We start from the raw sequence: 131754 nt of genomic DNA on the forward strand, positions 1-131754 counted from the left end.
GCCACCCTCCCACCCCCGCCAATCCGAGCAATGTCTGCCTTAAATGTTTCCGTGTTGTGTTGCCTGTGGTTCTGCCATATTTGGACAAAGGAAGTCCCCGCCTGAGCGCAGACCGGGAGGGGACAGAATGTTCTGTGGAAGGAAGTGTGCTTCTGAGAACAAGTGGACTCAGGGTTCCAGTGCAAGGGCCTGCATCCCTGGGGACCTGCCTCCTCTCTGCGAGGTGGGGGAACTGAATGAGGCAGAGGCAGAGCTAGACCCTGGAGCCAGGGTGCGTGAGTTCAAATCCCACATCCGCGGTCTCAGCGACGTAGCCCCCTGTGCCCCAGTTTCTTTAAAAACAATGAGGAGTGATGGGGACAGCATAAAGACGGAACGAGCCGGGGCACGTTAAGCATCTAGAACTGAGCCTGGAATACAAGGGGCACGCAGGAAAGAGCGACGTAGTGAAATTCAAGTGGCTGGGTCAACCCAAGGAGAAGTAAGCCAGGAGGAGTCTAGGAATAGGAACTAACACTGGGGGGGGAGGGGGTGCGGTTGTGGCACAGGATGTTAAGCCACCAACCTGACACTGGCATCCCATGTGAGTGCCTTAAACACACCAGTTATAATCCTGGCCACCCTGCTTCCCATCCAGCTCCTTGTCTGTGGCCTGGGAAGGCAGTCAAGAATGACCCAAAGCCTTGGGACCCTGCACCCATGTGGGAGACATGGAAGAATCTCCTGGCTCCTGGCTTTGGATTGGCTCAGCTCCGGCTGTTGTAGCCGCTTGGGGAGTGAATCATCGGATGGAAAATCTTCCTCTCTGTCTCTCCTCCTGTATATCTGACTTTGCAATAAAAATAAAATAAATCTTTAAAAAAAAATTCAAGGAGGTCCTGACTTACAAAAGCATTTGGTAGTTTTTTTTTTTTTTTAAAGGACACATTTGGAGGCACAGCCCGAGTGTGGATTAAATGTACAGTGATCCTGAACCTAGTGTGTGCCTGTCCGCCAGCTTTTCCTATAAGGAGAAGTGGGTGAGGAGGAAGTGCCTGACTCGCATGCACGGAGCCAAGGGTTGCTCGGCTGAGTCCCTCCTGCAGCAGCTCCTTTATGTGTCCTCATTGCTACAAGGATAAATAAAGCCACTGTTAAGAGGGGACTTCAGAATTCTTGGAAATCAATCCAGCGTCCTGCTAAACGCACGGCCTGGGAGGACAGTGGCAGGTGGCCCAAGCGCTTGGGTCACCGCCACCCAGGTGGGAGGCCAGGAGGAGTCTCCGTGTCCGGCTTTGGCCTGGCCCAGTCCTGGCTGCTGTGGGCATCAGGGGAGTCGAACCAGTGGATGGAAGATCTCGCTACCTCTGTCCTTCTCTTTCCCCTCCTCTCTCTGTCACTCTGCCTTTTGGATGAATAATCTTTTTTTAAGTAGCTTATTCTACTGCAAAGCATGTTGACATGTTATTTTTTTCCTAATACGCATTTTCTATAAGCTTTTAGAAGCTCCTTCAAATGGTTTTCAAATTTTCTTTGCACTAAAATAACCTCAGCTTTTTTTTTCTTTTTATTCTATTTCCCATAAACCACTTTAAAAAACATATGGATTTTTAAATATTTGGGTGGCGGAGAGAAACAGAGAGCTCTCATCCAGGGAAAGGCCCCACATTCCCCAAGTGACCTGCGCTGGGCAGGACCGGAGCCAGCAACTGGAAGCTCCATGGGGTCTCCCAGGTGGGTGTCAGAAACTCCTTTCCTTGGGCCCTCACCACTGCTTCCCAGGGCTTGCATTCCCAGGAATATGGTTCCAGGCGCTGGAAGTTGGACCCAGGCACTGCAGCGTGGGCTGAGGGTAAGCCCAGCAGGCCCAAATGCACACTTCTGTGTGAATGCTTCGAATGTTAACCCCATTCGCAAACGAGGACCACAAGGTCTCGCGGAGGGATCCTAGCTCAGCTCCAGCACAGTTGCAGCCCACCTGTTCCCCGTGGCTGCTGGGGAGGCGTGCACTGGGAAGTGGCAGGGGGCAGCAGGGAGCCGGGGACTAGGTCGGGCAATGGGAGAGCCATCTGCCCCAGGACACCTGCAGGGTCACTGTATCTAGGCATGGATCCTGCCTAGGACACCAAGCGTGGGGAACTCTGCTAAGGAAGTCATCCTCCCGAACCTTCCTTTACCCCTGCCCTGCCCTGCCCTCCCCCACCACACACACACACAAACACCTCACCGTCCTCACCACCTCCAGGAAGTCCTCCTTCCTCATCTGGGATCTCCACCACTCTGATAGAATGAGAAGTTCCCACGTGAGGCTCTCTGGACTTGAGCACCTCAGTAGCACCTGCCCAAAAGGAATTCGGCTTGTTTTTTGTTTTGTTTTGTTTCCGTCCATCCAATGAAAAGTGGGGCTGGCTGGATGGTGCTGCTGGTTCAGCTGCCTGCCGCCTGTGGTGCCAGCATCCCTTCTGGGCACTGGTTTGAGGATTGGTTGATTCACTTCCCATCTGGCTTCCTGTTAACATATGTGGAAAAGCAACGGAAGCAACCAAGGGGCTTGGTCCCCTGCAGCCTTACGGGAGACCCAGAAACTGGCTCCTAGCTTTGGGGTCCGGTCCTGGTCGTTGAGGTCATCTGGGGAGTAAAGAGCCGAGAAGAGCTCTCGCTCCTTCTCCATCTCCTCTTCTCTCTGTGTAACTCTGCCCTTCTGATTTTTTTTTTTAAGATTTATTTATTTTTATTGGAAAGCCAGATATACAGAGAGGAGGAGAGACAGAGGAAGATCTTCCATCCGATGATTCACTCCCCAAGTGAACGCAACAGCTGGAGCTGCAGCAATCCGAAGCCAGGAGCCAGGAGCTCTTTTGGGTCTCCCACATGGGTGCAGGGTCCCAAAGCTTTGGGCCGTCCTCGACTGCTTTCCCAGGCCACAGGCAGGGAGCTGGAAGGGAAGCGGGGCTGCCGGGATTAGAACCGGTGACCATATGGCATCCCGGCATGTGCAAGGCGAGGACTTTAACCACTGCGCCATCGTGCTATGCCCACTCTGCCCTTCTAATAAATACATACACTTAAAAAAAAAAGAGAGAGAGAGAGAGATTGATTGCTTGCTTGATCGGCAAGGCAAAGTGGCAAAAAGGAAGGAAAAAGATGTTCCATCTGCTGGTTCACGTCCAACATGGCCACAGTGACTAAGGGCTGGACTGAGCCAGGAGCATTCTAGATCTCTGAAGGAGGTAACAGGGGACCAAGAACCTTGGGACATCATTTGCTGCTTGCCAGGCGCCTTAACTGGAAGCTAGATCAGAAGCAGAAAAGGGGGAATTGAGGGAGGGACGGAGACAAGTGTGCTTATCTTCCTAACATTGTGTCTATGGAATGCATGAAGTCTGCTCTGTTTATATTAATAATTGAAAAAGGGCAGAAGCGGAGGGCCCAGGATTTGAACCAGTGCTCTAATATGGGATGTGGGGATTATAGCTGGGGTTTAATGTGCTGCTCCCCAACACTGGCCCCCATAGGCACTTTTTTTTTAATTATTTTTAAAAATTTTTATTCACAAGTCAAATATACAAAGAAAACAGAAAATCTTCTATCTGCTGATTCACTCCCCAAGTAGACACAACAGCCAGAGCTGAGCTGCACCAATCCGAAGCCAGGAGCCTCTTCTGGGTCTCCCACACAGGTACAGGGTCCCAAGGCTTTGGGCCATCCTCAGCTGCTTTCCCAGGCCACAAGCAAGGAGCTGGATGGGAAGTGGAGCTGCCGGGATTAGAACCGGCTCCAAAATGGGATCCTGGCGCATTCAAAGTGAGGACTTTAGCTGCTAAGCTAGCAATAGTCCAAAATGGCATCTTCTAAGGAGAGCTCAGCGGTTACGGACAGCCCCAACTGGATGACTAAGGGTGGGTTGGCAATAACTCTTATTTATCTGGGGTCCCCCAGGAACTCTGCAGGAGGCTGGGCAAGAAGAGGAGGTATATTTCTGCAGCTGGAGGCCTGGGTGGGGACAGGGCACAAGGAGGCTTTCCCCTCTGTCTTTCCCCCTCTCCCCTCACCCTCTGTTTTGTCACGGAGGTGCCAGATGCAACACAAGGCAAGCTCCCAGGGCAGCACGGGGGGACTTGGTGTGTCTGCTGCTCAGCGTGGGACTCCCGTGGAACTCGGCAGTTTGGCACAGTTCGACTTTCTGGCTGATTGTCAGCATCTGTGGGGTGACTGGGCAGCGCTCCCCTGGCGCGATCTGTGGACCCTTAGGGTCTTGTATGCAGGAACCAGAAGGTGTGCCAGTCTGACTGCCCACACTGCCTGCCTCCTGGCCGCGCGCTCAGCTGGTTCTCAGAGTCCTGTGATCACCCACATGACAGGCCTGGGCCCAGCCCCCCAGTGTACCTGGCTAAAGGGCTCCGTGACAGCATGCAGGGTACCCACCACGGCAGAGAGACACACGCACATCATGGGAAAAGGTGGGCTGGGCATGGTTGGGTCATTGACAGCTATCAGAACTCGAGAGTCCACGCAGCCAGGCCCATCTGTTAACTTTCAAAAGAGCAAGTTGGCAGGCTTCTATTGGTAGGTTTGAAGCAAGCAACTTTCAAAAAGTACAGACTGATGGGCTATAGGGCAGTGCGTCTTATCTAACACCAGGGATCTCCTTCCTGAGGAGCGGTCTGCCTACGTGACCTGCCAGGTGTCCTGCCGGGTGTCACGTAGACTGTCAGGCCTGGAGTTCACAGCCCCCAGCCAAGAAAGTATCAGAAAGCACAAAGGCAAAAAACACTGAGGTTCTTCAGAGGTTGCTGAGACAGAGTGGTTTAGAGGCGGGAATCCGGGGGCACAGCTGGGTCAGGCCAAGGCACCTGCTCACACAGGAGACCTGTGCTCGGAACAGGCATGGCAGAGGAACTTGGGGAACTCCCCTACTAGGCCGCAGCTCTAGCTGGGGAGCACAAGAGCCAAGGCTGGGGACAGCCAGGCTAGGAAAAGCTGCAGCATTTGGGTGAGCCAGGGTTGGGGCCAGGCTGGTCTGGGGACAGGCCAGGCTGGTGAGGACGCAGCACTCATTGGCACACACGAGAGCCAGGACAGGGTGTGGGCCTCGCCCAGCAGAGTTAGGTTGTAACACCCACCAGCAAGACCTGAGACTGGGTACAGGCTGGGCTGAGCTAGGCTGTAACACCTGCTGGCAAATGCTGAGAACGGGGAAGATCACCTCAGACTGGGCTGCAGTGCCTGCTGATACGTGCAAGACCTGGGGCTGGGAGCAGACCTGGTAGGGGAACCTTGGGGTCTCTCCTGCTGGGCCACTGCTTCCAATGGTCAGTGTGCGAATTGGGACTGTGGTTGGGCCAGTTCAGGTAAGACTGTAGCACCTGGCATATAGACGGGTCTGGGGACAGTCTTAGCTGGGCTAGGCTGCTGCATCCATTGGCATTAGCGAGCCTAAATGGATACAGACCAGTAAGGCTAGCTAGACCACAATACCAGTTGACAAGTGCTAGGACTGGGTGAATCATGTCAGGATGGACTGGAGTACCCCCTGGCAGGCACAAGATTAGGACCAGGCCTTTAGGAGAACTGTGGGTACTCCCCTACTGGGCTGCAACTCCTGCAGGTGGAGCATGAAAGTCAGGGTTGGGCGCAGGCCAGGCTGGTTAAGGACAAGGTTGGTCAATGCATCATTGGCATATATGTGGGCCAGGTTTGGGAATAGGGTAAGCTGAGCTAAGCTACCGTACCCGTGGGTGTGCACAAGAGTCAGATGGGATGCAGGACAGACTGGGTTAGGCCACAGCACATGCAAAAATGGGGCTGGCTGCAAGCCTGGTGGGGGATACTGGGAGTGACCCCAACTAGGCTACAGCTCCTGCTGGCATGCATGAAGACCAACCTGTGGCTGGCAGAGCTGGGCTAGGCTATAAAACCCATCAGTTCACATGAGGGATGGAGCTGGAGCGGAACTGACCAGGCAGCTGCATCCACTGGGATGTGCACTGGCTGGTGCAGGTACTGGACTGACCCTGCACTGGCTGGTGCACACAGGAGTCAGGTCCAAGGCCACCCCAAGCCAGATTTCTTGGGGGACTCCCCAACTGCACCACTGGATTCCAACCCTGGCCACGGGGGAGACCACAAGATATGGAGTCCAACCTTGGAGTGCATGTGTCACAACTGGGCCTCCTCAGTTGCCAATGCCTGTGCAGTGGACAGCATGTCCACATGTACACGGAGGACCTGACAGCCAGCTCATCTAGGCCAGGAGAGGATGATGGATGTTTCTTTAGAGGATAGAAAGCTGAACAGAATGGACCACTCTCCTGGCCAAGCTTTGCAACATGTTCCTGGGTCTGCAGAGGCACTAAGGTGGGCCTGGTCAACCAATAGACCTTGGAAAGATTTTCTCAACTCTGGTGCAATGAAGCCCGTAACATCTGGGAATTATCAAACCCACTCAGGTAACACCATAAGAATGCTCTTCCCATCAGTCTCTAAGGTGTCATCGAAGGACCATCCCCTGTCCCAGGGTGCTGATGTAGTTTAACAGTAAGAAACAGCCTCCTCCCCTACCTCCTGTCAGAATCCATCCAACAGGACAGCTGGGACAGCAGGGGCCTGTGGGATCCTGTTGAGAAGAGGCTCCAGGAGAGAAGAGGCAAAGGGCCTCTCCCCGACAGTGCACTCCTGTCCCCAGTGAGTCCCTGGATGTGCTTCCATGCTCTCCTTGAGGATAGACGAACATCTGTGCTCTGTCTAGTAACCCAAGGACAGACGGCACTCCTTATCTAGTCCCCATTTCAACAGTGCTCTGACCAAGGCGCCTTGTCAGCCTCCTTGAACTCCCTGCTCCCAGACATGACCGAATCCTGAGTTGTGTTTGAACTATCGTTTTACTAAACTTTGTCAGGTGCCCAAGAGAGCACTGTCCCCCCCATTTCTTTTCAGTTGCATCTGCTCCCCAGGAACCTGCAAGGTAAATTTGGAAGTTGTTTCTCAAAAGCAAGACTTCCTCTTCACCATCTTTTCTCCCAGCCACCTGTGTCTTTGTACCAGCCTGAGTAACACATCCAGTCAAAAACATAAGGCAAAAACAGCCATAGGGCTCGGCGCGGTAGCCCAGTGGTTAAAGTCCTCATCTTGCATGCGCCAGGATCCTATATGGGTACCGGTTCTAATCCTGGCAGGTCCCACTTCCCTTCTAGCTCCCTGCTTGTGGCGTGGGAAAGCAGTGGAAGACAGCCCAAAGAAAGCCTTGGGACCCTGTACCCACGTGGGAGACCCGGAGAAGGCTCGGGGCTCCTGACTTCAGATTGGTGCAGCTCCAGCCATTGTGGCTACTTGTGGAGTGAATCACTAGACGGAAGATCTTCCTCTCTGTCTCTCATTCTCTTTGTATATCTGACTTTCTCTTGGCAGCCTGCGAGACAATCTGTCATGTTATTCTATAGCCCTGTCTTCTTCCCTGGACTCAGTTTCCCGGCAGCACACAGGGCGTGAGTCTCACTCTGCTCCTTTTCTCGCCAGCAGTCTTTGTGTCCTGTGTCTTTCCGCGCTGCCATCTTGTCTACACAAAGAGCCCTTCCCAGTCCCACCCTATACACCTGCTCCCCCTCTCCCATTTCCCCTTGCAATAACCCACTGAAAATAAAGCCGCTCCTCAGAGGAGGCTGAGTCACACAGGGTCAAGTTTGCATCATTGGTGGCACGTCAAGCTCACGGAATTTAAATAAACAATGAAATCCTTCCCACAAAAGTGTTAATTCTCATCTCACTACGCTGTCATTATTAAATGGTTATTTCCTATCTCAAAATACTCTTTGGAGGACATTTCAAAAAGTTCATGGAAATATTTTGGTACAAGGAATTTTGAGGGGCCAGCACAATGGTTCCTTGGCTAGCCCTGCACATACAAGTGGAGAAGGAGAGACAGATAAGATCTTCCATCCACTGGTTCATTCCCCAAGTAGTAACAGCCATACTGAGCTGTTACTGATCCGAAGCCAGGAGCCAGGAGCCTCTTCAGGTCGCCCACGCGGGTGTAGGGTCGACTGCTTTCCTAGGCCGCAAGCAGGGAGCTGGATGGGAAGTGGAGCAGCCGGGACACAGACCAGCATCCATATGGGATCCTGGTGCACACAAGGTGAGGACTTAGCCATCACGCTGGCCCAAATAAATTTTTAAAAATAAGAAAAAGAAATTTTTGAACAGCAGGCATACAGAAGGGATTTTCAAGAGTTCATGAAAGAGGCTGGCACAGTTATGGCACAGCAGGCTCTGCTGCTGCCTGCAGTATCCGTATGAGCACCAGCTTGAGTTCCTGTAGTGTCTGCTTCTCCACTTCTGACCCAGTGCCCTGCTGATGCTTCTGAGGAAGCAATGGATGACGGTTCAAGCACTTGGGCCCATGCCACCGGCGAGGAGAGCTGGATCAGCCAGGCCCCATCAGAGCTGTTGGGACTGTATGCGGAGTGAACCAATGGATGGAAAATTTCTCTCTGTCCTTCTCTCTGTCACTCTGCCATTCAAATAAATAAATCTTGAAAACAAAACAAAACAAAACAACGTTCAAGTGAGACCTGGGCTGCATCCTGGTCATTGGGCAATTGGATGAGCAACTCTGGTCATTTCAGGCATTCGGGGAGTGAACCAATGGGAACTTCCTCTCCTTCATCTCTGTCTGTGGGTCTCAAATAAATGTAAAACTGTAAAAGATTTTACATTTGCAAAAACATTTTTAGTCTATGCATAGTTTTTCATTATATGCATTTTCTTAAAAGATTTAGGTTATTTTTCCTGGAAAGGCAGATAGAGACAAGGACAGACAGAGAGAAAGATGTTCTGTACCCTGGCTCACTCCCCAAAGGGGTGCAGTGGCCAGAGCTGAGCTGGTAGTGCAGGGTCCAAGGCTTTGGGCCGTCCTCCGCTGCTTTCCCAGACCACAAGCAGGGGGCTGGATCAGAAGTGGAGCAGCCGGGACTAGAACTGGCACCCATATGGGATGCTGGCGCTGCAAGGTGGAGGATTAAGAGTCACCACTGGGCCCTCAGACTTTTGAAAGCGCCCTCAGGTAGTGTCTGCCGTGTGACAGCAGCCACATCACTGGAAACACTGTGAAAGCCACCAAAGATAATGTAACAAGGAGACTCTGAGTGTCCTCATCCTGTCTGGAAAAAAATCAAAACATAGCCACTTGGGTCTTTACTCTCCCCTGACTTCCTGTCAAGAAGTACCTGCAAGCTGACCACAGCTGCTTAGCCACTGACCCACGCATTCCCTCAGCACCTACATACACCATTAGGCACCAGGACACAGGGAGGGCAAGAAAATGTCGCCGCCATTAACACGCAATTACAAAACAAGATGCTGGGAGGCGAGGCACAGACATGTAGCCTAACAATCCAGACACTTCTGTCTTTGTCACAGTGCCTGGGTTCAAATTTCAGCTCTGGCCCCCAATGTCAGCTTCCTGTTAAGAGAACGCCATGGCTCAAGTAACAGGTCTCTGGCTACATTCGGGGGGCGGGGGGCACCTGGGTTGCATTCTGGGCTTCTGGCTCAGCCGGTGCCGGCGTTTGGGGACAGAACCAGCAAATGGCAGGACTCTCTCCCTTTCTCTCCCTCCCTTGTCCTTGGAGGGGGAAGGCCACACCCCTTCGCAGGGCAGCCAGAGGCCGAACCGCCTCACTGCTGGAGTCTCTCTCTGCATTAGCTGCTCTGCGGCCTCTTCCCGCCACTTCCTTCCGTTCGGAGACCGTGACCGAGCGGGAAAAGGGCGCCCTGACCCTCCAGCCTCCGTCCCGCTCCACCTGCCGTCCTCCACCACCCCAGGGCTCCCTCGCTGCCCGTGGCGCTTCTGCAGCCCGGAGAATGATCCGGCCGGCAACTCCCCGCCGGGCACCCAAGCAGGGCGCAGTGAAACCCTGCCAGCAGCAAGCAGGAAAGTGGGCTGTGGCTTTAGCCACCTCCTCCCTGCGACTTTTCCCGGCGGCCGGACCCTAAGGCAGGGCCACTCCCCGCCCACCCTCAGCCCCACCCTTTTTCCTCCTCCGCCCCCGCCGCCTCCCCGCGCCGAGGTCCCGAGCAGAGCCGCGCGCCGCGGAGCACGGGGGGCACCGCCGGGGGCACACGTCGCGCGCGATGGGAGCCTCCCACTCGCAGACCCCGAGGGGCCGGGAACCCGCCTCGGAGAGGTCCCCGAGGCTTGGGGAGACCGCGTGAGTCCCAGGTCCCTCTCCGGGGGCCACCTTTGGGAGGGTGGAGTGGGTGCGTGCCAACCCGGAATGGACGCGCCAGACTTTTGTCCCAGAAGGGCTGGGCAGGCCGGGGTCCGGGTACCGCGGCATGGGGCGCGAGCACTCGCGGGTTGGCCTGCTAGGGACCTCATCCCACCGGAGCCTCACCCTTTCGGGACTCCGCCCTCATCTCCCGCCCCCAGGAGCCCCACAGCGACAGCTTTGCGCCCCGGCCCGGGGACTGCCACCCTGTTCAAACGCTGGGGAGAGAAGGAGTTTTGCGCCACGCGCGCAAGCGGGAAAAGTGCACGTGTCCTAAAAGGCCTTGGAGTGAGCTACGATTCAGGAAGGCGTGGGCCGTTAGAAAGGGGCCGCTGTGTCCGGGGGGCCTTGGGGTCCCGCGATGCCGACTCAGTGAGCCTGGCTGGCGAGAACTCCCTCTCATGTTTGCTCCGAGGGCCTCGTGGTGATCTCAACAGAAGGACTGCATTGTGGTCGCAGCAATTAGGCTTTTGTTCTAGGACAGGCAACAATTGGGGACACCGAGTACTGCACACAAGCTGCGAAGGGCATTTTTTTTTTAAATGTGATTTAGAGCAAGTGTCATGCTTGGCAAATGAACAAGAAGTTGAGTACCCAAACAGTCTTAAATGTTTAATTTAAAAAAAAAAAACTTTTTAAAAATTTGTTTTAGAATGTACGTGCGCCTTGCAGGCGACGCAGTGTTGAGGAAAGCATGCTCTTTAATAAAGTGCATGTCAAACTTAGAAAGGCACCTGTCCGCCCTGGAGGCCACCCTGACCGCCTGCTGGGGAGAGCTGTCTAAAGGCAAGCTAGTCTCTGAATGTGGGAAGAGTTGTGTCTCCAGGAACCGTGTGTAGGTTGGGAGATCTGAGCTTAGTGCAGATAGCTCATTCAGGCTCAGAACTGCAGCGCGTACAGGCGGCCAGATGCTTCTAAATGGTGTGTGTCATTTAATTCTCAGGAGTGCTGAGTTGGTGCTACTCATGCCTCCATTGATGAGGAAATGGTTGAGTTGGTTTCTATTAATGTCTTTATTGAGAATGGAATGAGCGCAGAGAGATCAAGTAACTTGTGCAAGGTCACATTGGCGGAAAGTGGTGGCCTTGGACCTTGGAGTTCATGGCGCAACCTCAGATTTGGGACTGTCCTTGGAAAAGGAACATCTGTCTTAACTGGCAAAACACACTCCCTTTCCTCCAAATAGGATGAGATCAGAATGAACAGCTCTTAATAGCCGAAGTTCACTTAAGTTTTTAAACTGTGTTGACTTACCTGTATTTGAAAAGGAGACTGACAAAAAGAAAGACCGTCTATTCTGATTTACCCGCCAGGTGCCAGCCACAGGACTGGGACAAGCCAGGAACCCAGAACTCCACTTGGCTCTCCCACAGGGGTGCCAGGCACCCAGGTTTCCTCTGCCGCGTTCCAGGGACACGTTGGCAGGAAACTGGATCGTAAGCAGAGGTCAGGCTGATGGTGGCCGCTTCCATATGGGATGTCGGCTTTTCTGAGTAGCATTGTAGCCCAGTGCAACACAGTGCCTGCCCCAAAATTGATTTAACTTAAAAAATGTGTTTGTTTTATTTTTAATTTGAAAGGCAGCATACCAGAGATAGAGGGAAGGGGGAAGAGAGAGGGAGATCTTCCATCTGATGACTCATCCTTCAAATAGGGCTTGCCAGTCTGAAGGCGGGAGCCAGGAGTTTCTTCCAGGTCTCTCAGCTGGGTGCAGGGGCCCAAGCATGGAGGCCATGGGAGGACTGACTTGAACGTCGAACATGGGCCCCAAAGACTAACGAGACTCCCTCCAGTTTAGGCTTGGCACCATCTTGTTCTCCGCGGATCCACTGTAACCCTGTTCTCCACCAATCCAATCCGCTGTAAGCCCATGGCGCTGTGCGCGACAGCCCTGCCCATGCATCCCTCGCGGCCCCATGCTCCCAGTAGCCGCCCCCTGGGTACACAGTGTGCCGCAGCCCTCTCTCTCTCTCTCTCTCTAGCTTATGCCCCTTCCCTCCCGCTGCCCTCCCGTGGAGCCCCCTCCTGTCACCATGGCTGGGGACCTGTCTGTCTGCTTTCTCTCTCTGCCTCACTCTCTCCCCATGGCCATCTTTCTCTGCCCTGCTTTTGCTCGCTTCCCCGTGGCCACTTCTGCTGGAATAAAGACCTCCTGTGTGACTTGCTGGCATCTGGCATATCGGATTGGTGGTGAAAATTCCTAACAGGCCATCGTCCCTGCTTTCACAGACGTATTAGCAGGGATGCTGGATCAGAAGTGGAGCAGCCAGAACTAGAACCGGCACTCATATGGGATGCTGGCGCTACTGGTGGAGGCTTCGCTGGCCCCGATTTAGCATTTTAGAAACAGTGGACAACTGTGTAACACTGAAGGAAAGTGAAAGGTTCAGGAGGCATTCTAGGTACTGTTCCAGACTTCTCTGTGTGTCTGCACTTCCTCACTGGTGAAGGGCAATGATACCATTATGTACTTTCTTTTAAAAAAAATTTATTTTTATTGGAAAGTCAGATATACAGAGAGGAGGAGAGATAGAGAGGAAGATCTTCCATCCGCTGATGCACTCCCCAAGTGAGCGCAACAGCTAGAGCTCAGCCAATCCAGAGCTAGGAGCTCTTCCAGGTTTTCCACGTGGGTGCAGGGTCCCAAGGCTTTGGGCCGTCCTCGACTGCTTTCCCAGGCCACAAGCAGGGAGCTGGATGGGAAGTAGAGCTGCTGGGATTAGAACCGGTGACCATATGGCATCCTGGCATGTGCAAGGTGAGGACTTTAACCACTATGCTATTGCGCTGGGCCCCTGAGTTGTTGTCTGATCTCCCAAGTTTATGCAGAATGCTGTTGAAGCCAAGGATGACGGGCTGTTTAGTGTCCAGGTCATGTGGCCAGGCTTGCTGTGTAACTTGGAGTTAACTACACAACCATTCTGTAATGTATGCTCCAGGAGGGGACTCAGCATGTGCAATGGGCTCAGTCATCGGGGCGTCATGTTTTCACTCAGTTACCAAAGCTTTAACCATCGGTGAGGACCTGCCTGAGATGCTTCACATTTCACCAAGTGGGCCTAAAAGCCCTCGGCATCAGGTCCCGTCTTGGCACTTGGCCTGGGATGCTCCCTCTTCTCCACTCAGGTGGATGTGCAAAGAAGCACCAGACCACACCTATAGTCAGCCGTGGGGTCACAGGTCAGCGAGGGCAGGCTCTGCCTGCACAGCACTCGGCAGGTGCGGGTGGAACATTGTGGAAATGTGAGACTCCACACCTGTAAGACGCATGAAAAGCAAGAAGTGTGCTTCTTATTTAAGTCTGGGCTTGGGCACAGACACAAGGCCACATCTCCCTAGGGTCCAGGAAGGAGGGGAGGAGTGGTGTGTGTCCCCGGCTCCAGAGTGCAGCCGGATACATGCTCGTTGCGGATAACACTGACCTCCAGGAAATTCAACTTGGGCTGTGGCATTTTCAAAAAAAAAAAAAAAAAAAGTGCCATTTTATGCGTTTTCTTTGAAATGTGTGTGGACATCTTAGCAATAATTCACTGGTGCTGAAATTGTTTCAGATTGTTTGTAATTTATGTTCAGAATTATGTGATCAGATTATGAAAGTAACCAGATACGTCTCTTACAAAAGCTCCATTGTGAGAGATACAAACCAAGTATGGATGGACAGGAAATATCTGGTTTGAAGATCAAACTTATTCTTCTTGATAGCTGTAGCTGCCATAATTGTCCAAACTCTAGGAAATGAAACACTGGCTTTGGTTAGGAAACCTGGAGAGAGTGGCTGCTTCCAGCTTGGCCCAGCCCTGGCCGTGGCAGGCTTTTGCAGAGTGACTCATTAGATGGAAGCTCTCTTTCTCTCCCTACCTCTTTAAAGTAAAATATGTAGGTGTTTAACTTGGCATTTGGACAAATTTCATCTTTAAAATGGCAAAAGCTAGGAGTTACGACAGCAGGTCAAGCCACCACCGCCTCATCTGGGCCTTGGTTTGTATTCTGCTTTCTCCACTTCCATTGCAGCTTCCTGAGGGTGGCCTAGGAAAGGCAGCAGAAGATGCCCAAGGCTTTGGTCCCCTGCCACCTGCCTGGGAGACCTGGACGAGAGGCTCTTTGCGTCAGCAAGGCCCAACACTGACTGTTGCAGCCATCTGGAAAATGAACCAACAGATGGAGGATCTCTCCTCTTTCTCTCTCCTCTCTCTCTCAGGAACTCTGATTTTTAAAATAAATAAATATTTTTCAAATATCAAAACCAATAAAGTGGCAAAACTGGTGTGTATTATGAGCACAGGCCCAAGGCACAAGTTAGTTGTGTGTATGCAAGCATATGCATTGGATGCTGTGCTGGGATCTTTGGCAGCGTATTCATGGCTGAGCTGGGTGTTTGCCGAGGGCAGTGACCTGTGCTAACTCAGCAGGGCCCCTTAGAGAAGCAAGCTAATCACGTTTCTTTAAGACTTATTTATTTAAAAGGTGGAACGACAGAGAGAGAGAGATATCTTTCGTCCTCTGGTCCACTCTCCAAATGGCTGCATTGGCTGTGGGTCCAGATCAAACCTGGGAGGCAGGAGCTCTGTGTCAGCATCCCATGTGGGTGATGGGGGAGCCCCTGGGACTTGAGAGGACCCCATCTTCTGCTGCATCAGAACTGAGTGGCTGTACTCTGATATTGGATGTTGGTGTTGTAGGCATCAGTTTCCTGACCATCTTTTTTGGGGTGCTTTTTCCAGAGGGTTGTATGCAGATGTGTTTGGGGCTGTGATATTTTGATGAAATCGCTTAGTTGGCTGTTACTGTCGGCAGCAGGGCCGAGATGGGCCTCTCTGAGCAGTAGAGGCCTGCGGAGGGATTGAATAACCCCAGACAGCAGAGCCCTGCGATTCGCTGGGGAATCTGGTTGCTGATGAATTCACCACTCAGTGTAGCTCATCTGTTTGGTATGCAAGAGAGGCACCTGTTGTTACTCCTGACTGGTTACACTTGAGTAACAAATGTTTGCATTTGGAAATTTGCTTCAAAGAGTAGGCCAATGGAAAAGTCAGGCAGAGTTTCTGAAACCTTGAGGGATTTTGCTGAGATGTGTTGGTCCTGTACAATGTTTGCTGAACTGTAAAATCAGGCACAGCTAGGCTGAAGTGCCTGCTGATGGCCAGTCACGATGGCACACGTGACCCTGACATGAAGGTGAAAGTGCCGGTTTGTACTGTCTTGGACCCCCCCAAAATATGGCTCAAAATGAGTAACTTGAGGGTAAACTTTTAAAAAAGGATTTATTTACTTTATTTGAAAGGCAGTTGGAGAAACAAAGATAAAAAATCTTTCAGGCCTGGCGTGATGGCCTAGCGGCTAAAGTCCTCACCTTAAACGCGCAGGGATCCCATATGGGCACCGGTTCTAGTCCCGGCGGCCCCACTTCCCATCCAGTTCCCTGCTTGTGGCCTGGGAAAACAGTTGAGACGGCCCAAAGCCTTGGGACCCTGCATCCATGTAGGAGACCTGGAAGAGGCTCCAGGTTCCTGGCTTCAGATCGGCATAGCACCGGCCGTTGTGGCTACTTGGGAAGTGAACCATTGGACAGAAGACCTTTCTCTCTGTCTCCCCTCCTCTCTGTATATCTGCCTTTCCAATAAAAATAAACAAATCTTTAAAAAAGCAAAAAGAAATCTTTCATCTACTGGTTCACTCTGGAGAGCTGGATTGTCCAGAGCTGGAACTGTTGGCGGCAGCCGGGAGCTTCTTCTGGATCTCCCACGTGAGTGCAGGGGCCCAAGGCCTTTGGCCATCCTCCTCTGATTTCCAAGGCTATTAGCAGGGAGCTGGATGGGAAGTGAAGGAGGTGGGACTTGAACCAGTGCCTGTATGGGGGGGGTGTCAGCACTGCAGGTGGAAGATTAACATGCTATTCCACTGTGCTGGCCCCCAGAGCACCGTTTCATATCCCACCAACAGTGCATGAGGGTTAATTTCTCCACATCCGCACCAACACTTGCCTTTGCCTTTTTTTTTTTTTTTTGTAATTAATTAGTTTTATTTATTTGAAAGTCTGAGAGACACAGAAAAAGAAAGAGGAAGAAACAAAGACAGATGAAGATCTTCCCTTTCACACTTACCTGCTGGGCCAGGCTGACGCCAGGAGCCAGTAACTCAATTCAGGTCTCCACGTGGATGACGAAAACCCCAGGTTCTGGAGCCGTCAGTGTGCACCTTAACAGGAAGTGAGCTGGGAGGGAAGCTGCGACTCAAACACTCACCCCTTGTTGTGTGTAAATAATCAGACTAGTGGGTGTGAAGTAGTATTTTATTTGGGTCATTAAAATGCGTTTGTTTGCATTTTATTTGAAAGATAGAAGGGAGATCCGTTGGTAGTTTCCTTCCCAAGTGCCCTAAATTCAGCCTGGGTCTTGCACGTGAGTGACCAACCCGCGCATCCGAGCCGTTGTCTGTTGCCTTCCAGGCTGAACAGCTGCAGAAGGTCGGAGCAAAAGGGAAGTAGCTGGGATTCCAACGAGGCGCTCCGTTTCCTTTGTTGCCTTTGTATTTGGTGTTACATTCCTTGGGTCTTACTCTCAGAGTTTTATCATTTTAGCTCCGTAGTATATAGCTCTCCCATCCACTTGGAGATCATTCTTCTGGAGGGGGACCCAGTTTTCCTGTTGGAAAGAATCTCCTTTTCCCATCAAGTGATCTTGCCGTCCTTGTTGCAAATCAGTCAGCCATACACGCGAGGGTTTGCCTCTGGGCTGTCTTCATTTCCAGCGGTTTCTGCCGCTCTCCTAATGTCAGTACCATACTGTTTTGATTACTGTAGTTTAGAAATAAGTTTTGGAATCAGGAAGTGTGAGTCCTTCAACTTTGTTCCCTTTTTCTTCTTAAATTATTTTTTTTAATTTATTTTTACTTTTGGTGATGTTTACATAATTGATCAGGGTGGGAAGGGTAGAGTATTAGGGGAAAGTGGGTGAGACCATTGTTTCTGAATTTTCTTTTTCTTCATTCTGTATCTGGGGGGAAGGGAGAGATGAGAGGAGAAGCCGCACACAGCCTCCCAACTGCCTCAGGATCCAAAGATGGGGAACAGCCACCTGATAGCATCCCAAGGTCCCTAATGTAGAGCATTTTCTGACGGTTCTGCTCAAGTGGTTTCGATAGTTCTGAAATGCTGTCAATCTCACCAATTCCAAAGTCCATTGGCTGACATAGGCCATCTCAGAGTCTCCATTTGCTGTCAGTGCTTGGCTGGGGTAGTTGTCCAATTGGTTCTGCCCTCCTTCCTCTGCTGTGGTACCAGACGTCCTCTGCAGGCCCTAATGGACTGTCCTATCCTCCTTGTGCTTCTGGGTATCCAACCACCGCTCTGTCTAAGCCACTGAGGATGCCCAGTTCTGACACACACACTCCACAGTTCGTCAGTCCACAGATTCTGCAGTTCTCCCCCCATGTGCCGGAGTCCAGCCCCAGCTGAGTTCGGAACTTGCGAAGGGTGTGTGGATGAGGCACAAAGAAAGAGACGGACCACTAGGACTTCATCATCATAATGGACGACGCACTAAAGCTGTCTGCTTTACTTATACAAAATCAGTCAAACTCTGGCTCAGATTTTTTACGTCATGGTCAAGTGGGTGTTTCTAAAGATAACTCTGCCATTTGTTTCACCTAAGGCTAGGATGTTATTCACCTGGTGCCTGGCACCTGGCGCCTGGCTAGGAAAAGATTCTCAATAGATGGTGCATCAATCAGTAACACATTCCTACCACAATTACTCTACAGCTTGGTCTTGAGACAGTCAAGGAAGGAAGGGCTTCACAGGAGGGACCGAAAAGATCAAAGTAAGAGGGAAAGAATAGATTCCCACTACACCTGAAGACGGAACACCCTTGATTAGCATAGGATCAAAAGGGGAGTTAGCACCCTTGATTAGCATATTGCCACAGGATGCAGCCATAACAGCAATAACAGCTTTTTGGCTAAAAACGGTAACAGCAACATCAGCTTCTAAGCTCCCATTGATAACAGTAACTCTGCAGAGGCAGACAATGCCTAAATAGATTATAGAATTCTCAGTGGGGTTGTCCGGTGTCCATGCAAAGGGAGGCAGAGCTGCATTCAGGTGTTGTAGAGACATCCGCAGGGCCTTGCCACACAGCGGGACATTCCTTGTCGCCTTGCCTGCAATAGAACGATACTCTACACACCTTCCTGTCTTCCACATCCATCACAGACCCCATCACCCATGGTTGGGAGTTCTGAGTTCAGCGGTTCAGTTGGGGGGATCCCCATAAAAACTTCATCTGAGGTGATCCCAGACCTGACTCTGGTGTGAGCTTGCCGATATACAGTCTGGCTCAGTCCGTTACCCACGTCTGCCTGCACACACTGTGGTAATTTTATTTGTATTGTTGTTTACATAGTTGAGAGGGATGTATGTCCATATGGGCTTCCAATGAGGGTGGAGAAGGTCGAGATAGGGAAGAAGGTGGGTGGGATAAATGGTTCACTTTTTTTTTCTGCTGTGTCCACTGGTGGGGAGGGGGAGGGACCACTCCTTGCTGTCAGACTACATCAGCACCCCGGGGGGTGGGGGATGGTCATCTGATGACACTTGGAGACCCTCATGTGGGTTAGAATGTTCCATGGATGTTATTTGAATGCTGTTGAGAGTTCTGCGATATGGGGTTGGCTTTGTCGCAGACACTTGCTACAGAACTTGGCCAGGAAGAATGGTCCAAATTTGTTTGGTTTTCCAGCTTCTGACAAGGCACTTGGTGTCCCCTGCTAGCCTAGATAAGCTGGCTCTCGTGTCTCTGGTGTGGATCTGGGCATGCTGTGTGCTGCACAGGCATCAACAGCCGAGGAGGCCGATACATGCAATCTAAGGTTGGAATCCTGTGATTGTCCCTGTGGCTGGGGTTTAAGTCCAGCAGTGCAGTTGGAGAGCACCCCAAGAAACCTTGCCTGGGGTGACCTCAGACTTGCCTCTTGTGTGTGCTAGCTAATGCGTGGTCAGGTTCAGTCCATTACCTGCACCAGCCAGTGCACATCCCAGTGGATGCAGCTGCCTGGTCAGTTCTGCTCCCAGCCCCATACCTCATGCAAATTGATGGGTGCTGCAGTCCAGCCCAGCCAGCCAGCCACAGGTCCTCACACACACACACCAGCAGATGCCATGGCCTTGTTGGGACAATCCCCAGTAATCCCCACCAGACCCAGTCCCAGTTTTTGTGCATGCCACCATGTGCTGCAGCCTCCTTCAGCCCAGCCTGCATCCCATCTGCTCTTGTGCAGACCCCATGACTACTGCAACTTAGGTCAGCCCAACTCCCCTTGTCCCCAGACACAGCCCACATATATAGTGATGGATGCCACTGCTTTGTCCAGCCTGGCCTACTCCCATCCCTGGTTATCATGCTCACCAGCAGGGATTGCAGCATAGTAGGAGAGTCCCCACAGTTGCCTACTCGGCATGCTCCCAGCCCAGGTCTTGCCTTTGCAGAGCGTGCTGCTTTCCAGCCTGACACGACTTGCACCCAGTCCCTGCACTAGCCAATGGGTGCTACAGCCTAGCTTGGCCAGTCTTACCCATCTTGGCTCTCACATGCGCCAGCGAGTGTGGCAGCCTAGCCCAGCCTGGTTCACTCCCAGACCACATACCTGCCAATGGGTGCTACAGCCCAGCCTAGTCTAGCCTGCCCCAGCCCTAGCTCTCATGCTCAGTGGTGGAAGCAGCAGCCTAGAAGGGGAGTCCTACTAAAGTTCCCCTTCCAGGCCCATTTACAGCCCTGGATCTGCTGTGTTGTGGCAGGTACTGCAACCCAATCTGGCATGGCTCACTCCCAGACCTGGCACTCACTGGTAGGTATTATGGCATATCCCTACCAGCTCGCACCTGTTCTGTCTCTCACTGGCAGGTACTACAGCCTAGATCACCCAGGAGCCAACACTCATATGAACTGGCACGTGCCATGGCCTAGCCCAAGTTGTCCACACCCATTCTGGCTCTCATGAACAACCTGGTCCACCCCCAGACCCAGCTCACATGTATGCCAGTGGGTGCTGCAGCCTTGCCTAGCCTGGCCTGGCCTGGCCTTCCCTCAGCCCCTGGCCCAGACATCCCTCTGGTTCCCCTCCCCCCCAAACCATTCTCTCTCAAGTCCCTTGCCTATGTGTGAGTGCAGTGGCCCAATTCGTGGAGGGCCAAGTTACTTTTCACCTGTCAAGCGTGTCCTCTGTGGCCCCCACTCCAATATATTCCCAGCCCCTCTCCTCTGGTCAGTCTGCAGCTCCCCCCCCCCATTGCATGATTGTGTGTGGCAGCAAGGTGTCCCCTGCCTTCTGCTCTGAGGTGCCACATGCCAGCATGCAGAATTCCCTATGTATCTTTAAAAGAAAAAAGTAAAGAAATTAGTGTGATGGCTCAGCTGCCTAATCCTCCTTCTGCAAGTGCTCGCATCCCATTATGGGTGCCAGTTCATTTTCTGGTTGCCCCACTGCACATCCAGGTCTCTGCTTATATCTTGAGAAAGCAGTGGAGGTTGGCTTCAAGCCTTGGGACCCTGGACCAGTGTGGGAGATCCCAAAGAAGCTCCTGGCTCCTGGCTTCAGATCGGCTCAGCCCCAGCAACTGGTTCACCCATTTGGGGAGTGAACCTGTGGATGGAAGAGCTTCCTCACTCTGTCTCTTCTCTTTGTCAATCTGCCTTTCCAATAAAAATAGATAAGCAGAAAAAGTACTGTAGGAAGAAAAAAAAAGTAGCATTAACCAGGCCCAGAATACCTTCTCGCTATTGGCTGCTCTTCTCCCAGCAGGAGAAGTACATGGCAGCCTAGACAATTGCCTACAGCTAGGGTTTTCGAAATCATTTGGATCTTTGTGTTTTCTTGAGTTTTTTTGTTTTGTTTTGTTTTTGCTTTTTCTCTTTAACCAGACTTACTCATTTGAAAGGCAGTGTGTATGTGTGTGTGAAAAAGAGACCCCATCTGCTAGTTCATTCCCCAAGTGGCCACAAGGGGCTCCGGAAGTCCATCAGGTCGGTCGATACAGAAGCACAGACAGTTTCCAAGGCTTTCCCAGGAGAGTTAGCAGGGGGCTGGATTGGAAGTGGAGCAGCTGGGACTCTGATGTGGGATGCTGGCGTTGCTGTCAGGGGCCTCCTTCTCTCCTTTGAAATCAGTCCTCTGAGACCAGCGCTGTGGCACCGGCCTCTCACGTGGGCACCAGCTCATGTCCTGGCTGCTCTACTTCGATCCGGCTCTCTGGGCAAGCGGTAGAGGATGGGCCAAGTGTTAGAGCTCTTGCCATCCATGTGGGAGACCCAGATGAAACTCCTGGCTCCTGGCTTCAGCCTGATTTAACACGGGACCACTGTAGCCATCTGGGGAGTGAACCAGTAGATAGAAAATACCTCTTTCTGTCTCTCCCTCTCTGTAAATCTGCAACGTATGTTTTTTTTTTTTTTTCAAAGAAATGTTTATTCATTCTACCAAATAGCTGAGAAAAGTTAAGGCAAAGTTAGATGGTGAAAAGGGAAATCTAGTCCCCTTGTGGCTAAAAACGCTTGGCCACCAACCTTCATCTGTGGCTTCTGAAATTAACAGCACACTCCTGCTGGTAGCCTCCAGCCCCGCCCAGTTCTCTAAGTTCTCTGCTTCCCAGCCTCTGCAGCCCTCTCCACTCCATCCTGCCCTCCAGATGTCACTCTTGCACAGGGACACAGGCCCACTGGGCACCTGCTGCCCTTCCACATGGACCCCCTTCACCTGCCTCCCTTCGCCTGGCAGCTCAGTCCTCCATTCCTTCCTGGGAACAAGTGGGTGGGCTCCTTGCTGCCTTCCCGTCTCTCAGCACTCGCCCATTCAGCTCACAGCAGGTTCTCGGCCAACACCTTTGTGCTGAAGACATGACTGCAGGGTGGGCAGGGGGAAAAGTTGCTGGGGCAGCGTGCCCGCATGTGATGGAGGTCTAGCATTCTCCCATGCCAGCCATCCAGGACTCACCCATCGAGGATGCCAGAGGAGGGAGTACAGACACGTATACTTGTTTATGATCAGCGAATAGACATCTTTGGAATTCTTCATGCACCTCTGATGAACAATTTACATGCTTATGAGTTCAATGACAAGGTCAAGAAATTCACGAGCGTTGTAAAGTTTGCTTTACATTATGGTATGTTGTCAAGTTATTACCCAAAAGCAGTGCCAAATTATTCTTCCAGCAGTACATGACAGTGACTTTCTCATAGCATCAATAGTGGCCACCACCTTTTAGAATAAATATTAGCTTTTTCATGTTTGAAAGCCAAACAGAGGGGTGGGTGCTGTGGCATAGTGGCTTAAGCTGCTGCCCACAACACCAGCAGTTCAGGCTGGATGGGAAGTGGGGCTGCCGAGATTAGAACTGGCATCTTTATGGGATCCTGGCACCTTGCACATGCTGGGATCCCATATGGGCACCAATTCGTATCCTGGCCGTCCTACTTCCCATCCAGCTCCCTGCTTGTGGCCTGGAAAAGCAGTCAAGGACGGCCCAAAGCCTTGGGCTCCTGCACCCGCATGGGAGACCTGGAGGAAGTTCCTGGCTCCTGGCTCAGATTGGCACAGCACCGGCTGTTGCGGTCACGTGCGGGAGTGAATCATCGGATGGAAGATCTTCCTCTCTGTCGCTCCTCTTCTATCTGACTTTGCAATAAAAATTTTTAAAAATCTTTTTAAAAAAAAAGTGACTAAAGGGCCCGGTGCGGTGGCGCAGTGGTTAAGGTCCTCGCCTTGCACGCCCGGGATCCCATATGGGTGCCGGTTCTATCCCAGCAGCCCCGCTTCCCATCCACCAGCTGCCTGCCTGTGGCCTGGGAAAGCAGTCGAGGACGGCCCAAAGCTTTGGGACCCTGCACCCGCGTGGGAGACCCAGAAGAGGCTCCTGGCTTCGGATCGGCATAGTATCGGCCGTTGCGCTCACTTGGGGAGTGAATCATCGGACAGAAGATCTTCCTCTCTGTCTCTCCTCTCTGTATATCTGCCTTTCCAATAAAAATAAAATAAATCTTTAAAAAATAAGTTACTAAAAGGAGTGAAATTCTCCCTATTTTTTTAAGATTTATTTTTATTCATAACATAGTCTTGGAGGGGAGACAGAAATAGAGCCCATGGCCTGGTCCACCACCTAAGTGATCATGACTGCTGGGACTGGGCTGGGCCGAATCTAGGAGCCAGGAGCTTCTTCTGGGTCTCCCACGTGGGTGCAGGGACGCCCAAGCACTTGAGCCATCCTCTCCTGCTTCTGAAAGTGCATTATCGGGGAGCTGGATTGGAAGTGGAGCAGCTAGGACTCGATCCAATGTCCACAGATTAAGATGCCGCAGGCCGAGGATTAGTTTGCCGTGCCACCATGCAGTCCCCATATAGCTTCCTTTTCTTAATAATAAACCATTTTTTGAAACCTCCAGAATCACAAGTATAACATATTGCTCTAAGTTTTTTTTTTGTTTAAGATTTATTTATTTTTACTGGAAAGGCAGATAAACAGAGAGAAGGAGAGACAGAGAGGAAGATCTTTCGTCTGGTGATTCACTCCCCAAGTGACCAAAACAGCTGGACCTGAGCCAATTTGAAGCCAGGAGCTTCTTCCGGGTCTCCCACTTGGGTGCAGGGTCCCAAAGCTTTGGGCCGTCCTCGACTGCTTTCCCAGGCCACAGGCAGGGAGCTGGATGGGAAGTGGAGCTGCTGGGATTAGAACCTGCACCCATATGGGATCCCGAGGTGTGCTAGGCGGGGACTTTAACCACTACGCTATCGCGCTGGGCCCTCTAACATGTTTTGAAATTCGCCGGCCAGTTACTCTAGTGCTAGTATTAATAACCAAGCAATCCTTTCTTACACATTTATAGGGCCATTCTAATTCTGTTTGACCCCTGAGGGATTTTTTTTTTCTTTCCATTATCATTTTCCCAAACACATGTGATATCTTTTCATTTTCATCCATTTAACAACTTCTGGTTGCCTTCTGAAGGGCTCTTACTGTGAGCAGCATGTGGGGATTTACGTGAGTATAGTGTATACAGTCTAAGAACTCATGTATAATATTGGAGGCAGCCTATAACCAGAAGGTCAGCCAGGTGGCAGTGACCTTGGGAACGGAGGGGGACGTGGGGAGACGACAGGACATGGGCACCCAGAACTGCACTGCTGGTACATTTCACTCTGCCCTCATCAATTTTCAGGTTGTCGAAAAGCTGCATTTTAAAGTTCATTTGCTCTGCCAGATGGCTGGCGCCTTCGATACTCTTGGGTCAGCTGTGTGCTTTTTCAGGCTTACGTTTTTTTATGCGTAGTCTATTTTTTATGCATCGTCTAGACTATTTTGGGTGAGAGTGTATGGAAAGTACTAGCGGGTTTATATAAGGAGTGACAGGTGGGCCACCACATTTTCTCCTCTTATTTCTTCTGCCCCTTTTTCCTGTGGAGACTTGGTGATCTTAAAAAAAAAAAAAAAAAGATGTATTTATTTTTCTTGGAAAGTCAGATTTACAGAGAGAAGAAGATGCAGAGAGAAAGATCTGCCTTTTACTGGTTCACTCCCCAAGTGGCCGCAGTGGCCGAAACTAAGCCAATCTGAAGGCAGGAGCCAGGAACTTCCCTCCGGGTCTCCCACACTTGTATTCAGGGAACCAAGGCTTTGGGCCGTCCTCCACTGCTTTCCCAGGCCACAGGTCGGGAGCTGGATGGGAACTGGAGCAGCTGCGATTAGAACTGGCGCCCGTATGGGATCCTAGTGCATGCAAGGCAGGCAAGGACTTTAGCCACAAGGCCACTGCACCGGGCCCCCTGACCTTGGAGCGTTTTTAACTCCAGGAATCCCTTTTTTTGAGCCCTCCTTGTTCTCAATGAGTTTTTTTCCTTAAAAAGATTTATTTTATTTGAAAGTCAGAGCTCCAGAGAGAGAGGGAGAGACAGAAAGATCTTCCATCTGCTGGTTCACTTCCCAAATAGCCGCAGTGGCCAGAGCTGGGTCGGTCTGAAGCCAGGAGCTTCCTCCATGTGTCCTTGCTGGGTGCAGGGACCCAGGGCCTTAGGCCATCCTCTGCTGCACGTTCACAGGGAGCTGGATGGGAAGTGGCGCAGCTGGGATTCGAACCAATGCTTATATGGGATGCTAGTGCCTGGTGCTGACTTAAGCGACTACACCGTGGAGTGATTTTTTTGTTTTAATTGAGCGTTGTCTCTGCCTTGTTTTCTGGAGGGGGTTAAGGTCTCACAGCTATGTCTGCTCTGCACTGAGTGTCACTCTGGAGAGGTGTCACCCGGGTGAGAGACAGGGCCGGACTGCCCTTTCTAACAGACCCACTCTCAAATAGCCCTGAGTCTAGGAATGGCCCACTCCGCTGGGGAGGACAGGGTCCTCGCACCTCTTTATTATGAATTATTATTCTTATTCTTAAAATGTGTGCTATTTTGTTTAGTTGAAAGTGTCACCCAGAAGGAGAGGGAGAGACAGAGAGAACCTTCCAAATAGGGGGTGGATTAGCCCGAAGCCAGGAGCCAGGAGGTCTGCCAGGCAGCCACAGGCGCCCAAGCCCTTGGGCTATTTTCTTGCTGCTTTCCCAGCTGCGTTGTCAGAGTTGAATGGGAAGCAGAGCAGCCAGGACTCGAACTGGTAGCCGTATGGGATGCTGTTGCTGCAGACAGCAGTTAGGCCTGCTGCACCACTGTGGTGCCCCCCGGTCCAGCTCTGAGCACTTCACAACAGGAAGTACAGTCAACCTGGGTTTTGTTGGTCTACTCACATCACAGCAGCGACATTACAGAGGAAACCTTAGAGTCACACCTCTTTTATGAAGACCGTGTTTCTAGGAAAACCTGTACATCTGTTTCATAATGCATTTTCTCATAAAAATCTGACTGCATGCTTTGCTATGGAGCCACAGCTCTTGGAAATTGTGGGTCATATAGATCCCTTGATAATATACAATGTTGAGAAGTCTTCCCATGTCAAATATGCGTTTGCGCAAGATGTAAAAAGTACGCGTGTTAGACACACCCAGGGGCTGGTGTTGTGGCGCAGTGGGTAAGGCCGCTGCTTGGGGTGCCGGCATTCCACTTCAGAGTGCTGGTTCAAGTCCTGACGGTGCTGCTTTCCCCAGCAGCCGCCTGGGAAGGCAGGAGAAGACGACCCATACGTAGGCTTGGGGTGCTGCACCCACGTAGAAGACCAGGAAGGAGTTCCTGCTTCGCTCTCTCCCAGCTACTGCAGGCACACGGCGAATGAACCAGTAGATGGACAGGTCTCCCCTTCTGCCTTTCCTAGAAGTACATCTTTTTAATCATGATACCTTGGAACTCAGTCCCTGCCTCACTGAAGTCTCTCCTGGGCTCTGTAATGTAGATGATCTGGTCTCCGTTCAACAAATGGCTGGCGAACGCGAGACGCTGAAGGAGCTGGGATTCAGGCTTGAGGAACTTGACCCAAGCGGAGGAGACAGAATTCTCAGTCATTTCCAGAATAGACCATTGGCTAGGCAGCTCATTCAGTGGCAGACGCTCCTGTCGGTCTGCCAGCAAATGATTTTTTTTTAATGACCCTTTGCCTGTGATAACATGCTTCAGGAGATTAAGTATTTAAGGAAATAAATATTTGTCCAGCCAATTCCATAGGCGATGACCCATATACCGTCTTGCTCTTATACAGATAGCTCGCCCTTCCTGGTTTCTATTCTGCATAGTTTTCATCTGTGAATCGTGCTTCCCTGACAACTGCAAAATGTTACGTTTCTATGGCTACCTCCAACTTGTTTCTAAATCCGGGTTTGAGAAAACAAAACCAGGAAAGGCTTGGATGAGATAAGGTGGTGAGAAGACGACAGATGTTTCCTTTGCCTTCTCCCAGCGGCCGCCATGTTGCCCAAGTGCTATATTCACAGTTTATGGAGGCGCGGATCCCAGTAAGTGGCCCAGGGAGCCGTCCACATGGCATGTGGGAGCACGCATCCAGTCCTGGGTAACCCGGGCCCCGTTTGCAGCTGCCCCGTTCCCTGCAGGGCGAGGTCAGCTCTCCCCCAGGAGCAGCGGGCACCAACCCGGCGGCTCTCCGGGCCGACCACCAGGGGGCGTGTGCCGCCTCGGCCCGGAAGGAGCGCCTGTCCCTGGGACAAGATGGAGGACGGAGCGGACGCCGCCGCCGGGAGGCCCTCCCGCCTGAGGGGGGGCGAGTTCGGAGCCGGCCTCCTCTCCCACGACCTCTGCTTCCTTCCCAGCCCTCTCTGTGCGCGTCCTATTCGAAGAGGCCTGCACTTATTTCATCTGGCAACCCTCATCCGGTTACGTACTCTTTAAAAAAAAAACTTTTTAAAACTTTTTAATAGTCTGGGCGGCTGTCAGGCTTGTTGTGTGAAGGGTTAGCGGGGCGCAGGAGGAAGTGCCGCGTGGAGACTGCGGGGTGTGTGTGGGATAGAGGCAAGCTTGTGTGTCGGTGTGGCGCATGCACTGTGAGCACCAGGCTGAGGTGTGTATCAGTGAGGGTTGACATCTGTTTTGGCTCTGAGGGGGTGTCTGTGTTTCTGTGGGTGCAGGGGTGTGACTGGGGTGTTGTGGCGTGTATGTGTGTCTGCGCGTGACGGTGTGGTGTGTGTAGATGCGTTGGAATGTAGACTGAGGAGGTACAGTGTGGAGGGGGATGTGTGTGTGTGTGTGTTTCTCCGTGCGTGACGGTGTGTGTATGTATTTCTGTGCGTGTAGAGGTGTAGTGTGTATATTTGTATATGGAGGTGTGTGTGTGTGTGAGACTTCGGAGAGTTGAGGGTGGAGGTGTGGGTGGAGGTATGTGTGTATATAGATACAGTGTATGTATGACAGGTGTGTGTGTGTGAAGATGCACTGTGTCTGATTCTGGGGTGTTGTGGATTACATGTGTTTGTGGCAGTGTATGTATTCCTGTTTGTGTGTGGAAATGTGATATCATGTGTATGGAGGTACAGCATCTGTGTGTGTGTGTGTGTGACTCTGGGGGCGTGCACAGGCTGTGTGTACAGAGGTATAATATGTGTGTGTGTGTGTGTGTGTGTGTGTGAGAGAGAGAGAGAGACCCTGGGGGTGTGCAAGGCTGTGTGTATCTGTGTGTGGATCGTGTGAGCGTGGCTCTGGTGGGCCCTGTACTGCCAGCCCTGCCTCTCCCTCAGTGCCTGCTCAGGCACCCCCAGGTTTCACGGCCGTGCTCTGGACTGCCGGGTCTGAAGTCCCTGCCTGCCAGCATCTCTCCCCTGGTTCTTTGCAGAGCTGCGGTGCACCTGCCGCTCCAGGGGCGGCGTGGCTGCCTTCAGAGTGGCTCCGAGCGGTGAGGTGTCATCACCTGGCTCTTTTGCTCTGCCTGCCGCAGCACCATCTCGGGTCTGCCCGCCCTCCCTCTCCCCACGCGCTGTTCAGTTCATCAGCTCCCATTTGAAACCCTCTATGGAAGCTGAATCATTTTGTTACCTTTTTTGGGCATAGTCGGACGTTCTCCCGCTTCCATCACTCGGAGGGAGGCTGGTTATAGGGAAAAGGAATCATCAGTTCCTCCTGCTTGGCTGGCTGTAGCTTGCTTATTTTGTGTAAGAGATTCAGTGAGAAGAGCCTCTGAAGGAGGAAAGAGAAAGAGCCCAAGGAGTTGCTGTAATTTCTGAGTGTTAGGGGAGCGCTTCCGATGTCACCTTGATGATATTGAAGAGGACGGGTGAGTTCCAAGAATGCCCGAGGCAGTTCTTTGTCAAGCAGGTGTACCCACAGCAGGGGAATCTTGCCACGCGTTCCCTGGGTAGCTGTTGCTGGAACCCACCAGCCTGGGAAGCCCGCATCCTGGTGCCTGTTGCTTGAGGCCCAGAAAACATCTCAGTTAAAGGGAGATGAGAAGCAAGATGCTGTGTTGAATGAGAACACCCTTCTTGTGAGCTCATTTCAGAGCACAATCGAACATCTGTGCGTATGCTGTCTCCCCGCTACCCCATCCATATCTGCTGAACAGCCTCATGTCCTACCATGCCTCCTGGACACCCTGCAGCGACCGCTTCTGCTGGCACCTGGGAGGGTGGCACTCTGCCCGTCTCCCACCCCAAGGGGGGCAGAGTGACTTTGAAATCCTGCCATAGAGCTGACCCAGCCATTGCAACCACCAGCCTATGCCTAAGCTGATTGGGGCGATGGACTGTTGCTGGACCCTTACTGGCATGCACACACAGGAATCAGGTCTGGGATCACCTCAGAGTTTCTTTGGGGATCCCCCAACTGAACTGCTGGACTCAGAACCCCAACCATGAAGAGAACTGCAGGTTGCATGATCTGACTGTGAAGTGCATGTGTCATAGCTGGGCCTCCTTCGTGGCTCAGATGGAGCAGTGAACAGCATATCCAGATGCACATGGGGGATATTGCAGCGCATTGGAGCCTGTGGAGGACACTTGGTACCATGACAGAAGACAGAGTAAATTGCTCAACTACTCCAGCCAAGCGTGGGCAGTGAAAATCTGGGCAAATGGAGACTCTAGGATGGACTATGTCAGCGAGCAGGTTCTGGAGAGATTTCATTGTGCTTGGAATGGTGAGACTGGGAGCAATTCAGAACTGTTGAACTGTTGAAACCACTCCGAGCAGTGCCCCCAGAGCGTGCCCCACACTGGAAACCCTGGGATGGTGGGTAGGCTGGGTGTGGCTTCTCCCCTTATCTCTCCCCTCCCCCCCAGATACAGAAAGGAACAAAGAAAATATGGAAACAATGGTCTTACCCACTTTCCTGTGACCCTGGACCCTTTGCGCCCTAATCAACTATGTAGGGATGGTCACAATAAAATAATAATAATAACAATGAAAAAAGAAAGAAATCCTGCCAGAGAGCCTCAGATTTGGGATGGGAAACAAGAGGAGTAGCAATGAGGAGGTTGGCCGAGGTTGTCAGGAAAGGTTAAGTGGATGGGTCTTAGCTGCCTGCCTTTTGCTGAGTGTTAGGGAGGGAAGCAGTGAGGAGACAGGTGGGGCTGGGAGACATTTCATCAGGCCACCTGTGTTGCTTTGCACCCCTGTTTTGGGGTTGGGGGATGGAGCCAGGGTGGCCAAACCATGTGCCCTGAGAGTACCAAAGACAGCAAAAGAAGGTGCCTCTTACCACTGTTGAGTTTAGTACTGTTGATGCCATGGACCCCTAAGTTTACTTGCAGTGATTTGGAATAATGTGGGGGAAAAAGAAAATAATAAATGATGTTGAGCGTGTAAATGATGTTCCTTCCATGTTGGAGAGAAGTATTGAACTTGTTGCTGACTGGAAGGCTTTTGGCCGCAGTTGGGAAGTGGGAAGATGTGTTTCCTGCATATAGAGTGAACCACAGGGATGGGGAATGTCTGCCTCATGAGCTGTTAGAAATATCTGAATGGCCCTTGGCAGGAGAAGAGTGACTTTGGGTTCTCCAGGGTGCCAGGGCACCAATAGGTAGTAGGGAGATCTTGTTTTAACATCAGATGGCCCAACCCACCTGGAGTTTGACTTAGCAGGGGAGGGGCTGGAGAACCTGAGTTTGTGATGTGTTCCTTGGAGGTACTGAGGCCACCAATCCAGGAACCACACTTCCATGCTACTGACTTAAGGCCAAGGATTTAGTGCTCCATTGACAAGAACAGGGAGAAGGGAAGGAAGGGAGGGAGGAAGTCAGCCAATGACTGGATAAACACATAATGAATGCTCAGACTTCATAGACAGTGTATTCAAACAAAGCCAACTGTCGTTGGCAGTGGGTCTTTTCCCACTTTTGAAGACTGAGTGGATTCCATATCGATGAAGGTTTAGGGCACTTGCTGTCTCATACACTGTTTAAAAATGGGGATTAGTGTAGCCTTTGTGGAAGGCAGTTTGAGTATGTGGATCAAAATATAAAATGTGTTTGTTTCTGATTTTACACTGAGAAATCACAACGTGTGTGAAAACACACATATGTGCAGGGCTGTTCCTCATGGTTCTGTCATATGCGCAAAAGTGAAGTTGTTAAATTTTCCTCCAGCGGGAGCAGGTCAGGCAGATCGTGTGTCAAGATGCACAAAGGCACATATCGCAGCTAAGGAAGGAGAGCAGAACACTTCTGGGAGGCAGTCCCTGGGGCAGAGCACTTCCTGTCCCGGGGCAGGGCACTTCCGGTCCCTGGGCAGAGCACTTCCGGTCCCTGGGACAGAGCATTTCCGGGAGGCGGATCCCCGCGGGGAGTCAGGGGCTTCGTGGCTGTCCCTCCTTCCTCTCCAGGACCTCACTTTCTGTGGAGGGCAGAGGTCCTAGGACCCACGTTGAGCAGTGCGTATATTAATTTATGTGGAAATATCGTGGATCTACCTAGCATTGTGCATCCACCTACCTGCCCACCTCTGTCTATCCCACCATCCATCCACCTATCATTTCATACCGAATGTTCGTTATCCTCTATCTCTTATTTATAGGTAAAGGGCGTTCATAAAATTCTATTTCTTGTGGTCACTAATGTTATTGAGCAAACAAGTGTAAGATAGATATGGTGCTTTTCTGTCCACAGAACATACTTCTGCTAGGGCATGACAGTGTACAAAACCATAAATAATTTGATTATAAAAGTAAAAAATATTTTGAAACATAAAAATGCATTATAGTGTTCACCAGCATTTTTAACAATGGCAAGAATACAAGTGAGCTTTTGAACTTCTTAGTGTTGTCAAAAATCCAATCCTGGAAGGAGCAGGTGTTTTTGCACAGTGGCTAAGCTATGGCTTTGGGGGCTGGCACTATGGTGTATTAGGTTAAGCTGCTGCCTGGGACACTGGAATCCCATATGGGGGCAGGTTCAAGTCTTAGCTGCTCCACTTCCATCCTAGCTCCCTGCTGATACACCTGGGGAAATAGCAAAAAGAGGATTCCTGCCACCACGTGTGAGAGCTAGATAAAGCTCCTGACCCCTGGCTCCTGGCTTCAGCCTGGCCCAGCCCCAGCCACTGCAGCATTGTGGGGAGTGAACCAGGGGATGGAAGATCTCTCTCTCTCCCTTCCTCCCTCCCTCGTTCTCTCTCTTATACCTGTAGCCTGTATTGGAGTGACTACGTTCAAATCCTGGCTTGGCTCCAGATGCTAGCTTCCTACTAGAGGCAGCAGGGGAGAAGGGCTTAAGTCATCCTGCCGCCCACGCAGGATCCTGCCGTCCTATGTTTCTGGCTCCTGGCTTCATCCAGGCCCAGACTGGGCAATGGCAGGCATTTGGAAAATGAACCAGTGGATGAAAGATCTTTTTTTTTCCCCTTTCAAATAAACAAATAAGGGCCCAGCGCAGTGGCCTAGCAGCTAAAGTCCTTGCCTTGAATGTGCCAGGATCCCATATGGGTGCTGTTGCTAATCCCGGTGGCCTGGCTTCCCTTCCAGCTCCCTGCTTGAGGCCTGGGAAAGCAGTCGAGGACGGCCTGAAGCCTTGGGACCCTGCACCCTTGTGGGAGATCCAGAGGGGGCTCCTGGTTCCTGGTTCCTGGCTTTGGATTGGCTCAGTTCCAGCCGCTTTGGGGAGTAAATCAAAGGATGAAAGATCTTCCTCTCTGTCTCTCCTCCTCGCTGTATATCTGCTTTTCCAGTAAAAATAAGTAAATCTTTTAAAAGAGCAAGAAAGACTTCTCTGTTCATTGGAAAGCAAGGATGCTGGATAAGGTAGATACGTGGGTTGGGAGACACCAGTCAGTCTGGCAGCTGTGAGAGAATCCCTCAGACTGGGTAGGCAGCAGAAGCCTGTTGCTCACTGTTTGGCATGTTGGAAAGTCCCCCATCAAGAAATCCACAGATTGTTTCTGTTCTTGTTTCACGGGCAGCCATCCTCCCGTGGGTTGGAAAGAAGCTCTTGAAAGTCTTCTGTATTTTTTTCATTTTTAAGTCGATGGAAGAGAGACACATTCAGAGATGTATCACCCAGGTCTCCCACATGGGTGGCAGCTACCCAAGTACTGCCACCATTGTCTGCTGTCTTCCCAGAGGCGTTAGTAGGAAGTGGAGTTGGAAGCAGAGCAGTTGGGACTTGAACCCATGCTCCTCTGTGGGATCTCAGCCTGGCGGTGTAACCTGCTATGCCACTATGCCAGTACTCTGCCCGGGCTCTGTCTGTGTTGCTGCTACACCTCTGCCAGGCCTGGTTTTCATCCGTATTGCATAGATGTGCTCGCCAGCAGCCAGGACGAGGCAGGATGTTCACTGTCCAACAAGGGATTGGATGCGTGCAGCCGATAAGAATACATGTGAACTGTTTATTGTGGGGTGCAAGTGACATAACACCAAGCAAGTCTAAGGTTTACTAAGGAGTCTTTATTAACCAAGCTTGGTGATAACAGGGCCCGCCAGAAATAGCAAATCACAAATCCATATGGCAATCCAGTCAACCGAAACCCCAAGAAGAACAAATGGTCATTACCCTGAGTCCATCCGTTAAGCTGAAGACCTATGTCCCAGCTTGCCCACCAATACAAGTTATCCTAAGAGACAGGCGATGAATAACCTGGACACACGTACAAAGCTGCAGACATTCACCTTGCCCTGGATTCTCTGCCCACATTCCACTACTGCTAGGCCTCACCTCTCCGGGAATTCTTGAAAGTACACACATTAGAAATACAAAGCATCTTAACATTGCTATCTTCACTGTCCCGCCCGAGCAGTGAACAGAGGGTGAGGAATACAGACACACAGGGGCCACACTCAGGGACTACCTGTCCTCGGAGTCTGTCCCCGGGAAGCAAGAGAGCAAGCAGGTACTGGGGAGGCCAGGAGTTGGAGTGCCAGAGCAATGCCAGAAGGCCACCAAGAGAGAAGGGAGTGGTTCCACGACAATGCAATACCGCCCCCTCTCTTCCAGGTCTGGTAGTTGAGAGACACGAGTGGGCAGGAGGGAACGCCTAGGTGGCCGGGAGGGGGCGTGGCTTCCAAGCTTGTGACCCTGAACTAGCTGCCTACCTGCACTACAGACTACTGACCGGTGGTCAGTAACCGAAGTTTATTAACAGCATGAGACTTAAGGACTGAGTGCCACATAGGCATCGGAGAGGAGGGTTGGAGGAATTTACATTCAATAGCTAGAGGGAGTCTGCTTTCCTTGGTCGGTCAGCTCTGTGTCCCTGCTTAGGGGAGAAGCACCTCTCTTTGCTTTGTAGACACAATCAATTGTTCTCATTCAAATATCCAGCCAGTTTTTCTCATACAAATGGTATCCAGTCAGTTGTCCTCCCCAAGCAGGACAAGCAGTTTTGTTTCCCCGGGCTTGGCCCGGCCACTTGTGTCCACATCGCACAGGTGGGAACTGAGTTGCAAGGCCAGGCAGAGGTGACAAGAAAGTTAGGGAAAGGTGGCCTCCAGCTGGGTGGCTCAGTGCCCAGGGACAACTCAGAAAAAGCGACTGATGGCTGGGTGGGGCGGGCGTGGACCCACTGGTTGTGACCTCGTAGCCAAAGCATGGAATGCTGAAGAGGCCTTTTGGTTCTCCTGGCCTCGCTTAATAGTTAAAAGTGTGTGTGTATATGTGTGTGTGTGTGTGTGTGTGTGTTTACAACTGGTGCAGATAGAGTACAGCTCCTGAGTTCTGTTTCACAATCTGGGAAAGAGACATCTTTTGACAATTTTATCAAGTTTCCCACAGTTAACTTTGTTTTCATTTCCTCTAAGCAGACAGAGGCCAGTGTGAGGCTCTCTGTCAATAAATCCATATTTTCACTTCCTGGATTGGAGCCCGTTGAACCAGTGGTGAGCCCCAAGGGCAAAACCCTTTGGACAGAGCTGAACTGACCATGAAGCGAAAGAAACTTAAGCTTCAGAACTGTCTCCAGCTGCTCTTTTTTTTTTTTTTTTCTTTTCAATCATCACAATAAAAAGATATCTTTATGAGCCAGAGATGCGGCATAATCTATGATGCTAACATCCTAACATCCTGTTGAATTCCTGGCTGTTCCACTTTGCTTCAATACCCTGTGAATGCCGCTGGGATAGCACTGAAGGGTGGCCCACGTGCTTGGTCCCCTGCCTGTTTCAGTGGCAGAATCTGCAGTAAGAGGCAGAGGCAGAGAGATCTCCCATTGCTGATTCACTCCCAAGATGGTTGCCATAATGGCCAGGGCTGAGCCAGGTCAAAGCCATGAAGTTCTTTCTTCCAGGTTTCGCACATGGGTGCAGGGTCTATGCACTTGGGCCATCTTCCACTGCTTTCTCAGACACATTGGCAGGAAGCTGGATGGTAAGTGGGGCAATAGGAACATGAACCTGTGCCCATATTGGGATGCCAGTTCACAGGCAGCTTCATCCCCTGATCCACACACCCTCCTTCCTTTTTAAAAAAAAAATTGTTTATTTTTTTAAAGAAATATTCATTTTTTATTGCAAAGTCAGACATACAAAGAGGAGGAGAGACAGAGAGGAAGATCTTCTGTCTGATGATTCACTCCCCAAGTGACCGCAATGGCCACCGCTGCTCCGATCCTAAGCCAAGAGCCAGGAACTTCCTCCAGGTCTCCCACACGGGTGCAGGGTCCCAAAGCTTTGGGCCGTCCTCGACTGCTTTCCCAGACCACAAACAGGGAGCTGGATGGGAAGTGGAGCTGCCGGGGTTAGAACCAGCGCGCTTATGGGATCCCAGCATGTTTGAGGCGAGGACTTTAGCCGCTAGGCCACCATGCTGGGCCCCCACAGGCTCATTCTTAAAGCTCTGGCAGGGTCCTAATGTTGTACTCATGGGGCCCTGTGGCATTTTTCTTAGAGAGCTTCCCAAATTCTTAAGCTTCCTGCTTTACTAAATTGAGCCTTGGCCACCTGTTCTGAGCCTGGCCATAGTTTCCACTTTTTGTAGCTAGGAAGCAGCTCCCTCTGGTCCAGATTTCTTTGTCTACATGGTTGCTCAGAAGGAATCATCCTAGAGGGAAGAATTCCAAAGGAGGGAGAGAGAGAAATAGAGAGAGAGATTGAACCCCTCTTTATTTCCCACTAAAGCAGGCGTTTGATCATCTGTCCCAGTCTTGCGGTGCCCATGAGAACTCCTGTGTGTCTAAGTCTCTGATAAAATCTCCTTATTTGTAGCTCCTCAGCTCTACAGACAAATGTTTCCTTGTGCTGAGGGTCGCATGCTTGCGTCACCAGCCACTTAGATTCGGCCCACAGGCTGCCCAGTGTGCCTGGCTCCCACCCTGGGGTGCCGAGTGCTGCTCACACACTCTCTTCCCTTCCCCACCTGCTGTGTGCCTCCCAAGCTGGCTTCTTACTAAAGTCCCAAGCACTTCAAAAGGTTCGTGGAAGGGGCCAGTGCAGTGGTATAACAGGCTAACCTTTCGCTTGCCTGGCTCGTGTCACATATAGACACTGGTGCATGTCTTGGCTGCTCCACTTCCCAATCCAGCTGCCTGCTTGTGGCCTGGAAAAGCAGCAGGAGACGGCTCAAGTCCTTGTGACCCTGCACCATGCAGGAGACCTGGAAGATCCTCTGACTCCTGGGTCCTGGCTTTGGATCAGCTTAGCTCTGGCTTTTATAGCCAACCGGTGAATGAAGCAGTGGTTAGAAGATCTCTCCATCTCTCTCTTTCTGTAGCTCTGACTTTCTGAGAAAATAAATATATATTTTTTTAATTTGTGGAAGTATATAGTTGAAAGATAAGTTTATCTCGGTACCTAAAGCCAAGGGCTTGGTAGTTGGATGTTGAGAACAGACTGTGCTACCGAGTCACTGAGCTCCCTGTGGCCAAGGTCATCTAGATGGAGACCGCGTAAGCGTAATGTGTGTCATACTATGAGTTCTGCATGAACTGTTTGAAGTATTGGCATGGTAATCTCTGAAAGATCTGGTTTTTCCGTGAAAGGGCTCCTTTGGCTAAAACTTCCTCATAACTGCAGAATCTCCTATTGCCAAGTTCCACATTTAGATTTCAAAAGGAAAACATCGAACAGCAGAGGCCTCATGCGTAGAGGGCTCGCCCTATGAAGGTTTATTATCGGTCAGTTGAAACAGCACAGAACAGCAACTTTTAAAAAACTGTTTCTGGAATGGAGCCTCAGCATGTATGGATAATGTAGTCATGTACATTTTTTTTAAGAGTTATTTATTAAGCTAATCCCCAAAGAATAAATATCATATGTTCTCTCTGATGTAAGGCAGCCTTCATGCAAAATACAAGATCAGTAGATTTGTAGATAAGCATGTATGTACATATAATTATCTAGAAGAACTGTGTAGTAGAGACCATCATATCGAGATGTGAAGATACAATGCAGTATGCATCTCTACTTTGCAATCAAAGATGGACTCCCGGAGAAACTGTTAAATATATCTTGTTAATAGGATTTTGGGTTCTCTGCCATTGTCCATACCTACCATGTCAGAATACACTTAAATAGCAGAATGATGGACTTTTGACTATATTTAAGGACTATAGTATTATAATAATACAATGGCAGCGGGGTGGGGGGTGAAATCCCCTAGCTTATGCAACTGTATCATATGTTTTTTTAATTTAAATGATGTGTTTATTTGGAGGTCAAGGTTACAGAGAGAGGAAGAGGCAGAGAGAGAGAAAAGAGGTTTTCCATTGGTTTATTGGTTTGTTCCCCATTTATGCTGGCCTCGACTTTTTTTTTTAAGATTTATTTTATTTTTATTGCAAAGTCAGATATATAGAGAGAGGAGGAGGAGAGACAGAGAGGAAGAATTACATTCGATGAGTCACTCCCCAAGTGACTGTAACGGCCGGTGCTGCACCAATCCAAAGCCAGGAGCCAGGAACTCTACCGGGTCTCCCACGTGGGTGCAGGGTCCCAAGGCTTTGGGCCATCCTGGACTGCTTTCCCAGGCCACAAGCAGGGAGCTGGATGGGAAGTGGAGCTGCCGGGATTAGAACCGGCGCCCATAAGATTTATTTTATCCTAAAGATAGAGCTACAAAAGGAGAAGTAGAGAAAGGGGTCTTCCATCTGGTTCACTCCCCAGATGGCCTCAGCGGTCCCGGCTGGTCAGGCTGAAGCCAGGAGCCAGAACTCAGGACCCAGGAATTTCATGTCCCATTTGAGTGACAATCTCTCATTGTGAATGGTAGGGATCTAAGCACTTGGGCCATCATCTGCTGCTTTTCCAGATGAGGTAGCAAGGAGCTATGCCGGAGTCCAGCTCCAGCTGAGTTCGGAACTCGCGAAGGGTGCGTGGATGAGGCGCAAAGAGGAAAGAAAGAGACGGACCACTAGGACTTCATGATCATAATGGACAATGCGGGAAAACTGTCCGCTTTATTTATACAAAATCAGTCAAATTCTGGCTCAGACTTTTTACGTCATGAACAAGTGGGTATTTCTAAGCATAGTTCTGCCATTAGTTTTACCTAGAAACAATAGAAGTTCCTGCTAACATTACCTAGAAGTTCCTGCTAGGATTCTTATCCTACAACTCAATCTTGTATCACAAAGAAAAGGAGAACTTAAAGATCAAGGAAAGAATGAAAGCCTAAATACAGGTCCCTTGATTAGCATAGGTTCAATGGGGACAGCCAAGACAATAGGAATGATAAAGGGCCCTTTTTGCAAGACATTGACCTCCAAGCTCAGGCTGAGTGAAAGGTTAACCTCGCAGTAGCAAATGCCAGGATGGATTAGAATTCTTCCGCAGGGTGGTCTGGTGTCCATGCAAAAGAAGGTGGAGTTGCATTCAGGTGGTTGTAGAGACATCCGCCAGGTGGGCCCTGCCGAACAGCGGGAAATTCCTTGCGGCCCTGCCTGCAATGGAACACTCTTCACCCCCTTATGTCCCCCACATCTACTGCACGGACCCCAGCAGAGCTGGGTCAGAAATGGAGCAGCCAGGTCTTGAATATGTGCTTGGATGTGGGAGGCCAGCATTGATTGTGGTGGCTTAACCTGCAACACCACAACACTGGCCCTACTGTCTGATATGTCCATGAATGATAGACTGGTTATAAATGGTGGCCCCATAAGATTATATTGCCTAGTGCGAGTATGCTGTATGAAGCTTGCACAGTGACAAAAGCATTTAACGATGCCTTTCTTAGACTGTATCCTCAGTGATGCCCGATTTATAAAGAAACAGAGAGGGAAAGGCGGAAAGACAGAATTTCCAGTCTCTTGGTTCATGCCCCAAGTACCTGTGATGGTCAGGGCTGGGCTGAGGCCAGTGCCAGATCTGGGCAGTCAGTCCAGATGCCCCACAGGAGTGTCCTGTGGCCCATCCACACCGCCTCCCAGGGCCTGCGTTAGGTGGGTATTGAACCCGGGACTCCGCTACGGATCTAGTGCGTCATTGCTAGGCTCAGTGCCTGCTCGCAGAAGCGTGACCTTTTCATGCAGCCCACACTTCCGTCTTTATTCTGCACGTGACTTCCTCCGTCACTTCCAAGTTGGACAGCCGTCCTGCCCCAGCGCTTTGACAGATCCTGTTGCTTTTAGCTTGTTTTCCCTCCTTGCTTTGGTTTTCATTATTTAGCCATCTAATCCATCTGGGATTTCTCTTGGCTTAAGCTTTGAGATAAGTGTTTGACTTGATCTATCTTTTTTTTTTTCCCACTGGAAGCTAATTAGTCTCCTATTTCTTAGATCATCTATTTTCCCTTATACTATATATAATATCTTTGTCATGTAATAAATTCCAGTCTCTTATAGATTTTTTTCCCTTGGTTTCCTGTTCTGTCTTACAGAGCAAGGATCTGCCCCCTATTTTTTTTTTTTTTCATAAATGTGTCTTGTAGAAAATTCCTTTCTTAACTTTCAGTTATTGCTCATTTTTCAAAATTTATTTAATTGCGCCCTGCGCCGTGGTCTAGTGGCTAAAATCCTCACCTTGAATGCACCAGGATCCCATATGGGTGCCGGTTCTAGTCCTGGCTGCTCCATTTCCCATCCAGCTCCCTGCTTGTGGCCTGGGAAAGCAGTCGAGGACGACCCAAAGCTTTGGGACCCTGCACCTGTGTGGGAGTTCCTGGCTCCTGGCTCCGGATGAGCTCAGCTCCAGCCGTAGCGCTCACTTTGGGAGTGAATCATCGGATGGAATATCTTCCTTTCTGTCTCTCCTCTCTGTATATCTGACTTTGCAATAAAAACAAATAAATCTTTTAAAAAATTTATTTAATTTGTATTGTAACATTTTATTATAAAATTTATTTAATTTTTTAAAGATTTATTTTCATTGGAAAAGCAGAGTTAGCCAAAGAAGTAGAGAAAGATCTTCTATCCACTATTTACTCCCCAAATGGCCACAATAGCCAGAGTTGGGTTGGTCCAAAGTTGGGAGGCAGGAGTTTCTTTGGGATCTCCCACATGGGAACAGGGCCCAAGGACTTCAGGCATCTTTCACTGCTTTCCTAGGCTGTTTAGCAGGGAGCTAGACTGGAAGAAGTGGAGCAGCTGGGGCTGGGATGCCAGTGGCACAGGCAGAGGCTTAGTGTGCTATGCCCGTGTGTTGGCTTCTAGAAAAGCAGAGTAGAGCTCCCTTCTCTGGTTCCCTCCCCAAATGGTCCAAATGGCTGAGCCGGGACGAAGCCAGGAGCCGGGAGGTCAGTGTAGGTCTCCCGATTACGGAAACGCCATTGCCAGCCCGGACCTGCCTTAGCGGGAAGCTGCAGTCCGGGCCAGAGCTGGTCACCACACGTAGGCGCTCCGTCATCCTAACGGCAAGGGCAAACACCTGCCCTCAGCTTTGTTTGTTTGTTTCATGTGTATGCTTATCCGTTGGCTTTGCTAGATGATCTTTTTTTTTTTTTTTTTTGCAAAAATATTGACAAATTCTAAGAGAAATTCTTTAAGAATTTTGATTGAAATTATACTATATAAATTAAGGGCTGAATATTATCCTCTTCACAATATTTCACTTTATTAGTGTGGAACATTTTTATGTCTTGCCATTTATTCAGCTGCTTTTTTTAGCTTATATATTTACTTTAAGATATTTTATTTCGATTTACTTTATTTTTTATTACAAAGTCAGATATACAGAGCAGAGGAGAGACAGAAGGAAGGTCTTCTGTCCCATGATTCACTCCCCAAGCGACTGTAACGGCCGGTGCTGCGCTGATCTGAAGCCAGGAGTCCGGAGCCTCTTTTGGGTCTCCCACTTGGGTGCAGGGTCCCAAGGCTTTGGGCCGTCCTGGACTGCTTTCCCAGGCCACAAGCAGGGAGCTGGATGGGAAGTGGAGCTGCCGGGATTAGAACCGACGCCTTCATGGGGTTCTGGCACGTTGAAGGCAAGGACTTTAGCCACACCATGCCGGGCCCTACTTTAAGATTTATTTATGTATTTGAAAGTCGGATCTTCACCTGTTATGCCATAACATCAGCCCTAGTTTATAGGGCTGATGTTATGCCGGTCCATTGGTGCAGGGTCCCAAGGCTTTGGGCCATCCTCCACTGCTTTCCCACGCCACAAGCAGGGAGCTGAATGGGAAGTGGAGCTGCTGGGATTAGAACCTGCACCCATTTGGGATCCCGGCGCATTCAAGGTGAGGACTTTAGCCGCTAGGCCACGGCGCCGGGCCCCAGGGTAATCTTAAAGGTTGGTCTGTGATGGATGTCCTGGAGGATTTGGGCAGAGGAGAGAAATCAGGTGGCTGCAGGATAAGGGGTCTAATTCGGCCCTGATCTCCTAAATTCTTTCAGCCTCTATAAAACCCAAGCTCCCGCCCAAACAGGTAACGGAAAGCAAGCAGGCATTGCAGGTTTTGGAGCAACGCTCCTTCTTGGAAATTTAAACTCATCCACGGCCCAGGGGGAAGATTGCAGGTGTTTTGTTTTGTTTTGTTTTTTTAACTCTTGAAGGTTTCACATACAAAGCTGTGTACTTTCTTAAAGGCCTAGTCTGTTGAAACGCAATCTGAGTTCAACAGAAGGACAGAAAACGTGCTAAATCAGTAAGAGCAATCACACAAAATGTCCTTCCTGTTTGACAGGCTCTGTAGGCGATGTAATGTTGTATAGCAGGAAGGACCAAGTTCAACTGCTGGAACAGATGTTCTCGCAGAGTTAAAGATAGCTCCCTGCTCGAAGTGGGCTCTCGTGTCTTGTCTTTTGCTTGTTTTCAGCTTTGGATTTGTGGTAGTTGGAGGAAAGGAATCCGGGATAATGTAGGGGTTACTTTCCTCACTTAAACAGACTGACTTAACTGGACTCCACTGCTTCTTGAGCACTGCTACACCCACAGTGGAGAACTAAAGCAAATTCTCTTACAAAGTAAAACAAAAATAAAACAAACAAAACCCACAAAACGTAGTCGACCCTTGATGGCAACAAGAGAGAACCCCACCGAATTAGCTCTTTGATGATGAATGTTATAGTAACAAGAATAAAGCGATGTTTTTTTCTGCCAAGAGCCATTTGGATATTTATATCATTTATGGGCTACACAACAATAGCAACTTGGAAATTAACCTTCTGGGGAGGCTGTGATGCACTGGGTTGAGTTGCACTCCCCAGTGTCAGAATCCTGTGTGAGTTCTGGTTCAAGTCCCGGCTGTTCCAGTTCCGGTCCAGCTCCCTGTTGACATATCTGGGAAAGCAGCCGAGGATGGTCCAGGAGCTTGGATCCACACCATTCATGTGGGAGGCTCGTGCAGTCTCAGGTTCCTGGCTTCAGCCTGGCCCAGCCCAAGCTGTTACAGCTGTCTAGAGAACGAACTCCCAAGTGGAAGATCTCTCCCTCTCTGCTTCTCTCTCTCCCGATCTCCACCGCCCACCTCCTTCTCTCTAACTCTGCCTTTCAAATAAACATTAAAAACAAACAAACAAAAAAAAACTAGCCTGCTATAGACTTACGGAATTTTTATCCTTACCTGCAGTTGCCTTGGTAAGGCCAGACTGTGTGATTTTTTTTTTAAAGGTGTATTTATTTTTATTGCAAAGTCAGATATACAGAGAGGAAGATCTTTCATCCAGTGATTCACTCCTCAAGTGACTGCAAAGGCCAGTACTGCGCCGATCTGAAGCCAGGAACCTCCTCCAGGTCTCCCATGCGGGTGTAGGATCCCAAGGCCTTGGGCCGTCCTTGACTGCTTTCCCAGGCCACAAGCAGGGAGCTGGATGGGAAGTGGAGCTACCGGGATTAGAACTGGCGCCCATATGGGATCTTGGAAGCATTAAAGGCGAGGACTTTAGCCACTAGGCAATGGCGCCGGGCCCGAGATTGCATGATATTATATATCTTATGTGGCCCGTGGCTGGATGTTCTCTACCACTATTTAGTTGCAAAAATACAGTTTCTTTTTTTCCCCTTAGGATCTCTAGAAGCTAAAACAGTAGAACTCTGCCTAGTGGCATTTCTGTCATCTCAGAGACATGGACTGAAGTTTTCAAGGGGTAAAATAGCTAAGGATTGGGGCATGGTAGCCTAGTGGCTAAAGTCCTCATCTTGCATGTGCCGGGATCCCATATGGGCGCTGGTTTGTGTCCCGGCTGCTCTGCTTCCCTTCCAGCTCCCTGCTTGTGGCCTGGGAAAGCAGTCGAGGACGGCCCAAAGCCTTGGGACCCTGCACCCGCATGGGAGACCCGGAAGAGGCTTCTGGCTCCTGGCTTCAGATCGGCATAGCTTGGCCACTCTGGCCACTTGGGGAGTGAACCAGCAGATGATTTTTTTTGTCTCTCCCCCTCCCTGTAAATCTGACCTTCCAATTTAAAAAAATTACTAAATCTTAAGAAATTTTTAAAAAGCTAAGAGTCGATAGTGTTTGTCTTCTCCCAGTCTCAGCTCCCTCCATCTCAGCTGTCAAACTGTTACTGCAGTGATATTTTTAACAAAATATTTTATGCGCTTTCAATTTATTTGAAGGCAGAGAAGGAGTGATAGACATCCTCCATATACTGGCCCACTTCTCAAATCCATACAACAGCTAAGACTGGCACAGGCTGAAGCCAGTAATGAAGAACTCAAATGCTTGAGACAGACGCTACAGTCATGCTGGGTGTATAGTAGCAAGAATATGGGAGCTGGAGCTGGATTCAGACTCAGGTTTGTGACACATGATGCAGGCTTCCCAAAGCAGGGTTATTTTTTTCAAGATGTATTTATTTTCACTGGAAAGGGAGATCTACATAGAGAGATCTCCCATCCATTGGTTCACACCCCAAGTGGCCACAATGGCCAGTGCTGGCCCTATCCGCAGCCAGGAGCCAGGAGCTTCTTGTAGGTCTCCCATGTGGGTGGCAGGGTCCCAAGGACTCGGGTCATCTTTTTACTGCTTTCCTAGCCACATTCACAGGGAACTGGATTAGAAGTGTAGTAGCCAGGACTCGAAACAGCGTCCCTATGGGATACTGGCACTGCAAAGAGAAGCTTAACTAACTACACCACTGCGCCAGCCTCCCAAAGCAGGGTTTTAACCTTTCGGTCAAAAAAACCAGTTTCCAGAATGATCCTTCTAAATGGAAGTTTTACTTGCTTCGACGCCTCATGCTTCCTGTTTGCCAGTCAAGGCTCTTTGTACACAATAGAATCACAGATGGCTTTGTTTTTCCTGCGACAACTGAAGCTAGTAAAAACATATAATATTGTGAAGTTTCTTTTAAAACGAGGATTTTGGTTTTGTATGAAAATGCCTGATGGCAACATTGGGCAGCAGGAACTGGGTAGGGCAGTCGCTGTCCAGATACCCCACTGGCACCCAGGCCCCATTACTCCCTTCCCCTAGCTGGGTGGCCGTTTGTGTTTGTTCTCCATACCAGAGAAGCAAGTTCTAACCCTTCAGCAAGCATATGGAATCTTTCACAATTATGGCCCACCCTGCCTCTTGCCATATTCCCACAGTAACTCTACTAAACGAGTAGTCATTTGCCTTGTGAAAAGGAACTTTTTTAAAAAAAGTTATTTCTTTTGTTTTTTAAGATTTCTTTATTTTTATTGCCAAGTCAGATATACAGAGAGGAGGAGAGACAGAAAGGAAGATCTTCCGTCCGATGATTCACTCCCCAAGTGAGCACAACGGCCGGTGCTGTGCCAGTCTAAAGCCAGGATCCAGGAACATCCTCCAGGTCTCCCACACGGGTGCAGGGTCCCAAAGCTTTGGGCTGTCCTCCACTGCTTTCCCAGGCCACAAGCAGGGAGGTGCATGGGAAGTGGAGCTGCCGGGATTAGAACCGGCACCCATATGGGATCCTGGCGCGTTCAAGGCGAGGAGGACCCTAGCCGCTAGGCCATGCCGCCGGGCCCAGAAATTCTTTCATATGTTGGTTCATTCGGCAAATGGCCAAAATGGCCAGAGCTGGGCTAGTCTGAAGCTAGGAGTTACTGCAGGAGGCTTCTTCCATCTGCTACATGGGTACAGGGGCCGATCCACTTGGGCCGGCCCATATGGGTGCCAGTTCATGTCCCGGCTGTTCCACTTCCCTTCCAGCTCCCTGGTTGTGGCCTGGGAAAGCAGTCAAGGATGGTCCAAGGCCTTGGAACCCTGCACCCATGTGGGAGACCCGGAAGAGGCTCCTGGCTTCAGATCAACTCAGCTTTGGCTGTTCTGGCCACTTGGGGAGTGAATCAGCAGGTGGAAGATCTTCCTCTCTGTCTCTCCTTCCCTCTGTATATCTGCCTTTCTGAAAAAATAAATAAATCTACTGAAAAAAAAAAGTGTAGCAGCCAAGTCTCGAAGCAGCATCCATAATGGGATGACCACATTGCAGGTGGCACCACAGCACAGACCCCTGGAGGGACATTGTTCATTCTGCTGAGAGTCCTGGCATGACTGTTCAGAATGCCCCTTTCCCGTCACTAAACTATCCCAGTGATTGCCTCTATGAGGGTTTGGGATACAAAAATGGCAGAAAAGCTGGAAAATGAGCCTGTTTTCCCAGTCCTGACCCTTGGCTGGATAATGAATGAAGTCTAGATGGTGGAGGACCAAGATCTTGGGATAGGGTTGGAGAAGTTCCCCCCCGCCCCCATAAAAGTTCAGTTCTGCAGGCGAAGGGATTATTGTTTCAAAAACAGTAGTTAGTTGGTTCAAGCTAGACATTACTGCTGCAATTGACCTTGCAACAGTTTCCCAGGCCTTTTGGTTAAATAGATTTCAGGATCTTGCTAGCAATTTTGATTTGTATATTACTTTAATGTAATTTTCTATTGGAAAGTAAGATATAGAGAGAGAAGGAAAGACAGAGGAAGATCTTCTGTCTGATGATTCACTCCCCAAGTGACCGCAATGGCCAGAGCTGTGACCATCTGAAGCCAGGTGCTAGGAGACTGTTCTGGGTCTCCCATGCAGGTGCAGGGTCCCAAGCCTTTGCGCTGTTTTCCACTGCTTTCCAAGGTCACAAGCAAGAAGATGGATGGGAAGTGGGGCCCGCCAGGATACAAAACTGACGTCTATATGGGATCCCAATGCGGGCAAGGCGAGAATTTGAGCCGCTAGGCTACTGTGCCAGGCCCTGATTTGTTTATTTTTTTAAATACATTTTATTTTTTTAATGATTACATGGTTGATCAGGGTGGGAAGGATGGAGGTTTAGGGAAAATTGGGGCAATTCATTGCTTCCAAATCTGCTACTTTTTTCTTGTTGTTCCTGGGGAAGGGTAGAAACAAAGGGGGGAAACCACTCATGACTTTCCACACGTCCCAGTAGCCAGGGATGAGGAACTGCCACCTCACGTCAACCCAGAGGATTTGTGTATTTTTTAGGAGGTGCTCCCACAGCAGGGTGCAGAGAAATGCAAATGTTGAGAGCTATGCACCAGAATGGACGAACAGGACCTAATATGTGGGTAGCAGTATTTCTAGGCAAGCAAGCATTGGAACATTGGTATCAAATCCTGGTACCCAGGAGCCTGGATCTAAAGTTTACTTTGGTGAAAAAACCCTCAAAACAGTCAGATAATGTGGTATTTTTCCTGTGGGCCTAAAATCAGGACTCCTGCCAGCCTGTTGCACTTGGCAGGCTGCAGAACACGCCCGAGAGCCGTGTTTATCTTTGGCTAGAGGCTGGAATGAATTCTAAAGCATCTCCTTTTTCTTTGAATCCCTGCCCTTCCATGATGGCGAGACCAACCGCGCAGCCCTGTGTCATTTTGGCTCTCGTTTTTATCACCCAGTGGCAACCCAGGACAATGACAAACGGTTTGGTACCAAGAACACCTCATCCGAATGAGGTCACCCTCCTGCCCAATGTTTGAGGCAACCGACTCCAGTGCAAGCGGTGATACGACCAGGCGGGAGGAGAAAAAAAAAAAGTCTACATGGAAAACGAAGGATGGCTGCCATCCCCTTTGCCATCCAGCTTGCCCTCAGCCTCCGCCTTCCTCTGGGAAGCAAGCAAAGCTCTGGAAAGTTGTCGGAAAGGAAGCCTGGACCAGGAGTGGATTTCTCAGGTCTGTGCACACCTGGTCACCTCAGAGCATCGTGCGGGGCGGGGAGACCCCTGCGACCCCCAGCTCCTGCCCTTTGCCACCTCGGCACCTGGCAGCCTGGCAGCCGTTACTGACGGATCCCCACACGCTGCAAGTGACTGGGAGCAAGACGAGCAGGCCAAACGGTCCACGCTGTCCAGGGAAGGGAAGGGGAAAGCGCGATCTCTCGTCACCTCTAAGTTTCGTGTTCCCCGCTCCCTCCCTCCAAAAGGGGCCTAACTTCCCTGCAGACCGGTACCACGAACGCCATTAAGTGACAGTAGCCCATACCAAAATAATAATAATAATAATAATAATAAAACACATAAAAACGGAAGGCGGAAAAAACGCAGCGCGGCCGGACTCGGAAATAATAATGCTAATTAAAAAAAAAATCGGATTTCTCAGGTCTCTGACGAGGCCAGAGCTGGGACGCCGGGGTCCTCGGCCGGCAGCCAGAGGCGCCGTCGCCGTCGCCGGGAAGCCCCCTGGCCCGCGCGCGGGGCGGAACCAACGCGCACGGCGGCGGAGGGGGGACCCGACAGCCGCGCCGCCTACTTCAAAGGCCCGGCGCCGCCGCCGCCCCCCTCGGCCGCGCGCGCGAGTGGTGCAGCCCGAGGGGGCGGCTCCTGGGGCGCGGCTCCCGCAGCAGCAGCAGCAGCTGATGCGCGCCCGGCCGGCCGAGAGGCGGGCGCCCCAGACCCGAGAGCTGCAGCCGCCGGGCGCCGCGGCCCGGGGTCCCGAGGAGGCCCCGCCGGAGAGAGCCTCGCCCTGGGCGAGCTGGGCGCGGAGGGCGCCGGGTGGAAGCCAGGACGAGGAGGAAGCGGGCTGTCCGCCGCGGGCCCCCGACGGCGCTCGTTGAACCACATCCGCGCCTCGCCTGGAAACGCTCTCGGGCGCCTGTCACCGGTTCCCTCCATTTTGAAAGGAAAAGAAGGCTCTCCCCGTCCCCGTCCGCCGCCCCTCCGCCACGAGCGGAGGCCGGAGGAGCCGCGCTCATGGCGTTCAGCCCCTGGCAGATCCTGTCCCCCGTGCAGTGGGCCAAGTGGACGTGGTCAGCCGTCCGCGGCGGGGGCGCCGGCGAGGACGAGGCCGGAGGCCCCGAGGGCGACCCCGAGGAGGAGGAGGACTCGCAAGCCGAGACCAAATCCTTGAGTTTCAGGCAAGTACACAGCATCCCCCGCCGAGGTGCACCGGTGCTAGCGCTGTGGCTGCTCCATCCGCGCCTCGTCCCCGCCCGCCGGCCGCGTGCGTCCGTGTGTCCGTGTGCGCGTCCGTGTGTCCGTGTGCGTGTGTGCAGTCGCCCACCCGCCTTAACCCGCGTTGGGGTCGGTGCTGCCGGCTCCCCGCCGCGGTAACTGGTCCCCCTCCCCGCGGTGCGATCGAAAGTTCAGGATGTTCCGTCTTCTCCCCTTCCTGAACCCACCCAGGATCTGCAGTCTCTCCGCATCCGCCTCGGTCAGATTTCACCGGGCTTTGGCGTCCCGGCCCCCCGCCCCTACTCCGTCTCACACACACACACACACACACACACACACACACACACACACGCACACGCCTCCCCGGTGGAGTTTACAGCCGGCCCTGGGGGGGCCCCCGCAGCAGCCGTGCGTGCAGGTCGCGCGCTGACAGGCCCCCGGCAGCTGGGAGACATGGTGGGCTCTGCAGCCGCGTGATTGCGAAGGACAGGTGACAGCAGCGGCGTGTCTTGGCCCAGGGCATTCCTGGCAGGTGGAGTGGCCTGCGGAGGAAAAAGTGGGCTTGCTGGAGGGGGTGAGGGAGGACCCCACGGGGATCTTTCGAGCTCTGGCAAGGCCTCGCCAGAAAAGGAGTCTGTTGGCAAAGCCCCCCAGCACCGTTTCCACCCGCTCCCGGATGACCTCGCAGATGCGTGGTGCTGGAGCAAAGCTCCGGAGGGGAGGTCAGAGGGGGAGACCCCAGCAGCCTCCTGCTGGCCCAGCTGTGCTCCAAAGTTAGCCGGAAATGCCGCAGCGGAGCCCTCGTGCTTAGGTGGCTTTCAGAGGGTGTCGGAAATACCGTTGAAAGTGGTAATTCCTCATTTTTCCCCCTTGGCAGCTCGGATTCTGACGGTAATTTTGAGACCCCTGAAGCCGAAACGCCCATCAGATCGCCCCTCAAGGAGTCCTGTGATTCAGCTGCAGGATTGGCAGGACCGGGGGCCAGAACCCAAGGTAGAGAAAAACTTCGATTTTTTTTTTTTTCTGCTAAATGTGCTTTTACATTTTTTTGAAAAAAAAAAAAAGTAAATTAAGGAAGGAAAAAAGTGAAAAAGTGTTGACTTCAGACCGGATTGGAAAAGGGTGTGGATGGCCTCCTTCACGCGGAAGGAGCTGTTTTTCAAGCTCCTGGCTTGACTGAAAAGATTTTGCTTTTTGTTTCTTTTAAGGAATGTGATGATCAGAAGTTTTCCACTCTGAGAAGCGCTTGTGTATTCGCAGGGCAGTAGCATTAGCAAATGTTTTTCCTGGACCTTCTCCTCAGACCCTAAACAATAAAAATGCCCGCGTCATGCATTGGTGAGGCTAGGTTTAGATTTGGGTTTCCCAGCTGCTCAGACTAAATTACATTCTCTTGGGGTGTGGCCAGAGACCCAAATTATAAGTAAGAGTTTGTTTGCTTTTATAAAGATCTTGTGAGGCTGCTTCAGAGTTGCTTACCCCTCTTCCACAGGGGGGCGGTGGTCCACGGCCCCTGGAGCTTGCCAGGCAGACCTCACGGACTGTCTGCCTGGCCCCTGGGCACCCACCTGCAGCCTGCTCTCCCATCTGCAGCCACTTCATTAGGAGCAACGTTTTTCACCACCCAGTCAGCTTTGTGTAAAATTTCACCTGTCCGGAAAGAATTCATTCATTTCTACATAGCTCGCTGTGATTCAGCACACACTGAGAAGAGCCCAGTTAAGGGCTAAGGAAAATGGGTGTGGACATTTCGGTGTGTGAGGAAGTGGAGCGGGGGCAGGGAGGGTGAGGATCGTGGGGTGAGGGTGGGAAATGCCGGCAGTTAGGGGGACACATCACACGGGAGGTGACTTGAAGAAGGAGACATGAGGGAGACGGAGGAAGCAGGAGGGAAGAACCCTCCCAGCAGAGAGGCTCGGTGAAGGGGAGATGGAGTGGCCTGCTGCGGCCGAGACCTTGGGCTGTCGGCTTGGTGGAGTCGCAGGGAGGCCGGTGCGCCCGCTGACGGGCAGTGCCAGCTGGCAGGCAGAGGAGGCTGGGAAGGAGGGACGGTGAGCTGAGGGGATGTCCAGATCCCTTCGTCATGGCAGTTTGGTTTCTTTCTGAGATGGACAGCCATTGCAAGGTGCCCTGGCCTCCTAGGGCTGCCACGACAAAGTTCCACAACAGCTCGGGCTTTCGACAGCGGAAGTCCGAGCGAGAAGCAGGTGCTGGTACAAACTGTTCCCTAAGGCTCCGTGGAGAACCCTTGCCCTTTCCAGCTTCTGGGGGTTGTTGGCAGCCTTTGGCACGTGCTGGTCCACCTTCGCTTTCCACCTCAGCACAAGACGGGCTTCAGCTGTTTGTTCACAGCCTTTTTATGGGGACTCCAATCTACAGTTTAGGGCCCACCCTCATCCAGGGTGACCTCATCTTGACTTGATTCCATTCCTGAAGATCTGTTTCCAAATAAGGCCATGTTTACAGGTACCAGCAGTGAGGACTTTAACATACTTTTGAAGACAAAAATATTCAGTCCTAAACTCACTTCTCTGAGCAGGAAGATCGTATGTGGCTGCTCTAGGGAGACTCGGGTAGTCAGTCATTTGATTCTGTACCCCAGTGTTAGACACTGTCACCCCGCAATGGCAGAACCACTGACCCACCAGTCCCATGAGTTCTACAGTGATTAAGAATGGTTGTTCTCCACAGCTGCTGTGTTTTATTGCAACTTTTTTACAGGTTGCCTAGGAAGTCCAGGGACTGTGGTGATCAAGTTTGCTAAAATTAGTGGTAAAGTGACATCAGCTTTTTCAGATTTGTTTTATGTTGAGAGCTCTGTTGAGTGCATACACTAAGAATTCAGCAAAACCTACAGCCTGCCTGGGATTCGTTTTGCCATTGTCGTAAGAAGGGACCACATGGGAATGGATGTTTTAGTGTTTTGGAAATCTTAGGTGTGTGTCATGCAATTGTGACACTCAAGTGTCACAACTCTCAAGTGACAGTGATGCCATTTGTTCCTCATGGGTTCCCTCTTTTTTTTTTTTAAAGATTTGTTTATTTTTTATTGGAAAAGCAGATATACAGAGAGGAGGAGATACAGGAAGGTCCTCCATCGGATGGTTCACTCCCCAAGTGACTGCAACGACCAGAGCTGCACCGATCTGGAGCCAGGAGCTTCTCCTGGTCTCCCATGCGTGTGCAGGGCCCCTAGGCTTTGAGCCCACCTTGACTGCTTTCCTAGGTCACAAACTAGATTGGAAGTGGGGTTGCTGGGATTAGAACCGGCACCCATATGGGATTCTGACACGTGCAAAGCAAGAACTTTAGCCGCTAGGCTAGTGCACCAGGCCCGGGTTCCCTCTTCTTGAGGTTAATGCATCAGAAAGGAAATATGAAGAAAGACCTCTCATCAAATTCAATTCCTTTCTTTTCCCTCTCTCCCTCTGTCTCCCTCTCTGACTTTCTTTCTTTTCTTTTTTTTTTTTTTAAAGATTTATTTATTGGGCCCGGCGCGGTGGCGCAAGTGGTTAAAGGTCCTCGCCTTGCACGCCCGGGATCCCATATGGGCGCCGGTTCTAATCCCGGCAGCCCCGCTTCCCTTCCAGCTCCCTGCCTGTGGCCTGGGAAAGCAGTCGAGGACGGCCCAAAGCTTTGGGAACCTGCACCCGCGTGGGAGACCCGGAAGAGGCTCCTGGCTTCGGATCGGCATAGTATCGGCCCGTTGCGCTCACTTGGGGAGTGAATCATCGGACGGAAGATCTTCCTCTCTGTCTCTCCTCTCTGTATATCTGCCTTTCCAATGAAAAAATAATAAAAATAAATCTTTAAAAAAAAAAATAAAGATTTATTTATTTCTGCTGGAAAAGCAGATTTACAGAGATAAGGAGAGACAAAAAGGTCTTTCATCTGCTGATTCACTCCCCATGTGGCCGCAGCAGCCGGAGCTGAACTATTCCAAGCCAGGAGCCAGGGACTCTTCTGGGTCTCCCACGCAGGTGCAGGGTCCCAAGGCCTTGGGCCGTCCTGGACTGCTTTCTCAGGCCACAAGCAGGGAGCTGGATGGGAAGCAGGGCCACCAGGGATACAAGCCAGTGCCCACATGGGGTTCGGGTGTGTGCAAGGCAAGGACTTTAGCCTCTAGGCTACCGCACTGGGCCCCATCAGATTCCTTTGTTAGAATATTTTAAAGCTTATTTGGTTTTTTCTGTCTGAAAGGCAAAGTGACAGAGGGAGGGACAAATCTATCTTCCATCTCCCTGGTTCATTTCCCAAATGCCTGAAAGAGCTGAAAGCGGGCCAGGCTAAAGCCAGAAATTCCATCTGGGTCTCCCCATGTGGTGCTGGAAGCCCAAGCACTTACGTCATCGTCCACTGCCTCCCAAGATGCCTTAGCAGGGAGCTGGGTCTGAGGCTGTGTAGCCATGCTCAGATAGAGGCAGGCGTCTCAGACATGCTGCTCCACAGTTCCCACGTCTCTCGTCGGACGTAAAATGCTGCTCAGCAGACATCCGTTAAGTAACTGTTGGAAAGCGTCTTTGTGTCTCCCTCAGTTTGATCAGCCCTCCATCATTGTATCAGCTGCCGGACTGATCCGTCTGCTCAGGTCCTCTGCCAGCTGAATAGAGAGGCCTGGGTGGCCTAGGCCACTGAAGCCACAGGGACTCCATTGTTTGGTGTTTCCTGTGCCGGTGACTCTCACAATCTCCTCTCCATTCTCTCTGGGAGGAAAACTTTTAAACATTTTCCTTGTAGGGGAGTCATGGCTCAGGAGAGCCCTGCGGGGGTAGTTTATGATGGCTGACTCTGTTGGGGCGTAGGGGACTGGCGTACAGCCTGGGAAATGACCTTCCGTGTTGGGAAACTCATCAGTTATGTGTGTTCCAGTGTCACGCCTTCTGGGACTCCTGTCACAACACCCGGACCTGGTCCAGAGTTTGTGAAGCTCCTTGTCGTGTAGGCATGGCACATGTGAAGGCATGGCCAAGCACAGACTGACCAGGGCATTTTAGTGGGCAGAAATCTTAGCAAGAGTCAGATCATGTCAGAATTTAGTTTCTCGAACTGGATGTTTCCTTTTCTCCTAAAAGCCTACCCTGTTTGGTTCTTTGGTTCCAAGGTAGGGTTGACAGCAAGTGCAGAGTATATATAACCTTAGGTGCTGTTGGAGTGTGTGCTTGCGCTGTAAAGAAGTTGGCGTCTCACGGAAGGATGCTGGCTTCCTGTCACAGACTGGTGTCTCTCCGAAGTGTGGGTTGTCTGCACTGCACCTCTGGCTTCCATTTATATTCCCAGCTGATTCTTTTAGCTTAGGGAAACACCTAAACTACTTTGAGGTAACTTTTTACCGTCTTAGCAACTCAGAATGTCTGAATTCTGTAATGACCGCCTGAGCCGTGGTTCTGTGTTCAGGATGTTTTTAATTTTTGTTGGGAGACGACAGAGAAAGAATTTGAGTGCTGGTTCACTCCCTCAAAACTGACAAAGGCTGGATTGGGGTGGGACTGCGGCTGGCTGGGTTCAGGCTAGGGTCAGAGCAGAAGCCATGAGCCAAGAACTCGGTCCAGGGTTTCCTGACATGCGTAGTGGGAAGCTGGTTCATTTACACCATTCCTGCTGTGTCCTGGGCCTGCATTCACTTGAAGCTGGGTCAGGTTGGCCAGAGTCCAACCAGGCGTTCCTGTGTGGGACCTGGCACCCTGGACGGTCTTAACTACTTACTTGGCCCTGTGCTAGAAACTTAGCAATGGAAAGGATTGTGGACCTTGTTTTTTTGTTTGTTTGTTTTGTTTTTGTGTTTTTTGTTTTGTTTTTTGTTTTTTGTTTTGTTTCAGCCCACCTAGTACTAAACTTGTTGCCAAAAAGACTTCTGGAAAATATTAGATTGGCAGTTACCATGTGGACTAGGAGTTGGTTGCTGTCGGGGTCAGCCCCCACACACTGCACCGAAGCACTCTGGAGCTCCCCCCCCCCCCCGACTTTTCAGACCCCCACACAGCTTTAGTTACCTTTCTGTGGGAAAGAGAGCCCTAATTAATGCAGAAGCTTTCTTGCTTAATGTGTCTGGTTTGATATGTTGATTAGATGCCCAGGTATTTCATAGGTCGTCTTCTGGGGGCAGAAGGGAAGAGCTAAATGAGATCAATGCATACACATTTACTGGCAGCCCTGCAAGGGAATACAGCTGTCTGTTGACACAGTTTGGAGGTCTAGATTAGAAGCAGCAAACCAGGGCTTTGGAGGTCAAGTCTGAATTGCCACCTGTGTGTGTGCGCGCGCGTGTGTGTGTGTGTGTGTGTGTGTGTGTGTGGTGGTTGTTGTTGGCTCCCTAGCTATATACTTCTGTTCTAGTTAGTTCTTTCTACAAATATTTGTTCATTATTATTTCGCTTGAAAAGCAGAGGCAGAAATTACCTGCCATCCAGTGGTTCACTCCCTGAAGTGTGCACAACCAGCAGGGCTGGGCCAAGCCGGAGCCAGGAGCCTGGAACTCAAACTGTGGTTTCTCTTGTTGGTGACACGGGCACAGGTTGAGGTGTTGGTACAGATCTTTAAAGGTTGAAATGATGTTTATTGGAATATTTTAGATTTGTCGAAAGACAAAATTACAACAGGTATGGTTAAGATCTAATTGACTTTTATTTGCAATTTATGAATGAGGCCACTCCAGTCTATGAAATAAAATGATGACTCCCACTAAAAGGGGTTTTATAAGGTGGGAAAAGGAACAGTAAGGAAAAAACTGGTTAATCTAAAGTGATTTTTTTCTTTTGCTTTGTTTCTTTTTTTTTTTTTTTAAGATTTATTCATTTATTGGAAAGTCAGATATACAGAGAGGAAGAGAGACACAGAGGAAGATCTTCCATCCGATGATTCACTCCCCAAGTGAGCCACAATGGCTGGTGCTATGCCAATCCGAAGCCAGGATCCAGGAACTTCCTATGGGTCTCCCACGCGGGTGCAGGGTCCCAAAGCTTTGGGCCGTCCTCGACTGCTTTCCCAGGCCACAAGCAGGGAGCTGGATGGGAAGTGGAGCTGCCAGGATTAGAGCTGGCGCCCCTGTGGGATCCTGGTGCGTTCAAATTGAGGACTTTAGCCGCTAGGCCACGCTGTTGGGCCCCGTTTCGTTTAGTTTTGTCCTTCCTTCCTTCCTTCTTTCCTTTTTTCCTTCCTTCCTTCCTTCCTTCCTCCCTCCCTCCCTTCATTTATTTCTAAGATATTATTTATTTTTCTTGGAAAGGCACATATATAGAGGAGGAGAGACAGAGATGAAGATCTTCATCTGATGGTTCACTCTGCAAGCGGCTGAAATGGCCAAAGCTGAAGTAATCGAAAGCCAGGAACCAGGAGCCAGGAGCCTCTTCTGAGTTTCCCATGCAGGTGCAGGGTCCCAAGGCTGTTGGGCCATCCTCAATTGCTTTCCCAGGCTACAAGCAGGGAGATGGATGGGAAGTGGGGACGCTGGGATTAGAACCGGTAACCACATGGGATCCTGGTGCATGCAAGGCAAGAACTGTAGCTGCTAGGCTATCACACCGGGCCCCCAGGTTTCTTTTTTTTTAAAGGGTTAAAACAGAAGGGACACAATGGGTGTTTTAGCTCGGTGGAGTAAGCTGCCGTTTTCAATTCCCATATTCTTTATCAAAGTTTCAATTCAAGTTTATGATACTCCTTTCCTTTAAAAAATTTCTGTAAGGTCTATCATTTATTTATTTATTTATTTTGGTGAGGCAGATTTACAAGGAGAAGGAGAGACAAAGAAAAATCTTATGTCAAAAAAGCTGAAACTCAGCCCATCCAAGCCAGGATCCTCCTGGTCTACCATGTGGGTACAGCGTCCTTGGCTTTGTACCATCTTCCGCTGCTTTCTCAGGCCTCAGGCAGAGGGATGGACAGGGAGTGGAGCAGCTATGACATGAACTGCTGCCCATAAGGAATCCCAGGGCATGCAAGATGAGGACTCGGCCACTAGGCCAGTGCACCCAGTTCCCTTTAAAAAATTTTTTTTAAAAAAGATTTATTTTATTTTTATTGGAAAGGCGGATATACAGAGAGGAGAGACAGAGAGGAAGATCTTCCGTCTGATGATTCACTCCCCAAGTGAGCGCAACGGCTGATACTATGCCGGTCCGAAGCCAGGAGCCTCTTCCGGGTCTCCCACGCGGGTACAGGGTCCCAAAGCTTTGGGCTGTCCTTGACTGCTTTCCCAGGCCACAGGCAGGGAGCTGGATGGGTAGCTGGGCTACCGGGATTAGAACCGGCGCCCATATGGGATCCCAGGCATGCAAGGCAAGGACTTTAACCACTGCGCCACCACACCAAGCCCTAAAAAATTTTTTTTTTTTTTAATATTTACGTAGTTGGAAGGGATGCACGCCTATGAGGGCCTCCAATTAGTGTGGGGGTAGGGTCGAGGTATGCACGAAGGTGGGTGGGACAAACTGTGTCAGCTCCTGGGGATGGGATGGCCATTCCATGACAGCTCAGATCTCAGCGTAGAGAAGAACGTTCCCAGGGTGTTCCTTGAGTGGTTTTGATGCTGATATTCCTTTCCAACCCAGCTTCCTGCTGTTGTGCCAGGGAGGTACACCATGAGATAGCCTAAAAGCACTTGGGTCCCTGCCACCCACCGACAAGGAGTTCCTCACCAACTCCTGGATTCAGCCTAGCGTGCTCCTGACTTTCATGGGCATTTGGAAAGTGAATCCGTAGGAGACAATAAATACCTTTGGCTCCTCTCTCTGTTGCTGTGCTTCTCAAACAGATGAAAAAATAGACCAAGGAAACCCAACCAGAAGGGACCTACACTGACTCAGGTCCACTGGAATCTCCTTGTTCAGGAAAAACTGGTTTGTTTTGGGATCTGTCTGCATCCTGAGAACTTCAGGTTGGTTTCAAGATGCTTAACACTTGTGCCAGAGCTCAGAACTAAAGTGATTGTCTCCTGTAAATTTAACAGTGTGTGCATGAGATCCAGCAGACAGGTGTTGTTAGAACTTGAGCTTTAGACTCTTCAGTCTGCAGCTTTGGGTTACTTTTACAGGTAGTCTGTCCCTTACCTAATGGGGGCTACGTTCAGTACCTCCACGAGACACCTGAAGTCTCCCAGTGGTGAACATACTGGAGAGTTGTTTTGTTTTGTTTTTAAATTTTTATTGGGGAAGCAGATCTGTGGGGAGAAGGAGATACAGATCTTCCCTCTTCTGATTTATTCCCCATATGGTCACAACAGCTGGAGCTGCGGTGATCTGAAACCAGGACCCAGGAGTCTCTTTTGGGTCCCTCGTGTGAGTTCAGGGTCCCATGGCCTTGGCCGTCCTCAACTGCTTTCCCAGACCACAAGGAGGGAGCTGGGTGGGAAGCGGAGCAGCCTATACGGGTTCCCTGTGCTTGGAGGTGGAAGATTAGCTAGTCCAGACATCTTGCTGCACCCTGCATGAAAAGTATTTTAAGAAGTTTGCAGGGCCCGGTCCAGTAGTCTAGCAGCTAAAATCCTCACCTTGCAAGTGCCATGATCACATGGGTGCAGGTTTTAATCTCAGCAGCCCCACTTCCCATTCAGCTCCCTGCTTGTGGCCTGGGAAAGCAGTCGAGGATGGACCAAAGCCTTGGGACCCTATACCCGTGTGGGAGACCTGGAGGAAGTTCCTGGATTGTGGCTTTAGATCGGGGCAGCTCTGGCCATTGCAGTCACTTGGGGAGTGAACTATGGGACAGAAGATCTTCCTTTCAGTGTCTCCTCCTCTGTTTATATGACTTTGCAATAAAAATCTTTTTTAAAAAAAGTTACGAAAACAATGGAAGTTAAAGGTAAGATTGTGATTTGTTTTTCATTTGTATCCATTTGACAAGTAGGCAAGCTGAGAGAACTTCCAATCAATGGTTTATTCCTCAAATAGTTACGGTGACTGGAGCTGGGTCAGGTTTAAAGTTAGAAGAGAGAATTTAGTACAGGTCTTCCTTGTGGATAGCAGGGACCCAGCTATTGGAGCCATCGCTTGCTCCCTGCCAGCGTGCATTAAGCTGAAATCAGGAGCCAGAACTGGGGATTGAACCCAGGCACTCTGACGTGAGGTGCAGGAATCCTGTCAGTGGCTTAAACTGCTAGGCCAAGTGCCTGCCCCTCCTGATACTCGTGGAAGTGTGCTATGTTTTTCCAGTGGTAAAATCTAATTTATACACTTGGTCCCATGAGAGATTCACCACAATAACTGAAAGCTAGAACAGTGATAATGAGTTGTGATGGAATTTTCTGTTTTGATTGCGTTGCCTTGAGCAAGCGCTGTAATGCCAGGTGTGCAGTAGCAGAGCTCAGCATTGGGTCTGGCAGGTAGCACTCAGCTCGGATGGATGCCTTCAGGGATGCTTCAGGCCCAGGGCGGGAGAGTCCGACAGTGCAGGTGCAGATTTCATCCTGCTAGTGAGAATGATGCGCAATTTAGAATTTGGAAATTGCGTATTTCTGGAGTTTTTTCACTTACATTTTTGGAATGTTTGAGATGGGTGTGGGGAGACTACTGTATAAGCAAAAACTGGGAAAATATTTTCATACAGTGCATATTGAAATACCACGTTCAAATTAACAGTATGTTTCTGTTAGGGCTTCAGTTTGATATCCTTTGCTCACCCCCAATAAAGGATTACTTAATTAGAATCTCCTAGAAATAATGGAACTAATAAAGACCTTTAACATTGCCTTATCTAAGCTCTGCGGCTCTTTGCACAGCATCCCAGGCTAATACTTGTATTTTTATTTTATTTTATTGATTTTTTTAAAGTATCTTTAAAATTTTTATTTGAGAGAGCGCGTGTGCGCGTGAGAGCAAGTGAGCTTTTATCTGCTCCAGAGGCCACAGTGGCCAAGGGTGGGGTAGACTGAAGCCAGTTTTCTCTGTTTCCATTGTGAGTGGCCAAGACCCAAGCAAGCACAGGACACATCCTCTGCCGCACCCCCAGGCCACCAGGAGGGAGCTGGATTGGGAATGCAGGGATGCTGGTGTCTGAGGCCACTTCATCAACTCTGCCTTAATGCCACCCTCTTTATTTTCATCTTTAAGCTTTTGGGTATGACTGGCTGTTTCACGGTTTGAGGTCCTGTGATTTTAGTTTAAGATGTATAAAGGTTGAGAACCTTTGCAGCAGGATGGGATTCCATTTTTTTTTTTTTTTCTTTTTACAGAACGTTTTTTGGCTCTCAAGTTTGAAATTTTAGACTAATCCCTGGGATTGGATGTTTTCTTTGTTGTTTTATTTACAATGTAAACGAGTTTGGAAAAAGCATCATCACTTCCCTATTGCGCATGGATTTGAGAGGGTGCAATGGTGTTAAACTGTTTTTTTTTTTTTTAAAGATTTATTTATTGTTGTTGGAAAGTCACATTTACAAAAAGAGATCTTCCGTCTGGCTGGTTCACTCCCCAAGCTGCTGCCACAGCAGGAGCTGAGCCTAGGCAGTCAGGAGCCAGGAGGCAGGAGCCTTCTCCAGGTCACCAACATGGGTGCAGGGTCCTAAGGCTTTGGGCTGCCCTCCCGCAGCCTTCCCAAGGCCACGGGCAGGGAGCAGGGTGGGAAGTGGAGCAGCCTGAATAAGACGTGATGCTCATATGGGATCCTGGCAAGTGCAAGTGAGGACTTTAGCCATTAGTCTACCACACGGGACCCAGAACAACTCTTTTAAATTAAGAAGTTTCATGTGGGGGAGCAAAAGCTGCCCACACAGAGTGATTTGAATAACTGTCAAATGCGTGTTTTCTCTTAAGATGAGTAACAACATCTCATTAAGACCTTCTGAAGAGATAGTGTAATAATTAAACTCATTTCCAAGTTGGAGTCCCCTGTCTGGGGCTTACCTGAGAATCAGATAAAGCCATATAACTTGCTTGGGTAGTTTCTAGTGGCAAAGGCTTTTTTTTTTAAAGATTTATTATTAATTAAATTTGAAAGAATTACACAGAGAGAAATCTTCCATCTGCCTGTTCACTCTAATGGCTGCCATGGCTAAGGCTGAGCTGATCCGAAGCCAGAAGCCTCCTCCTGGTCTCCCACGTGGGTGCAGGGTCCCAAGGCTTTGCCCTCCCATGCTGCCGGATGGGAAGTGGAGCAGCCAGGACAAGAACCAGTGTCCATTTGGGATCCTGGTGCTTGCTTGCAAGGTAAGCAATGACCCTTGAAACTGTTAGTTCTATTCTAAAGTGACCAGTGGGAGCTCCGTCTCCTGAAGCCTGGGCGTGTAACCCATTTTGGTGCTGTCTCCTGTATCTCCTGGCCCCAGACTAGTGATAGGAGATCCTGTGCTATCGCTCAGAACAGCCTCTTGGTGGGAATTGGATAACTAAAGTTGGTAGATTGCTTCCTGACTGTTCAAGTTGTGCCTAGGAAGACTTTGCTGTTAAAGGTGAGTTCACCAGCCCCCCCCCCCCCCTTTAACAGGAGTCTAATTTTATGAGGTCTTATAAGTATGACTAGGGCCCCAGGGAATTAGCTTCAGGATGGCCAGACTACCAGGGTAATAGCAGTGAACTAGGCATTAAAATACCACATCCAAATTTACAAGTGTCTCTCTCCTGGGACTTCAGGTTGACATCCTTTTCTCATCCTCAACAAGGGATTGCTTTATTAGAATTTCTTATAAATAATGCGGTTCATTTATTCCTATAAATAAACAGAAAAGAATATTTTATTAGTTCATAAATGAAAACTGTACCTGTACCTTCCTTGCCAGCCAGGTCGCCTCTGCTGTGTTCTTACCAGAAATGAGAATGTGATCAATCTCCATGATCCAGTCTCCAACTTTCCCATCACACACTCCCACCCAGCCGACCAACAGCTTTCTATTTCAGCTCTTTATTTTTTTTATTTATTTGTTTGTTTATTTATTTTAAAAAATATATTTATTTTTATTACAAAGTCAGATATACAGAGAGGAAGATCTTCTGTCTGATGATTCACTCCCCAAGTGAGCGCAATGGCCGATGCTGCGCCAATCTGAACATCTTCTGGGTCTCCCACGTGGGTGCAGCGTCCCAAGGCTTTGGGCCATCCTCAACTGCTTTCCCGGGCCACAAGCAGGGAGCTGGATGGGAAGTGGGGCTGCTGGGATTAGAACCAATGCCCATATGGGATCTCGGGTTTGTTTAAGGTGAGGACTTTAGCTGCTAGGCCAAGGTGCACAGGCCCAAAGATAAATAAATCTTTTTTTTAAAAAATTGAATGCACTTTAGACAAAAGCTTGGCCTGCAGTCATGAGCCGACTTGGCTGAGGCCAGAGGAGCCTGTTGTAGCTGGTTCGCTGTCAGCCTGGTCAGTCAGTGCTGGCTGCTGGGAGGCCGAGTCCCTGCCCATGTGGACCACTGCTCAGGGTTACTGCAGTCTTCCCTATGCGGTGGCTAGCCGCCCATAGAGTGAGTGGTGATCCAAGAGCCAGCAAAAGAAACTGTGATGTCTTTGGAGACGTGGTCTCAGAAGTCATGCTCTGATTTCCACCATCTCTCCCTTTGACGAAAACAGATCAGCCCAAAGCAAGAGGGACTCTGGGCATGGTGAGCGTGTGGGTGTGTTTCCGGGCCTTTTTCGCTTTAACGAAGTGTAGACCGGGGTGTAGTTTTCATCTTGCTGCTTCGAGATCGCTCTGCGCCTCTCCCATCCTCTTCCTCATTGTGCAGGAGCGACATGGTCCTCGGGGCCTGGTCCTCTGTCCTGGCACCATCGGCACCTGGCGTGCTCAGCAGCGTTGCTCTGTCAAGGAGGCTCCTCTCGCTGACATTCCTCTGGTTTTTCTTTATCTAGCATCAGCTGCCTGGCTCTGTGTGGGTGTTTTGCTACTTTGAGAGAGAGGCGGTTGGTATTTTGAATCCTCCAGTAATTATTTCTGAAGAGATTGCACAGGGCGGTTGTTTGGCAGCAAGGGATTGAAGTTACACGATTTCAGATCTCTGCAATGGAGTCCCATCTGTTCGCACGTGCTCTTGCTCCCCTCGCTTTTCCTGCTGCAAGAGTTTAGGGGGTCTGGGCAGAAGTCCCGCAGGGGAGGGTCTTCTGTGACCTCTCGTGTCTGCGGTAGGGGTTTCTGCTAAGTGGCAGGTTTAACCTCAGACAAGTGGAGCCCCGGAGTGAGCTGAGACAGGGCAAGTTCCTTGTCTCCCTTGGTTTCCAGGCTGGCAGATTAGTGGGCCCCACCCTTCTACTGTATAATCTTGGGCTTCAGAAGATAAAGTTTGAGCCTCTCTCTCTCTCTCTTTAATGAAATAGCATAGAGCAGGCTTTTGGAAATGTGAAGTGCTTTGTGCATTCTGAGTGCAAACCTTTTCAGTTTATTTGAATGGATTTCCAGATTATTCTTTACCTGAATGAGCCTCTTTTGGGAGTTAGCTGCTTATCTTAGGAGAGCAGCAGGCAGCTGCTGCCCTGCCTCTTGCAGAAAGCAGCTAAACCTGTCCTTCCTTAGCTTCTGGTAGTGTGTTTTTTCGTGGTACTTTCTTGGGAGTCTGGGAAGGAAGGATTTGAACAGTCTGTTTGTTCTGTTAGGGCCCTGTGTGTGTTTTCTGTTTTGGATGATAAACACATCCTAACATTAAATCGTACCTAACGGGAAATGCAAGTATCCAGAGAGGGCTGTTTTCAGTGTCATGTTTGAGTTGCTCGGGAGTTGAAATGGGCATTACATATATGCGTGTTCTCTGCCACTTAGCAAAGGGCATTAGTTTAAAAAGGTGAGGTAGATGCCTGCTTTGCCACACCCACCTGGAACTCCCTGCCCCTTGCTCCTGTGCTCTGGCGTGGCTCGGACTCCTGTCAGGGGAACGGGAGTTGGGCAGCCCACACCAAGCAGTTCTCCCCAAGTCCCTGGACAACACGCTGCCTGCTTCCCTGTTTTAAGGTCGATGCCCTTGACTAAGTGGCTGAGAAGACTTTTCACAGTGAGAGCCAGAGGGATGGGAAACTCGGACATGAAACATTGAAAACACTCTTCTTAAAAGTTTGAGTGTAGGCGCATGTGCTAACACAGACCTTATGTGCAGTCTGCTCAGGCGGGACCACTGAGCAGAAAGGCATTGGTGCTAGTTAGTGCCCAGTCACACTCCCCGACTGGTGATTCATCGCAGAGAGAAGGGGTTGGGAAGCCGAGTGGGGCCGTCAGAGGGTAAGGGGCAGACAAGGAATAGATGTTAATCCTCCATCCAGCTCTTAGTGTAGAGTCCACAGGCTTTGCCGCTGACTACTTCAAAAAATACAATGTGGTGACACAGTCAGCTGGGGACAGCAATGGAGCCACCTCCTGTATGCGCAGTGGCTTTCTGCTTCTTGAATATGTAGGGGCATTGGGAGCAGGGCTCCTGTGGAGCTAAGACTGGAGAGCCTGAGCCAGGTTCTGTTTCCCAGAGCTTCTGATTTCCAGGGCACCCCAGGCGGCACCAGACAGGGAGGGTTGGGAAGACATCCAATATCAAGATTAGCCCCTCACCCCAATACAGAGTAAAGCAGCAATGAAAAGCTTCTGGGGCTTGGCAGTAGTCATACCTCCAGCTGGCTTCCTGTGCTTGCCCTAAGCTGGGGATGACAGGAATGATGTCATTTTCGTCAGTTTCTGCAAATAGGATTTATCTAGCACTTTGTGGGCTTCCTCAAGTGAGCTTGACAACTCCAAACTGATGTGACGATGAATCCTAAAAACTGGCAAGTGTGTGCCTCCACGGGTGACGGGAGACTATTTTTTTTTTTAAAGATTTATTTATTTTTCATTACAAAGGCGGATATACATAGAGGAGGAGAGACAGAGAAAGATCTTCCTTATGGTGATTCACTCCCCAAGTGAGCGCAACGGCCGACGCTATGCCTATCTGAAGCCAGGAGCCAGGAACTTCCTATGGGTCTCCCACATGGGTGCAGGGTCCCAAGGCCTTGGGCTGTCCTCGACTGCTTTCCCAGGCCACAAGCAGGGAGCTGGATGGGAAGCTGGGCTGCTGGTATTAGAACCGGCGCCCATATGGGATCCTGGGCTTGTTCAAGGTGAGAACTTTAGCCGCTAGGCCATGGCGCCGGGGCCCAACGTGAAACTGCTTAAAGCACCTTCTACTATGTAAGTCTGCGTGAGGCAGCCAGCTCTTGGGACAGCCTACACCCTTGTCTCACGAGTTGCGCATCCATGCCATATTTTCCCTTGTTTTCTCTTTAAGTTTACTGAGATACAGTTACACACCATTTAAGTCAACCATTCTGAAGGTATACACATCAGTGGTTTCTTGTTACAACATCAGAATTGTGTAACAGCCTGATTTTAGACTTTTATTACTAATTTTAGACTTTGGTTACTCCTAAAGAAACTTCTGCCTGTTATCATTCGTGTTCCATCACCCTTCTGTCCCACCCCACAGTCCTAGGTAACTGATAAATTATCTTGGCCCTCTGCTTATTCTGGATGATTCTTGTAGGTCACACAATTTGTGATCTTTTTAGACTAGATATTTTCACTTACTATAATCTTTCAAGGTTCAGCTATTTTATAGGATTGACTGTTGTCCTATTTGTACCTCACTTAAAAAAAAAGGTTTGTTTGGTCTTACTGAAAAGGTTTATGGGGAGAAAAAGAGACAAAGAGCTTCCATCTGCTGGTTCACTCTCCCTAGAGTGGCTGCAACAGCCAGAACTGAGCTTATCTGAAGCCAGGAGCTTCTTCTGGGTCTCCCACATGGGTGCAGGGTCCCAAGGCTTTGGGCCATCCTCTATTGCTTTCCCAGGCCACAAGCAGGGAGCTGGATGGGAAGTGGAACAGCCAGGATATGAACTGACACCTTTGTGAGATCCCAGGGCATGCAGGGCGAGGACTTTAGCCCCAAGGCCACTGCTTCAGGTCCGAGCCTTTTTTTTTTTAACTCATCTGTTTATTTGTGATAGATATGTATCTTCCATCTACTGCTCCATGGTTGCGGCTGGGTTAGGCTGAAGTTAGAGCTAGAAACTCCACGGAGGGCTTGTGTATGGATGGTAGGCTGCCACCTGTAGCCATCCTGGTGCCTTAAGAGGAAGCTGGATCAGAAAACAAAGAGGACTCAGTTCTCAAGCAGGCATCCCCAAAGTGGGCTTAACCATTATGCCATGTCTCTCCCACCTTCTTTTTTTTGTTTGTTTTTATTGTTTTAGATTTTATTTGTTTTTATTTGAAAGGGTCACAGAGAGAGAGAGGCAAAAATGAACTTCCATTTGCTGGTTCACTGTCCAGATGGCTGCAGTGGCTCGAACTGAGCCAATCTGAAGCCAGGAGCTTCCCACATCAGTGCAGGGTCCCAAGGACTTTGGCCATTCTCTGCTGCCTTCCTAGGCCATGAGCAGGGAACTGCCAGAGTCCAGCTTCAGCTGGGTTCAGAACTCGCGAAGCGTGCGTGGATGAGGCGCAAAGAGGAAAGAAAGACGGACCACTAGGATTTCATGATCATGATGGACAATGTGGGAAAGCTGTCCGCTTTATTTATACAAAATCAGTCAAACTCTGGCTCAGACTTTTTACATCATGGTCAAGTGGGTATTTCTAAGGATAATTCTACCATTAATTTTACCTAAAAATAATAGAAGTTCCTGCTAGAATTCTTATCCTACAACTCAATCTTGTATCACAAAGAAAAGGGGAACCTAAAGAATGAGGAAAGAATGAAAGCCTAAAAATAGGTCCCTTGATTAGCATAAGGTCAATGGGGATAGACAAGACAGTAGGAATAATAGAAGGCCCTTTTGCAAGACATTATATTGACATTAACCTCCAAGCTCACATTGAGTAAAAGGCCAACCTCACAGTAGCAAACAAGGCCTGGATGGATTAGAATTCTTCCGCAGGGTGGTCCGGTGTCCATGCAAAAGAAGGTGCAAAAGAAGGTGGGAAGTTCCTTGCGGCCCTGCCTGCAATGGAACAATACTCTTCACACCTTCGTGTCCCCCACATCCACTGCAGGACCCCAACAGGGAGCTAGATCAGAGGCGGGGCAACCAGGGCATGAACCATTGCCCATATGGGGTGTTGGCACTTGCACGTGGAGGAGTAGCTTGTTGAGCCACCAATGGGTCTCCTCTCCCACCTTCTTTAATTACTTCCTTGTTTTGTAATTCCTTGTTTTGTAATAATGCTTGTTTTTCTTCTTTTTAAATTCATTCGTAAGTATTTTGTTAATTGTTTGCTCTCTGGCAGTGATGGACTTTATGTACAGAGCCTGATAAAGTACACATATTGAATGTATTCTGGTGGTCAGTAACCAAAGTTTATTAACAGCATCCGGGCTGAGGGTCTTGGAGGGAGGAGGGTTTTGAGGAATTTGCATTTCTGCTAGGGAGGAAGCACCTCTGTGTTTTGTATGCACAATCAGTTGTTCTCATGCAATCAGTGCTCATTGGAATGATATCCAATCAGTTATTCTTATGCAAATGTTATCTAATCAGTTGTCCTGTAGTTCATGTTTACACCATTACAAATTGAATTGTTTTTATTCTTCTTGGAGTTTTCACTGCAGATATACTATGTAAAGGTGGGACTTTTCAGAATGTACTTGTATAGGAATTCACATGGTTTTTGCATGTTACGGTTATTCGACACCCTTTCTCAAGAAGAGCTTCCCTTTTCCTAGTCTGCAAGTCTTTAAGTGAAAGAATATTATATTTTGTCGCATGATTTTTCTGCGTATACTGAGATGATCATATGGATTTTGTTCTCTGTTCATAGATGTATTACATTAGTTGGTTTTAAACGTTGAAACAATCTTGGGTTTGTAGGATGAATTCCATTTGTTTATGGTTCATTATCCTTTAGGCACGTTGCTAGATTTGGTTTGTTAGGATATTATTGAAGATTTTTACACATATAACCCATAAGAGATAAGTGATCTATAGTTTTTTTTTCCTCATCTTGTCTTGATAGAATGAATTGGAAACTATTTCCTTCTCCAGTATTTTTTGGAATAGTTTATGAATAATTGTTATTCTTTAAATATTTGGCATACCTCATTAATCTGGTCTAGGTTGCTTATGTCTGTGGAGGGAGTAATTTTTCAGTTTATTCTCTATTTTACATCTATTCAGATTCTTTTTTCCCTGAGTAAGTAAATCTGTTTTTCTAAGAATTGGGTTTACCTCAATTGTCTGATATTTTAGTTTTAGTATAGTTATTCATAGTAACATTTTTTTTGTTTGTTTTTAAGGAACACGGGCAGGCATTGGTGCAGTGGTTATAATGGCACCTTTGTCAGAGTGCCCATGTAGAGTCTGGGCTCCCTTTTTTTTTTTTTAATGGTTTGCTTATTTGGAAGAGTTAGAGAGGAAGAAGTTGGGTGAGGAAGAGAGAGGTACCTTCCTTCTGATTCACTCTGCAGATGGCCGCAGTGTCCAGGACAGGACCACATGGAAGTCAAGAGGTTCTCGTGGGACTTTCATACAGGTGACAGGGTCCCATGCACTTGGGCAGTTCTGTGTTCCTTCTCAGGCCATTGGGAGGGAGCTGAATCTCAATTGGAGCAGCCTGGACACAAAGCATCCCTCACAAGGTGAAGGCATTGCTGTGCCACCAGGCCAGTCCTCGGCTCCCCGTCTAATTCCAGCCTGCTGCTGATGCTCACCCTAAGAGGCAGCAGACGGTAATGTGCTCACCTGGGTCCCAGCCTGACCGTGTCGGGCACCCAGATGGCGTTCCGAGCTCTTGGCTTTGGCCTGGCCCAGCCCTCGTAGTTGTGCCATTTGGGGAGTGAAGCAGCAGCAGATGGGGGCTCTCTCTCGGCCTTCCAAGAAAGTTAAAACCAGTAACACTGAAAGGAGCAGGCCAATGTCTCCACACTCTGCAGTTGATTTAACATTTGCTCTATGCTTCTCCTCTGTGATGTGCACTCCAGGGGAGAGTGTTGCTCTTGTTACTAAGGGATATGGGCTAGGATTGGGTTAAAACAATTACGGTGATTTCAGACCTCTCTCTCTATTGTGCATAGTTGGGTAGAACATTCTGTGATGTCAAGGTATAAGGCTACTAGTGCTCCATCAGGAAGTCAGCTTCAGGCTCTGATTGGTTTAGCTCTTAGCTAGCACTAGGACCAGCTGTTTCCTTCTGGGAGGAAGTTCTGAGCTTGGTCTAGTCCCTGCTTCTCCCATCTCTGTAGCCGGTGCCTTAGAGGTGCTGTACACATCCATCCCTCCTCCTCTCAGCTTGAGGTGCATCTGGAGTTCCCGTAAAATTACAGTCTAGGTGACATTCACGAGTAATTGTATAACGTTTCTAGAGATTTCTGTGGGTTCTTGGGGTCATTGGTTCTGCACGTGAAGGCAAATTTAAACAGTAATTCATGTGGAAAGGGAAGGTGATGACACCACAAACTGACTCCCTGAGCGTGACAAGTCCAGTGGTGGCAGCACTGCGTCCGTTGTGATCTGGTACCTGCTGATCACAGAGGAAGATGGTGCTTCCTGCCCCAGGACGCAGCACTTGACTCTCCTCCCTAAGGGCTTGGGTGAGATTTCTAGCGCCTTATGCTTGTTTTGGATTCTTTGGTGCCTCTACCTGGCACAGTGTAAGCTGCGCAGTATAAGCACCCTGGTTGCCTGGGCGATTATCTTAGAAGACATTCTGTATTTGATTTTAGGAATTCGGATTCTGACAAAGCTACTTGTTAGTTGTTAAGTGCTGACGTTGGATCTTTATATAGCGTTTCTTAGTACTGTATTCACATTACATTTGCAAGCTCTAGGTGCCCAGCCCTCCAAGGTGTGAGGCATGTCTGCAGCTCTCACAGCTCTTTTTTGTGGCCTTAAGGGGCAGAGGCAGAGTTTTGGTAATAACTAGGGGTCCTGGTCTCTGCTTGTCAGAGGTCAGCTCCCTATGAGACACACTGCAGCCTGTGGAGTTGTGTGGCGATCCTGTAATCACCTCTCCCAGTGAGGACAGAGAGGCTCCGATTCTCCATTCAACAGCTCAGTGCGCACCCTACCTACGTGGAGTTAACATCAGACTCCAGAGGATGCAAGGGTTCAGTCCTGTAACATTGACCTCAGATCAGACACCAGCGCCAGGTCTCCAACTGCGTCTGCGTCTGACTTGTCTGCGAGCTTGGAACTTTCCCGTGACCGCCCCCTAGTTTGGTGATTCACAAGGACAACTCAGGAGGACATTTTGCTTTGGTGTATGGGTTTATTATCAAGGATGAAGCCCCGGAACAGTCATGTTGAAGGATGCAGGGGGCAGGGCGGTTTCCATGCTTTCTCAGGTGCCTTCACACTTTTACATGTTCACCAACTCAGAAAGTTAACTGCACTATTAGGAATTTCTTTTTAAAACTTTTATTTAGTTGAGAGAGGAAGAGAGAGAGCTACCATCTGCTGGTTCATTTCCCAAGTGTTAATAGTGGCCAGGCTGGGTCTGGCACAGTAGCCTAGAGGCTAAAGTCCTTGCCTTACGTGTACCGGGATCCCATATGGGTGCCGGTTCTAATCCCAGCAGCCTGCTTCCCATCCAGCTCCCTGCTTGTGGCCTGGGGAAGCAGTCAAGGGAGGACAGCCTAAAGCCTTGGGACCCTGTACCCGTGTGGGAGACACAGAAGAGGCTCCTGGCCCCTGGCTTCAGATCAGCTCAGCTCTGGCCATTGTGGCCACTTGGGGAGTGAATCAGCGGACAGAAGATCTTTCTGTCCCTCTTCCTCTCTGTACATCTGACTTTCCAGTATAAGTAAAATAAATCTTAAAATAAAAACAGTGGCCAGGCTGGGCTAGGCCAGAACCAGAAGCCAGCAGTTCAGTGCTATGGCTCATGTGGGTGCCAGGGATCCATAGCACTGGGGAGCCTGCTGCCTCCCAGGGGTATATCAGCTGGAACCTAGAATCGGGAGTGGAGTTGGGATACAACCTGGAAACTCCGTGATGAAATTAACCAGTGGCTTAATTGCTAGGCCTAATGCCCATAGGTATGTGAGGTGTTTAATAGTTGTGTTTGTTTTGTTCTATGATTTATTTATTGATTTGAAAGCAGAGTTAGAGTGAGTGAGAAGTTGACAGAGAGGGGGCATCTTTCATCTATGGATGCACTTCACAGATGGCAGCAACAGCCTGAGCTGGGCTGGTCTAATGACAGGAGCCAGGAGCTTCTTTTGGGTTTCTCATGTGGGTATAGGAGCCCAAGCACCTGGGCCATCTTCCACTGCTGGCTTAAGGCACTAACAGGGAGCCATTTTGGATGTGGAGCAGTCAGAACTCGAACTGGCATCTTGGACGGTCACTTTATCCATTGTGCCACAGCATTTGGCTCCCAGAGGAATTTTTGCAACTAAATCTCATCCCTTCGCCTAGAGGGTGGCAGGGAGAGAGCAGAAAGTACCCAACCTATAGCCATGTGCTCGCTCTTTGCTGTCCTGCAATTGCTTGGATTTGAGGTTAGCAGGAGAGCCTGTATGTCTGCGAGCTACAAGAAGCTCGTCTCAGTTTTGGCACCTTTCTCAGTTGTCATATCAGTTATCTAGAAACGCATAAACGGAGCTATCCATAGCTAAAGGAGAGGAGATGTTGGATAGATCCTGAAGATCACAGACTGTGTATATTTGTTTTATTTATTTAAAAGGTGAAATAAAAGAGAGGGGAAAATAGATAAATCTTCCATTTGCTGCTTTACTTCCCAAGTGGCTTCAGCAAAGCCAGGAGCTTCATCTGATTCTCCCAGGCAGGTGGCAGGGCCCAAACACTTGGGCCATCTTCCACTGCTTTCCCAGCTGCATCAGCAGGGAGCTGGATTGGAAGTGGAACAGCTGGGACTTGAATCAGTGCCTGTATGGGATGGTGGCATTGCAGGCGAAGGTGTACACTACAGCGTGAGCCACACACAAGTGATTTTGCTATGAAGTTAAACTCCATGGGCCAGTGTTACAGCACAGAGGGTTAAACCACTACCCGTGTTACCAGTGGCCCATGCTGGAGTAGCAGTTTGAATCCTGGATGCTCCACTAGAAAGATTTATTTATTTATTTATTTAGAAACACAGATTTATATAGAGAAGGAGATATAGACAGAAAGACCTTTTGTCTGCTGGTTTATCATGTAGCTGCACCTGCTGGAGCTGAGCTTTTCTGAAGCCAGGAGCCTCTTCCAGGTCTCCCATATGGGTGCAGGGTCCCAAGGCTTTGGCCCATCCTCCCCTGCTTTCCCAGGCCACAAGCAGGGAGCTGGAAGGGAAATGGAGCAACCAGGACACAAACCGAAATTCATATGTGATCCCAGAGGATGCAAGGTGAGCATTGAGCCGCTAGGCTGCCACGCCCAGCCCTGGCTGCCCCACCTTCAGTACAGCTCTCTGCTAACACACCTGGGAAAGCAGAAAAAGGTGACCAAGTGGGAAACCCAGATGGAGCCTTGCGCCTGGCCCACCCATTGTGACCATTTGGAGAGTGAACCAGCAGATGCAGGCTTGCTTTCTGTCATGCTGCTTCTCAAAAAAGTTATTTATTTCTGTAAGATAAAGCCCCAGAGGAAAGTCAAACCTATTTGGAAATAATGTCAACTCTAAAGTGCTAGATGCAGACAGATCTTTCCCGATTTAGTTCTCCCTGACTGAAGATCGCTAACCTTAGGAGGATGTCGTGGAAACCTTCTCTCCAGTTTTGAGTTTTGATCTTATCCAGGTGTGTTAGGATCCTCTCGTGTGATGCTGGGCAGCTACTGGTCAGCTGTGTGGTCCCAGGGAAAGTAATGGACAGTGTGCGCAGGAGTGAAATGGCATGCTGCCTGCTGCTTCCTAACGGCCGGGTGGGGGAAGGCATGCCTTGGCAGTGTGCAGAGCAGGCAGTGGGCAGTTATCAGGCGGTACCCAGACTCCCCGAGGAATAGCGAATTTTAGAGATGAAAGCTGAGGCTGAGCACTGCCTGATCAGCTCGTGTGTGGGTGTCTGCTCGGGCCACGGTGTTCAAGTCTTTAGATTGGGCAGCCATGGGAGACCAGCGTGTCCTTCTAAAGATGCTGTGATGGCCTGGTAGTAGACGTGGGCCTGGCTGGGGTCTTTGGGGACACTGATTGTTTGATCAGGGTTTGAACTTCATGCAAAGTCTAGGATTTGATGTGAACTACGGAGGTCATGTCGTGTCTTGTGATCTGGGTTCCTATGCTGCTGGCCTGATGCTGTGGCACTCCCTTAATTGAGAGCATTTATGTTTAGTAAGGAGTTGACTCTCTTAGAAGGTCACCAGTTAGAAGGCAGGTGCTGCCCGCTGAGGGCGAGCGGCCGGGACCTGGCCACGTCTGCGTCAGAGGCTTTAGGGGCCCGGACTCAGTTTCACAGTTACGATGAGTTTATCCCAACACAGCACAGAACTTCTGAAAACGACTGCTTTTATTTGGAAAATGTATCTTAAATGAAATTATACATGTAAGCAGTTAGCGGGGTAGATTGCCCACATGTAATAATTGAATACATTTCTCTCAGTTTCAAAACACATGTTGCAATAATGGCATTTCCCCTTCTAAGGCATTCAAGGTTTCTCATAAAGTTGCATTTTAACCTAGTATATTTTTAACATTCCGGAGCATAGACTGGAATGTCAAAACTGTTTACCTCAATCCTAAAATATTGGCATTCCATGGCTTTTCTTTTAAAAATATTTTAAAAAAGATTTTTACATAAGAATATTTTTTGCTGGGCCCGGCACCTTGGCCTAGCAGCTAAACTCCTCTCCTTGAACAAGCCGGGATCCCATGTGGGCGCTGGTTCTAATCCCAGCAGACCCGCTTCCCACCCAGATCCCTGCTTGTGGCCTGGGAAAGCAGCCGAGGATGGCCCAAAGCCTTGGGACCCTACACCCGGGTGGGAGACCAGAAGAAGCTCCCAGCCCCTGCCTTTGGGTTGGCTCAGCTCCGGCAGTTGAGGTCACTTAGGGAGTGACTCATCAGACAGATCTTCCTCTCTGTCTCTCCTCCTCTCTGTATATCTGACTTTGTAATAAAAATAAACTAATCTTAAAAAAAAGAAGAATAATTTTTGCGGAGTAAACCTCCAAGGCATCTTCTGCTTGAGAGAGCCGTGGGTGATTGAGAGAACCTTTCAGATCTGGGGAAGGCTGGTTGTTGAAAGGAAGAGTTTCATTAGGAGCAGTAAATGCAGCACAAGTGGAACCGTTGGTCTATTTCTGGATTTCCTTTGTGTTTGCTTTGAATTCGCCTTCTGATCTAATCTCTAACTGTCTGTGCTCACCATGCCGCCAGGCAGTGCTGTGCTTGTCACAGTCAGATTCATCAGTGCATTCTAGGGAGCGAGCTTTTCAGCTCCCAGGAAGGGGATTCTTAAGGGAACACAGGATTTTTTGTGAAAATCGGAAGGCATATAAAAGTAGGTTGGTTATATAACATGCTTTCAGATGCAAAGCAGGCACTGACGGCTGTGGCCAGGATGCCTGATGGAGGGAGCTGGGGAGCTGGGCCCGGCTAGACTGGGACTGCTCGGCCTACTGGAGTTACTTGTGTGTGGTCCCTGCTGTTTAGGTCTGTTTCCGGACAGGGCTGTGTTAGTGTGATCGATTGATACCTGGGCACTTGCTGGCTGACGGTGAATGCGCAGCTGCGCTCACGCCCAGACAAAGCTGTCTGAGTTCTGCGGTTAGTTTGGTTGTTTTGCTTTTTGCCTTGTTATATGTCCCTGTAGCTCCCTGGACTGGCACAAGTGAGCAAACAGACCCCTGCCATCCTTCCTGCTGCCCTGTTAGAACTTTCTATTGGTAATGGAAGATGCTCTACTGGGCGATAGGGAGGGGCGCAACAGGGGCCTGCGGTGCTGAAATACAGGACTGAACACCTTCATTTGCTCTGTTCTTATTTTTTTTTTTAAAGACTTATTTATTTTTATTTGAAAGGCAGATTTTAGAGAGAAGGAAAGAGAGACAGGTCCTGATTCATTCCCCAAATGATCACAATGGCCAGAGCTAAAATGACCCAAAGCTGGGAGGTCCAGGAGGTTCTCCCTTGCCTCACACGTGGGTATAGTGTCCCAAGGACTTGGGCCATTCGTCAGTGCTTTTAGGCTATGAGCAGAGTTGGATTGGAAGTGGAGCAGCTGAGACATGAAGCATTGCCCATAGAGGGTGTCACATTAGCAGGTGGAGGATTAGCGTGCCACACTGCCACGCTGTGGGCAACTTTGTTTACTTGGCATCTGGCCTGGGTTGGCCGAGAAGCGACCAGGCAGGTCTGCTGGAGCAGCGGCCTGGAGCCAGATGAGCGGGGCGTTTTCCTTCTCCAACCCACACCGCAGGGTTGAAAGAGCGTTGTATGTTATCACAGGTTAGGCTCCTATGACACCCACCCGAACAGCTGGTTCAACCTCTCGATTCCCAGCCACGCAACTCAGAAGGCCATGTGACAGTGAAGCCGTCAGCTGTTTGCCCAGCTCAGCCTGCCCCCTTGGAGGTGTAGATGGAAAAAGGAGTGTGGGATGGCACAGCTGTAGACCCTTCATGGTGGGCTGTAGGTATGCAAGGACAGTGCTGGTGGGGCGGGACTGGGCTGGGCTGAGCGCTCCTGCCCTCCACCAGGAAGTGTGTCCCTTTTCCAGCTGGATGCCTCCTGGCCTGCCCGTCTCTGGAGGCACACGCTCCTCCTGTCTAGAGTTTGGGCCCCCAGTGTGGTGAGATGCTGGTGGAGATGGTTGAGAGAAGGATCTAAGAGGAGGGCTTGGGGCCGCTGTGGAGGAAGGTGCAGGGCTCTGCCATTTAAATATTTTTAAAGCAGACTCCAGACACTGTCTCATTAATATTTGCATATGCTCCTACAGCATATTTGGACATGTCCATCTCAAGTTATGGTGCCATTGTCAGTAACATCACTCTTTTCATCTATGGAGGTGGTTAAATTAATGGAATTAATGTGTTTAAGTGAATTTTTTTGTTCAAAATTAACTGTTATTAGACGTTCATATGTCATCTGTGTTGGCTCAAAGATGGACTTGGGGAATGAAGACTGACAGTGACAGGGTCAGCGCGTGTGGTCATCTACATCCGGTGTTGTTCCTGGCAGACCTTTCTGAGCTCGCCGCCTGCTCGGCGCTTCCCTTGCACAGCCAGAGCAGCTTGCGGCCGATCCGGGGCCGAAGTCACGGCTTCACTGCAGCAGCCCTCCAGAACTTTGACTAGTCTTCCCTGGATCTCAGCAAAACGATATTCAACATCTTCTGGTTTCGAAAGCCAAAAACTTCGGCATTCTCTTTGATTACCTCGCTCCGCCTCAGTCCTGGGTCCAGCTGGGCACCAACCCTTATCCATCTAACTTCCTTGTTCTGTTTTCTTTTCTCTCAAATGCTGGTAGCTTTTTTTCCCCATGCATTGGTAACACTGTCATCAAAGCTCCCAGAACAACACGCTTGACCGTTTTTCTTGTTCCGTTTTGACTGCCTTCTGGGCGGTTTCCTCTTTGCTACAGGTGTGGGCTGTTCGGAGCATAAATCGGACTATATTCCCTGCAGTTTAGAAGCACTGGGTGGCTTCCTGGGGCTCTTAGGAGAAGGGCAGGTTTACGGCTGTGATCCTGCTCTGACTTTTGCCAGGCTCCTTTCGCCCCATCATTCATTCAGTGACTATTCAGTGTCTCTTCCCTCCTGGAGTCCGCACCGTGACATCAGAGGCTTTGCTTCCTGTTACATCCCTGTTGCGTAGGGCCCAGAACAGAAAAAATTCTCAAGTATTTGTTGAATGAATGACTGAAATGCATGGGCGAACCACTGAGAAGACGTGTTTAAAGATGATGAGGAGTCTGGCTGGTGACTGTGAGCATCTTTGAATGCATGGGTTCTGCAAGGGCTCTGAAGTATCTTTTTAGCTCAGACTCTTCAAGTCACCAGTGAGACTGAGAAGCCACCCTGCTGCAGTAACTGGACCCTCAGGCTGGCTGACTGCAAGCCCGGGACTGTTGCTCAGTCCCCTGACTGTCTTCCATTCTCTGCTTGAGTCATGGCTCTGTGTCTGTGTGTGTGTGTGTGTGTGTGTGTGTGTGTGTGTCCAGGAGGAATTCAGAAGCATAAGAAAAAAGGCCAGCCTTTTTTGGAGCGGCCTTGGCTCAGAACCTGCTCTGCATCGTTCCCGATGGACAGGGAGCTGTGTTCTCTGCACTGCTTGCTGGAGTTGGTTCTGTTGGTTTTCTCTTCCTCGAGATGAGTTGGAGTTCGCTTTCTTCCTAGCGGTTCTCCACCTGACCCTCCTTTTTATTCTCTGAAACGAAAAAGTGATTCTAACCTCTTTACTTTGTCATGTTTCTTAGTTCCCTGAGCAAACTATCTTTGGTCACAAATACAACCATCTATGATTTTTTTTCTAAGGAATTCCAAACTGAATGTAAACTTAACAGTTCTCAATCCCACATATTGACAATCAAGGGGACTACAGGAAACTATTCTGGCCACTGAAAGATGAGTCTAACACATGTTAGGTTTGAGTTAAAGGAAAGTCCCTGAGCCTGTGTAACTGTCATGAAAAATAAAAGTAAAAGAAAAAGATGTTAGGTTTCACAGCCAGGCCCTGAAGTCAGACAGAGCAACAGTTGCACATTGGTATTAGCTGTTGCCTGTATTAAATAACTCAGGTGAGCTCTTACTTACAAAGATTCAAAACATTAGATTTTTTTTTTAATATATAAGAATTTATTTATTTTTATTGGAAAGAGAAGTTTTACAGAAAGAAAGAGACAGAAAGATCTTCCATCTGGTGGTTCACTCCCCAAATGACCTCAATGGCTAGAAATGAACGGATCTGAAGCCAGATCCAGGAACTTCCTCTGGGTTTCCCAAATGGGTGTAGGGTCCCAAGGCTTTGGTCCATCCTTGACTGCTTTCCCAGGCCACAACTAGGGAGCTGGATGGGAAGTGGAGCAGCCAGACATGAACCTATGTGGGATCCTGGTGCTTGCAAAAGGAGGGGTAGCTGGTTGAGCCATCATGCTGGTCCCCAGATCATTAGTTTTAAAAACAACGGGATTTATGAGATTGAGACATATAAAATAACGCAATCAGAGCCTGACTAAAATATAGTTTATTTATTAGTGTGTGGATGTCATTACATGTTATTGGGAGAACTTTGACTAGTGCGAATCAGTAGTTTTAAATTATGTTTTAAATATTTACTTATTGGAAAGGCAGAGTTTCAGAGAGAGGGAAAGACAGAAAGAGCTCTTACAGCCACTGGTTTGCTCCCCAAATGGCTGCAGTAGCCAGGCTTGGGCCAGGCCAGATCAGGGTCCTGGAATTACATTCAGACCTTTGTCATAGGTGGCAGTGTCCGAGTTCTTGGGCCATCCCCCAGTGCTTTCCCAGCTGCATCAGCAGAGAGCTGGCTCAGAAGTGGAGCAGCTCAAACTTGAACTCAGTGCCCATACAGGATGACAGTGTCACAGGTGGCAGCATAACCTCATGTACCGTAACACCAACCCTGCAGATGATAAATGTTTAAATGATTCAGTTAAGTACCTGAGATTGTGTTTTAATGAAGCTGTTCTAGAAGGAGCAACGGGAGGAAATTTCCTTTTCAAAGTTGTTATAAACAGTAGCGATTTATCTGCTTTCTTTTCTTCTTCTAATATTTATTTATTTGGAAGAGAGTGGGAGAGAGAGAGACAGAGAGAGAGAGAGAGAGAGAGAGAGAGAGGTCTTCCATCCTCTGGTTCACTCTTTAAGTGGCCATAAAGGTCAGGGTTGAGCCAGACCAAAGCCAGGAGTTGGGAGCTTAATCCGTGTCTCCTGTATGGGTGGCCAGAGCCTAATCCCTTGGGCCACCTGCTGCTTTTCTTGGGCCACCAACAGGAAACTGGATCAGAAGTGGAGCATAGTGGAAGGAGCCAGCACCCAAACAGGATGCTGGCATAGTAAGCAGCGGTTTTTCCCGCTATACCCACAATGCCGGTCCTTTGTCTAATTTCTTAAATTTGTAAATTTTGTAAAAGTTCTAAGAAAACATAAAATGAGTTTTAAGTCTTTTTGGTGGAAAGATAACTTTGAGATGTTTCCAAGTATAATTTTTCAGAAATCTGAGCTGCCTGAGTGTGTGTGTCCATTAAATATCTTCACTGTCTTGAGGCGTATTTCCCAAGGTTTTCCAACCCTAGAGGGGTGAGCAGGCAGCACTTCAGTTCCATTCCATTGTGTTCCGTGCCTGTCTGTAAAGTGCTGATTAGGTCAAGGACTCTGTCACAGGGTTGTCCCATTTCAGACATCAGCCGTCATCCCAGTACTGCTCACCAACTGGGTATTGGTGTCATTGCTCCACACGTCACCTAGATAATGCTCGCACACACAGAGTTTGACTTAGGAAGGCTCTTTTCAGGTTGTTCTCTCTGCAGCTGTGTCGTCATCCTTAACCAAACCATAGAGATGCATAATAAACACAGGAGGGTTAGCCAGTTGGGCCATCATGCTGGGCCCCAAAGCATTAGTTTTAAAAACAGTGGGATTTGTGTGAATTCAGTTAGTAGACAGTAGCGATCAATTCCAGGATAATTCTTTAAAGAGATTGCCTTTGTGCTTTGTTTTAGAATCCCACGAAGCTGAAGAACAGCTGGTAGCACAAGTGGTTGGACAATGTCCGTCTGAGACTTGTTCCGGACCCTCAGAAAATGAGGTCCCACAACAGGCCTTTGATTCTCACTCAGTCAAGGATTTGAAGGAAGAACCAGGACGTGACAGTAGCAAGATTTCAGTAGTGAGGCCGTTTTCCATAGAAACCAAGGAGTCCACGGATACCCCCGCAGCTCTCGGAACAAAAGTAGCTCATGGCTGTGTAAGTAGCTCGGACAGCGTGCCAGAAGCCATTCAGGACAAGGCAATGACAGAAGGCACCATGGGGGCCACACTGGAAGCTTCTACCGATGCTGATCTCGGGCCCGGAAGCGCCTGTGCAGAGCCGGTGCCCAGCAGAAGCAAGCTCCGGAAACCCAAACCTGTCTCTCTCAGAAAGAAAATGATAGGGCGAGAGTTCCCAGAAGCGGAAGCGGCTGTGGAGGGCGTGCCTGTCCCTAAGACATCCTACCCGTGCGGTCCCGAGGAACTGGATGAAAACCCAAACCCCTCTTTACTAGGAGGCTCCAGGATCCCGAAGTCACTGCCCGAAGTTAAAGGAATCTCAGGTGCTCTCGCCTGCGACACCACGGACACAGGGACTGAGCTGCCAGAGGAGGCGAGGAGCTCACCTCTGAAGCTTGAGTTTGATTTCACGGAAGAAGTGGAAAATTTAGAGGCCAGGAAAGCTCTTCCAAGGAAACTTGGCAGGAAACTGGGTAACAAACTGACTCCCAAGATACCAAAAGAAGCTGTCAGGAAGCCTGTAGGTGTAGAGCAGCCTCCAGACCCGGCAGCCGGAGATGCTGCGCTCTCCCTGGCATCCTCCAGGCTAGACCCTGGTCAGTGGGATAGCCCCAGCTGTAACCCCTTTGGGAGCCGCTCCAGCCTGCAGAACTCCCCACCCCTGTCCTCTAAGGGCTCCTACCACTTTGACCCAGATAACTTTGACGAATCTCTGGATCCCTTTAAGCCAACTGTGACTTTACCAAGCAGTGACTTTTGCTCTACCACTGGTAATCATGTAAATGAGATCTTAGAGTCACCCAAGAAGGCCAAGTCGCGTTTAATAACGTGAGTGATGGAGCGCGTGCTGGGTGTTGTGTCCTGTGTGTTCCCTGTGACTTCGCAGCTGACTCCTTGTGGTGGCAGTGACCTGGGGTTAGCAGGACAAATACGAAGCTTCACTCCTATGTGGAATCAGAAACACCAGGAGTTTCTTTTTAGGTCTCTACCTCATCTCTGCATCTTGGTCTTACTGGGCTAAGCTCTTTTCCTCCCTTTGTAGATGGATTGTGTGTGTGTGTGTGTGTGTGTGTGTGTGTGAGTGAGAGAGAGAGAGAGAGAGAGAGAGAGAGAGAGAGAGACAAGAGCGGGAGGGATCTCATGGTGGTTAGGAATCTCAGCCAGGCTGTCAGGACTCACTGACAGATGTAAAGTATCAATGCTAGCATCACTTTCAGATTCTGGTTAAAAATAGTTCTGAAGCCACAAATTACCTATCAGGTGTCAACAGCATGTTGGTAAATAGTCCAAAAAGGGGTCTTGTGGAAGTCTTCGCTTAATCAGAAAACTGTGATGTTTGTTGGAAACTGTGACCGTGAGGTATTGGTGGGAAGGCTTGCCTGCACGTGTAGTTCCCAATTAGTTAGGAAAGATGAATTGTTAAAATTGAGAGCATGTTCAGTGATGAGTCAAACCTGACTGAATTCGTCACCTCGTCTTTGCAGGATGGACGTGGTCCCTCCCCCAACCCCCAGTTTTGGTTTTCTTGGGGAATCTGGATGGACTGTCACAGCCTGATGTCCTAGCAAATTAAACCAGAAAGGAAAATGCGCAGATGGCTAGAAAACGAAAGTACTAGTGTTAGCAACAAAAAGGTTTGAGCAGTGTGGAGGTGGCTCTTCGGCAGCCCCAGCGTGTCTGAGGGACTGCAGTGGAAACACCTGTGCTTTGAGTGTATGTCAGCTGGTGGGCGAGTGCTGGTCAGCTGACCCCACAGTCCTCTTGGGGCGTTTGAGGTGGGTTCGTTTCCTGGGTGCTGGACGTGTTGCTACCTTGACACTGCTCCCCCGAGTGGGCGGCTTTGCCTGCAAGGTGGTAAGGAGTCCTTCTGGAAGCCTTCGTTTCAGTTGTGTGTTGGAGGTCTGGAGCCTGTTTACTCATGGTAGATAAGATTAAATCGGGGACACAGAGCATTTATTCCGAATTTGTGTTCAGTGACAAAAAGCAGCCTCTCTCGTGTCCTGCCACCTTTACTTAACTGCTTGCACTTTCCTTCTGTCTTTGATCTCATATACCTTACAGATTTCTTCTTAAGTTTCTTATATGATGAAAATGCATTTTGTTGTTTCCATAAGAAAGAAATGCTAGCCTTCTTGTGTAACATCGGGAAGTCCCTTCATTGCAATCATATGCAAGCTCTTCATAAGACTCCTGGAAAATACGTATGAGGAAAACACTTCAAACTTTTTTTTAAAAAAAGATTTATTTATTTATTGGAAAGTCAGATATACAGAGAGGAGGAGAGACAGAGAGGAAGATCTTCGGTCCGATGATTCACTCCCCAAGTAAGCACAACGGCTGATGCTATGCCAATCCGAAGCCAGGAGCCAGGAACTTCTTCCGGGTCTCCCACGCAGGTGCAGGGTCCCAAGGCTTTGGGCTGTCCTCGACTGCTTTCCCAGGCCACAAACAGAGAGCTGGAAGGGAAGCGGGGCTGCCGGGATTAGAACTGGCACCCATATGGGATCCTGGGGCGTGTTCAAGGCGAGGGCCACTATGCTATCGTGCCGAGTCCCAAACTTTTTTATTTCCAGGAAAATAAACTATCTACACTTCCTTTTCCGCTTTTTTTGAAATGCCCTCTTAAATGTGGTAGTGGAGTCTTGGGAGAATGAGGAATTATTTGAGAAGCTCAGAAAGATGCGCAGATAGGCTTTTCAGATTCTTCTGTAAAAATGGAGGCTCCACGATACGACTGGGATGTTTGCAGTTCAGTTATGATAACTTCCGATTTAATGATGAGACATATTCTGAGAAATCTACCACTAATCAGTTCCACTGGCAAATATCATCCAGAGTATTTTCATACAAACTAAGACGGCTGTGACATCACTCAGCGACGTGATCATATGGAGCCACTGTGCCATCTGTCATTAACCCAACTGTTGCGTGGATACATATCAGACACGTTGCCGGCTGTCTTCACTCACGCATCGCCTTTGATCTGAGCTCTTAGGCACTTAAGTGCTCAATATGAAATATTGTTTTGATGTACTTGAAAGCATTGTGCACTTTCCCTTTCATCTGTAAACTTAAATGTGGCATTTCTGAGCGTCTCTGGCACTCTGGTTCCACTAGAGTTGAGGTCCTGGTGAGCATTTATCCACCAGGGCTAATGTTCACAAAGATGGCATTGTTTTCGTTGATTCCCTCGTAGAAAGCCATGTGCAGCTCTTACATCTGCCAGACTAGAGATAAATACGCCAGTCTTCACATGATTTTTCTCTCCATCTGTCTGTCTCTTTCCTGTCTCCAACTCTGTTGGTGCCTCAGGACCACTGAGCAAGTGCGATTTCTCTGTTTTCTGCTGTAAGTACTCTCGCAATTGTTTTCCCTTTGTCCCTGGGGCTTGGCAACCCTGCCCTGGCCATAGCTACACAGCATGTTGGCTTCTGACTTTGAGCTGATGATGGTTTTTTTTTTTTTTTTGCATTTCCTTGGCCACTTCATAAGTCAGCTTAGCCTTGCAATGATCTGTAGCTGAAGAGAGTGGAGCCCGGCCTTCCCTACCTCAGCTGTTAGAGCTTGCACTCCCCTGGCTTGGCACGCATCCTGCGGTACTTTGACAATACCCGGAGCTGGCTTGGCCCCCAGGTCATCACAGCGAGACCGCCCTGCTATTACTGTCGGGAATAATTGGTTGTTTTAGTAGGATAAATGCTGGCCCAGAGCAGGTCATAAATTTTATTGGAGTCACTTGAGTTTGGTGGTTGGTTGAGGGTAGTGTTTATTCAGTAAGAGCATTCGTGAACGAAAATCATGAACCAATAATCACACACTTTCTAGCAACTTAATTTTTTTTCCATAAAAAGTTACAAAAATTCCCTAAAGTTATAAATTCCTTTTTTTCCTTTGGACTTTTTTTTTGGGGGGGGGTGGCGGGGGAAGGGGTAGTAGGGCATTTTAATAAGTTCATTAAAATAGAACAGAGTCTGGATTATTCTTGGATGACTGAGTTCCTAAAAAACAAGCAGTGCAAGCTTTCTCCTGTTGTAGACTTGGCCTAGCGCCCGCGTTCATCTTTCGTCTTCCTGCTCGGGGGGAACCGTAACAGGTTACTCCAGTGCCATCGTGCTCTCTGCTGACCAGTGTTCTGGTACCACACAGGTCTAGGCTGGAGCGGTCCCCACGGAGCGTTTTGTGGCTGTTAGTGAATAAAGAACTGGTAAAAATTGTGGTCCAGCGTGATGATTCTTCTAGGGACTGTCAAAGCCAAGATGAGAGGAAACAAATGTCTGGCTCGGGGGTTAGAAACGCTAGTGGTCAGAATACTGGTACTTAACACCCCCACTGAACGTGGTCTGAGTTCTTTGCTCCCTCTGTCTTTTGGGGGAAGAATCCGAGACAGAAGACCTGTCTCCGCGTGTCTGCTGTAGGCGTTTGTGATGCCTGTGGCGCTGTATGCTTTGGCTTCTCGCTGCACACACTGCTTTCTGCTCCATCCCATCCCTCGAATGTGGCCAACGGGATTCCAAATCCGTTTGTGTTGCTTTCTGTCTTTCTAGGAGTGGCTGTAAGGTGAAGAAATATGAACCCCCGTCTCTTACGTTGGATGCCTGTTCTCAGGTAAGTCTCTGGGTGTCTCTCTGACATTGAGTCGTCCCCCAGCTGGAGGTTACGTGAGTCACAAACCCTGCTCAGTAGAGTTTCAGGAGGTCCTTTATACCCTGAAATCATCTGGAAGCTTCCTGAAGAAGAGCGGACCGTTCCACAGTGATCCCCTTGTCACCTTTGGGGGACGCGTTTTCTAGGATATGGAATTCTCATTCTGAATCCTGTTGAGTATGTTCACCACGGGATGTGAAAGCTTTGGGCATCAAACAAAGGGATGACTTGAAATACTGGGGTAGTTTCTCCAAAGACTCTAAAAGCTGAATAAAATTCTTATGCCAGATTGTTTTTTTTTTATTATTATTAATTGCTTTCAACAAAACGGAACCTGAATTGTCAGTTTGTGGATCATTATTGAGTTTTGATCTTTTTTTTATTTCAAAATGACTTCTTATTACAATGTGGAATAGTATACAAATTTTCAGTGATAACCTTAAAAATAGGTTTTGATTACATTTTTTTTTTGCCACATGACTTGGGGTGCAAAGAATTTGAAAGACAGTTTCATAAGATGTTCTTCTATTTCATTTATTCATGCAAAATTTCTTATTACCATTGTAACTGCAGAAACCAAGAATGAAATAAATGCTGACTTTATTCTATTGTAGTAATAAATAACCTACCGATGACTATGAATAAATTGGGGAACACAAAGAAAAAGCCAGAATCCCAAGCCCATCTGGTTCCAGTGAGATCCTTGTGATTTATTTTTGAAAATTTATCTCAGTACAAGTGTGACTTTAGAAATATACCCCCGTTTCTTAACAGAATGGAATTTAAATTTGGACCAGAAGCTTAAACATAATTTATTCAAAAAAAAAAAAGTGGAGGAAGGGAGATTTGCGATTGGAGTTACTCATCTGTTATAGCTGTGCAAGAAGGCGCCATCAGATTCCTCAGATTCTGTTCATGTAGGCAGCAAAAACAATGTGAAATTTGCTTAAGAAAATAAATATTGCAGAGTTTTTAAAATTATGGCTTAAAATTATAATTGATGTAAGATTTGCTCTTTTAACAGAAAATTTTATTTAGTCATGGCAAAAAGTAAAAAGACATGCAGAGGTTAGTTTTTTTTTCTTTTAAAGATTTATTTATTTTTTATTGGAAAGTCAGATATACAGAGATGAGGAAAGACAGAGAGGAAGAGCTTCTTTCCAGGTCTCCCACATGGGTGCAAGGTCCCAAGGCCTTGGACCGTCCTTGACTGTTTTCCTAGGCCACAAGCAGGGAGCTGAATGGGAAGTGGAGCTGCCAGTATTAGATCCCGGGCCCGGCACGGTAACCTGGTGGCTAAGTCCTTGCCTAAACAGTCGAGGATGGCCCAAAGCCTTGGGACCCTGCACCCACGTGGGGGAGATCAGGAGGAAGCGCAAGGCTCCTGGCTTTGGATTGGATCAGCTCCGGTTGTTGCAGCCGGGTAGGGAGTGAATCAGCGGACAGAGAACCTTCTCCTCTGTCTCTCCTCCTCCTCTCTGTATATCTGGATTTCAAAAAAAAAAAAAAAAAAAAAAAAATCAGTAAATCTTTAAAAAAGAAAGAAAGAGCCGGCACCTATGTGGAATGCTTGCAAGGCAAGGACTTCAGCCACTAGGCTACCTTCCAGGCCCCAGAAGTTAGTTTTAATAATATATTTTCAAATGTGTGAGACAGAGTCCCCATCTATGCTGGTTTCCCCCCAGGATGCCACATGCCTGGAGGTAGGCCAGGGCCAAAGTTAGAAGTCATGTGTTGAAGGGATCCACATACTTGAGCCATCGCTCTCTCCTCCAGGAGGTGCATAGAAGGAAGCTGGCATCAGGGACAACAGATTTGAGCCCAGACACTCCAATATTAGATGCAGCTATCTGAAATGGTGTCCTAAACACTGGACCAAACACCTACCCAGTATTACTTTATTTAACCCAGTATATACCTAAATATTTACAGTGCCTGATAAATATTTACAAACCATGAAGATTTCTTTTAAGAATTCTTTCGAGCATAACAAGGTTTAAATATCTTTTATGACTTTCATTGTGGGTCTGGCACCGTGGCATATTATAGGCTAAGCCTTCTGCTGTGCTGGCATCCTGTATGGGTGCCAGTTTGTGTCCTGGCTGCTCCATTTTCCATTCGGTTTCTTGATAATGACCTGGGAAAGCAGTGGAGGAGGACTCAGGTCCTTGGGCCCTACACCCGTGTGAGAGACCCAGAAGAAGCTCCTGGCTCCTGGCTTCGGATTGGCTCAGCTCCAGCCACTGTGGCCATTTGGGGAGCAAACCAGCCGATGGAAGATCCCTCTCTCTGTCTCTCCTTCTCTCTGTAACTCTGCGTTTCAAATAAAAGAATCTTTAATAAAATAAAACACATCTTGTTTCCTACTGGTCGCATTTCAAATATTCAGTGGCTGTTATGTGGCTGGTTATTATCAATCGGACAGTTTAGGCTCTAGATGATAAAGATAGTTTATTTAGACTGACAGAAGTTTTCGTTGATACTCTGGTTTCTCTTCAGATCGTGTAACTCTAAAGATTACCGTGGAGAGAAGTTCTCATTGGTCTACTTCCAGAGTTGAGAAAAGGGTAATTTGTGGGAGTAGTTTTTCTGACTGTTTTGATCAGCTGTTACCTTCTTGGAGGGGCAGACTTGGTTGAATTGAATCTGGTTTATAGCCTCTCTCTCTGCAGTACCGAGGTAGTTGTGTCGGTGTTTGGAAAATGTTCTGTTACTACCTCTTTGATTATACTTTCTGACCTTAACCCTGTATCTTTTTTTTTTAAGTAATAAGGTTTATTTTAAAGGTGAGAAATTCATAGACACACATGGGACAGAGTGGGTCAGAAAATAAAAGTTGGAGCAGAAAGAAGTACCTGCCTTCCATCTGCTGTGTCGGAAGAGAAAGTGTCCTCCCCTCCCCTTTTAAGGTTTATTTATTTATTTATTTATTTTTAAAGATTTATTTTATTTTTTATTGGAAAGGTGGATATACGGAGAGGAGAGACAGAGAGGAAGATCTTCCGTCCGATGATTCGCTCCCCAAGTGAGCGTAACGGCCGATGCTATGCCGATCTGAAGCCAGGAGCCTCTTCCGGGTCTCCCACGCGGGTGCAGGGTCCCAAAGGGCCTTCCTCGATTGCTTTCCCAAGCCACAGGCAGGGAGCTGGATGGGAAGCGAGGGTGCTGGGATTAGAACTGGTGCCCATATGGGATCCCGGGCATGCAAGGTGAGGACTTTAACCACTGCGCCACTGCGCCGGGCCCCTAAGGTTCATTTTTATTTGAAATGCAGAGTTACAAAGAGAGAAGGAGAGACAGTAAGAGAGACCATCCATCCTTGGCTCACTCCCCAAATGGCTGAAACTGCCAGAGTTGGGCCAGTGTAAAGCCGGTGAGCCAAGCTTCTTCCAGGTCTTCTGCGTGGGTGTACCACATAAGTGCAGGGGCCAAGCACTTGGGCCACCCTTTCCTGCCTTCCCAGGCACATTAGTAGGAACTTGGATTGGGAGAGCAGCAGCCAGGACTTGAACTGGTACCACAGGTGGCGGCTTTACCCACTGCTCCTAGTTGCTGGCCTTGCATTCTGTTTAGCATTCTCATGTCTCTCTTGAACTCACACATTGGATATTTGCTTTTTTTAAAAATTATTAAGATTTATTTATTTTTTTGGAAAGTCAGATTTACAGAGAGAAGGAGAGACAAAGATCTTCCATCTGCTAATTCACTCCTCCAAGTGGCCGCAACGACCGCAACAGAGCTGATCCAAAGCCAGGAGCTTCCCGTACTTGTGCAGGGTCCAAAGGCTCTGGAATGTTCTTGACTGCTTTCCCAGGCCACAGCAGGGAACTAGATGGGAAGTGGAGCAGCCGGGACATGAACCGGTGCCCATATGGGATCCCAGCACATGCAAGGCAAGGATTTTAACCACTAGGTTACTGCATCAAGTCCTGTATATTTGCTCTTTTAATGCTATCCAGAAGTTCCCCAAGACTTTTCTTGCTCTTGATTCTTTTTTCTTCTCTGTGTATTTCCTGGTATCCTGTCTTTGAACTCACTGGTTCTACCAGTTGACCTATTCTATTGACGGCATCTCTTGTAATTTTAAAATATTTTTAATGTCTTTACTTTTTTTTTTTGAAGGCAGAATAACAGAAATAAGGTAGGCAGAGAAGAAAGAGAAAGATCTTTTAGCCATTTAGTTCACTCCAAAATGTTCTTAATAGCTGAGATTGGGCCAGGCTAAAACTAGGAGCTAGGAATTCCACCCAGGTCGCTCATATGAATGGCAGGGATCAAGGACCTAACCATTATTTGCTGCCTCCCAGACGCATTATCAAGAAGCCGGATTAGACAATGTGTAGCTGGAATGAAACCAGCACTGTGTTATGGAGTACAGTCATCGCAAGCAGTGGCTTAACTTGCTGCACCGTTTAGCATGTTTTAAATTTTGTTTAGGGTACTTTTGAGTTCAAATATTTTATTTAAAAATTATTATCAGCTCCTGTTTAGTCTAAGAGTACTAAACCATTTCTCTGTTCTCTTGAGGTTTATTGCTTTCTTAAAATAGCTACTTTGAATTCTTCACTGAGAATTTGCAAATGTCAGTGGCTGTCTGGTTGGTCTGTGGCACCTTCTTTTGTTTGTTAAATGAGGTCATGTTTCTCTGGACATTCTTTTTTTTGTTTTGTTGTTTTGATTTTTTGTTTTTAAGATTCATTTTCCTACTTAAAAGGCAGTTACAGAGAGAGAGATATCTTGCATTCCTTGGTTCACTCTTCAAATAGTAATGACAACAGCCTGAGCTGGGCTAAGCCAACACTGGAAACCAGGAATTCCGCCTGGGTCTCCCAAGTGACAGGGACCCAGGCACTTGGGTCATCTGTGCTGCCTTCTCAGGCACTTTAACAGGGAGCTTTATCAGAACAGAGCAAGCCTATCAGATCTGGACTTGAACTGGAACTCATATGGAATACTGCATTATAGGTGGTGGCTTAACCCCTTACACCACAATGCCACTCCCACCTTGAAAATTGATACTTAATGGCATATGATGTTGAATGTGCATTAAAGATCTGTTTTTCCATTGTTTGAAACTTAGCCTTGGCTGAGGCTGTCCCAAAAATTCTAAGCAGCCTGCTTAGTTTCTCTGATCTGTGCATGCTCGTGCTATTTCAGCATTTGGTGGCACCGTATGCGGAGATTTGTGCAAGTCCACTGTTGGTGTGTTGTCAATGTTTCAAACCCAGAGGATGCTCCAAGTCCTGTATTGTCTCCCAAGTCCATACTGGTGTAGTATTCAGAATGAATTGGGACAGTATCTAAAAGGGGATAGCTGAGATAGTTGATCCCTAAAGGACTGGTCCTTGGGTTGGAGCAAGACCAGGCGTGCCGTCTTTTGGCTGCCAGCACCACAATGCCAGATCTCACCCAGAGCCCACAGCCCACCAAAACCAACACAGTACAGTGAGGAGGACCAAAGCCCGCACAACTGAGGTTTTCTGCTGACATTGTCACCCAGCCCAAGGTGAAGACAACCATCAGCTGCACACAGATGGTGCTGGCTGGGGCATGTCTCCTGAGTTGGCAGGAGAGAACTCCAGCTGAGAGCAGGGCAGGCCCAAAAGACTTCACATGGGCACTGCTTGGGGTTGGGGACCCACTGAGTCCCAAGAAGCAGTCCTGTGACTCCTTGCCATCTGACCAAGTTTGAGGCACAGGTAATTGAAGTGGTCTCTGGGCTGCCTAGTCACTGGGCCCTGTGCATGCCAAGCAGTACTTGCAGTAAGTCGTCCCCTCTGACCCCCTGGAGGCAAGTCCACAAGTGTAGAGGCTTCCTCTGTAAGCAGCACCATTTGGGTTTTACCAGATGCTGGGTCCTGCTGCAATAGGCCTGACTTTGCATTTCCAGACCGAGCCCCAAGCTTCCTGGCCTGATCCTGGCCTGATCCCAGTGGCTGGAGTCTTGCTCTGCTGCCTGCCCGAGGTTGTGGGAAAGCAGTGGGGTAGTCCTCCTACTTGGCTGCCTGGACTCGAACCAATAATCATATGGGACCTGACACCACAGGGGACAGCTTTACCGTCTGTTCTATAGCTCTGAAACAAATTTCTTAATGAAAATGGAGTGGAAATACACCTTGGAGAGGGAAGGGAATGGTGTGAATTTATGACCACTGAAGAACCTGGTTGTAGTTTTAAAATGAGTCATTGGTTATATATCAAGTCACTTTAGTTAGGGGATAGCATTATGCAAGTTGATGCTGATACTTAATTTGTATCTTTTGCTGAAGAAGTTTTCAAACGTGGCTTGGAAGTGCAGTGGGTTCTAGGGGGTTTGTTTGGTTTTTTAATTCTGTATATGAACAACTGCCTAACTTTGGGTCTAGTCTGGGAAAACTGAGCTTTTCAAACCTCAGACTCAAGATTCCAGAAAACTGCATTTCATGATTGGCCAATGCCAGCTTCCTCCGGGGTCGTGGGCAGACAGAAAGCTGTGGACTTGGTGTGTGGCTTGTCACTCTGTCCCGGGGGTCGTGGGCAGGCCCGCCTTTAGCCGTGTACATCCTCTGTGGATTGTGCTGCGCTGCCCCGTGGATGTTACTCTCCGTGTTTGCTCTCCTGAAGCATAACATCTTCTGTGTCGCATTCCGCAGGATGAAGGAGCAGTAATGCCCGAGCTCTCGGACATCTCTAATAGGGATGGCCATGCTACTGACGAGGAGAAGCTGGCGTCCACGTCCTGTGGTCCCAAGTCACCTGGGGCCGAGGCGAAAGGTGAGCCAGAGGAAGACCTGGAGTACTTTGAATGTGCCAGTGTTCCTGTGTCTGCCATAAGTCATGCGTTGTCACCCTCAGAAGCAGGTAGGAAGTATGTCTTCGTCTCTCTCCTCCGTACGCATAGCAGTGCCTGAAAGCCTGCCCGGGCAGAACCCTGGGGAGATCGGGGAGAACGGGGGCACACGGAAGGTACATGCAGGATGCTGCCTAGGAGTGACCCAGAACAAGTGCTTCTCCAATGTGGATAAACTGGGACAGGATGCCCAGGGACACTGGTGGGTGAGACTGCCCTAATTCTGTTATGGTGGCCATGTCTTAACGTAGAATGGCCTAAAGAGAGATGTGATGCTTTGGGCTTTTTTGGTCATGATTTACTCATTTTTATTTTATTTTATTTATTTTTTTTTTTAAAGATTTATTTTTATTATTTTTTCATTGGAAAGGCGGATATACAGAGAGGAGAGACAGAGAGGAAGATCTTCCGTCCGATGATTCACTCCCCAAGTGAGCGCAACGGGCCGATACTATGCCGATCCGAAGCCAGGAGCCTCTTCCGGGTCTCCCACGCGGGTGCAGGGTCCCAAAGCTTTGGGCCGTCCTCGACTGCTTTCCCAGGCCACAGGCAGGGAGCTGGAAGGGAAGCGGGGCTGCTGGGATTAGAACCGGCGCCCATATGGGATCCCGGGCGTGCAAGGCGAGGACCTTTAACCACTTGCGCCACCGCGCCGGGCCCGATTTACTCATTTTTAAAGCTTAGAGAGATAACCACTGACGTGTGGTGCCTTCCTGTATGCAACCTTTGTTCCAAGTTCCTTGTGTCAGCTCATTGCTCCTCAGCAGGTGTCACTCTTCCCTGCCTTGTTCAGAGGAACCGAGAGAGACCTAGAAGTGATGTGACTTGACTGAGCACCCTGAACTGGTGTGAGGGAAGCAGTAACAGCTGTGTCCCCACCCGTTGCGAGGTTCATGGCTGAGACCCCCCAATATAACGAAAGCAGATGAGCAAGATTGATTGTTCTTGTGGATAATTGTGAAGCAGTACGATTCAACAGGGGATGGATTGCCCATGGAGAGAGTTGAGCAAGACCTGTTGGTTCTGATCCTCTTGGGTGTCATTTTTGTCCTTTCAGCAAGGACTCCTGTAGGACCAAGTGCAGGGAAAGGTTGGAGGTTTCTGTGGCCTGCTGCAGGGGACAAGGGCCGAGGACTTTGTTGTCCCTGCTGTTTTCCCAGATGCCACAGGGCCTCGTTTTGTTATGTGCTTGGGCTCCTGGTTCTAGCAAATTGTAGGGCTACACCCAAGCGTCACCAGTCACATAGTTTTTCAGCCACTGTGCCAAAGTGTGTGGAGCTTGTGTTTATTTCGCTAGGCTGTTACAGTTGCTCCTGTCATGGACAAGGTGAATGAAGTTGGCCAGGACCCAACTGGAAAATGCTGCCTATGGCTCTGTTAAAAAACCTACACAGTGTGAGCCAGACCCTCTTAAGGTTGGGATCCTCAGAACATTCTGGAGTGAGGAAAGGCCCTCCCTGGGTTCCAGGTTGTGTCCATGACTTTAAACTCTACCCAGGAGAGTTTAGAACCATTCTCCTGACTCTGTTAAACATTATTAAAAATCTAATTTTTTTAAAAGATTTATTTTTATTATTTATTTATTGGAAAGGCGGATATACAGAGAGGAGAGACAGAGAGGAAGATCTTCCGTCCGATGATTCACTCCCCAAGTGAACGCAATGGCCAATGCTATGCCGGTCCGAGCCTCTTCCAGGTCTCCCACGCGGGTGCAGGGTCCCAAAGCTTTGGGCCGTCCTCGACTGCTTTCCCAGGCCACAGGCAGGGAGCTGGAAGGGAAGCGGGGTTGCCGGGATAGAACCGGCGCCCATATGGGATCCCGGGCGTGCAAGGCGAGGACCTTAACCACTTGCGCCACTGCGCCGGGCCCAAAAATCTAATCTTAACATGATTATTCTTTAAGTATTTGAAGAGATTTATTTGAGAGGCAAAAGGACATATACACAGATCTTCCAGCTGTTCATTAACTCCCAAGTGACCACAACAGCCAGGGGGCCGGAACTTGAATCCTGCTGAATCCCACCATGCTGGCTGGTCCCTCTTGTTTCTCCTCATCCTGCCTGTTCCCCAGGCCCCGGGGCCACTGGGGTGTCATTATGCAGGTTGATGGTGATAGAATTCCAGAGGTTAGGACCTGGGAGAGGGTTGCCTCTGAGTTTCTTCTCATGCAAGTATACGGGAATAACTTCCAGAATTATATTCCTTCTTGCTGCCAGAGATTCGCTCAGTATTCAGCTGGAGAGCTGGAACTCTTAAGGCACAGTGTTCCCACACAGTGGAGGCCGGTTGGCTTAGGGAAGCGGCACACAGGTTGACGAGCTGTCGCCCTGTGACCAGCTGGCTGTACCCTGGGCGTCAGGCTGGGGTCACTGCAGTGAGGGAGTGGCCCCCTGGCTCTCTAGTGAATCAGGCTTCCCTGGGAGAAGAGTCTCGCACCGCTGGAGCTGGCTCGTGTTGGTACATGCATAGCTGTTCTCCATAGCGGAATTCTCACACGGCCCCAGGAAGGAGCCTGCCACGTTGCATTTTAAAATGCCCAGCTCTGTGTGAGTGCGACAGACAGGGAGTCGGGAAACAAGTGCAGACGGGGGAGTTTGGACTTGGCTTTGAGGGCACTAGGGAGGCTTGGAAGGTGTTCAGCAGAGGAGTAATGCTCGCACTGAAGCGGTAAATAGTTATGACAGTATAAAGGATGATAGACTATGAGTTTTGTGTGTTTTTATTTTAATGGGTTATTTTTATTTTTAGTTGAGAGGCAGGGAGAAATCGTCCACCTGCTCATTGATTGCCGAGATGCCCACAGTCGCAGGGACTGGGCCAGGTAGAAGCCAGGAACCCAGAGTTTCTTCCAAGTCTTCCTGTGGGGGGCAGGGGCCTGGGACCCAAGTGCTTGAGCCATCACTCAGCGCCTGCAGGGTGCACGTTGGCAGGCAGCTGGATGGGAGGCAGGCCAAGGACTTGAATTTAGGCATGTTGGCTTGGGATGCAGGTGTCCCTAAGTGGCACCTTTAACTGCTGCCCCACAATGCCTATCTGTATTTTTTTAATTTTTAAATACTGCCTTTGGTAGTAGAAGAAGAGAAAATTTGAGATAGGAAACCAATTTCAAGGGTATGGGGAAAGTAATGACTTCAGTTTTTCAGGGTTAAAATGAATTCTTCCTGCCTTTCCTGCTGCACTAAGCAGATGGAAGACCCTCTTTGGGGCTGGATCTTTAATTCACTGAGAATGAGCCATAAAATGGCATTCAGCCTGAGGATTTCCTCTTTCTGAAATAATCTATGACCCGGACACCTCATTTGCTAAACTTCTCATGGACACAAGGGGGCAGTCTTGGCTGTTCCTTGGGAGAGTTCCTGCAACTCTTCCCTCTTCTGAAATTGTGAACTTTTAGCACTGAACTGCACAGAGTTCAACAGAAACAGTGCTCCTTTGACAGCTCAGAGATGCCATCATGCATTGGCAATCATTCTCACCCTGCCCCGGTCTCTCTAAGAATCTCAGTAGGAAGGAAAAGATCTGACTTCTTGGGCTAACTTCAAAATAATGATTTCTGTGTTTCAGGCCTAGAGAAGGAGGTGTGCCAGAAGATGGAGAAAGACAGCCCTGCTGTGCCAGTGAGTTGCTCAGCTGGGAGGGACGGGGGAGGTCAGGTCCCTTGGCAGTGTCTGTGGGAAGGCCACGTTGATGCGCTAAATGAAGTCTGGGTTAGCTGATGGGGTAAAACAGGAGAGAAATGTGAAGTTTCTTCTCCGGGAGAGCGCTGTAGCTAGTCTGAGTTAAGGTGTCCTGAACATCCAAAGTTTATCTGAATTTGTGAAGACTCCCCGCAAGAAGAAAGGTCTCAGTGAGTCTTCACGTGGCCTGAGTGGTAACAGGATACTTTTTGGTCTGTTGGATTAGCTAATTTGTGTTATTAAAATTTTACTAGTTTCTTTTTACTTTTGCTTTCTTTCCTTTTTAAGATTGGTTTGAAAGGCAGAACTGCGGGGAGAGGAGAGCAAGTGCTTCCATCCACCACTTCACTCCCCACACGGTGCTAAGAGCTGGGCTAGGCAGACCAGAGCCAGGAGCCAGGAGCCAGGAGCCAGGAGCCAGGAGCCAGGAGCCAGGAGCTTCAGCCGCATGGGCCCAGGGGCCGTCTGTTGCTGCTCTCCCTCGCCAAAAGCAGAAAGCTGGACTGGGAGTAGAGCAGCAGGGATTCGAACCAGCACCTATATGGGAGGCCAGCGCTAATAGCTGAGGCTTAGCTTGTGGCACTAGCCCATTTTGACTTTTTTGTTGTGATTACTTAAATCACATAACAGCTTCTAGTATATTCACACAGAACTGTATTGGTAGTAGATACGTGTTACCGTCCACAGCACCCTGCAATGGCTGTGGTCCGAGTGTGTTCCAGGAGCTACGGGGTCAGGCTGCTGCAGTGCGTGGAAAGGGTTGAGAAGGCTGAAATCATGTAACACATTTTAAAAATATATATATATTTTTAAGATTTATTTTATTTTTATTGGAAAGTCAGATTTATAGAGAGAAAGAGACATAGATGGGACTGTTTTCCATCTGCTGACTCGCTCCCCAAGCGGCCACAACAGCCGAAGCTGCACCGATCCAAAGCCAGGAACCCGGAGCCTCTTTTGGACTTCCACATAGGGGCAGGGTCCCAAGGCCTTGGATTGTCCCCGACTGCCCTCCCAGGCCACAAGCAGGGAACTGGATGGGAGGAAAGGCTGCCGGGATTAGAACCGGCGCCCATATAGGATCCTGGGTCATTCAAGGCGAGGACTTTAGCCACTAGGTTATCTCTCCAGGCCCAGTATGTAAATTTGAAGATTGATTTATTTGTTGTTATTGGAAAAGACCAATTCACAGAGAAAAGGAAAGACAGAGACAAAGATCTTCTGTCTACTGATTCACTCCCCAGAGGGCCGCAGTGGCCGCAGCTGAGCCGATCCAAAGCCAGGAAGATTTATTTTATTTTTATTGGAAAGTCAGATATACAGAGAGGAGGAGAGACAGAGAGGATGATCTTCCATCCGATGATTCATTCCCCAAGTGAGCGTAATGGCCGATGCTATGCCGATCCGAAGCCAGAAGCCAGGAACCTCTTTCAGGTCTCCCACACAGGTGCAGGGTCCCAAGGCTTTGGGCCGTCCTGGACTGCTTTCCCAGGCCACAGGCAGGGAGCTGGATGGGAAGTGGAGCTGCCAGCTGGGATTAGAACTGGCACCCATATGGGATCCCGGCGTGTTCAAGGCGAGGACTTTAGCCACTAGGCCACACTGCTGGGCCCTGCTTGTCCTGTTATTGATGATGTTAACCTTGATAACTTGGTTAATGTGGTGTCTACTGGGATTTTTTTTTTTTCCAACTGAGCAAATTTGAAAGGAAGAATGAGCTTTGCTGGTTGGATCAACCCGGAAAGTAAATTCCAGACCATAGAGGAGACAGTGCAAAAGGTTTCAACTGAAAAAAGTATGGATTCCTTAAGAAATTGTATGCATTAATTATCTCACATGATTGCAGGATACTGTGCTTGTGGCAGGCGAGGGCCAGCGCCTTGGGGGCCGTCTATAGCTCTGGGGTGTTTGGCATGCATGGTAGAAGGGCTATGTGGCCGCCCTAAGACTTGAGTGTTATGGCCCAGGTCAGGTTCGAAGATGGGCAGCAGTCCAGAGAGATCTGGCGGCAGAGCACCGTGGCATGGCAGCTGGGTGGCTGTGCTGAGCAGGCCCGTGCGGCTCCCTCCTGCCATGAGCGTCTCAGTGGTCCTGGTTAACCCGGAGGAGCCTCCGCCCAGCAGGTGGCAGTACAGTTGTCTAGGCCACATACCCGGATTCCCTTTGCCTCTTCTCTCCACTTTATTCCCACAGGCGAGACCTGTGTCTGTCTGTACAAGATGTGTTGGAAGCCTGCTGGCTTTCCCCAAGCCCTTGGCCGTCACCATTGTCAGCATGGTGGCAGTTTTCTTGTTGCGGTGGTCTTCCTGTCTGTGTGCCTACTTTCTCGTCTTGTACAAAATGCAGGACCGGTCTTACTGTTCTCATTCCCACACAGCCTCCTGTGATTGGACAGGGTCTTCCCCCCGTGATTGGACAGGGTCTTCCCCCCCCCACCCCCCCACCCCCGTCCCTCATTTGAAATTTGTCTAACGCCGCCGAAGTTCTTTCAGTTCTTTGATTCGTTTCATTGTTCTTGCCCTCTCCTCCAACGTGATGAACCCCAGCACCCACCGTGGTACATACTGAGCTGAAACCAGGTGGCTGAAGGAGGAGCAGCACTGAGTTCATGATTACATCTGTTTCTCTGAAAGTCCTGTAGGGCCGTTTCCTGCGTTACAAATCCAGCAGACAGCTCTCAGTGTGTGACGGTATGGCAGGAGCTCAGGCAAAGTCTGGCTTGCTTTTGATTTAGGACACAGCTCGTGGTTGATGCAGTAGCTGTGTGTGAAGTTGGGCTTGAACACTTATGTGGATCCGCAGTAACATCCCCTCAATCTCTACAGTGCACACTGGAATTCTTCAAAAAGCTTGTGGAAAGATCTAACTTTTTTTTTTTAAGATTTATTTACTTATTATTTATTTATTTTATTAATTTTTTTAAAAAAGATTTATTTATTTATTGGAAAGTCAGATATACAGAGAGGAGGAGAGACAGAGAGGATGATCTTCCATCCGATGATTCACTCCCCAAGTGAGCGCAGCGGCCGATGCTATGCCGATCTGAAGCCAGAAGCCAGGAACTTCCTTCAGGTCTCCCACGCGGGTGCAGGGTCCCAAAGCTTTGGGCCGTCTTGGACTGCTTTCCCAGGCCACAAGCAGGGAGCAGGATGGGAAGTGGAGCTGCCAGCTGGGATTAGAACTGGCGCCCATATGAGATCCCGGCATGTTCAAGGCGAGGACTTTAGCTGCTAGGCCACGCCGCCGGGCCCTTACTTATTTTTTAAAGGTCATGTTGGGGAGGGAGATCTCCCATTCCCTCCCCAGATGCCCCCAGTAGCCTGGGCTGGACCATGCTGAAACCAGGACCCCAGAACACCATCTGAGTTTCCCACATGGGTGTGAGATTCCAGTACTTGAGCTGTTAGCCATCGCCTTCTCAAGTGTGTTAGCAGAGGACTGGATCAGAAATACATTAACAGGGACTTGAAGCAGAGACGCCAAGCAGCAGCTTAACCCACTGCACTACACTGTCTGTCCACCCATGCACTTTTTGAAAGCCCTTAAGTGACTCACAATGACACATGCACTTGTGTGTCCAAAAAAATTGCACACACGATGTACCTCCCTCCCCCATTCATTCTGCTACTTGCTTTTCTTTCTTTCTTTTAACGTAGATCATTTTGTACCACCCGTTGTTCTCATGAGTCACTCTTGGACCATGGCCATAGTGTTTCCCTAGACCTAGAGGTTAGGGAACCAGCAACCTGTGAAGGTGCACATCTGACCTCTGAGGACTGCGTGGAGGAGGAGGCTGTGGCAGCTGGGCAGGAAGCGGGCAAGAACAGAGAGCTGAGGCTCATGGGACCGGCAGTACCTCACACGAGTGACGTCACTTTTCCTGGAAGCTCTGCTGCTTCCTTGCAGGGAGTCGGTCACGTGACCCGAAAGCAGCCAGCGCCAGCCTCTGCTTGTTTCCCTGTCGGTGGGAGACAGTGGAGTCTGCCCCTGGGCTGACGAGAGGATGAGGCACTGTGCTCCAGCACCCAAGCAGCCAGCACACTCACCGTGTGAACCAGTTCCTCCTGGAGCTCCTCCTCCGGGGGCGCTTGGTGCTGTTTTCAGTGTCAGGGTAGTGGAGGGGCGTTGAGTGAATGAAATCACTGACGCACGTCCGATTCACACGGCTCACTCACCTCCTGAAACACATCGCGTAAACCCGGCCGTCCCCGAATGCCGAGTGATTCATCCGTAAAGCGAACCAGGGCAGCTGCGAGGAAAGCACCGAGGTGGTGGCGTGGAGACTCAGCTGTTGAAGTGCGGTGCGGTTTTAATGGACGTGACAGAAGGGAGGGCACTGCTCGTCTTGGGAGCCAGTGATGAGGAACAGACGCTGGGCCAGTGCAGCGGCTCAACTGGCTAATCCTCTGCCTCCAAGGTGGGCTTCCCCTATGGACACCGCTTCCTGTCCCCGGCAGCTCCACTTCCCATCCAGCTCCCTGCTTGAGGCCTGGGAAAGCAGTCGAGGATGGGCCAGAGCCTTGGGACCCTGCACCCACATGGGAGACCTGGAAGAAGTTCCTGTCTCCTGGCTTTGGATCAGCTCAGCTCCAACTATTGTGGGCATTTGGGGAGTGAACCAGTAGATCAAAGATCTTTTTTTTTTTTTTTTTTTTTGTATCTCCTTTTCTCTGTAAGTTTTCCTTTCCAATGAAAATAAATAAATCTTATTAAAAACAATACATGCTGTACAATGGCCTTTTTTTTTTAAAAGATTTATTTATTTTTATTGCAAAGTCAGATGTATAGAGGAGGAGAGACAGAAAGGAAGATCTTCCGTCTGATGATTCACTCCCCAAGTGTGCGCAACAGCCAGTGCTGCGCCAGTCCGAAGCCAGGAGCCAGGAACTTCCTTCAGGTCTCCCACATAGGTGCAGGGTCCCAAAGCTTTGAGTCATCCTTGAATGCTTTCCCAGGCCACAGGGAAAGCAGGGAGCTGGATGGGAAGTGGAGCTGCCAGGATTAGAACCGGCCCCCATATGGGATCCCAATGCGTTCAAGGTGAGGACTTTAGCCACTAGGCCACCGCACCGGGCCCTAGAACGGCCTTTCAAAGTAACTTTGGAGACCAGTCTCGTGGCGTAGCATGCTAAGCCCTACCTTCAAACTGGCATCCCATATGGTCGCCGCCCACTGCCAATCCAGCTCTTTGCTGATGCACTGATTGACTTCAGATGGCCACAATAGCCAGGGCTGAGTCAGACTGAAACCTGTGAGCCTAGACAGTTCGACCCAACTTCCACCGCTTTCAGGCACATTCGTAGGGAGCCAGAGGGGAAGTGGAGCAGCCGGGACCCGATCTGGCACCCATATGGGACGCCATTGTTGCTGATGGAGGCTTAACCAATTACACCACAGTGTTGGCCCCCTATTTGAGCTTCTTCAGGACTGAGTCCATTTGGCCTATTCAGGTCTGTGTTAGAGGCGTGGGAGTTAGTGCTACCCTAGCAGGTCCAGGGATGCGTGAGAGGGTAAGTGCACATGGCCCACTGTGACGCATTGGCAGTACTGATTGCCCACCATAAGCCCTGGAACGCAGGGAATTCCTGGGGCTTCTTTGCTCATGTAAATTTGCAGCCAGGACTTCGTTGAGCTCCAGGTAGGAACTTGGTAGATCTTGGTTGCGTCTCAAAGCAGATGCTTCGAGGGACCCAGAGAGGATTAGGGGAACATGAGCCGGGATCCTTTGTGAAGAACATTCTTGATTGATTCCGTGTCTTTGTTAGACACACAGTAGGTGGTCCATCCCGCTCACGAGTGCTCAGATGTCCAGGGGAACTTGTCGCCCACCGCCCGCATGAAACAGCAGTCTCATAATGGCTGTGGGTCAGCGGTCACAGGGCAGACTTGCTGCTGCGTGAGCCAAGCATCGGCCAAGGGCTACAGCCATCGCTGGGCGTGGCCCGGGTAGATCGCTTGGCTCTCGGCAGAGGCCTCCGTTCCTTGCCACCTGGGCCCTTCCGTGGAGATTCCCAGAACAAGGAGGCCGGGGCTTTTTGATAACCTATACTCAGAAGTGACGGCCTGTGACTCTGGCCGTCCATCGGTCTGTGCTCACAGGGAGGGGATGACACGAGAGGATCTGCCCTGGGAGGGGTTCCGGGGCCGGTTTAGAGGCTGTGCACTGTGGGTGCCTTCTGGCGCTGGGGACGGCCCCTTTAACTGTGTGTGTGTGTGTGTGTGTGTGTGTGTGTGTGTGTGTGTGTGTGTGTGTGTGTGTGTGTGTTGGGGGGCCTTGGATTTCTGCCAGCGGGGTAAGCTGCCTCCTGCCCCTAGTGAGCGAAGGCATGTTTCTATACTGGGCCACACTGAGATCTGTATGCTGACACTTTCAAGGTGTGTTTGTGTGTGTTTGTAAGCCTCCCTCCTGGGGCCCGGCACAGTGGCCTAGCAGCTAGAGTCCTCACCTTGAACAAGCCGGGATCCCATATGGGCGCTGGTTCTAATTCCAGCAGCTCTGCTTCCCATCTAGCTCCCTGCTTGTGGCCTGGGAAAGCATTCAAGGACGGCCCAAATCCTTGGGACTCTGCACCCGTGTGGGAGACTTGGAGGAAGTTCCTGGCTCCTGGCTTTGGATCGGTGCAGCACTGGCTGTTGTGGTCACTTGGGGAGTGAATCATCAGACGGAAGATCTTCTCTGTATCTGACTTTGCAATAAAAATAAACAAATCTTTAAAAAAAGAGGGAGAGAGAAAGGAAAAAGATTGTAAAAAAATATTATAAAAAGTTTCACAAATTAAAAATTTGTTAAAAAAAAAAAAAGCAAAAAGAAAGCCTCCCTCCAATTTTGTTTTGTTTTACTTTTTCTCAGCATGTTTGTAAAGGTTGTAATGAAGGTCACGAGCAGGTTGAGGAAGGGGATCTGGGGTTCAGAAGCCGAAGACTGAGTGTCTGAAACATGTGCCTTCCTCCACAGGGACTGCTCGAGTCCTCCACGGAGAAGGCCCCTGTGTCGGTGGCCTGTGGCGGCGAGAGCCCCCTGGATGGGATCTGCCTCAGTGAATCCGATAAGACGGCCGTGCTCACCTTGATAAGAGAAGAGGTACCCGCTCTCCGTGCTCTGCTTCCCAGTGGAGCCCCTGGGCCTGTGGGCAGGGGCGGGCGGGTAGAGTCCGTCCCTCGGCTTCCATTGTCCTGGGCCCTTCTCTCCCGTAGCTTGTTCGGCTCGGGTCTGTGCCCTGCTGAGGCACTCGGCATTGGCCTTGGCCGTGACGTAGAAGGCTGTGTCTGCGAGCTACTCTGTTCTGTTCACATCTCCATCTTTCAGCCTTGATGTGTCAGATCTCTAGTTTTGCCGTGCTCACAAACATAACTGAATGAAACCTTAATTTTACAGAGGATACATGCTTGTGCCTAAAACGGCCTTTAATGTTAGTCTTGGAATAACATAAAAATGCTTCCTAGCTTTCTTCGTTGTTCCCGTAATCAGGCAGGTCGCCTCTTTTATTCCTGTATTATGCTCTTTGCGCCATCTCTGTTCAGATTTAAACATGGCTAGGCCTGCCATAGGTGTGTGCCCGCTGAGTCACTCGCCACCCTCTCCTGTTAGATGTCTGGGCTGTATTTGATGGGTTTGGTTTATGTGTTCCTTGAAGATTCTGTCGTTTCTCCCCCTGGCATAACAGCTTTATTTTAAATTTTTTAAAAGATTTTTAAAACTTATTTGAGAGGCAGAGTTACACAGAAAGGAAGAAAGCGAGAGAGATCTTCTGTTTGCTGGTTTATTCCCCAAATGGCTGCAACAGCTGGGACTGGGCCAGATCAAAGTCAAGAGCCTGGAGCTTGTTCAGAGTCCCTGACACGGGTACAGGTGTCCAAGCACCTGGGACATCCTCCGCTGCTTTCCCGCGCACATTAACAGGGAGCTGAGTGGAAAATGGAGCAGCTGGGACTTGAACCAGCCTCCACAGTGGATGCCAGCATTGTAGGCAGAGACCTAATTTACTGTGCCACAGTGTCAGCCCACAATTTTATTTTTATGCCGTGGTGAGGATAGTTGAACTCAGCCGATTGATTTTAAGCTTTGTAGAGTGACACGAGGTTGATGGCGGCGTGTCAGCGGTCCTGCTGCTACGCTAAACATGCCCAGCACAGCCTCACGCACCAGGCACGTGATTGCAGCTCCCTTGCTCCCGAGAGCTGCACCCTGTGGGGCGCTGTACCTGGCCTCTGGAAGCCCTTGAGATCCTAATGAGAGGTGCCCCTGATGGACACCCCCTGTTGGGAAGAGAGGTGCAGCCAGGCGTGCTGGGAAGTAAGGACTTCAGTAGCTCTTCCCACTTGGCAGGAGCATCCCACGCGTGGGTGTGGGTTCCAGCCTGACCAGCCAGATCCTCCTGTCCTATCTCAGTGCCTCCCACTTGCGGCATCAGACTGCTGAGCCCCCGCTTCTCACTGGCTGCGTCCTTTCCTAGCGCCCAAAAGTCTCCTGTGGAGGACAGTGTTGTGGTTGCACAGCTTCTGTGACCGCCCTTAGCGGCAGCTGCGTGTGTTACCTGCCATAAAGCAGGTGGCCACGTGGCTTTGCTAGTAGCCAAGCTCTGCCATTCGGGTGCTCCGCTGCGAATGTGCTGTGCAGTCAGGGTTGTGGGCCACGGAGGGGAGAGGCAGCCCACGTGGAGGGAGGTGCACTTCACCGAGGCTGACAGTGCCCGCCCCCCAGAACTCCTGGGAGATGACCTTGGAGACATGCTCTGTGAACACGAGCACCCCGTACGGCATCTATGTGTTGTGTATATACTGTCTCTGTTCAGTTCAGCCTGTAACAGCAAGCTTTATCTTAATGCAGATAATCACTAAGGAGATTGAAGCAAATGAATGGAAAAAAAAATATGAAGAGACCCGACAAGAAGTCTTGGAGATGAGGTTAGATTGGTGGTGTGCGGGAGGGGCTGGGGACAGGTATACTAGGGGTGTACGGTGTTGGTTTAATGCAGACTAGACGGTCAGAGTCTCTACTTACGAACCCCGGAGCCCTGCTGCTTAGTTCCTGCAGACCCATAAGATTCTTGTGTTTTTTAAAGGATCAAGAGAAATTTGTACCTAGACTATCCACGTGGAATACAGAGTGAGATTTGAGACATTGAAATGCTAAGTACTTTTTATAAGTTAATGATGCTTGGTAGCTTCCAAATACAGCACCAGCAAATAGATTTTAAAATGTTGGTTAACAAGAAACGAATCCATTTTAAATTGCTGTATTCTTTTCTGCTCACTTTCCGGAAAGGAAAGTTGTGAGCTATGAAATGATGTAAGATGCATCTGAGAAGGGAACGGGAAAGAAAGAATTTTCCTACTATATACAGCAGTGCTTGGGAAGAACTTTAGATGTGTCCACACTGCTGTGTGGCTCCTGAGTGTCGGCTGTGTGCTGAGCGTTGCCCGTGCTGGGCTTGGTGACATGGAGGGGACAGCCCTGCCGTGGCCACGCGCCGTAACTTGGAGGTGGGGTGTAAAGTGACCATGCGGCCAGGGAGGGGTACCAGTGGGCAGGGCGACACGGCTGCGCTTCTCTAGAAGTCTGTAAGTGAACCCGAGTCAGGCAGGGAGAGGGTGCAATAGCAGCATGGGCACCAAGCCCCCACACATCTCTTAGGAAGCCCCGAAGGGAGTCTTTCACTCAGTTTGTCAAAACAAAATGAATCTGTTGTCCTGGGGTATTCAAATAGATGCAGAGAAAAAGTAAATGCACTTGTTTCTAGCAATATAAATATCTTGCTAAACATAAAAATTTTTTTTTTAAGATTTATTTGTTTATATTGGAAATTCAGATTTTACAGAGAGGAGAGACAGAAAAATCTTCCATCATCTGGTTCACTGCCCTAATAGTCGCAACAGCCGATCGGAAGCCAGGAGCCAGGAGCTGCTTCTGGGTCTCCCACACAGCTGTAGTGTCCCAAGGCCTTGGACTGTCCTTCCTCGACTGCTTTCCCAGGCCACAAGCAGGGAGCTGGATGGGAAGTGGAGCAATTGGAGAAAGAACTGGTTCCCAGGAGAGGATTAGCTGGTATAGCCATTACGCCAGCCCCCTAAACATAAAATGTTTTAAAAAAAAAAAAAACTTTTCTGAACATTAATAATCTTTATGTAATATTTTTAAAAGAGAGAGTGAATGAGGCTCCACAGCAAATAAAAGAGGCAAATTGTCAGCATGTGTTACTTTGTTTACTGTATTTCTGTGACTTCCTTTGCTTCCAAATCCTCTTCTAATCATATCTTTTTTGTCTTCTTTAGGAAAATTGTGGCTGAATATGAAAAGACCATTGCTCAAATGATCGGTAAGGGGAAGACATTTTTCCTAGAGTCTGCGGCCATGAAATCTGTATTACTCTACGCTGGCTATTATATCCAGATAGCTGCTGTAAGCTGGGCGGCCTGTCAGCTGCAGAGGTTGGCTTCTTCGTTGTGGAGGTGGGAGTGCCAGGATCAAAGAAGGCCCTAGCAGGTCTTAGGTGCCTCTAAAAGACCACTGGAAATGAGCCTGCTTAGTGTGAGTGAGCGCAGCGGGAGCCACAGATGAGTTTTAGCTCACGGTATAAACTTTGTCCCTTAGACACGGTCACATCTCATTGGTGGAACCATTGCTGCCAGGAATCGTAGCTCCAAGGGCAACCCCGTTAGCATCCCGTGAGCACCTGGTCATGGCGTTCGCATCAGTCAATGAATGTCCTGTTTCTGCTCCAAGGCCCTACAAGTGACGATGAAATCTGTGGGGAAATGCAATGAAAAGATGGATCTGGGGCAGCCATCTTGCCTAGCAGTTAGACACCGGGGAGGATGCCCACGTTCCTGGATTCGAGCTGAGGGTGCTCCCAATTATGGCTTCTTCCTGTTTATGCGGCCCATCAGAGGCAGCAGATGACGGCTCAGGCAGTTGATTCCTATCACCCAATGGGAGACCCGGATGAAGTTCCTGGCTCCCAGCTTCAGCCCGAGTCAGTTCTGGCCATTGCAGGCATTTGGGGAGTAAACCAGCGGATGAGAACTCTGATCATCTCTTTTTGCTCTGTCTCTGGCTTGTCTGCTTCTCAGATAAGTAAACACAGAAGGGATAAGCTCATCTTAGCACAAAAGATTTTTTAAATGTATACATACAAGCAGCCTTCAAAATCTCCCCGATGTGTTCTGTGGAAAATCCCTACACGGATTTCAGGACAATCTTTGGAATCAACATAAACTTGTAGTTACATTTTTATGAATTTTGGAAAGTGCCTTTGTGTTGATTTATTCACTCTGAGCACACAGCCAACAGCGTGTCAACAGCTGCCTTGAGCCAGGGGACGCAAGACAGCGTTCCAGCACCATCCTTGGAGCTCAGTGTAAACAGTGAGATCACCAGCAAAAAGCGCAGGCGTGCAGAAAGCACCGCATTAACTGGGCCGCAGGAGCGACCCGCGTTTATAATAGGAAGCAGGAAGGTAGAGGGTCACCTTACCTGACCCCTGCTGGAAGGTGAGGGTCAGGGCGCTGCACATTCCTGCCGCCCTGCACATCTCCACCGACAGAACCAGAAATCGCGAGTTACAGGTGAAGTTTGTGAAAACAGATTCCATGGATGGTGAGGAGATTTTAGAGGGTGGTGAACAGAGGGTTCTGTGCAAAGCCTTTGAAAAAAGCAGTGCTGAGGAGTGCTTCGCCATTTAACATAAAGCCTCATCTAGTCCATGTTAGAAGGGTTGACTCCCAGGATCAAATCCAGGTTGGTCTTTGTGCATTTAACACTGACAGGAAAGTTTCTGCCGCCCGCAAAGCTGATCTGTCCGGGCTCAGGGCCTGGGCTGAGGCTGATGCTCTGACTGTCAGATCCTGCTCCCACTTGCAGCCCCTCCAGGGCTCTGCTCAGACCTCTGGGAGATGCTGGTTCCTGGTTCTTCCCCCATCTCCCATCGCTTGAATGAGTGTTTCCTCCTTACAAGAATGTGAGTCCTTGAAGGTGGAACACCCGGTCGCCTCTCAGAGAAGCTATGAGCTGTTTTCTTGTCATTTGAAAGTCAGAACTAGAGTCTCCATCTGCTGGCTCACTTCCCAGTTGTCCACTTTGCTGATGCTGGGCCAGGCCAGAGGCAGAGCTTCTAGATCTCTCACAAGGGTGACAGGGGCCCAAGCCCCGGGGCCGCCTTTCACGTGCCTTTCCCAGGCTTTCAGTAGGGACCTGGATCAGAAGTGGAGCAGCAGGGACACAAACTGGTGGCCGTATGGGATCCTGGGTGTGCAGGCGGTAGTTCCCGCTTGGCTGCTTGGCCACAACACCAGCTCCAACTATTTGGGATGAAACATAAGATTCTTCAAATGTCTTATTGTACGTTTCTGTGAGCTATAGTGTGTGCTGATCAAATCAGGGAAATTGACATTTGCATCTCCTTAAACATTTGGTTTACTATTTGGAGTAGCGTGTGATAATTACACACGTTTCTGGGGGCCAGTGCGCTATCTCCTGCTTGCAGTGTAACGTGTACTCCTCACATCGGGGTCGCTCACATCTCCATCTCACTGCCATGCGTTTATGTTTGGAGCCCTCGGGTTAGCCGACGGGCACACACTAGGTCGCGGCGCACGGTAGCTGTGCCAGGAGCTAGGACTCGTCCCTTCTCGGTACCCATTTAATGACTCGCACGCCTCTACCTTGAACTTGTGATTCTCCAGAAGACGAACAGAGGACAAGCATGACCTCTCAGAAGAGCTTCCAGCAGCTGACCATGGAGAAGGAGCAGGCCCTGGCCGACCTGAACTCGGTGGAAAGGTCCCTCTCTGATCTCTTCAGGAGATACGAGAACCTCAAGGGCGTCCTGGAGGGCTTCAAGAAGGTACCGTATCCGAGTCCTTGCGCCCCTCGCTGGCTGGTGCCCTGTTCGGACGGTAACAGACCAAACATCCGCCAGCGGCCATAGCCTTCCGGGTGGGGGGTGGTCCTGCTGGCCTTGCAGCTTCCATTCCAGGGAAGCTGTGTTTCATTTTGTCTTGTTTTCCACATTTTCCTCCTCCGGGTGGTGGGTCTAAGTGGGAAGCCATTGGGCACAGGCAGGTGTGACCGCAGGGCATGGCCCCAGAACGCTCCACCTGCCTCAAAGAGTCCACACGGCAAATAATTCAGTAAAAGTAGAAGGGATTCTATGTTGGAAAGAGTCCGTCAGCATATTCTAGAAGAAATTTAAGTATACTGTTTCAAAGAGGCATATTCTAACTTTGTGGCAAGTAGCAGTGAGACATACAGCAGTGAAAATCTTTATTTTTCATCTAAAAATAAAAATGAGACCTGCTAATTTGTCTGAGAGGGAAATTGCCGTGGAATGCCGTAGGCATGCTGATATAATTGAACCTCTTGTGATATTACGTGAAGGAACTGCATAGAATTCTTCCATGAGAACTGTAAGTGCTTGTTCCAGATTGGCATGGAGTATCGAATTAAGGGCATCTGAATTAACTATGGTATCCCAGTGTTTTCAAAACCGAGTAGCAGAGAAACAGAATGGCTTCTCTCAAACTCTCCCTCTGACACAGAATGAAGAAGCCTTGAAAAAATGTGCTCAGGATTACCTGGCCAGAGTCAAACAGGAGGAGCAGCGCTACCAGGCCCTGAAGGTCCACGCCGAGGAGAAGATCGACAAGTAAGAGCTGGCACTCGGAGCTGGCCGTGATGCTGGGGGGAGGGCGCAGAGGCCGGGAGGCAGGAAGGGCACTGTGTGGTGCAAGTTCAGGTGCAGTGTGTGTGTGTGTGTGTGTGTGTGTGTGTGCGCGCACATGGTTAAAACATAGAAAAGATAAAAAAAAAATAGCGTGTGGTATCTGTCCCCCTCCGGAGTCCGACTCGCCTCCACCGGGCTCACAGTTCCTGCCTCACCCGGGTACTGCCAGTTCAACCTCACCCGGGTACTGCCAGTTCCATTTCAACTTCCGGGTGTATTCCCTTGCAATTTCAAAACTCCCTCTCAGTCCCTGAAGAGCAACCTTCTTTACATTTTTAGATAGCCATGCGCTCCCATTCCATCCTTGGTGTATATCTTTAATCTCACCCATCCCTTCCTGTTCATCTTTAGCTGAGGCCAGTGTCGTGGCAGAAAGGGGTAAGCCTGTGGTACCAGCATTTGATGCCAACATCAGTAGTCGGGCTGCTTTGCTCCAATCCAGGTTTCTGCTAATCAACTAGAAGAGCAGTCGCAGGTGGCCCGTGGTGGCTGTGGCCGGCCGTGTGGGAGAGCCGGGTGCAGCTCCAGGCTCGTTGCTTGAGCCCAGCCCAACCTCAGCCCTTGTGGCCACTGGGAAGTGAATCAGCCGATGGAGGATCTGTCACTCTGCTTTCACATAAGTCGGTCTTTAATCTACGTTGTGGGTTATCATTCAGCATGCACGTGCGTTATCTGTGAAGTATAGGAGAGAAAAGCAACTGTAAGATGCATTGATGAATTGGAAAGAGTTAGAGGTTACAGAGAGATATTCCGTCCGCCGGCTCACTCTACGGTGGCCAGAGCTAGACCAGGCCAAAGCTAGGAGCTTCACTGGGCCTTCCACGTGAGTGGCGGGAGGCCCCCACCAGCACTCGGGCCGTTGCCCACTGCTTTTCTCAGACCACTGCAGGGAGCAGGACTGGGAGTGGAGAAGCCGGGACGTGAATTGGCACCCATATGGGGGCGGGGGATGTGGGCATTGCAGGCAGCGGTTTCACTTGCCAGGCTCCAGTTTTTCGTTTTGTTTCTTTATCTTATTTGAAAGGCACAGTGTCAGATCATCACTGCTTCAAATGGCCACAACAGAAAGACTGAAGCCAGGAAGTTATTCCTGGTCTCCCACCATGGGTGGGAGAGGCCCGAATGCTTGGATCATCGTCCACTGCCTTTTCCAATGCATTGGCAGAAAGCTGGGATGCAACCCGGAGATGTTGGCTTTGCATGTGACAGCTTAATCCACTGTGCCACAACACTGGCCCCAGCAGCTTCGTTTTTTTAGTTCTACATCCAGTGAAATTTCTTGTGGGAATGATATTCAACTTCAAGAAGAAAGTAATCTATACATTTTGCTGCTTCTATTCCTATTTGTGAAACCTTCCTCTTCTCCCTCCCCACTCTGGCAGGCTCACTGTGGGAGGCATCAAAGGCTTCCTGTGCATCCTTCTAGATTTTTCTCTGTGCCTGGCCAAAATGATTTTGTACTTTCCTTGTAAAATCTGACTGTATGTATTGCCTTGTGGGTTCGCCAGGGCCATTCTTCCACGCAGGAGCCTGGTGCTGCGTCTGTTGGTTAGCTTTCAGCATTGCGGTGCTGCTTCGCTGCAGGGCGTCTCCGTGGTGCTGGACTTGGCTTTGGTGGCAAGCCGTGCAGGGACCGTGCTGAGCACGGAGCACGCTGCCGAGCCGATGTTTCTTTTCTTTTCTTTTTTAAGATTTATTCATTTTTATTACAAAGTCAGATATACAGAAAGGAGGAGAAACAGAGAGGAAGATCTTCCGTCCGATGATTCACTCCCCAAGTGAGCGCAACGGCCGATGCTATGCTGATCCGAAGCCAGGATCCAGGAACTTCTTCCGGGTCTCCCACACGGGTGCAGGGTCCCAAAGCTTTGGGCCGTCCTTGACTGCTTTCCCAGGCCACAGGCAGGGAGCTGGATGGGAAGTGGAGCTGCTGGGATTAGAACTGGCGCTCATATGGGATCCCGGGGTGTTCAAGGTGAGGACTTTAGCTGCTAGGCCACGCCGCCGGGCCCTTCGAGCTGATGTCTCTGTGTCTAGATCACTGACACAGATCAGTGGCCCAAGGGCCTTCCAGCTGGTGCCCAGTGGTGCACTGCCTGCCTCGCAGGCCAGCCCGTTCTCTGGTCTGTTTTTCCATGCGAGGACATGGGGGCCAGAGTGTTTTTCTAGCATTTGCCAGGGTGGGGAGTTCTCTCACTTTCACCTGTAGGCCTCTGCTTCCCACTAGGGTTTAGCATCCGTTCAGCTGTTCACCGGCCGCCCAACTCCTGATACGAATTCCTTTGGCATCTCATTGATCAGCTCTGTGCGTCACAGACATCGGGTTCATGTCCTGACTCGCTGGCTGAAGTGACCCAGGCCACCCTGAAGTGCGGTCGTTTCGTTCCTTCCATTCTAAGGCCCTTGCAGAGCCTGCTTTGTAACTGTACTCCTTGGGGAGCTGGTGGCGTGAAGGACATCCCGGAGGCAGACTGTTCCTTAGCCGCTGTTTGTAAATTCACTTGTGCAGATCGCCCGTTCTTGTTCTTGCCGTTTAGCACACAGTCAGTTCCCTTTGGGCCTGTGGTGGCCGTGACTTTGGCTGACTGTGTGCTTTCTGTCTCCTACAAACCGAACAACCTTAACAGAGCCAACGAGGAGATCGCTCAGGTTCGAACCAAAGCGAAGGCTGAGAGCGCAGCCCTCCACGCCGGGCTCCGGAAGGAGCAGATGAAGGTGGAGTCCCTGGAGCGGGCCCTGCAGCAGAAGGTAGGGGCTGGTGGCTGCGCCGTGCCTGGCGCTGCTCAGCTTGTGTGTGGCTTGGGTGCTGGCAGCCCGCAGCCCAGCTGCTTGGTGAAGTGCCGTGAATGGAGATAAAAAGTTAAACCGTGGGCCTGTGGGCATGCTCTGTGGCGTCAGCCCCAGGTGGCTGCGTGCAGGACTGGCCTTTAGCTGCGGCCTGATGGACCGAATGCCCCTCAGGCCCCCTGCACCCCTCTTTTGTGTTGGTTCTGACTCAGCTTGTGAGGCGGGTTCTTTTCTCTCCATTGAGGCCCATCGCTGGTTTCAGATGGGGGCAGCGCAGGGTTGCCTCCTGGGGAAATGCAAGTGGTGCCAACTGTGAGCACCCAGGGCACGCAGGCCAGAGACGCTGCCCAGCCCCGAATGCCCACTGGTGCTCCCAGGGTTGGGAGTGGCTGCAGAGGGCAGAGGCCAATGGTGGCCACAGTCCCTCGGCCTTACTGTTCAGCAGCCTTGGGCTTTCCTGCTGGACCCCATTGTCTCCATTTGCATACTCACACCTGTGATGTCCTTTCAGTGCTCTGACCCTGATCCCAGGTCCCCCGACTGGAGGGCCTTCGTGCACGTGTGCTTTTCATGGTCCCCCCTGCCCCGAACCCCCACCCCCCCCCGTCCCGGGGATGCTGTGCAATAGCAGCAGCACTTGGGAACAAGTTCTGGGCAAGCTGCAGCGGGCTGGTGCTTACCCTGCCTCACCTTGGTCTCAGCGCGCTGCTGTGAGCGCCTGAGCATTTCCAGGCCACGTGAATGTTTATCCTGTCCCTCGGGCATACAGAGTGATCGTCTTAAAGATCAGCCTGCTCTGGGGTCGGGGCATTCTGAGTCCCGTGTGCGCCTGCCATTGGCAAGGCCACAGCAGGGTATCGTGTGGGCCAGGGAGCTCTGAGGTCGGATGTAGGCAGAGGCACTGACGTGGGACCTAGTCACAGCCCAGCCAGTCCTGGGACCGCTTAGCCAGCCTGGCCTCCCCCAGGACCCTGTAGGCGGCCTGCACAATCATGTCCTTTGTCTTTCAGAACCAAGAAATCGAAGAGCTGACAAAAATCTGCGATGAGCTGATCGCCAAACTGGGAAAGACCGACTGAGCCCTCGTCCCGTTAGCTCAATTCCTAGTGCGTTTGGCTGCTTCTCTTGTGACCAGTTAGACCTTGCCTTACCCAGGAGTGATCGCCCCCTTGACTTTCACAAAGCACACGCCTCCTGCCGCCCGTCCCATTGGCTGCCCACGCCACGGTGCTGGAGGAGAGCTCCGGCACTCTGCAGAGTTGGGGAGCACAGCCCCCTTTGCCCCCCTGCACCTGCCGTTCAGGTTGCCACACGTGGGGCTCCTGAATCCCTACTTTTCCATTTTTTTTTTTTTTTAAGTCTTTGCTTTTTTCCCCCAGGCGCGTGACGTTTGTGATTTTGTGGCAACTGTTTGTGGTCACTGCCTTTCTCAAGCCACCTGAATTTTTTGGTTTGTTTTGTGACCTGTTGCTGAACCTTTTGATTTTCAATGCCAGTGTTACTTAAGGAGACATGTGACCGGTGTTACTTGCAGTTTGCAGGCGAGAAGGGGCTCTCAGTAGCTCTCCCCACCCCCAGCTTCTCTCTATATACAATTACACTTGCCGCAGCTTTCCCCTGAGACACAGGCCAATAAGAGCCTCCCTACACAAGAACACATTTTCCAAAAACATCAAACTCTTTTTTCAAAACAGAGACCTGACCCCGAGTGCCAGCCTGAGAGCTGGGAGGCTGGCCCCGGCCATGCTGGGTGTGGTCCTCGGGGCTTCTCGGCTCCGCTTCCTAAGCTGGGACTTGGCAGCTCTGTCCCAGGAGTCCCCCAGATTCCTCTGCTGTCTTTTAGATAGACAAAGCAAATTAGCTATAAAACAACATGTACAGGATCTTATTAAAAGGCCACAGTAGTCCCCTCACCCAATACAAGGCAAAGAAACCATTGTTTTTTAAATTTATCAATGTGATGCATTGCTTTTCAGATGTTTAAAAAAAAAAAACAGAAGCCAAAAACCCTTTCAGATTTAAGATAGCATTTCTAACCTGACAGGCGGTAAGAATCATGTTGAGTCGCTCCAGCTCCAAAAGTTAACGCATGGGAAAGGAGGACAGGAGGGAGCCCAGACAGTCCCCAGAGCCCCTGCTGGCTCAGGCAGAGCTGTGGCACACTGACCCCCAGAGGCAGGTTTCCTATAATCACGCCCTTGAGTCCCCTTCCTGTGCCCTAGGCACAGCTGAATCCAGGCACACCCGGCTTCTTGACCCCGGGCAGTGAGGGTGATGGGCGCCACCTGCTGGACATGCTCATTCCTTCATTCTCTTCAAACTTGGCGTGAGCCATGCCTAGCAGAGGACCTCTGTTGCTGTTATAAAACACACAACCTTGCCCTTAGCAGAGGATTCCTCAGTCTGAAGCCCCAGGGAAGTGGAGAACACTTGTTAAAGCCGGAGGTGCCATCTTCCCAGTACGCATGGGTCACCATTGGTGCTTTGGCTGCATTTTGAAGCCTGCCATCTTAACATTCTGTACCAAACAAAGAACAGACGTTGGCATTGTGGGAGAAGTGGCTTGACAATCACCCAGACTTAGGGAGCGGTCGCTGTGGCCTCCTGTGAGTGCCGGTGCGAGGGGCCCCCGTGACCCAGCTCCTCTCTCTGTCTCTTCTCTAGAACAACAGAAATGAATTTTGCATCTGCTGAAACCTTTGCAGGCCCTTCTGCTGCCCTGCTGGGGTGACGCACCCGTGTTTAGCACACAAAATGCCAAGCAGTGACCGTGGTCCCGTTTGTAAGCGTATTGTCTTTCAGAGTAGTTGTATGCTAAAATAGAAGTGACCGCAACAATCTTGGTCAGGATACCATTAGAAGAAGCATTTAAACAAATGACAAGGAAAAAATCCCGCAAGAGCCCAACCTTAGCGAGGGAAGCAGCTGTGCAGGCACCCGGGCAGGACCCCGTTGCATAATCCTTGGCTGCGGCCTGCTCAAAGCTATTAGAAGGCCAAGTGCACCCATCTGAGTTCTTGCTGGCTATTCTCCACAGAGAATGCAAATGTGGCTTATCCGGCAGGCACGTCCAGCAAAAGCACTGAGCAGTATAGAGTATGTTTATTTTTATTTTTTAAGAAAACAAGCAACATTACAATAATAAAAGCTTCTAGAACCTTGGAGAGTGAGCGTAGAGTCTGCAGTCTGCAGCAGCACTGTGAGGGCACTTGCTTGCTGGGCAGTGCAGGGCCATGCCCGGCCCTGACATGCAAGGGAGCAGGAAGGGGTGCCTGCCCACTTGTGCTTCAGGGGTAGGTGGGTAGGCGGTGGCTTCCGCTGGGACTCTGACTCCAGGGCCTTTGGTCAAGCTTTTTGGTTTTTGGTTTTTGGGTTTTTTTTTTTTTGCTTTGCCAAAGTGCGGGGTGCCCTGCCCTCTCCCCAGATGAGCAGCCGGCTTGCAGAGGTCACTTGTATGTGGAGAAGCCCGTGACTTACCTGAACCATTTGTCCTGGCAACGCCAAGGAGCCCCACGTCCCTGTGTGGTTGGTTCCTGGCTTCGTCAGACTCGGGCCAAGTTAGGAAGCACCTGTGGCTGAGACGCTCGGAGGCCCGCTCACGTGGCAGTCCCCATGCAGCCCAGCCACACCCGGGGTCCAGCTCCCGCACCTAGGGTCCTTAGGTCCTGGGTCGGAAGCAGCAGTGTAAACTCCGACAGGCAGCCAGGTTGAAGCCCTCTCTCCCCACAGACACAGAGGGCTCGGGGGTGGCTCCCAAACCCAGAGGGACTTTTCAGAGGTGGCTACAGGAGTCCTCCGGCCCTCCCCCACTCCCTTCCTCTTTGTTTTTGGTCTCTGCCCTCCCCCTACAGTTGATGAGTGTCCCCTGAGTCCCAGGTAGGTGGCTGTCGTCGCCTTGTGGCCGTGTAACTGTGAGTCTGCCCTCTGACTTTGGGTTTCCTAGGTAACCTGTCTTTGGGAAGAGAGAAGCTGGGGTCTGAAAGAGGACATGATTTCAGCAAAGACTTTAAAGTACAGATGTATATATTCTGAATGGCTTCCGAGAGAGCAGAGTCCTGTTAGCTTTAGCAGAGGACACGGTCAGGGAACCCCCAGCGTGTCCAGCCAAAGGTCTGAGAAAGTCATCCACTGCAAAGCTTTTCACTGAAAGAGGTATTTTGAGGCGATTTCTATCCACAGAGGTTTGACTGGCTCCCAGATTCCAGTTATATTTAAGAAAGCAATTTACTGCTCAGAACCTGGAGCCTCCCAAACACGAAGAGAAAGTCACCCCAGACCCTCATCTCTGAGGGGCTCCCTCGGGCGATCGCCTGAGTGACGGCCCACTCTGGGGACGTTCACTCCTTCTGCCAGAAACTGCGTTCTGGAGACGAAAGATTGCACTTTCATAGTTGTTGTTAGTTTAGTCTAAATGCACTCCCATTTCTGTGCCTCTCAGCATGCAGTTAGAATTGGCCAAATGTTTCTGCAGAATCACTTTATAAAGCGATGTGGCTACAGCCACCGTGCACACGCTCTGGCCATAGCCCTTGGGCGGAGAGCAGTGCTGTCGGGGAGGGCGGGGGCAGCCGTGTGCTGCTTTCTGCAGGGGGAAGTGCCCCCCCCAGGCCGGAGCTGCCCTGAGTTTCCCCCACCTCGATTCTACCCCTTAGGACCGGCGGGCGGCCTGGCCACTCCTCCCAGCCCCCTCTCCACCTTGCAGTGGTATCCAAATCAGATTCCTCACGGTATTTGCTAGTCACACTGTGTACCCTGTACGAATGAACAGCTTTCCGGCAGACATGGGAAGATGTGGACAGACCCCCCCCCAGTGGGCATACAGGGTGCAGGTCCCCCACTTCCGGCCTCCGGCTCCATCCAGGCTCCGGGCTTCGCTGCCGAAGCTCCGTGGTAGCAGTGAAGCTCCTCAATGTTGCTGTTAGCCATGCGTGTGTTTGCCACTAGATCCCCCAGCCCCACATACTCATGTGCCAACCAGTAAGCGTTCGCTGCACGTCTCGCACCATGTCCCGTGGGGCGCCACGGAGCGTGGGGACCCGCAACGGGCAGGTGGGCGCTGCATTTAACTACTGCTGCCAGGGTTGCGTCGTGTGGGATAATCATCTACATAAATTTTATATGCATAGTAATTTCCCTTTTTATATGTCAGGTAAATAATATTTGTAAAAGTTATACTCACACAAATGAAATTATTATTATAATGATTACTAATATATTTTTTCCATGTTTCATTGCCTGAATAAAAAAAAAAACTGTTTACCACGGAGAGACTTGTTGCTGATTTCATGTGTGTGACCGTCCTCTCTCTGCTTTGAACTCATTTTGTTCCCGAGTGAAGCACAGCAGCCACACTATTACGATCTCCTTATTTTAGCCTAAAAATAGGGGAGATGACCTCTCCCCGCTCAGTTTGTAGGGTTTTGTGCACTTGGTTGGGTGTGTCACTAAAAACCAAACACACGCGTTGGCATCTGGACCTTACCGTGTCAATTTCCACGCCTTTGCATCTGTGCAAACACAGCTTGCCGTCGGGTCCTTCCTGACTTCTGCCCAGGAGGGCTGGTCGTCTGGCCTGGCGTGTCCAAGTCTCCCCACGCACTTTGCACTGCAAGGACTCACGCTAAGTCAAAGCTGAGTAAACATTACAGAATAGCCCGCAGAAAATAGTTGACAGTTCTCTTGCTCCTGGGCTGGTTCCCTGGCTGGGCCAGTTCTCCTTAGGGGTGGGAGAGAGCGAGATGAGACAGGAAACTTTGTGGGTTGAATTACAGGAAAAGGTGAATGTGATAGCTAAGACTCCCGGTTCAGGACTGAGATGGGAAGGCGCTCTAGGCTGCCTGCGGGCCGCACCCTGAGGCCCTGCAACACCCAGAAGGTTCTTGAAAGGAGCTTTGCCTACTGGCACACCCAGAAACCGCCATGAGAGGATCCAGAACACACCGCAGCGATGCCACTGCCCTCCAGGAAATGCCAAGGCAGAAACTCCATGTGCCGAGCTACTGCATGGAATACTGCACGAAGTTGCCCTTCGACTCCGTGCACACTGCTGTTCTTGGATCATTTCCAAGTGCAGTGGCCCCCTGCCTTTACAGATGGGAGCGCACAGGGTCGTGTCAGAGACCACCAGCTTTTAACAGATACAGTTTGGCATGGAAATCTGAGAGGGTGCTGCGGTTGGAGGGTGAGCAGCACTCCAGGTGAGGATGCGAATGAAGCCAGGGCTGTGTCTGGTTATTATGCTAACTCAGTTCCTTCACACCTGACCTTGAGGCCCAGCCAGGGAAGCACTGTGGCCCAGATAGTGAAGTTTGCATCAATGAATGTTGTTGCCCTCAAAAGGGACAAAAGAAATGCAGTGTTTTATACTGTTTCCTGAATTTACAATCCACTTAAGGAACCATTCCGCTCCAAAGCCCTCTAGGTCCTTCTGATTTACCAAATGCGGCTGGAGCTGTAAGCAGCAAAGCAAAGATCAGGAGGGGATTGTGGGGGATGATTGGATACGCAGGGAGGGATTGTTTCCAGGTGTAATTGAAGCTCCATTTCAATATAAGTGATGTGAGGTCCCCCCTCTGTGACTCAGCAGGCTTAAAGTGATGCTATTGACATCTGCGGCCCGGCTTCTTGGCGAGGAGCCCGGGGAGGCAGCGGATGGCAGCAGCAATGGTGGACCAGGCTTGAGTTCAGGCCCAGCCCTAGCTGTTAGAGCCATTTGGGAGTGATGGAAGACCTTCCTATGCCTACCTCTCCTGTTCTGCCTTTCAAACACCTGCTATAAATGGTCCACTAATCAAGACGATGCCTTCTCAGAAGAAAGCGACGCCTTGGCCAGACAGCCCAGCTCAGGATGATTTACGGGCTGTTCCAAGAACCTTCCAGACCTAAGGATGGGAAGAAAGATCAGCCTCCCAAACAGGACAGGATGGAGGGGAATTGTTAAGCTGTGTGGCACACACAGGTTTTCCTCCCTGGTTTGCTCAGCATTTAACAGAATTCAGGCTCAGGGCACGTGAATCCTAGCTCCTCAGTGACTAAGCTTCTCTGACTCAAAGGTCCCATCTCCAGGTGACTGCACAGCCCCGGCCCTGCAGTGACAGTTAGCACCTGGAACTTGGAGTTTAAAATATTGCCCAGTGGCTCCCCCTTATGGCCAGATGGTTGCCGGTTTGGTAAAGCACCTCAACACCATAGAGCTTTGCAAAGATAACGCATTACCTGGCTTGGTTGAAACCCAGAGCAATGGAAAACTACCCGAAGGTGCGATCGTGCAGTGGGGGGTGACTGAACTATGAAATGAGAGACGGAAATGCACGCCCAGCTCTCCAAGATGTATGCCAAACGTGAAATAGTAGATTTCCATGATCCTTTTTTTCCTTTGGCAAGATGTAGAATTCCTTCAAAGTTTGGCCCCTATAGGAATATATATTCTAAAGCACACTAGCCTTCTGCCACCCCCAGCACATCGTGGCAAGCAGAGAACGCTGGTAGGGTGTTAGGCTGCCACCTGCAATGCCAGCATCTCATATGGGTACCAATTCAAGTTCCGGCTGCTTCACTTCCCATCTAGCTCCCGTACTAATGTGCCCGGGAAAGCAGCAGAGGATGGGCTAAGTGCTTGAGCTCCTGCAGCCATGTGGGAGACCCAGCCGTCCCAGGCAGCATCCCTGGCTTCGTGCTAGCACAATCCCAGCCATCATGACCTTTAGTGCAAGTGAGTCAGCAGATGAAAGATTCTCTGTAACTGCCTTTCAAATAGATAGATGTTTTATAAAGCACACTAGAGGTATGTCTCAGTTAACAAATTTATTCTTTTTTTTTTTTAAGATTTGTTTTTATTATTTTTTTTATTGGAAAGGAGGATATACAAGGCAAGGACTTAACCACTTGCGCCACCGCATTGGGCCCAACAAATTTATTCTTTAGAGCCCGGCGGTGTGGCCTAGCGGCTAAAGTCCTGGCTTTGAACGTGCCGGGATCCCATATGGGCGCTGGTTGTAATCCCGGCTGCTCCACTTCCCATCCAGCTCCCTGCCTGTGGCCTGGGAAAGCAGTCCAGGATGGCCCAAAGCCTTGGGACCCTGCACCTATGTGGGAGACCCAGAAGAAGTTCCTGGCTTCTGGCTTGGAACCGGCATAGCATTGGCCATTGCACTCACTTGGGGAGTGAATCATTGGACGGAAGATCTTCCTCTCTGTCTCTTCTCCTCTCTGTATATCTGACTTTCCAATAAAAATAAATAAATCTTTTTTAAAAAAAATTATTCTTTAGCCAAAGGACAGGACACTGAATGTGAGTCCCCCCCCATGTCCCCTTCACAGAGGCAGACACGTGGGCACATCGCCCCTTCCACTGAGCAGCGCTGTGTGCTGTAACCGACAGAAGGACATAACGCACTCCCGGAGCGTGCTGGACATTTGGAGAAACATGCAGACAAATCTCCAACAACTTAGCGAAAATGGGAAAACTCTGGCTGTTGTGGCAGCTGTGGGCTGACGTCACTTGTGTCTCATGCTTGTCGCCAGCACCGTGGTCCCAAGGTGGATGTCGGGAACAGCGAGTGGACACGAGTCCACTGCCGACACGGTCCAGTGCTACAGCCTCCCTGGGAGACACTGCTGCAAGCAAGGTGGAGCCCGAACGAAGACAGTGACCTTGTGCAAGAAAGGGTCTTCCTTACAAATGCATTCTGCAGGCAAAACAAACAAAACAAATGTAAGTGGAATAAATAAATGTACTCCCAGCTTCCCAGGACAAGGTCAAGGGCTGATCAGAGCAGAGACAGGCTGAGCTGTTGGGAGTGGGCTGTCGTCTAGAAATCAGACCATTTCCAAGTCCTAGGAAAGCCCCTACAAGCAAAAACAAAAGGAGACTTGGAGACCAGTAGAAACATGTGGCATGTATTTCACAGGAGCGCATGACTGGTAAGGGTACTGAAAATCGTATGGCATATGCCAAGACATGGCCAGGAGTGTGTGAGAGGGTTCTCTGACAAGTTCATAGAAATGCATATTTACAGGGAAACTATGTCTGGGTTTCAAGAAGTTCTGTGATGTAGTGGATTTATTTTTCAATTCTGTTTACCAGGACATCTTTTTAAACATTTAAAAATTTTTTTGCTCAAGAAAGGGGGACCCAGCACAATGGTCCGGTGGCTCCACCTGCTCCTCTTCCCATCCAGCTCCCTGCCTGTGGCCCGGGAAAGCAGTCGAGGACAGTCCAAAGCTTTGGGACCCTGCACCCGTGTGGGAGACCCAAAAGAGGTTCCTGGCTCCTGGCTTCAGATCAGCTCAGCTCCGACCGTTTCGATCACTTGGGGAGTGATCAACTGACTTCCTCTGTCTCTCCTCCTCTCTGTATATCTGCCTTTCCAAGAAAAATAAATAAATCTTTTATTGTTATTTTATTTTTGATGATGTTTACATAATTGATTAGGGTGGGAAGGGGAATTAGGGAAATGTGGGTGAGATCATTGAATAAATACATGTTTAAAAAAAATGCAAAGGTCACTGGGCAGGCACTGGTGTCGCCACTGCCACCACCATCAGTGTGGTAGGACAGTGCTCCACTGGACGACCAGGGGGCTGTGGGGCTGGGGGTTGTGTGCGAGTGAAGGCCCTCAAGGAAGTACTCTCCAGGTATGGAATGACTTCTTGGGGGGCTTCCATGGAGCATGCCGCTGCACTTACAGGTAAACTCACAGGTAAAGGGGGCTGAGTGAGGGTAGTTTGGAGGGAAAACCAAAGAGCAAATTTGGGTCAGACCAATGCAACTGCCCACATGGGAGACCTGGGCTAAGCTAGGTGGCATAATCCACCTCCCACTGGCACAAAAACTAGAGCTGGGGTGGGGGGCTGTCTGGCAGGGCTCGACCATAGTACCTGCCAGTGAGTGCCTGGACAGAAGGAAGGGTTGTACATGGATAAGTCAGGACACCAACCAACGTGAGAGAAGTAGATCTGGGGGCAGGTTACAGGGGCGGATTTGTGGGCTTACCCCTGTAGGACGGCAATATCCGCTAGTTTGCATGAGAGCTGGGGGTGGTCACAAACCGAGCCAGGTATCACCACAGAACTCACTGACACTCACGGAAACTAGGGCTGGGAGCAGGATGGGTTGGCCCAGGCTGGAGCACCCTCCAACACATGTAAGACCCTGGACTAAGGTTGAGCTCTGGGGACTCCCCTGCTGGGCCACTGCTCCCGTTAATGAGCATGAGAATGGGACTAGGGGCATAGACTGGACTAGGCAGGGCTCTTACACCCATGGGCCTACATGTGGATACGGTACAACAAACAAACAAACCTGGAAGCATTTGTCCCACCCACCTCCCTCTATGCCTTGACCCTCCCCACCCTAATCAGTGGTCCACTTGGGCACTCATCCTTTTCAACTGTGTAAACAACTAGAATAGGATAGGATAGGATAGGATAGAATAGAATAGAATAGAATAGAATAGAATAGAATAGAATAGAATGAATAGGATGAACAGAATAGAATAAAATAAGATAGAGTAAGAATGAAAAGAAAGGCTAAGAAGAGACGGAAAGAAAAGGGAAGAGAGAAACCTTCCCGCTGCTGATTCACTTCCCAAATGCCTGCAGCAACTGGAACAGGCAGGTCAAAGCCAGGAGCCAGCATCACTAGCCTAAGCACCCCGGAGGAGTAGAGGAACCTAGTGACCCGTGGAATCCCTTGGTTCCTCCCAGCGCAAACACTAGCCAGAAGCTGCTGTTAAGGGGTGCAGCCAGTGCTAGCCAGCACCCCTTGACAGTGGGCAAATGGAATGTGGCTGTGTCCCCTACTCTCTGTCCTGAAGGTGAAACCTAATGGCAATGGAATGTTAATCCCATCCTCAGGAAGCCCTCAGCCACTCCTCCCACTACCTAGGTGTTCCTTCCTGCCCACCTGTGATTCTCACCTGTCATCCGAGAGGGGGCGGTATTGCGTTATTGTGTAAGCACTCCCCTCACAAGCCCCTTTAAAGGCTCATGATGAGGAGGGGCTCACTCTCTTGATTGCTTCCATTGCTCTGGCCCTCCCCAGGACGGGCCCTCCCTGAACATGACCTCTGTGTGTCTGTATTCCCCTCCCTCCGTCTACTGCTTAGGGAGGACAATGAAGATAGCAATGTTATTTCTGGTTTGTGTGCTGTCGGGAGTTTCAAGGGAGGCCTGGCAGTGATGGAATGTGGGCAGAGAAACCAGGGGAAGGTCTGTCCCAAGCAACGGAGCAACAGTAGGATTAAAACCCATGTCTTGGACTTCCATGGGCAAGATCTTCCACAAAACAAGGGTTCCAGGAAGGGAGAAAGGGAGTTTTGCTTTTCCTTAAGCATGCGTTTCTGATATTTTAACCAACCATGTGACTTTGATGAGGTTTTCATGTTGTCACACTACTGAACCTGGATGTAAAGACTTCTTTTTGCATTTGCTGACATGTCCCTGCTTGACATGAGGAAAGGGAAGAAAACTGATTGAATAAGTCTGTATGTTGTTGAAGACTGTTCTGAACTGTGTCCCACCATCCCCAGGAGATCTTCAAGAGTTTGTGGAAAATGGAGTCAAAGGCAAGCTTATTTTGGTGCAAAAAAATGGAAATCTATAATTATTTCATAATGGCCCATTTGCATAATTTTTACTATATATATTTTTAAAATACATTGTATTATGTGACACAGTTCAATATAGGCACTGGGATTCCCCCCACCTCTCTCCCATCCCTCCCCCCGTGTTGGTCCCCCCCCACCCCCGTTACACAACCACAGTTCAGATTTAGTTGAGATTCCTTCATTGCAAGCATACACCAAGCACAGAGTCCAGCATCTCATTGTCTGGTTAAGTTCAGCGGCTTCTTGGGGAGACCCTCCCCGGTCCAAAGGCAGAGCCAACAGAGTAGAATCCCAGTCAGTTAAAAGCCCCAACGTAATATCAGCAACAATATATAACGTTAAGGGATAAATTGACAAAGTACTGAGCAACCAATTTGTCAGAATTGGATGCATGGTCTTAACAACTTCCTGTGACTATTTCAATGGCATTTCAACAATTGAGGTGCGAAACAGTTTTAGGAAGGGTGTGCAGAGAAATCTTCCATACCTTGGTGAGGAGTACTTAATCCCTGTGTCCTACCTAGTAAGGTGTGTGTGAGTCCATGCTGACCAAGCTTTCCTTGTTGTTCTCTGCCTATCCATTCCAATTTGTGAGTGTGTGTGTGTGTGTGTGTGTGTGTTGGGGGGGGGGGCTCTGGAGCGTCCCTCATGGTCATTGCAGAGAGGGTGGGGACCCGAAGTTGGAGCCAAGTAAGAACCAGAGATAGCTCCTCTCCCTAGTCCTGAAGGGAGTTTACTGTTCTTCTGTTTCTGAAGACCGCTCAGATTTCCTGGTTGTTGTTCCGATGGCCTTGGATCCTATGATGAGATCTTCAAGAGTTTGTGGAAAATGGTCTCAAAGGCAAGCTTATTTTGGTGCAAAAAATGGAAATCTATAATTATTTCATAATAGTCCATTTGCATAATTTTTTTAAAAAAAAGCAAGTATTAGTTCCCACCGCTGGTTCATTGCCCAAATGCCTGCAGCAGCCAGAGCTGGGCCAAGTCAAGGGCGGGACCCAGCTACTCAAGGCATCCCCTCCTGCCTCCCAGGGTGCCCAGCAGCAGGAAGCTGGAGTCAGGAGTGGAGCTTGGATTGAATGTGAGCACTCTGACAGGACACATGGGGGTCTCAACTGGCATCCTAGCAGCTAAACCAAACTGACCCTCCAGAAACCCTTGAAGATCTTATGCAGTGACCTGAAGTCAGTGAGCTTACGATCAAAGACACCTGGGTTTAAACACTAGCAATTTGGCCGCGTTGGTGGTGGCGTTGACCCCTAATGCCCTCGTTTGCACTGTGAATACCAAGTTGCCTTCCTTTGGTTTTGCAATGTTATAAGTTTCCATGAAATGCTAACTGTAACATTAAAAAAATGCCCTGGTTTTCCTTTCAAATCACTGAAATAGTTGTTTCAGATATATCGACAAGAACAGATTTGCCTGAGCTGCTGTGGTGGTGCAGAGGGTTAAGACGCTGTCTGTAATGCCAGCATTCCATACAGGAGCACCGCTTTGAGCCCTGGCTGCTCCTCTTTCAATCCAGCTCTCTGCTAATGTGCCTGGGAAGGCAGTAGATGTTGGCCAAGTCCTTAGCTCCCTGTCCGACTCCTGGCTTCCACCTGACCCAGCACTGCCCACTGTAGTCATTTGGGGGACTGGACAGCAGATGAAAGCGCTCACACTCTTGCTTTCTCTCTCTCCACTTTTTAGATAACCTTAAAAAAAAAAAAAAAAGGAATGGCTTTGGCATCAGTTGATTGGTCCACAAAACTTCTCCATGTCTGCTTTGGCTTCAGCCTTCAGAAAGAGACATTGGTGGTAGCCCACATCACTCTGAGGGGAACAGCCTGGGCTTCACCCCAAAGGCAACCTCCAAGTGCATGTCCTCACTTGCCCCAGAGGGCTGCTGCTCCCTGGAGCTCAGTGTTACCCACAGGATGCAGCTGGGTTCTGCCATCCACCCAGGCTGACAAATTCATCATAGTAGCCAGCATTCCTGGGGACCGGCAACCGCACTGTAAACACGGCCCGGGCGTCCCATGCTCTCCGCGTCCCACGCTCTCCACGGTCCAGCTGCCCGCCCCGTGCAGTGGGCCAACCCATCCTCCCTGCGCTTCTGGGAGCTGACAGCATGTGTCACATTCTGCAAGATGTGCATACTGCTAATCCCAAGTAGCCAACAGAATCAGCTTAGAAAGACATTTTTGTGTACCAGACACCAGAAGCAACAACACAATTAGCTAATTTGGTGCAATCAGGCATAATCACAATATTTTACTAAAATATGACAGAGTCCAGACAGTCCCTCGTGGGACTGCAGTAATGAATGGCCTTCCGTTTGGCGGGACAGCCAGCACTTGCTCACATGGGTTAAGAAGCCTTGACTTTGCCATGTGTAATGTTTTCTTTCCTCTTTCAAATGAGTATTATTTTTTCTTTTACAACATCGCCAATTTGCAGCACAAATAAGGTCTAAAAGATTTTTCCTTCTTCTGTCAGCCTGGAGGGAAAATATATGTGATGCTCAGAGGGGGGAGATAAGGGCACCACTTCCAAGGCTGCGTTTTGCAAAACCCCCCTGCAGAGGATGCAAATTAGAAGTGACCAGTGGGTGCTTGTTCCGAAAGCAGACAGTGTAGGTATGCAGTCAGTTTTGTGAAAGTTCGATGGCGGTCCCAGATACACAAGGTCTTCAAAAAGTTCATGGAAAATGACATTGGACTTGTTTTGGTGCAAATTTTTTTCAAAATACATAGAAAATGAATATTACAAAAACACTATCCAGGGCTGCTTTCAACAAAAAACCTCATTGTATCAAAATAAACTCAAACTTTTCAGTTCAGCTTTTTACAAACTTTTTGGAAGCATCCTTGTAGAAGCACTGGGTTGTAATTTAAAAAAAAAAAGATTTATTTATTTTTGTTGCAAAATCAGATATATACAGAGAGGAGGAGAAACAGAGAGGAAGATCTGTCCGATGATTCACTCTCAAAGTGACCGCAACAGCCGGTGCTGCGCCAATCCGAAGCTAGGAGCCAGGAACTTCCTCCAGGTCTCCCATGCAGGCGCAGGAACCCAAGGCTTTGGGTTGTCCTCAACTGCTTTCCCAGACTACAGACTGGGTGGAAAGTGGAGCTGCCAGGATTAGAACCGGAGCCCACATGGGATCCCGGCGCGTTCAAGGCAAGGACTTTAGCTGCTAGGCCAATGCATCAGATCCTGGGCTGTAATTTTAATGTGATTTGCATAATAGGAAGAGAGGTAAGGAGACTAGGTACCTAGCTCCCGCCTGCTGGTCCACGCTTCAAATGGCTGCAATGGCCAGAGTTGAGCTGAGGTCCACGCCAAGAGCCAGGAACTGAATGCACGCTCCCGCAATCACTGATCTGCCACTGCGGCCCCCAGGACATGCACTGACAGAAAGAATCCCGAGTGAAGGCTGCACTTGAACCCAGACACTGAATGAGATCAGATGCGTCAGCTGGAGTCTTAGCCAGAAGGGTAGGCCAAAGGCCAGTGGGTTACAATTTTGAATTGGTTATGCCTTGGGTTAGGACTACGTGTGTGTGCACGTGTGTGTGTTTTAGTTGAAAAATCACCACTGAGTGGGCTGTGAGATCAGTTGCCTCCTGGACACCGCTCAGTGTTTCGGAGTGTCGGGCGGGTCCCAGCTGACCCACCGTGTCACAGCTTCTTGCTAACGCACACCCTCTGAGAGCAGGTGATGGCTGTTGTATCTGGGTCCTTGCCACGCAGGTGAGAGACCCAGTTGGAACTCCTGGCTCCTGGCTGCAGCCTGTCCGAACTCCGGCTGTCGCAGGCCTTTGGAGCAATGGACTAGCAGATGGAAAATCTCTGATCCTCTGTCATATTGCCTTTCAAATAAATAAAATAGGTAAACGTTCTTAAGAGCCACCAACTTGACATCTTGGAGAGTAGGGTTGTTGAATCAAAAAGCTGAAGCAAAAAAAAATAAATAGATAAATAAATAAGTTATGGGGACTGGCGCTGTGGCGTAGTAGGTAAAGCTGTGGCCTGCCATGCCGGCACTCCCATATGCGGTCAGTTTGAGTCCTGGCTCTTCCACTTCCAATTCAGCTCCCTGTTAATGGATCTGGGAAAGCAGCAGAGGATGGCTCTGCACCCACATGGTAGACCAGGAGGAAGCTCCTGGATTCAAACTAGCCCAGATGTGGCCATTTGGGGAGTAAACTAACAGATGGAAGGCTTCTGTTTTCTGTAACTCCAGCAACCAAAAGAAAAAAAAAAGAGAATAAATCCTTAAAGAAAAAAAAAAAAACCTCCTTTACAATTGCAATTTCCATTGCTACAGAGTTAGAATGCTTAGTAACCAACAGCTACAGCTGATGACACTTTGTGATAAATTGAAAAAGAAATCAAAAGTTTAAAAACAGTGATATAAAGACACATGCGTTCAGAAAAGCTCACATGCGGCGTAAGCTGCCGTGTGGGACTCATGCCTCTTGTGCTGGTCCCTGGTTCGAGCCCCAGCTGCCCCAAACTTGCACTCCAGCTTCTTAATGTGCTTGGATGCTGCGGCAGGTCCCCAGGCCCACGTGGGAGATCAGGAGGGAGGTGCGGGTCCCCTGCTTTGGGCTGGCACGGCTGTTACTGGTGTCTGGGGAGTCAAGCCTATAGATGGAGGATCTGTCTCTACTCGCTTTCTCTCAAATCAATCTATCTATCATCTATCAGAACAATTGTCAATGAGGCAACTTCAGAACATTCATGGAAGGGGCCAGCATTGGACAAGGTAAGCCACAGCTTGCAAAATTGGCACCCCATGAGAGTACCTTTTTTGAGTCCTGGTTGCTCCACTTCTGCTCCAGTTCCTTGCAGATGCACCTGGAGGAGCAGCAGAGGATGGCCCCAGGTGTTTGGGCCCCCCCCCCCCCCCCCGCACACAGGAGACCTGGATAAGCTCCCGGCTTGGGCTTGCTTGGTGCAGCTCTGGCTGTTTGCGGCCATTTGTGGAATCAGACAGCAAATAGAAGGTTCTTTCTCTCTTTCATTGTCTCTCTGTCTCTGTCTCTTCCTCTCTATAACTCTGCCTTTCAAATAAATCATTGAAAAGTTTATGGAAACCGAATTCAAAATCAAGCCATTTTGGTACCAAAAAATTAGAAATCCATGCATAGCTTTTCCCTAAGATATATTTTGCAAGAACTCTTTGATCATGAATTTCAAATGTGCTTTTGCTCCCAAATGAACATATCTATTTTTCAAACCTATTTGTTTGTTTAAGAGGCAGAGGAACACAGGACTACCACCTCCTCATGTACCTGTTAAATGACCACAGCGGCTAAGGCTAAGGCTGCAGCCAGAAGCCAGAAACACATTCCAGGTCTCCCATGTAAGGGGCGGGACACCAATCATCTTAGTTGTCACTAGTGCCACTTGCATCAGAAGGAGCCAGAGCTGGGTATCAAACCCGGGCCCTCACCTGTGGGACACAGGATTCCTAACTGCGGGGTCCAATGCCCGCTACACGCCCGTGGTGTCCTGCACACACACGCTGAGACTATGAACTCAAGCACACGCTTGGCCGGGATTGTAGCCAAGAGGTGCTACTGTGGGCAATCACTTTTCCAATGAGATATAGGTTTTTTGTTTTTGTTTTTGTTGTTGTTGTTGTTTTTAAAATTTGTTCATTTTTATTGGAAAGTCAGCTACACAGAGAGAAGGAAAGACAGAGAGTTAAGATTCTCCGTCTACTGATTCATTCCCCAGGTGGCCAAGACAGTCAGAGCTGTGTCAATCCAAAGCCAGGAGCCGGGAACCTCATCCAGGTCTCCCATGCAGGTGCAGAGTTCCAAGGCTTTGGGCCGTCCTAGACTGCTTTCCCAGGCCACAAGCTGGGAGCTGGATGGAAAACGGAGCTGCCAGGATTAGAACCGGCGCCCATATAGGATCCTAGCATGTAAAAGGTGAGGATTTAGCCACTGAGCCATTGCACCAGACTCCAGGTATGTTTATAATAATGTTTTAGGACCTGTGGAAGGACCAGTCTCTGTGATGATCTGCCTCTGATGAGACAAGGGCTCTTCCTTTTCCTTCCTGTGTCTTCCATGTTGAGGGGCAGATTCAGGTTAAGAATGACAGACCTGTCCTGCGTTGTGGAGCTTGGGGGACAATTTAATTCCACAGACCTCTTTCCTCACCCATCAATAGACTTCACGAAGGACACAGAACACGGAGTTAAAAGCTACAATTATCTTGGTGGGAAATGCTTTGAAATCCATGCATAGTCCTTCGATCATGCACATTTTCCGTGAGCTGTTTGAAGACCGTGCGTGATTCTCAGAATTTCTGTTCCACAGTAATCCTCTCAGGGTGGGCGTGTGGCCTAATGATTGAGATCCTGTGTCCCCTGAGTGTCTGGGTTCAATTCCTGGCTCTAGCTCCCAATTCCAGATGCTGGCTGGCAGCAGCGATGGCTCAAGTGGCCAGCTCCTCCTGCAAACGCGAGGCCTAGGTTGCGTTTCCAGCTTTGGCTCTGGCCTAACCTCGGCCATTCTAAGCATTTGGGCAGTGACCCAGCAGGGGAGTGCATTCTCTTTCTCTCTCACTGGTGTTGTAGTAGAGTAGGTTAAGTTGCCACTTGTAATATACATATCCCATAATAGAAACACAGGGTTCAATCCTGACCACTCCATTTGCCATCCAGCTCCCTGCGAATGCATACTGAAAGGAAGCAGAAGAGGATTGAAGTACCACGTAGCCCATGTGGGAGACCTGATGAGAGCTGCTGGTTCCTGGCTTTGGCCTGGTCTAACCCCAGTGACTGTGGGTATCTGGAAGGTGACTGGTGGATGGAGATCTTGGTGTCTCTTCCTGTCACTTTGATTTTCAAGTTGATTTCAAGATGGAAATAAAGGCTGGCTTTGTGGCATGGTGGGTTAAGCTTTCCACTACAACCCTGGCATCTCCTACGGGCCTAGTTTGAGACCTGGCTGCTTCACTCACAAATCAGCTCTCTGCTAATGTGTTGGGGCAAGCAGCAGAAAATGACACAAGTGTTTCGGTTCCTGCCACCCACACGGGAGACCTGGAAGAAGCTACTGACTCCTGGCTTTGGCCTGGCCCAGTCCTGACTGCTGTGACTACTGGGGGAGTGAACCAGCAGACAGGAGCTCTCGTGCCTTCTCTGTCTTTCCCTCTGTCTCTATAACTCTATAATTAAACAAATAAGCCTTTAAAACAATGAAAATAAACATTTTTAAAACTTTCAGTTCCGTTTCTCCCAAGCTTCTTTGAAGTACTTTGTATTACCGCCAAAACACCAGCAGTTTGGGCTAGCTTTATAACTTGTTTTGAAAAGCCAGCTTCTGTTTAGATATGCTAACACCTTAAATTCATCCAAGACTTACTTTTATTGGAAAGGCATAGTTACAGAGAGAAGGAGAGACAATCTTCCATCTGCTGGGAGATTCCCCAAATGGTCACTGGACCAGGTGAGTCAGGAATCAGGAGCTTCCTCACGCAGGTGTAGGGTCCCAAGGCTTTGAGCCATCCTCGACTGCTATCCCAGGCCACAAGCAGGGAGCTGGAGGGGAAGTGGAGCAGCTGGACTTGAACCAGTGTCAATTTGAGATGCAGGTACCATGGATGGAGGGCGAGCTTGCTGTGTCACTGCATCAGCCCTTAAGCTCATTTTTAGAACTTGAGCCCCTGCCTATTTCTTCTCTAGTTTCATTTTGATTCCAGGTATCTTCTCCAGACATAGCTGTTCTCTTACTTTCTTCTGCTATAATCGTTCATGCAGAAATGCCTTGTGGAATTCCTGTTCAAAAGTTTATCATCCACTGCTTTTGCTGTGTTGCATACATTTTGACATGTTGCCTTTCCCATTTTGATTCATTTCGAGGTCTTTTTTTTTTTTTTTTAAAGAGTATTTCCTTTGTATTTCCTCTGGGACTCTGCTCATTCAGGAGCATATTGTTCAGCCAGAACAACACATGATACCCACCCCTCCTTTTTTTTGCCTTTGCCAATAGAAGGTTCCATGTGCTGATGAATTCTACCAGGCCCGTTCTGCCTGCACTGTGCATTCGCGCTGCTGTTTTCACGTTGATTTTCGTCTGTTGATTTGTCCATTGATGAACATGGGTGTTAAAGTGACTGGTACTATAATTTTTTTAAATATTTATTTTATTTTATTTTTTATTACAAAGTCAGATATACAGAGAGGAGGAGAGATAGAGAGGAAGATCTTCCATCCGATGATTCACTCCCCCAGTGAGCACAACGGGCCGGTGCTGTGCCGATCCGAAGCCAGGAGCCAGGAATTTCTTTCCAGGTCTCCCACACGAGTGTAGGGTCCCAAGGCTTTGCGCCATCCTTGACTGCTTTCCCAGGCCACAAGCAGGGAGCTGGATGGGAAATGGAGCTGCTGGGATTAGATCTGGCGCCCATATGGGATCCCAGCACATTCAAGGCGAGGACTTTAGCCGCTAGGCCATGCTGCCGGGCCCGCCTGGTACTATAATTTTAAGGGTTCAGTCTCCTTTGAGAATCCATTAGTACTTGTTTTATAAAATGCTGGGATGCTGCAGGATTGGGTGCATGGATGTTTGCTGAAGCCATATCTTGTCGAGTTTGCCCCTTAATCATTACGTAGTCAGCTTTTTTTGTGTTACTGTAGCAGTAAATTCCTGTGTTAAAAAAATAAGGAAAGGCATAAGATAATCTAATAATATATTTTAAGGACCTAAAAATGTAACAATCCAAAGTCAAAATTAGAAGGATTAGAAATAATAAAACTTGGGGAGCAAAAGAGAAATTTTTAAATACATAAATGATGAAGACATATTTTTTGAAAAAAAAAAATGAAAATTGATCAGCCATTTACCTGACTAACCAAGAAAAAAAGAGAGAAGACAGTTCATCAGAATTGAGGCGCTAAGACAGAAAACCTGAACAGTTCAACAACCAAGGTTGAGATCGAATCAGCAGCAAAGGCCCTGGTAACAAAGGAAAGCCTGGGACTGGAGGGTTG

At 49.6% G+C, this 131754-nt stretch overlaps 1 protein-coding gene across 14 annotated transcripts; it reads left to right on the top strand.

Moving 5' to 3' along the window:
* The first annotated feature begins 10107 nt into the window (after window positions 1-10107).
* TACC1 (transforming acidic coiled-coil containing protein 1) lies at window positions 10108-115589 on the top strand. Of its 14 annotated transcripts, none has more exons than XM_040970370.1 (14): window positions 48320-48706; window positions 49621-49736; window positions 79219-80314; window positions 82799-82834; window positions 84031-84091; window positions 90763-90970; window positions 94524-94576; window positions 101592-101717; window positions 103464-103540; window positions 104909-104952; window positions 107318-107478; window positions 108173-108279; window positions 110985-111105; window positions 112155-115589. In XM_040970370.1, the coding sequence occupies exons 1-14, from the start codon at window positions 48543-48545 to the stop codon at window positions 112221-112223; spliced, it is 2439 nt and encodes an 812-aa protein (XP_040826304.1). In that variant the 5' UTR covers window positions 48320-48542; the 3' UTR covers window positions 112224-115589. The 14 variants fall into 14 exon arrangements, with proteins under 14 accessions (XP_040826286.1, XP_040826296.1, XP_040826354.1 ...); XM_040970334.1 differs by having other exon boundaries at window positions 48467-48706; window positions 90763-90883; XM_040970352.1 differs by lacking the exons at window positions 48320-48706; window positions 82799-82834 and adding an exon at window positions 10108-10184.
* The last annotated feature ends 16165 nt before the right edge of the window (window positions 115590-131754 follow it).

The sequence above is a fragment of the Ochotona curzoniae genome, unplaced genomic scaffold, assembly GCF_017591425.1.
Source record: "Ochotona curzoniae isolate NIBS_2020 unplaced genomic scaffold, NIBS_Ocur_1.0 contig_1976, whole genome shotgun sequence".
Taxonomy (NCBI): domain Eukaryota; kingdom Metazoa; phylum Chordata; class Mammalia; order Lagomorpha; family Ochotonidae; genus Ochotona; species Ochotona curzoniae.

Bases quoted from the DNA above. Each gene is read 5' to 3' on its own strand.
- TACC1 (XM_040970370.1), top strand. From the start codon at position 48,543: ATGGCGTTCAGCCCCTGGCAGATCCTGTCCCCCGTGCAGTGGGCCAAG. The intron at 80,315-82,798 runs GTGAGTGATGGA...TTGGTGCCTCAG, and splicing joins GCCAAGTCGCGTTTAATAAC to GACCACTGAGCAAGTGCGAT. The intron at 108,280-110,984 runs GTAAGAGCTGGC...CAACCTTAACAG, and splicing joins GCCGAGGAGAAGATCGACAA to AGCCAACGAGGAGATCGCTC.